Source organism: Ambystoma mexicanum, chromosome 1q (genome assembly GCF_040938575.1).
Source record: "Ambystoma mexicanum isolate Mex_15411 chromosome 1q, UKY_AmexF1_1, whole genome shotgun sequence".
Taxonomy (NCBI): Eukaryota; Metazoa; Chordata; class Amphibia; order Caudata; family Ambystomatidae; genus Ambystoma; species Ambystoma mexicanum.
The window spans coordinates 1,318,903,867-1,319,048,045 of NC_090922.1; positions in this window are offsets into that span (position 1 = coordinate 1,318,903,867).

Genomic DNA, 144,179 nt, shown 5'->3' on the forward strand with positions numbered 1-144,179 from the left:
CCCAAGATACCTTGGTCCCTATTCCATCACTACCATAGTAAACCCAGTAGCGGTCAAGTTGGACTTGCCCCCGCACATGAAGATACATCCGGTCTTCCACGTCTCTCTATTAAAACCCGTGCAACCTCAAACCCGACTAACTAAATCTCCAAAACCTATCCTAGTTGATGGAGAACTCGAGTTTGAAGTCAAAAGCATTCTGGACTCCAAGATCTCCAAATCTAAACTATTTTACCTAATTGACTGGAAAGGCTATGTCCCCCAAGGGAGATCCTGGGAACCTGCTGAATATGTCCACGCTCCTCGCCTAATCAAAAGATTTCACCGAACATTTCCTGACAAGCCAAAACCCCCGGAGAAGCCCGGTTTGGGAGAGGCCTTGAGGGGGGTTACTGTCATGATCTCTGCTTCCAAAAGGTCAGGGTTTTCCCAACTCCCTTGGAAGCAGATCCATAACCCAGGTTCCAAGTGCCAACCAGTCCCAATTGGGACCTTTTGGACCCAGTCCTGGCGCCAGTGGCACCAGGCTCATAAATATGCCCAGTCCCAGCGCTGGAAGCGCCGGGCTCATAATGCTGGGGTGGACTTACCTGCAGCAGACCATGCTGCTTACTTGCCTGCCAGTTGAGCCTCTGATCCTCTTCTGTTTGGAACTACTTTTCCTGTTGGGTGGGGCAGGAGCCACTGCCTAGATTCAGAACACTGGAACTCTTCTGGAAAGCAGGAACTCTTTTCTTACCTAGTAGTGGCTGTGGAAGGAGGGACCTAAGCACTACAGGAGGCTATTTAAACCACACCCGATGGATGAATCTTGCTTTGCGTTATTCTGCATCCTCTGCAGCAGAACGCTCATTGTGTCTTCTGCATCTGATCCTGGGCCTAAGGAAAAAGGCTTACCATCCTGAATCCAGTCTTCAGCAACACCTATAAAGACAAGAAAGAACAGGTTAGCATTACGGTCTTCAGTGACAGCTCTTCACTTACCTGGTCCATCGGCTGTCACCAACGCCTCGCGCTGCATTCCGGCATCTGAAAGACAAAGGCTTACCTACTCTTTGTGCGCTCCGGAGGTCTTCACACTGCATTCCGGCATCTGAAAGACAAAAGCTTACCAACTCTTCGCACGCTCCGGAGGCCTTCGGCGCTGCATCCCGCATCTGAAAGACAAAACAAGGTGCGTTTAAAGACATTGGGGAACTTTAATACTCACGTGCCATTACTCCTTTCCACATCTAACCCAGTGGGTATTCCGGCACCCTGCAGCCGCTCCGAACTTGTACCTGCAAAATAAAAAGACAGTTAGAGCGCATCGTGAAGCAGGCAACAAGCGCTTACTTACGTGCTTCCAGGCGCTTCTATTCATCACACGGGCTCCATCTTCAACTCACTTCAGCCCGTCATCCGCCATCGCCGGAACCCTCCAAAACAAGAAACATCATTACTAAAGACTTTAAAGATATTAGAATTAGAATTACTCGAAACTTACCGTTCGTGCAGTAAACGACGGACAGCAGTCCTCTGAAGTCAAGAGGCCTGCTCCCCTTATCCAGTGAAGAAACTGGTTACAGCACCCTGCCTCGAGGCAGATGGAGAGCACGGCGTTCACTTACCTAAGGTGAGAGCGTTAACCTTTGGGGTTCTACAGGAGAAGAGAAAGGGAAGAAGAGAGAGACATTCAATAACCCAGTTCCTTAATCCCATATTTTCTATCTGCAGACATCTTACCCTTCGAGTCAGACATACAGTGCACAGAGGTCCAGCCCAAAGAGCCAGCCGTGTGTTACACATCACCTTTGAAGATACGGTATACGCCCAGTCAAGACCGGCGCCTCTACGGGAATAAGGTGAGCGTTACACGCATTTTGCGAGAGGTAATTGCTCCTATGTCTGATGTGTCTGGGTTCTGTACCCTCAGTGCCTGCCATAGTGCATGTCTGCAGTTTGCGAATGGTGCCCCATCGTGCGATGTTTGTTATTGTTACCCCATGGAATCCCGCTCTCTTCCAAATGTCATCCGCTCAATCCCCTAATATTGATATTAACAGGCCCTTTACATCTCCTACTGCTAGTTTCTGTCCTGCGGTGTGCTTTTCCATTTCATATATCCACTTACCCGCACCTCCACTCAATGATGGGAGCCTGCATTTTATGTCTCGTTTCACCCATTGTATTCCATAATACCGAGTCCTCACACCCTTCCTCCTCTTCCCTTTCTTTTACATCTTCAATTTCGTCCGTATTTCCCCTGCTCGTAACTTTTTCTTCTACATCTTTTCCTGTGTTTAATGTGGGCATGTTTATTCGTCTTTCCTGCCTGCGACTAGGGAGGTTTCTAAGCCGATATGCATAGGGTGTCAATTCTTCTGTGAAGGGCGCGAGTTTTATTTTGCGTAACGAGCGTGAGGTGGTTGAGCATGTAGGGTGCAATGGGGGAGGGCGTGATGGGGATGGGGATGGTGCGGCTTCATGTGTTTGTCTTTCCACTATTCCTCGCTCTCCCTCCTCACTTCTCTCCAGTTCATCCATTCTCCTACTGATCCATGGTGAGTCTGTGTTGGTTCGGGTGATGTATAGTTTATCTAGACTTTCCCTTTCACTGTTACTTCCTTCTTTCTCCACTCCTTCTTCTTCCTCACTGCAAAAGTCACTCATAAACGGCAACCCCCACTCGGTCTTTTTCCCCTTTATCGTTACTGTTTGTAAATCTATTAGGTCCAGTTCTCTTGTTTCTCCTTTATCAACCACTCCCCTTTGTGCTGATGTTGTGGCTACTTCTGTGTTTCTATATACATTCCCCCATTCTCCACTCTGCCTACTCCTATCTTCTCTTTCTCCTTCATTTCTCTCCTTCATCTCCCTACTATTTTCCTCCCTTTTCCTTTTTAATTCCTCCATCACTTCACTTCTCATCTTTTCTAATATTCTTTCATCCTCCTTCTTCCTTTCCCATTTCATCCTTTCTCTTTCTACTATACTCTCTATCACCCTCCCTTCTTCGTATTTCTTAGTTGTTTCTGATAGTAATCTCCTCTTCGGCTTCTCTCCTTTGCTCCTCCGTTCGTTCCCGTATTTTTTCCAATTCGTTCTTACCTTCTTTCCTTTTCCTCGCTCTCTCTTTCTCCTCCCTTTCAAGCTGCTTGATCAATTCATTCTGCTCATCCCTTAATTTTGCTAGTCGTTCCTCCAAAATCTCTTCCTGTTGTCGTAACAGCTCTTCTCCCCTCATTTCACTATCCCTGGCATTATCCTCATCTGTTTTCTTTACTACCTCCTTCTCTTCTCCTGTTAATGAACCCCGTAATTTTAATAATATCTGTGCAGCTACCCACTCATCGTTTCCTATTTCCACAGTCTGGTTTTCTCCAGTCCTCCCCTCCCCTGCTGGCATCTTCCTATGAGCCACATATGGTGGAGGGCTGTATGCCGGGTTCGAGTATCCCTCAGCCGCCCTTAACTGTCCTCTTTCTATTTCTCCTAGTTCTCTTAAAGGGTACAACCCCCCTCCCTCTGTTTTCACCCCCCTTGCTATGGGTATCTCGTTGCTCTGTTCCTTTTTTATCTCATCTGTTTTATTATTCTTTTCTCCTCCCTCTCCTCGCTTCCCCGTGTTCTTTGGGTCCTCACTCCCCTTTTTCCCATCCTCTCCTCCCTCCTTAATCTCTTTTTCTTCCGGTATTCCCCCCATAGTGAACATTCCATTTGGTCCTGGTCGGGACCCCTGGAACATCCTCCATAAGTTAAACACCTCCACATGGTTTGCCAACTTCTTCCCTTTATATGTATTGTGCAGATGGTTTAATAATGAATGTTGGACATATGGATCGAAGCTACCATTAGGCGGCCACGGTGTTAGCATCTTGTTATCCGTCCCCTGGGTCCAGTCTATGCTATATTTAATCAGTTTCTCCCTATGGGGTGGCAGTGTTGAGCAGATGTGTTGTAGTGGGGTAGTGAGTGTGTTCCCCCACCCTCCCGATCCTGCCCCGTATGACATAGTAGCGCTCCACTTGTTACCCTTCCCCTATCTGGTAGCAGTTTATCTCACTAGCAGTTTACAATATACAGCCTTATATCGCTTACCTGGCCCCGTAAGTTTGGGGACTTACGATAGTCCGCTAAGAAAAATTATAGAAAATATGGTATGTTACATTTGTATATTTCCTTCTGTCTTTCCTTTTTTATACAACACCCTTACGGCCCCCTGCGGCCGAGGCGCACGTAGCCCCCTGCGGCTGCGTACCCCTTATGTCGTTCTTATACAGTCGTCCTATTTTCACGTGCTCCTCCCCCTTCTACACTGGCCGTGGCCGGCGTTCTCTGTGCGCAGCCACGTTCCCCGTTTTCGCCTTTCCCCGATCAACTCATTGCCGTTTATCTCCGTTTCCACTTCCTTACCACAGTTCTCTTCCCCACCAATCTCAGGATGGAAGATGCCTTGTGCTCGGGATATCCTATGAAAGCCCTACTGGTGACGTCACCGATCTCTTCGAGCTACTGATAAATTCTTCATATATTCTTTAAGTTCAAAATGTACTTTCAATCTACCCCCGTTAATCCTACAGCTGTCTTCCTGTCACTCCTGGAACAAGGTAATCAAATCAATAATATAATCGGACTGCGCACGCTGCGTCGCCTCGCATGTGATACGCCCCTCGACAGGAGGGCTTAACCAGCCAATTATCTTCCGTATTGGGCAACTACCTAGCTACCGCCTACAGGGAAACGTCATCTACCTATCGAGTTTCTTGCTCGAACAATAGGGATCCTCATCTACTCATTGATCAATAAATGCCAAATCGTAGGAAACCACGCACACCCACACACCCTTACACGTAGTCGCGACCTAGGCCAATCAGTGTCTACGAGGGGCCGCACGTGATGTTTTCGTGCTCCGCCTCCTCCCTTCGCGTAACATAGCCGACTGCCCTCGCACTTGTTCGGCTACCATTCATTCCATTTCCAACGCTAAATTCTCAAACCTTCGCCGCGCGCCTGTGTAACACCTCCCGCCTCCCTTATTTAACTCCCCCCCTCACAATTTCACATTGCTTGTTGTGCGTGGCATGCTCACCAAGTTCTTTTGATGCGGGGCCGCTCGACTGCGTGCACCCCTCCAAGCGGCTCGTCACCTCCCCTCGTCTGGACCACGTCTGGACACTCGCCAACCGCGGGCGGGATACTTCTCAACCGGCTCCCGAGGGCCAATATCCGGATTGCGCTCTCCGGTCTTCTCGCAGCTCTGCGATGGTCCTGTAGTCCTCAGAAGGGGGCGACGGCAGAGGGGGCCGCGCCGCCGGGCTTCCTCGCAACCGGAGTGCCTGGAAAAAGTAAAAAAAAATAAAAAAGGTGGATCTTAAACAGATCTCAGCAGTGCCTCCAACTTGTTGTGGGGAAATTCTGCCGGGGTCGGCCGGGCCGTCCGCAGACCTCCGGGCAGGGAGGCCCCAACTCCTCCTGTATATCCCAGATGAGATAGAGTATGAGACACACGCAAGAAGCAAGGTGACTCTGCTGTTTATTAAACAAAAGCGGCAGGGATGGGTCAAGAAGCGTACGCGTCCGTTCTGACACACACACAATCATGGGCTCGCAGGCCCTTTTCACCTTAGTATGACGCGCTACTTGCGTCACCGTAGAAAGTTTAACAAAAAACCTATTGCCACTCTTAATTGGTTGCTCGAGTGGTAGGGTTAGTATAGCATACGTATAGAGAACAATATTAGTGGACAAGGGTGAGTCAGGTGATATATCTGGGTTGTCCCTACAATTAGATACATGAGAATTGTTACATGAAGACTACTGATGATTGGTCAATATTAATGGCGTCAGTGATAAGAGCCCCATGTTCTGATTGGTGCGCCCGTGAGCTTCCCAGCTTGGGACCAGCGCTGTTCCCAGCTCTCGGTGTACCTGTCATTTGCAACAATGTTTCACTATGAGTACGTGCAGACAATGTGAGGACTTATTCATGAGCTGGAAGGCCGTCTACTCCCACTGTCGCAGATGTCCATTGAACCTTTTAAGTGTGTCTGCCTGTGTCTTGTACCGAGGGATCCAGACGCCTTCTTTCTCCTGGACTTGGCATCCTGTCAGGTTCGGCTTGGTCACGTGAGGTGGGACCGTGTTTGAGGCAGACTTTGCACCATTAATATTGTTTTTCTACTGTGCGCCTGGTTTAATTTTGCAGGTGTGACTTTAACGTTGGTGCGCGGCGTGCGAGGTTGCAACATCGTGCCCTTGATGGTCTGCTTTCGGAATGTGGGTTTGCAACATTACGACCTTGGCTGTCTGCTCTCGCCGGGCTCATTCTGCAGGATCAGCAACCTGACTCTTGTTCTTTTAACGTCCATGGGAGCTCTTGCTTGCGGCCTACTTAGGCATGGTGTATTGGTGGAACCGTTTGGTGCACAGGCGCTTTAGGTTATAGTAACATATTGTCTTATGACCAGTATCATGTCTTCGTTATATTTCTCATTATGGCACCTGGGTTTAGGAGAAGCGTAAGCAAGCTCTTTAGATGAGTTCATGATGCGTCTTGCGTTTCTGCATTTTGAGACCCTATGTGGAAAATAATAAAGATGCACGTCCGTGAGTATGTCTGTCGCCTACGTCATAGCACTGAGTATATTCTTCGTGTAGATTGGTGCGGGAGTGTCCAGTGTGTATATTTGCACAGGTGTGCTGACCGTTGACTAGGTCGTCATGGCATCTCTAACGACGTGTTGGTTTAAGTCTAGTCGATCCGTGCCACAGGTGTCAGCATGGGCAGGGCGTGCTGTTGGGCAGGCAGATGGACACATCCGTATGTTCCTGTACCAGGGTATTTGGTCGTCTGGTAGATGGGCAAACTCTTCTCGTGGCGGGTGCCTGGGCCGTGATCCTTTAGGCCAGGCGCGAGAGGGTAAGGACGGGAGCCTGTTTTTCCATTCTCCCACTTCAGTCCCCCCTCTGGTCGACTTGTCGACCACAAACATATCTTTTTCGTTATCACCTCTTACTCTCCATATTTTAGTTATTCCTCCTAGATGTCCATAGTGGTTAACATGATCTTCAAATGACCAATACATATATTCACAGGTTCCTCCAGGAGTACAGTATACCCATTTCCCTATGTAACTCCTGGGGTTTCTTGGGTTCTCGATCTTCACTGAGGGTGGGTCCAGATGGTTGGTGATGATCTGGTTTCGCAGCTTCTCCCTCTCTTGTATTATTATGCCTGCGTGTTGGCCGTCATCTGCTGGCATCAAGGGGTGCATACGGACCATTTCAAGCAACTCCTCAGTGGTGCGTGTCTTCCGGGCCTTCCAAAATCTTATTATGATCAGTGTAGCTCCAGCCAAAATAGTACAACCAACTATAATTTTTAGTCCATCTGACAGCCAAGATGGCATCCATGATCATAATAGTGAAAACCAGCTCTCATCCTTTTTGACACCTTTGCTTTCATCCATCATTTTGGAGTGCATCTGGGCCAATTGTGAAACTGCTTCTGTCAGTGTACCGTTGTCAGCATCGTTGGCAGGAATGAACGTGCAGCATGATTGTCCTATCTATGCGCATGCTCCTCCTTCCATGGCTGTGAGGAGGTCCAATACATATCTGTTCTGGAGTGCTACCATCCTTACAGCTCGCAATTCCTCTTTTATTGCGTTGAATCCATTTACTGTAGAATTGATGGTCATCATTAGTTCCCATCTAGTTATCTGGAGCCATTTTGCGTTTGCGTAAGCCGGCAGTCCTGGATGGATTATTGAAGAGAAGAACATTGCTGCTCTGCTGAATAGTCTGTGTTCTGGCGGAATTGAAGTGAGGGCCGTTTCCGACCTTCCCCATAGGTAATTTCCAGTCAGAGGTTCTCCTTGTCTTTTCCTTCTATTTAGGACGGTATTGTTACCGTTGGTCCTGTTCACTTGCTCCTCCTGAGGTGGTGCAGATCTCTTCTTTCTCTTGTCCCCTTCATCCATTTTGGGAAAGCTCGCCACACTCACATGCTTCTTGGGTACCACTAGTGACGGTACATTGACGTGCACCATCGTGCATACACCATTCCACAGAGGGGCAGTGTGTGGTATGCCTTTTCTCCACAGGCCCAGTAATGGTCCATTATTACTGCTGTTCCTGCTCTCCCCTCAGGTAACTCCATCACGCTGGCACAATTGGTGTTGTATCCTACGTTCACTTCTCCTTTATGTTGGTAGCATACCTTAGGCGCAGTCAGCGGCAGTATTGTTATTGGGTCTTCATCCGTCTCTATCAATGTGAGCATTGGTACGTACTTGATCCAAGTCGTCCAACATCTGTGGTTGTGTGCCTCGATAGTTATCGTCACCAGTGGCCTCTCCCAGCATCCTAGTTTACCAGGAACTTCAGTGGCATACCAATCACATGGCAAATACTGCAATGTTACTTTCTTTGTTTCCCCTTTTGCAGGACCACTTGTTATGTATCTGAATGCTTCAGCATGTAAACTGCTCTTGTGGTAACTCAAATAGGTCTTGAGGAAGTTGTTTCCGTATGGGTATGAATCTCGTGTTTTCCACACCATATGCACCACTGTCCCTTGAAACCTTCCTTTCGTTTGGAACAGTGCCAAGTATATTATGCATCGTGCTGTCTTTTCATCTATTTCTGTGGCAACAAATGTTCGGGAAGCGCTTATGGCGTATGGTATTAATGAGCAAACGTAGCAGCTGTCTTCTGTTGTCTGCTTACCAATGCGGGTCATGTGTTGGTACCATATGTTGTTTGAGACGTGTGCTGAATCTTGGATATAATTATCAATACCTTTATTATCTGAGTATGTGCTGCGTTGAACTCTATTTTGCTTGTGTATAATTTTACTAGTATCACCTGACGTAACACCTGTTGCAGCTGGGGATGGGGGTGTATTAGGTTTGGGTACAGCAGTAATATTGATAGCACAGCTGTACTGCCATACAGAGGCAGCCAAGAACCCGGTGATCATCAAAATCCCTATTATTTTTATTACATATGCTAATTTCACCGGCATTTTTGCTCTTACCTTGCTGCGGTCCGGCAGCGTATTCTTGCGACGTTAAAGTTGCCCGCCTGAAAATTCTCAATATGCTGGTTATTAAATGTTAGTTGTTGTTGTTTAAGCTCTCCCTATCAGGTAGTCATTCAGTGCCCAGGCGAAGAGCTGTTCCCACGCCAATCTAAGCGACCTATCTCTTAGGGCAGGCAGGTATGGGTGGAGGTGGGGCATTGAGTGTTCTATGGCCAAGAGGAATGCTGTGTAGTACACACGTACCCTTCTCTTTTTCGGGTATGTTGGCCTTTTTATTTCATATACAAATTGGTGCGACAATTCTTCTGGGTAGTAATCATCTGGGGGTACCATCTACTCCTGGGCAATGAATTTGTTAGTTATCTATTTTCTTAGCAGTACAATAATACGCAGTTCCTGCATGTGCGAGAGAAAAGAAAAGAAAGCATTCACGTGTTTACATGTGTACTTGTGCAATACAATGTCCTTTAGTACAGGTATTACTCGTAGTGGGGGTGGGGGTCAATGGGCAGGGGGTTTGGGCTCAATTGGCGGAAGTAGTTTTACTCTTTGAGCGTGTGACCATGGGGTGGGCAGTATGGGGATCACCCTTTTCTTCTTTAGTTATTGTCTCTGGGGAATCTGGGGAGTGACAGGGTATGGGAACACTTGGGTCGTTGGCTGTGATAGAACTCTCTTCCTCCGTCGGCGATGTTGTTGTTGTTCTTCCAACGGACCTGTCGGTGGCGCTGGGGCGGGTCTGGAGTTTGTAGATCTTTACAGCGTGTAGGTGATTCCAGGCGCGCTTATCCTGTAGCTTTACTGCTCTCGTTGATACCTCCTCTACTAGATGGGGGCCAGTAAATCGCGGACTGTTCCACTTCCTATTGAAATTGCGAAGTAGTACGTGGTCACCTTTAGCAACTTTACACAGTCTTTCTTTTTCCAATTCTTTATCCGCGTCTTCTTGTTGATTGCTGTTAGACCCGCCCCGTGTGCGCTCGAGCTGTTGAGACACAAACACTACACTAGTAATCAAAGAAGACACATATTGGTACATTTCATCACCAAAAACACTCGCTGTGCTTTCGTTGTCGGTAAATGCTCTTGATGTTGGCGTTAGGGGAAGGCGCATTTGACGTCCGGTAACCACCTCGTGTGGGGTGAGGTGGTGGTCGGACCCTGGTCTATTCCTTAGCTCGAATAGGGCTAATGGAAGGCAATATAACCAACTCTTCTTTGTTGCTTGCTGTATCTTTGCGATTGCCTCCTTTAATAGGCCATTCAGGCGTTCACATACACCGTTGGCCTGTGGGTGGTATGCACATGCAAATTTATGCTTTATGTTCAGCAAGGATGTAATGTGCTGGAACATTTCGTTTGCGAAATGTGGGCCATTGTCTGACCTTAACACCTCGCACACTCCCCATCTTGGGAAGACCTCCCTCACTAGGAATTTAGCTGCTCTAAATGCATCTGGGTGTGAACAGGGCCCTGCTTCAATCCACCTAGAGAATGGACATACTACTACGATCATATGCCTATTTCCTTGACATATATTGATCATATCAACATAATCAATATGGAGATGCCGGAGAGGTCCCTCTGGCCGGGGTATAGTACCTCTTACCACCTTTAGAGTATGGCCGGCCGTAAACTGTTGACATGTGAGACAATTACTGATAAAGTTTGACACATGAGAATTTAGCTCGGGGCAGAACCAGTCTTCCCTAATTCGTGCTGCAATAACTTCCTTGCCTGTGTGGGCTGGATGATGTAGTTGGCTCAGGGCAGTGTCCAAAAGTGCCAATGGTATTACAACTTTTCCAGTGCCACCCTGGCGCCATAGTGCGTCAGTTGGTGACATTGTGCATCCTCTTTTTACCCATATTTCTTTTTCGCCCATTGGTGCAGCCGCTTGTAGCTCCATAATCTGCGTGGCTGGGAGATGGGTGTACCCTTCTCTTATCAACATCTCCTTAGCTATTCCCCTCCCTCTCCCTCTCTGTGACTCTGGGGGGTTCCATATCTCACCAAAGTATGCAGCATACTTCGCATGTGCGTCTGCTGCTGCATTCCCCTTCGAGACGTGATCTTCACCATTGGTGTGTGCGGTGCATTTTACTAAAGCTAATTCTTGGGGGTCATTTATTACTTCAATTAGTTCAGCCAATAAGAGAGCATGTTGCACTGGAGTGCCCTCAGCTCTCCTAAACCCTCTTCTTCTCCATTTCGACAGCCCTGAGTGGACAGTGGATGTAACATATGCGCTGTCGGAGTATATGGTCACTCGTTTGTCAAAGCTTTCCTTCAATGCCAAGATCAGTGCAACTAGCTCCGCTGCTTGAGCGGAGAAATGCTGTGGTAATCGTACACATTTTATTGCCACACACACCGGTACCTCCATCATTTTTACCACTGCTGCCCCAGTTCTCCTTATACCATCCCCTTGATCGATAGTTGATGACCCATCAATAAATAAGAGCTCACCACCCTCCAGTGCGTTTTCTTCAACCTTTCTAGTACATGAGTACATTTCAGTTATTTCCGTACAGTCATGGGCATAATCTCCCTCCTCAATTACGTCTGCTATGAACCTTGCAGGGTTGACCGTGCTACATCTAACAATTGATAGTTCAGCTCTTGATAAAATGATCTCATAACCTGATGCTCTTTGCGTGGTTAGGGTGGACTTAGGTTTATTCAATATCGCAAATAGTGCATGTTCCACAAACAGGGTAGATGGGCACCCCATGGTGATTGCTGATGCCTTTTCCACTGCAAAAGCAGCTGCGGCGAGACCTTGTTCGCAAGGGAAGTGACCTAACATCACAGGATCTAAGTGGCCGCTGTAAAATGCTACTGGTTTGTAGCCCATGCTTGTTTTTTGAGCCAACACTGCTTTCATTACTGCTGAGTCGCAGTGTGAGAATATAAAAAATTGTCTCTCATAGTCTGGGGATGCCAGCACTGGAGCAGTTGATATCGCATCTTTCAATTCACCAAAAGCCTCTTTCATTTCCATTGTCCACCCCAGCTTTTTCTCCCCTTTATTAGCTTCCCTCAACGCCTCGAGCAGGGGTCCTATGCACGAGCTGTAATCAAACACCCATGCTCTACAGTAGTTGCACAGCCCCAGGAACTGCTGCAGTTCCCTCACAGTTTGTGGCATTGGAGTGTTTGAAATGGCCTGTGCTCTTTGTGGTGCAATCTTTCTTCCATGTTGGGATATAAGTTGACCAATGTAAAGTACCTGTTCTTGACAGTACTGTATCTTTTCCATGTCTACCTTGTAACCTTTTTCAGCTAATATTGTCAACATCTTTAAGGAGTCCTCTCTGCATGTTCTTTCGTTCGTGCTGCAAATTATTATGTCATCCACATACTGCAACACTGTGCTTTCCACTTCAATGTTACCCAAATCCATCTGTATCACTCTATTGAAAATTGAGGGTGATTCGCAATACCCTTGTGGCAATCTAGTGTGTTTCGACTTTGTGTTTCTGTAAGTGAAGCTCGTCAGATCTTGTGAGTCTGGATGTAATGGTATTGAGAAAAAAGCATTTTTAAGGTCGATCACTGTAAATCGTGATGCCTCTGCTGGAATGCCACACAATATCGTGGCCGGGTTTGCTGCTACGGGATATTCCGCTTCTACTATGTTGTTCAAGGGCCTGAGGTCCTGTATGAAGCGCCAAGACCCCCCTTTAGTCTTGCGCACTGGGTACACAGCCGTGTTGCAAGGTGATTCCGATGGGACCAATATGCCATTATTTATAAGGGCCGTTATGGTTTCATATATACCCTCATCTGCCTCTTTTGATAGTGGGTACTGTTTTACTCTGGGGAGTATTGCACCTTTTTTTCAATTTTATCCTTACTCCCCCTATACTTTTTATGCACCCTACGTCATAGGGGCCAGTAGTCCACAATGATTTGGGTACCTTTGACATATCCTCCTTAAAGAAGGGGACTGGGGTGCATGCGGGTGCCTCAAGTGCCATTGCAATTTTCTGTGCTACTTGTTTGTAAGTCACTCTTAGCCATATTTCCACACTCATCATAAACACCATTTCACCTTCTTCCTTTTCATCTGAGAACAGCTCCTCATCTTACACCTGGGTGAGCCTACATCCTTCTGCTAATGCTATCACGGCCCTCCATGCTCTTCCTTTTTTGTCTTGGGCATGTACAGCAATGTAGTCAGCTGTTGCAATAATGCTCTCAATGTCCATTAAGATCACCTTTCCTTCTAGTTCATTAACAGGTGTTTCTGGTCTGAACAGATAGGTTGCTGGCCTCCTCCATATTTTCCCTTCTATCCCTGGCATCCATGCAATTGCCATATCTGTTCCATACTGGAATAGTTCGCCATCTACTGGCTCCGCCCTAATCGCTGTCTGTCCGCAGTATGCTTGCATAATCTGTCATGCTGTGAGCATGCTAATCCCTGGAGTAGAGCAAATTATGCCGTCCTCAGTAAAGGAGATCGTCATATTCAACCTGTTCATTATGTCTCTCCCCAGTATATTTACTGGTGAGGCACTATAATATAAAAATGGAACTGACAGATCATAATCTCCAATAGATAAGGGAATGTTATCAGTAAAGGGAACCAACCCTCTAGCCCCAGAGAATCCTTGGGTGTTCATGGCTTCGCCTGACATCTTAAATTTACCTTCCCTTATGCAAGACCGGGTTGCCCCGGTATCAACAAGGAATGATAATTTTTTTTCACCTATCGTTACCTCTATGCGTGGCTCCTCCGCACTATTAGGTGTTACTGACAGGATGGGACACACCAAGGCCGTCTGTGGGCTGTCCTATTGAGGGTACAATGATTGGCAATTTCCTGTGTAAGGGTTGTGTCCCAAGACCGTCACCCTACCCAGTTGTGTTTGTTGTGCTTGGGGTTGCTGTGTCATCGCTACCTGTTGTTGTGGCAGCAAATACGTCTGTGGCTGTTGTTGTGTTAATTGTGGTTGTTGTTCATTTCCCTGTTGCAACGTCTGCTGTTGCTGTAGGCCCTGCTGTTCCTGTGAGGACCTTGGTTGTCCCTGTTCACTCCATGATGGTATACCTGGTCTAACTCTACACGTGCGTGACATGTGTCCTAATAGTCCACAACTCCAATAAACCGGCGGTTCCCTACTTTGCCATGGAAAGCTCCCTGTGTTGTCCTGGTATACTGGTTGCCATGTGGGGTAGGGGTTTCTAAATCCTCCCACCTGTTGTTGGGTGTTATATCCGTATCCTCTCCCTCTCATAAATCCTCCTCGCCCCCTTTTATAATTATAATACCCAGCTCCTGCCATCGTATGTCCACCTCCCATGTTGGTCATGTATGGTTGTATTGGCGGCGCCTGTTGTGTTACAGTCTGTGAAGGTGGTATTTGGGCGGAATCTTGTGCATCCACTACTTGTGTGGGGCTTTGGGTCATTGTTGTGGGCGTAGTTATTAGTGCCCCTTCCATTGTATATTTAGTAAGTTTTTTCTGTACTAGTTTAGCCTCTTCCGTTTTCCTGTCCTCTTCCTTTTGTTTCATTTTACCTTGCCATGTCCTGCAATGATGCACTATAGTAAGTTGTATTTCTGGCCATGGTTTTGCTTCCATTCCGACTACTTTCTTTAGTTGTTTCTGAACTCCTTCTGGGAGCCCTTGTACTAGTATATGATAGAATATTGCTGGTGTTTTATCCCATTGCTCTCTCGTTTCCATGCGCCACTTCTCTTGGATCTCCTGGATATAATCAACAGGATCTTCATTCTCACGCATTGTCATGATCTCTGCTTCCAAAAGGTCAGGGTTTTCCCAACTCCCTTGGAAGCAGATCCATAACCCAGGTTCCGAGTGCCAACCAGTCCCAATTGGGACCTTTTGGACCCAGTCCTGGCGCCAGTGGCACCAGGCTCATAAATATGCCCAGGCACCAGGCTCATAAATATGCCCAGTCCCAGCGCTGGAAGCGCCGGGCTCATAATGCTTGGGTGGACTTACCTGCAGCAGACCATGCTGCTTACTTGCCTGCCAGTTGAGCCTCTGATCCTCTTCTGTTTGGAACTACTTTTCCTGTTGGGTGGGGCAGGAGCCACTCCCTAGATTCAGAACACTGGAACTCTTCTGGAAAGCAGGAACTCTTTTCTTACCTAGGCGTGGCTGTGGAAGGAGACACCTAAGCACTACAGGAGGCTATTTAAACCACACCCGATGGATGAATCTTGCTTTGCGTTATTCTGCATCCTCTGCAGCAGAACGCTCATCGTGTCTTCTGCATCTGATCCTGGGCCTAAGGAAAAAGGCTTACCATCCTGAATCCAGTCTTCAGCAACACCTATAAAGACAAGAAAGAACAGGTTAGCATTACGGTCTTCAGTGACAGCTCTTCACTTACCTGGTCCATCGGCTGTCACCAACGCCTCGCGCTGCATTCCGGCATCTGAAAGACAAAGGCTTACCTACTCTTCGTGCGCTCCGGAGGTCTTCACACTGCATTCCGGCATCTGAAAGACAAAAGCTTACCAACTCTTCGCACGCTCCGGAGGCCTTTGGCGCTGCATCCCGCATCTGAAAGACAAAACAAGGTGCGTTTAAAGACATTGGGGAACTTTAATACTCACGTGCCATTACTACTTTCCACATCTAACCCAGTGGGTATTCCGGCACCCTGCAGCCGCTCCGAACTTGTACCTGCAAAATAAAAAGACAGTTAGAGCGCATCGTGAAGCAGGCAACAAGCGCTTACTTACGTGCTTCCAGGCGCTTCTATTCATCACACGGGCTCCATCTTCAACTCACTTCAGCCCGTCATCCGCCATCGCCGGAACCCTGCAAAACAAGAAACATCATTACTAAAGACTTTAAAGATATTAGAATTAGAATTACTCGAAACTTACCGTTCGTGCAGTAAACGACAGACAGCAGTCCTCTGAAGTCAAGAGGCCTGCTCCCCTTATCCAGTGAAGAAACTGGTTACAGCACCCTGCCCCGAGGCAGATGGAGAGCACGGCGTTCACTTACCTAAGGTGAGAGCGTTAACCTTTGGGGTTCTACAGGAGAAGAGAAAGGGAAGAAGAGAGAGACATTCAATAACCCAGTTCCTTAATCCCATATTTTCTATCTGCAGTCATCTTACCCTTCGAGTCAGACATACAGTGCACAGAGGTCCAGCCCAAAGAGCCAGCCGTGTGTTACACATCACCTTTGAAGATACGGTATACGCCCAGTCAAGACCGGCGCCTCTACGGGAATCAGGTGAGCGTTACAGAACGCAAAGCCTACCACAAAACTCCCGTCCAGGCGCTATGGAAAGCTTGGATACCGACCAGCTAGCCCAGTTACTTGGGGAACTAAGGGCAGAAGTGCATGCAGCCCGTCAGGAAACGAACGCTCTAAGAAGGGAACTGATTATTTCCAAGGCGCGAACAGATGATCTTGCTAGACAATTGCTACAGTCACAAGCCGGACAGACCCCGTTACCCGCATCTGGGGGAAATCTTCCTTCTACATCCTCTATGAATCCAGTGCAGATCAACCTACCTGGGAATGTACCTCTGGCTCCGCCCGAACGATTTTCTGGTGACCCAAAGAGGTTTGCAGTATTTATCAATCAGTGCCGGTTGCATTTCTTATGCCGGCCAGCAGCCTTTCCAACTGATCAAGCTAAAGTAGCTTTCGTGCTTTCGTACCTTAGTGGCAATGCGGCAGACTGGTCGATCCCTCTAGTAAATCAAGATGATCCGGTCCTCCATGATTTTCAAGCTTTTCAGCTCAGTATGGAAAAACTGTTCGCAAGACATTCACAGGGGCAGGCCTTGGACAATGAGCTTCTTTCGTTGCGACAAGGTAATCAAGACCTTTTGGCTTATATTGCGTCTTTCAACAGACTGATAGTGGAAACTCAATGGCCTGAGGACAAAAGGATTACGCTGTTTTATAGAGGTCTACGTGGAGAGCTCAAAGATGTCTTAGCCCAAGTAGTGAATCCCCCACAAGATTGTTCGGACTATATAGACTTAGTCGTTCAAATAGATCACAGACTGCAGAACAGGAAGGCCGATCGTTCCAAGTTTGATGCTCGAGTATTTTCCAAACCGCCAACTCCTTCCAAAGGAGTAGACTCCGGGGAACCCATGCAAATAGGGGGTCTGAAAGGTCCTCTAACACAAAAGGAGCGGGAAAGGAGAAAACAGTTGCAATTATGCCTCTATTGCGGAAACTCAGGGCACTTTCTTCGAGACTGTCCGGTGAAACCTGCCAAGAAGGCAGTAGGAGCTGCAGTTACCAAAGTTACAAACTCTGAGCAGGGAAACAACCTCGCCCGACAAGAATAAAGGTCCTCTTGCCGAGCGTGAAAACCAGTTCCGTGACCTCGCATTTCGTGATACCTATGGTCCTCATTAGCCCTGATAATCCGGATCGATTACATGCAATTGAAGCTTACGTCGACAGCGGTGCCATCGGCAATTATGTGGATCATGAAATGGTTTTGAGGATGAATCTAACTCTTTGTCCCAAGCCTGTAAAGGACGTCATTACTACGGTGGATGGTACGGAGATAGCCTCCGGGCCAGTAACGCATACCACTCAAGAGGTGACGCTAGTAAGTCAAGATGGACACCATGAGAAGATCGTGTTCGATGTGATCAAGGCCCCTCAGTTTCAGATTATTCTAGGAATACCTTGGTTAGAGAAACACAATCCTCTGATCGATTGGCGAGCAAGAACGGTCCAGTTTCCAGAATGTGTCTCTACTTGTCACCCTCCACCTGGTGTTGCACTGGCAGCAATTTCTTCAGAGACTCCCCAGTTACCTCCCGAATACCTAGAATACCAAGATGTTTTCCGGAAGGATCAGGCTAACTCTCTACCTCCTCATAGGTCTTATGACTGCCAGATAGACCTGATACCTGGATCTACTCCTCCTTGTAGTAGAATTTATGCCCTCACCGAGCCTGAGAACCTTCACCTTCGACAATACCTGGATCAATACCTGGCAAATGGGTTTATTCATCCTTCCAAGTCCCCTGCTTCTTCAGCTTTGTTCTTCGTTCCAAAAAAGGAAGGAGACCTTAGAACTTGTATAGATTATCGCTCCCTGAACCAGATCACCGTTAAGAATAGATATCCGTTACCTTTGATCCCTGAACTCCTGGACCAAGTCAGAAAAGCATGCATATATACAAAGCTGGTTCTTAGAGGAGCTTACCACTTGGTACGAGTAAAAGAGGGCGATGAATGGAAGACGGCCTTCCGCACCAAGTATGGGCTATTTGAATATCAGGTCATGCCCTTCGGACTTTGCAATGCCCCGGCCGCCTTTCAATATTTTATGAACGATGTCCTCAGAGAGCTCATAGATGTGTGTGTTGTTGTTTACATTGACGACATCCTCGTTTATTCTTCATCGGAATCTGAACATCGGAAACACGTGAAAATGGTCCTCGAAAGATTGCGTCAACACAAACTTTTCGCTAAGTTGGAAAAATGTGTTTTCAACGTGACTGAAGTTGAATTCTTGGGATTCATATTATCACCTGGCGGAGTGCGTATGGATTCAAAGAAGGTCGATGCAGTTCTCAAATGGCCATCACCATCCTCCGTAAAAGGTGTGCAAAGCATGTTAGGCTTCGCTAACTTTTACCGCAGGTTTATCCCCGAATTCTCTCGAATAGTCCAGCCCATCACTGCCTTGTTAAAGAAAAACAAACGTTTTGAATGGTCTACCGAGGCGGAACAAGCTTTCCAGGATTTGAAGACTAAATTTATCTCTGCACCAATCTTAAAACACCCTCGCCCCGAACTCCCCTACATCGTGGAAACTGATGCTTCAAGCCTTGCCATGGGGGCAGTTCTATCACAAAAGGACCCGGTAACCAATCAGTTGCATCCCGTGGCATTTTGGTCCCGCAAATTCTCGCCTCCTGAAATCAATTACACGATTACTGACAAGGAACTTCTGGCTATCAAGTCTGCCTTTAAGGCTTGGCGGCATTATCTGCTGGGGGCCCGACACACCGTTACTGTGATTACGGATCACCGAAACCTGCAATATTTGAAAACCGCAAAAGCCCAATCCTCTAGACAACTCCGTTGGGCATTATTCTTTGCCGAGTTTGACTTCATAATTACCTATCGACCTGGTACAAAGAACGGTAAAGCTGATGCCCTTTCTCGGATGGGAGTGGAAGAACACTTGATCAACCCTAAACCTGTACCAATCATTCCCGAACAAAGAATTCTGTGTGTAATCGCCACAGAATCCATAGAGGAAGTTAAGGATAAAGCCAGGCAACTTGTAACTCCAGCAGACATACAGAATTGGCATCTGCAGGGAAAGGACTTTGCAGTAAAGGACAACTTATTGTATTTCCAAGAACGATTATACCTACCCAGCACAGATTTACAGAAAAAAGTAATCTCTTGTTATCACGATTCTTTAATGGAAGGACATCCCGGTATGGCCAAGACATCAGAAAAGATCAAGCGCTACTTCTGGTGGCCGTCTTGGAAAAAAGATATCAGAGACTTTATAATGTCCTGTGGAGTATGCGCCCAAAACAAGAGTCAAAAGGAAAGACCAGCAGGCCTCTTACGCCCTATTGACATCCCACCTCGCCCTTGGCATACACTTTCTATGGACTTCATCACCGATCTACCTCCATGCTCCGGATACAATACGATTCTAGTAATCGTGGACTTATTCTCCAAGATGGCGCATTTCATTCCGCTCAAAGGCTTGCCAACAGCAGCAACTCTGGCCTGAGAATTTCTCGAAAACATCGTCCGACTGCACGGTTTTCCTTCGGTTCTAATTTCGGATCAAGGTAGTCAATTTATTTCTCATTTTTGGCGAAGTTGCTGTCGGTCGGCTCAAATTGATGTGAGACTATCGATCAGTCACCACCCTCAGACCGACGGACAAACCGAGAGGACCAATCAAACTCTGGAACAGTATTTACGCTGCATGCTGCAACAAACTGAAAAAACTTGGAAAGACATCCTTTGGATAGCCGAATATGCCTACAATAACTCTGTCCATTCGGGAACTGGGAAAACCCCGTTTTTTCTTTTGTACGGCAGTCACCCTCGAACCTCGGAGTTGGATCCCCTCCAAGATCTTGAAACACCAGCAGTAGACTACCTGCATTCTACAATCACCCAAGCCTTTAAGGAAGCTGTTTCTCACCTTCAAAGGGCTAAAGAACAATACAAGAAAGGAGCAGATCAACATCGGAAGGAAGCCCCTCACTATCAAGTAGGGGATCAAGTCTGGTTATCCACCAAATATCTACCTCTAAAAGGGCCACGCACATTCAACCCAAGATACCTTGGTCCCTATTCCATCACTACCATAGTAAACCCAGTAGCGGTCAAGTTGGACTTGCCCCCGCACATGAAGATACATCCGGTCTTCCACGTCTCTCTATTAAAACCCGTGCAACCTCAAACCCGACTAACTAAATCTCCAAAACCTATCCTAGTTGATGGAGAACTCGAGTTTGAAGTCAAAAGCATTCTGGACTCCAAGATCTCCAAATCTAAACTATTTTACCTAATTGACTGGAAAGGCTACGTCCCCCAAGGGAGATCCTGGGAACCTGCTGAATATGAGGCCTTGAGGGGGTTACTGTCATGATCTCTGCTTCCAAAAGGTCAGGGTTTTCCCAACTCCCTTGGAAGCAGATCCATAACCCAGGTTCCGAGTGCCAACCAGTCCCAATTGGGACCTTTTGGACCCAGTCCTGGCGCCAGTGGCACCAGGCTCATAAATATGCCCAGTCCCAGCGCTGGAAGCGCCGGGCTCATAATGCTGGGGTGGACTTACCTGCAGCAGACCATGCTGCTTACTTGCCTGCCAGTTGAGCCTCTGATCCTCTTCTGTTTGGAACTACTTTTCCTGTTGGGTGGGGCAGGAGCCACTGCCTAGATTCAGAACACTGGAACTCTTCTGGAAAGCAGGAACTCTTTTCTTACCTAGTAGTGGCTGTGGAAGGAGGGACCTAAGCACTACAGGAGGCTATTTAAACCACACCCGATGGATGAATCTTGCTTTGCGTTATTCTGCATCCTCTGCAGCAGAACGCTCATTGTGTCTTCTGCATCTGATCCTGGGCCTAAGGAAAAAGGCTTACCATCCTGAATCCAGTCTTCAGCAACACCTATAAAGACAAGAAAGAACAGGTTAGCATTACGGTCTTCAGTGACAGCTCTTCACTTACCTGGTCCATCGGCTGTCACCAACGCCTCGCGCTGCATTCCGGCATCTGAAAGACAAAGGCTTACCTACTCTTCGTGCGCTCCGGAGGTCTTCACACTGCATTCCGGCATCTGAAAGACAAAAGCTTACCAACTCTTCGCACGCTCCGGAGGCCTTCGGCGCTGCATCCCGCATCTGAAAGACAAAACAAGGTGCGTTTAAAGACATTGGGGAACTTTAATACTCACGTGCCATTACTCCTTTCCACATCTAACCCAGTGGGTATTCCGGCACCCTGCAGCCGCTCCGAACTTGTACCTGCAAAATAAAAAGACAGTTAGAGCGCATCGTGAAGCAGGCAACAAGCGCTTACTTACGTGCTTCCAGGCGCTTCTATTCATCACACGGGCTCCATCTTCAACTCACTTCAGCCCGTCATCCGCCATCGCCGGAACCCTGCAAAACAAGAAACATCATTACTAAAGACTTTAAAGATATTAGAATTAGAATTACTCGAAACTTACCGTTCGTGCAGTAAACGACGGACAGCAGTCCTCTGAAGTCAAGAGGCCTGCTCCCCTTATCCAGTGAAGAAACTGGTTACAGCACCCTGCCTCGAGGCAGATGGAGAGCACGGCGTTCACTTACCTAAGGTGAGAGCGTTAACCTTTGGGGTTCTACAGGAGAAGAGAAAGGGAAGAAGAGAGAGACATTCAATAACCCAGTTCCTTAATCCCATATTTTCTATCTGCAGACATCTTACCCTTCGAGTCAGACATACAGTGCACAGAGGTCCAGCCCAAAGAGCCAGCCGTGTGTTACACATCACCTTTGAAGATACGGTATACGCCCAGTCAAGACCGGCGCCTCTACGGGAATCAGGTGAGCGTTACACGCATCTTGCGAGAGGTAATTGCTCCTATGTCTGATGTGTCTGGGTTCTGTACCCTCAGTGCCTGCCATAGTGCATGTCTGCAGTTTGCGAATGGTGCCCCATCGTGCGATGTTTGTTATTGTTACCCCATGGAATCCCGCTCTCTTCCAAATGTCATCCGCTCAATCCCCTAATATTGATATTAACAGGCCCTTTACATCTCCTACTGCTAGTTTCTGTCCTGCGGTGTGCTTTTCCATTTCATATATCCACTTACCCGCACCTCCACTCAATGATGGGAGCCTGCATTTTATGTCTCGTTTCACCCATTGTGTTCCATAATACCGAGTCCTCACACCCTTCCTCCTCTTCCCTTTCTTTTACATCTTCAATTTCGTCCGTATTTCCCCTGCTCGTAACTTTTTCTTCTACATCTTTTCCTGTGTTTAATGTGGGCATGTTTATTCGTCTTTCCTGCCTGCGACTAGGGAGGTTTCTAAGCCGATATGCATTGGATGTCAATTCTTCTGTGAAGGGCGCGAGTTTTATTTTGCGTAACGAGCGTGAGGTGGTTGAGCATGTAGGGTGCAATGGGGGAGGGCGTGATGGGGATGGGGATGGTGCGGCTTCATGTGTTTGTCTTTCCACTATTCCTCGCTCTCCCTCCTCACTTCTCTCCAGTTCATCCATTCTCCTACTGATCCATGGTGAGTCTGTGTTGGTTCGGGTGATGTATAGTTTATCTAGACTTTCCCTTTCACTGTTACTTCCTTCTTTCTCCACTCCTTCTTCTTCCTCACTGCAAAAGTCACTCATAAACGGCAACCCCCACTCGGTCTTTTTCCCCTTTATCGTTACTGTTTGTAAATCTATTAGGTCCAGTTCTCTTGTTTCTCCTTTATCAACCACTCCCCTTTGTGCTGATGTTGTGGCTACTTCTGTGTTTCTATATACATTCCCCCATTCTCCACTCTCCCTACTCCTATCTTCTCTTTCTCCTTCATTTCTCTCCTCCATCTCCCTACTATTTTCCTCCCTTTTCCTTTTTAATTCCTCCATCACTTCACTTCTCATCTTTTCTAATATTCTTTCATCCTCCTTCTTCCTTTCCCATTTCATCCTTTCTCTTTCTACTATACTCTCTATCACCCTCCCTTCTTCGTATTTCTTAGTTGTTTCTGATAGTAATCTCCTCTTCGGCTTCTCTCCTTTGCTCCTCCGTTCGTTCCCGTATTTTTTCCAATTCGTTCTTACCTTCTTTCCTTTTCCTCGCTCTCTCTTTCTCCTCCCTTTCAAGCTGCTTGATCAATTCATTCTGCTCATCCCTTAATTTTGCTAGTCGTTCCTCCAAAATCTCTTCCTGTTGTCGTAACAGCTCTTCTCCCCTCATTTCACTATCCCTGGCATTATCCTCATCTGTTTTCTTTACTACCTCCTTCTCTTCTCCTGTTAATGAACCCCGTAATTTTAATAATATCTGTGCAGCTACCCACTCATCGTTTCCTATTTCCACAGTCTGGTTTTCTCCAGTCCTCCCCTCCCCTGCTGGCATCTTCCTATGAGCCACATATGGTGGAGGGCTGTATGCCGGGTTCGAGTATCCCTCAGCCGCCCTTAACTGTCCTCTTTCTATTTCTCCTAGTTCTCTTAAAGGGTAGAACCCCCCTCCCTCTGTTTTCACCCCCCTTGCTATGGGTATCTCGTTGCTCTGTTCCTTTTTTATCTCATCTGTTTTATTATTCTTTTCTCCTCCCTCTCCTCGCTTCCCCGTGTTCTTTGGGTCCTCACTCCCCTTTTTCCCATCCTCTCCTCCCTCCTTAATCTCTTTTTCTTCCGGTATTTCCCCCATAGTGAACATTCCATTTGGTCCTGGTCGGGACCCCTGGAACATCCTCCATAAGTTAAACACCTCCACATGGTTTGCCAACTTCTTCCCTTTATATGTATTGTGCAGATGGTTTAATAATGAATGTTGGACATATGGATCGAAGCTACCATTAGGCGGCCACGGTGTTAGCATCTTGTTATCCGTCCCCTGGGTCCAGTCTATGCTATATTTAATCAGTTTCTCCCTATGGGGTGGCAGTGTTGAGCAGATGTGTTGTAGTGGGGTAGTGAGTGTGTTCCCCCACCCTCCCGATCCTGCCCCGTATGACATAGTAGCGCTCCACTTGTTACCCTTCCCCTATCTGGTAGCAGTTTATCTCACTAGCAGTTTACAATATACAGCCTTATATCGCTTACCTGGCCCCGTAAGTTTGGGGACTTACGATAGTCTGCTAAGAAAAATTATAGAAAATATGGTATGTTACATTTGTATATTTCCTTCTGTCTTTCCTTTTTTATACAACACCCTTACGGCCCCCTGCGGCCGAGGCGCACGTAGCCCCCTGCGGCTGCGTACCCCTTATGTCGTTCTTATACAGTCGTCCTATTTTCACGTGCTCCTCCCCCTTCTACACTGGCCGTGGCCGGCGTTCTCTGTGCGCAGCCACGTTCCCCGTTTTCGCCTTTCCCCGATCAACTCATTGCCGTTTATCTCCGTTTCCACTTCCTTACCACAGTTCTCTTCCCCACCAATCTCAGGATGGAAGATGCCTTGTGCTCGGGATATCCTATGAAAGCCCTACTGGTGACGTCACCGATCTCTTCGAGCTACTGATAAATTCTTCATATATTCTTTAAGTTCAAAATGTACTTTCAATCTACCCCCGTTAATCCTACAGCTGTCTTCCTGTCACTCCTGGAACAAGGTAATCAAATCAATAATATAATCGGACTGCGCACGCTGCGTCGCCTCGCATGTGATACGCCCCTCGACAGGAGGGCTTAACCAGCCAATTATCTTCCGTATTGGGCAACTACCTAGCTACCGCCTACAGGGAAACGTCATCTACCTATCGAGTTTCTTGCTCGAACAATAGGGATCCTCATCTACTCATTGATCAATAAATGCCAAATCGTAGGAAACCACGCACACCCACACACCCTTACACGTAGTCGCGACCTAGGCCAATCAGTGTCTACGAGGGGCCGCACGTGATGTTTTCGTGCTCCGCCTCCTCCCTTCGCGTAACATAGCCGACTGCCCTCGCACTTGTTCGGCTACCATTCATTCCATTTCCAACGCTAAATTCTCAAACCTTCGCCGCGCGCCTGTGTAACACCTCCCGCCTCCCTTATTTAACTCCCCGCCCTCACAATTTCACATTGCTTGTTGTGCGTGGCATGCTCACCAAGTTCTTTTGATGCGGGGCCGCTCGACTGCGTGCACCCCTCCAAGCGGCTCGTCACCTCCCCTCGTCTGGACCACGTCTGGACACTCGCCAACCGCGGGCGGGATACTTCTCAACCGGCTCCCGAGGGCCAATATCCGGATTGCGCTCTCCGGTCTTCTCGCAGCTCTGCGATGGTCCTGTAGTCATCAGAAGGGGGCGACGGCAGAGGGGGCCGCGCCGCCGGGCTTCCTCGCAACCGGAGTGCCTGGAAAAAGTAAAAAAAAATAAAAAAGGCGGATCTTAAACAGATCTCAGCAGTGCCTCCAACTTGTTGGGGGGAAATTCTGCCGGGGTCGGCCGGGCCGTCCGCAGACCTCCGGGCAGGGAGGCCCCAACTCCTCCTGTATATCCCAGATGAGATAGAGTATGAGACACACGCAAGAAGCAAGGTGACTCTGCTGTTTATTAAACAAAAGCGGCAGGGATGGGTCAAGAAGCGTACGCGTCCGTTCTGACACACACACAATCATGGGCTCGCAGGCCCTTTTCACCTTAGTATGACGCGCTACTTGCGTCACCGTAGAAAGTTTAACAAAAAACCTATTGCCACTCTTAATTGGTTGCTCGAGTGGTAGGGTTAGTATAGCATACGTATAGAGAACAATATTAGTGGACAAGGGTGAGTCAGGTGATATATCTGGGTTGTCCCTACAATTAGATACATGAGAATTGTTACATGAAGACTACTGATGATTGGTCAATATTAATGGCGTCAGTGATAAGAGCCCCATGTTCTGATTGGTGCGCCCGTGAGCTTCCCAGCTTGGGACCAGCGCTGTTCCCAGCTCTCGGTGTACCTGTCATTTGCAACAATGTTTCACTATGAGTACGTGCAGACAATGTGAGGACTTATTCATGAGCTGGAAGGCCGTCTACTCCCACTGTCGCAGATGTCCATTGAACCTTTTAAGTGTGTCTGCCTGTGTCTTGTACCGAGGGATCCAGACGCCTTCTTTCTCCTGGACTTGGCATCCTGTCAGGTTCGGCTTGGTCACGTGAGGTGGGACCGTGTTTGAGGCAGACTTTGCACCATTAATATTGTTTTTCTACTGTGCGCCTGGTTTAATTTTGCAGGTGTGACTTTAACGTTGGTGCGCGGCGTGCGAGGTTGCAACATCGTGCCCTTGATGGTCTGCTTTCGGAATGTGGGTTTGCAACATTACGACCTTGGCTGTCTGCTCTCGCCGGGCTCATTCTGCAGGATCAGCAACCTGACTCTTGTTCTTTTAACGTCCATGGGAGCTCTTGCTTGCGGCCTACTTAGGCCTGGTGTATAGGTGGAACCGTTTGGTGCACAGGCGCTTTAGGTTATAGTAACATATTGTCTTATGACCAGTATCATGTCTTCGTTATATTTCTCATTATGGCACCTGGGTTTAGGAGAAGCGTAAGCAAGCTCTTTAGATGAGTTCATGATGCGTCTTGCGTTTCTGCATTTTGAGACCCTATGTGGAAAATAATAAAGATGCACGTCCGTGAGTATGTCTGTCGCCTACGTCATAGCACTGAGTATATTCTTCGTGTAGATTGGTGCGGGAGTGTCCAGTGTGTATATTTGCACAGGTGTGCTGACCGTTGACTAGGTCGTCATGGCATCTCTAACGACGTGTTGGTTTTAGTCTAGTTGATCCGTGCCGCAGGTGTCAGCATGGGCAGGGCGTGCTGTTGGGCAGGCAGATGGACACATCCGTATGTTCCTGTACCAGGGTATTTGGTCGTCTGGTAGATGGGCAAACTCTTCTCGTGGCGGGTGCCTGGGCCGTGATCCTCTAGGCCAGGTGCGAGAGGGTAAGGACGGGAGCCTGTTTTTCCATTCTCCCACTTCAGTCTCTTGTTAACTTTAACAGTGAGAGAAACTAAAAACCTGAACATTCAATACATTCTCGCATGTCCAGACTCTGGTCGCACCCTAGTTATGGTTAACTTTTACAATAGCGCACACACTGATAACCAAGGGTGCCCAGGGGCACTGAGGGACCTGATGGATACAAATGGAATTGCCAATAGGAGCCAGGACACATTGCTAATCCTGGGTGGTGATTTTAATGCAAAATTGGGGCTGAGGGTACCAATGGAAAGCTTAGATCATGGAGAAGAACTTGTTTTTGGGGTCGTCCTGTTCAAATGACAGATGAAAGAATGTGTGTGTACAAGGGGACTGCAGTTTTCTGAGCGGTTTTTGGAGTGGGGAATTCTCTCATTGAATGGTCGCGCAGGAGAGGACCGCCCGGGGAAGCCAACTTTTGTGGGTAAACAAGGGTCATTCAAGATTGATTACTTCTGTATCCATGTAAAGGATTGGCACTTAATAAAGGAGTTTGAGGTGGGTAATAATTATTTAGTCACCACCATGCGCTGCGGCTGGTTATAAGAACTGATCTGTCAGTAACTCCAATTGTTAATTTTTCTCAACTGTATCACTGTGTAATTACTCCTTTGTGTAAAAGCAGAGTAAAATGGGCCAAGCTGGACCCCACGGATACTCAATCTACTGTCTATAAATTGAATATAGAGGAAATCACCACCATCCTCTCAAATGGTTCCTCCCCTGGCACTATCATCTTAGCATCACAAAAAATGTGGAATACCTTGTCTGATATTTTTCAAAAGTATTTTAAAACAGGGAAAATGAATCGCCGGTCTTAGTTCGATGTAGCATGTCGGACATCACAGAAGAATCTTAAAGGCACCCTACATGCAAAAGATAGCACAAGGCGGGAAATAATGAGTGCGCGTGCACACTATAAAGGCGCCCTGGCTAAAAGGAAAAGCCATTTGGAAGAACAGGCATGGACGGCACTTATTGAGGCTGTAAAACTAAGAGAGTCCAAAAAATTATGGGACTTTGTGGCTAATGCAAAAAAGAGAAAGGTCTCAAAGAGAATAAGGTCAGCGTGAAGGCATGGTCCGACCATTTTAGCTCTTTATATAAAGCAGATTCCCCCATTGGTTACACTGGGTCCCCTGGTTCCTCTATGCGTTTAACTATAAAAGAGGTTGAGCTCCTGGTCCGGACACCGTTCCTGCCGATATTTGTGTAATGAGGTGGACGTGTGGGCCCCAATATTGAACAAGTGTTTCAATGCATTTTTGGAACTGGGCACTTACCCGGCAACTTGGAGATAGGCAATACTTTTCCCAATTTTTAAGAAGGGTGATCCTGGTAGTCCACTTTCTTATAGACCAATCTCCCTGCTGGACACCTCATTTAAAATTCTCGGCCGGTCAGTCTTAGCACGGCTTGAACAGTGGATTTCTGACTCAGCAGTACTTACTGAGACACAATGGGGTTTTCGCCCTGGTTTGAAGAACAGGGATCAGGCTTTGAACCTGTATTTGGTGAGTGCAACATCTATACATGTCCGGGGTGAACCACTGTATTTAGCATTCATGGACCTGAGCACTGCGTTTGATAAAGTGGACAGGGCTATGCTGTGGGCAGTGCTCAGGTCCATGGGCTGCCTGGAGGACCTGGTCAAGGTTCTACAAGTGATACATGAACACACATCAGCCTGTGTCAGGTTCGGAGACCAGGGAGAGTGCACAGTTTATTTTTTAGACCTTTTTGGGCGTTCGTGTTAGGGAGAATTCTCACTTATGGCTAATTTCCCTGACCTATAGAGTCCACCAGCAGCTTTGCTGGATTTGAAAGGTTTATTTATTTTTGCCTGCTAAGAGTGAGATTCTTTTTCCCACTCTTAGGCATCTTTGCTATGTGTGTTCTAGGCTATTTTTGTGTTTAATGCCTATGGGATCTTTTCTCTCACCCATAGGAACCATCTTTATGCACATGTGTTACACAGCACCCTCTGTGCAGTGACACAGGGGTGTCGTAGCGACCCCCAAATATAGACTCCATTCCCTGGGACTGACTACTGTCTCCCAGGGCATGTAAAGTCCCCATTGACTTTACTAGTCAATCTCTATGAACTAAACCAGTACACCCCATCTTAATATGGAAGTACTGCAAGGGGTTAATAATTTTCCCCCTAGGTTCATTTTCGAGAGGGTACCTTAAAGTCCCCCTCTACAAAGGTTCTGGCTGGTGGCAGCGGTTACTACCTTTTATATTCAACAGCAAACATTTTCCTATGGGATTTTCCCATTGTTTGAGGCTAATACTTTTACTGTCAGCCTCTAATTTACTGCCGGTTTATTTTATTATTAACTTTACTTTGGTAGGTTTTATTTGTCAGAACTTTGATATAACTTCTTTCTCGAGCCTTACTCTATATTCCTAACCCAGGTCGGGGATCCTTTGTTCGCTCTTTTGGCGGGCTTCTGCCAAGAAGCCCTCCTTTCGTCGCCTCTGAGTCTGGGGTGGGTCTGTTGTTTGGGAGGGGGAGTAGAACCCCTGGACAGAGTTGCCACAGCAACTCAGGTCGCACTCTAACCTGATAGGCTGGAGGGTCTCCCGCCAAGATGACCACTCCACTGTGTGAGTGACAGCTAAGCTGTATAATTGGGTCTCTTTCTGCATAAAAGCAGGGTCCTGAGGACTGGAAGAGCAAGACGTCGCCACTGGAACTACAGAACCGAAGGGGAGAGAAGCCAGAGACATCTTCAGCATCTACACCACCGGTGAAGCCCTGCCGGATCATCTCACCACTTTTCTTCCAGACGACGAGAGGACATCTTCAGCGAAAGAGCCTCCTTCCCTTGAGCTGGTGGGGTCAACCAGTTCACCTATCGCTTCCTCGGACCTGCCTTGGTTGAATCGACAGTGGCCAGCACTTGGAGACCGGATAGCCAGGCAGCTATCAACCCGGACCGCGATTAAAAGGAGCGTACCTTTTAAACTTTGTTTGGCAGCACTGCGGCTGGTTTCATCCCTGGGTAGTGCAGCGACTCGAACCTTCCTCCACAACAAGAGCCTCTCTTCCTCTGTTGGATCCCTCGACCTGCACGAACTACCAGGAACAACCGCCACCGCAGGAGCCACTTCTTCACGTTTAAGGTACATTGTTCCGCCAGGCCGCCCTTTTTCCGTGGTAGGCTTAAAGGTGTTTTAAATCCTTTAACTACTTGTGGGGTCGGCCGCCTTCTCTCTTAACATTGTCTTTCGCCTCGAATCTACCTCTTCAATATTTTTCTACTAAAGACTTGACTGCAGCTACAAGAACATTTCTGCTCCTAAGCCCTTGGTTCTGTACCACTGACTCTGGCTCAGACCTATTGACTCTGGCTGATTTGTTAGATCTGCTCTCACTAGATTGGTTTTCAATGAGAAATGTGTGGATGCACCTAAATCTTCTAAACCCCTCTTCCTTCCTACTGTTTTAACTTGTGGAGTGCCATTTTGCTCAGTTTTCATTCACTTATCTTTTGGCTAAAGTGTTACTGTGCATTACTTGTTCACAAAACTTGAGGGAAGTGTTGCTAGGGGGTGTCTGAAGATATTTCCGTTTAACTTGTGCTTTCCCTCCCTTTCGTTAAATTGTTAGAGTGCCATTTGTAGTTGGTTTTTACTGTACCATTTTGCTCAGTTTTCACTCTACCTCAAACTTGTCTACAATTGAATAGGGAGTTGTATATGCTTTTCTTTTGACTAAACTTAACTTACTTTATTAACTGTGATCTATGTGTTGATTTAGAAGTGTATAAAATAAATATATTTTCTCTTTTTAATATAATGCTTTGGTCAGTGTTTCCTTGTTCTATAGTACTGTACTACCTATTGTGTCAACCCTGAATATTGCTCATCTCCCTCTTGAGATAAGTCTGAATGCTCAGCCACAGCTACCAACTAAATCTTTGTGGTACAGACTGATACCAAAGGGGATTTATTGCTCTCACCTGTAGTCCTAATCTGGGGTAGTCCTCCCTAAGGGAACTGCCCTGGATTCTGCCTAACAGTCCGGCAGGGTTGTGTTGTGGCACCAGTATTATTTGCCCTGTAGTTAAATGGTGTTTATCAGGCTCTGGTTAGTTCCAATGCTGATTATATCAGGGTAGGAGGAGTCTCACTTCCAGTACTAGGCTATGCTGACGACATGGTAATTATCGCGTGCACTCCTATAGCATTACAACGTCTGGTGGAAGCCTACACCCAATTTATGGCCTCTCGCAAGTTGACAGTGAATTCTAAAAAAATCAGCTGTCATGGCGTACAGGAGTGTGGGTGGAAGACACATTAAATTCCGTACGATCTGGAGTGGGGAGATCCTATACCCAGGGTCACTAGATTCGAATATTTGGGAATCTCTTTTAGCGAGAACTGGCGGGGGTTTGGCCATATCGACAAACAATACTTCCGTGACCCACAGGCACCGGAAGGCGAGAGCCGGTCCTCGTGCTAAGGACCTCGATTAAGGACCGATCCTGTCTTTGCCAGTTCTACCAGCAGCTGCATCGTAGGGCAGGAGCCCCCTTCTGCACCAGCGTCCGATTTAGGAGGAGGAGCGGCATCGCCGCATTCATCCTCGCACTTTCTATCATCTTGTGGATAAGCTTTTTAAACACCACACAGGGCTTCTGAAGCTGCCTCCCATCTGCCCGTATGCCATACCCTTCTACTGTGCAGTGCCGTAGTTGAAATCAGGCCGACAACATGAGGAAGCCATCTAAAATGGTGGTGTTCAAGCATATTTACTGGTCGCCTAGCAACATTTGCAACAGCTGCATGGCATGACCTCCTCTGTATCATTACCACCTTCCCATCATGCGGTAAGCACCAGTATCACCTCGTTCATCACGGCCGCATCTTATTTACCTGACTCACTCTTGTAACCTACCACGCCTTTGCCGCTACAAACACAGAACCGTCTCCCCAATGCAATTGTGTGACCATTGCATTACTAGCCACTATGTTGCCCTTTGCTTTACTAGCCACTATGTTGCCCTTGCATTACTAGGCATTGTGTGCCTATTGCATTACTAGCCATACTAGCCTCTGTGCTGCCCATTGCATTACTAGCCATTGGGCCTCATTACACGTTGTGCGGTAATGGAATACCGGTACCGGTAAAGATTTACCGGTACCGTTAATTCCCTAAGCCAATCACGACCCGAACCCACCGCTATCTGCGCACCCGTTAATTACGGTGCCACTAATAGCGGCAAGACCGCGGGCGCGCGACCCCAGGCCGGAATTAGCGCCATGCCGCTAATACCACAAAGCCATGCGGACATGGTATTAGCGGCATGTAAAACACCCAAAAACCCCTTACCGGCATGGCGCTAATAACGGCATCGAAAAGCACCCGTTAAGAGACCTGAGCAGTGTACCCATCAACTACAGGTGGACACAATCAGCACAGGTGCATGCAATGGAGACAGGCAGCACAAAAGAGCACACCACACCCCTACCCACACCCCTTCCCACACCAAGATGGTGCCAATAGCAGCAGCATGACATGACAGCCTTGACTACATGATAGCAGTGCAGCACCAACAACAACAGCCCACACCAGAGGTGACCCGTAACAGGTACCCATTCCTCACACCATACAGGCAATGCCAGTGATCCACTGAGGAGGTGGCTCCCAACACCTGTACGGAACCCACAGAACCAGCAGGAAGAGGACAACAATATAGTACATCCCTCCAATGACAGTGCTCCGCTGCCTAAGCGGCCTGGGTGTGGCACTCCTGTACGGCCGTGTCAAAGTGGCAAAGACAACCATGGCATGTGTAGAGCATCACAAAATGTGCATATGATGGAACGTGCCTATGCCACCTGAAATTGACATGCAACCACCAGAAGAGTATGATGTGGCTGAGGATGAGTGCGGGTGGAATGCCCCGGCAGGACATGAAAGAGGCAGTGCCAAGGAGGCACACGATGAACATCAGCATCTGATTCTGTAATCTCATCATGCACCAAGGTGAAATAGCATGGACGTAGATGGGAATTGTTGCCCTGGTGCATGTTTCGAGGCCCACAAAGGACCCTGTCCACAATGAATGACACATACACAATAATGGAGACCACGCTTGGGTTTCAAACTCTGAACAGTGTATATTGAACATATTGTGGTACGAAAGTGCATTACCCAAACTCCCAAAATACACCCTTACCCCCCTCCCCCCTCAACACACCCAAACAGACCCTTACACCCCTCCCCCCTCAACACACCGAAACAGACCCTTACCCCCCTCCCCCTCAACACACCCAAACAGACCCGTACCCCCCTCCCCCCTCAACACACCCAAACAGACCCTTACCCCCCTCCCCCCTCAACACACCCAAACAGACCCTTACCCCCCTCCCCCCTCAACACACCCAAACAGACCCTTACCCCCCTCCCCCCTCAACACTCCCATGTGAGTCTCATGACGTGATTGTGTCCATCGCCACATGTGGCACACGAATCCTGGTGGCCCTATTTGCCAGTGCCTGCATCGTCATCTGGTGGTTGTGAAGCCGTGCGCCGCAGGTTCCGCATAGACCGGCGCAGGGGACTAGTCTGGCGTGAACTCCCAGACGAGGAGGGGCCTGGTTCTTCCTGGGCCGTGAGTGGGCACCGACGCTCAATAGCGTCTGCTATGCGGTTCATGGCCTGCCGCAGTTGGGCCATTTCACTGCAGATTCGGCTGGTGCATGCCTCCATGCCCTCCCTTGTCTGCTGTGCCAATGTAGCAATGTCCTCCCTCAGGCGGACTGTCTCTGCCACATGTTGACCTACTAGGCCACTCATCTCGTTCTGCCTCTGGTAGATGCTCGAGAGGTCATGTCGCATGGTGGGTGCTGGTGGGATGGCTGATGCACCTGGTCCCATTGCATTTGCATCAGGAGAGGATATCTGGGGGCTCCATATCCCTTCAGGGGTGGGTGAATCTCCATGACTACCCGGACCTGAGGAGTACCTCAGGCTTGCCAGTAAGGGGCTTGTTGGTCTGGGGCTCTGGCTATCGGCATCAATGGCAGGTGTGTCCTCCTCATCTGAAGGTGGGGCCGTGGCTGCTGCTTCACCCGTTGAGCTGGTGGCAGCAGAGTGCATTCCCTCGATGCTGCCCTCACCTGCTGGGAGACACACTTCCGTGGGTGCCACGACGGGAGCAGCCATGGCCTGTGGATGCGTGCAACTGGTGTTCCGGCTGCTTTTGTCCCTGTGGTCATGGACACTCGTCCTGGCTGCCCTTGTGGATGTGGCGGTGTCCCCTGTGGCATCCCTCCTTGCTTTTTTGCTGGATGTGGGAGCAGGTGTGGAAGTGCGTGCCTCCTCAGTGTCAGTGTGTGATCCTGCAAGGGTGAGAAATGTTGACAACCATCAGTAATGGGTCGACCTGCCTTGAGCAAAATGAATACGTCATGCCGTTCTATGCATTCCGGGCTCTTCAGTGTGGATGCAGGTAATGGGGATGTTGGGTGGGTCATGCATGAATGGGTCTGTGTTGTTTGGGCATGTGGTGATGCATGCATGTCTGTTTGTGGCTGGAGCCACGGCATTGATATGGACACATGATTAGGGGGAACATCACACTTCACTGTGCATTGTTTGATGCATACACTCACCTCCATCGGACGAAACTGCCACGCCATGCTCCATTTGTCGGTGAGCTTGATTGGCGATTCACTGCCTCCTCCTGTGCCCGTAACCAGGTTGCGGTTCACGGATAGAATGTTCCGCACACACAGCCGGAGGTCATCCCACCTCTTTCGGCAGTCTTTGACTGTGCGGGTTGTGGTGCCTACCGCGCTGACCTTGTGGGCTACCTCTTCCCAGATGGCCTTCTTCTTCACAATGGTCTCCCGACGCATGTCGTTGTTGAAGACGACATGAGCATTGTCTGCTAGTGTCTGCGTTAGCATCAGGAGCTCCTCCTTGCAAAACTTCTCCTTGCGTTGCCGCTCAGACGATTTTTTAATGGCCTTGGGCATCTTCACGGTGTCCTTGGTGTATTTCCCAACGTGGTTCCTGGTAAGGTGTCCAAGATAAGGGGGATGGCAATGGATTGTGTTTTTAAAGATGGCCGCCGTGCTCTTTCCCGTTCCGGTGCGATGACGCTATTTCCGTTTCCGCAATATAGCGGTGACCGCTATTATCGGTGACCGCTAATGGCGGTCACCGCTATTTGCGGAAACCGCTATTTGCATGTGGCGGCAGGGCGGAAGTGCTAACAGCACTTTCTCGGATGCCGTTAAGGGACTTTTTGGGGACTTTTGCGGCATGGCGGTAGGCTCATTACCGGCATGGCGGTAGGCTCGTGCCCGCGATCTCGTAATGGCATGCAATTTGCGGCCTCTTGCGAGGGCGGACACGCTATTTACGCCATGCCGGTAATTGCCGGTTTTTACCGCATACCGTGTAATGAGGCCCATTGTGTGCCCATTGCATTACAAGCCACTATGTTGCCCTTTGAATTACTAGCCATTGTGTTGTCCATTGAACTACTAGCCATTGTGAGCCCATTGCATTACTAGCCATTGTGTGCCCATTGAATTACTAGCCGCTATATTGCCCATGCATTACTAGCCACTATGTTGCACTTGCATTACTAGCCATTGGGTGCCTATTGCATTACTATCCATACTAGCCTCTGTGCTGCCCATTGCATTACTAGCCATCGTGTGCCCATTGCATTACTAGCCATTATGTTGCCCTTTGAATTACTAGCCACTGTGTTGCTCATTGCATTACTAGTCATTGTCTGCCCATTGCACTAGTAGCCATTGTGTGCCCATTGCATTACTAGCCATTTTGTGCCCATTGCATTACTATCCACTATGTTGCCCATTGCATTACTAGCCACGTTGCTGCCCATAGCATACTATCATTTACTTCCCGGCTGCCACCCAAGCCTCATGATGTAGCTACATTGCCTACCCTGATTTAATCAAATTTGCCTATTGCTTTTTTTAGGCCACCCTGCTTAAAATCGAATTTGCCTATTGTTTTTAGGCCACCCTGTTTTAGGCCACCCTGCTTAAAATCGAATTTGCCTCTTGTTTTTAGGCCACCCTGCTTAAAATCTAATTTGCCTATTGCTGTTTTTAGGCCACCCTTAATATCGTACTGCTGATATTTATCACCCTACACGGTCACCACCAACTGTCTCTGACTCACACACACAATGATGCCCATAGTCACCAGTAAGCTCTCCACCTCCAACTCTCCTACCACTACCACTCTGCTCACCTTCCTTATCACACTCTCTGCTCTCTCCCCTTACACCACACTCACCCTTTTGCAACGAACACCGCTAAGCCCTGCTACTGCTCCCACTCAACCCACTGCCATGGATACTTCACAACAAGCACACCAGTCATTAGCAGCCACATCCTCTGCACCACCATGCCTCACCACAATGTGTAGAATGAACAGATTCCGAACTCACACTCTGACTATAGAATACAGCTCTCAACCCACTCCCACAGCACTCAGAAATGATAGACTAGGCTCCCGCTCTATCCAAAAACACACCCCTCTCATCGAACACACTAGCACATGCAAACAGTCACCCACCAACCACATCAGACCCCACACTGCCATTACACATGACACACTAGACTCCATCACCACCTACACACCACAAAAAACTCACACACACCCCACATCAAATGTGCCCTCCTCAATGTATGCTCCCTCCCAGCTCATGCACCTGAAATTCACGACCTTATAACCGACAATAACATTGACCTACTTGCCATCACAGAAACTTGGCTACATGAAGTTTCTGGCCCCGCCGTTACACTTGCACTACCACCAGGCTTCACCATCCTCAGACAAGATAGACTAGCACGAGTAGGAGGCGGAGTAGCCCTCATCTACAAAGAGAGCCTCCCTCTTCGACTTGTCAGTCACCCCTTGACCAGAAACTCTGACTTTTTATCTGCTAAACTCACACTGTCCCCGAACAGCACCATCAACATTCATGTATTACACCGCCCCCCAGGCCTCCCCGTAGACTTTCAGGAACACCTCATCCACATACTCAGTAATAACATCAAAAGCTCCACCAAGACCCTCCTATTAGGAGACCTTAATTTAGGATTCAATGGGCCTCATTACACGGAAGGCGGTAATGGTTAACGGCCACTGTTAATGGTAACGGTGACCGTTAACCATTACCGCCTTACTACGAGGTCCCTTAGCGGGTTGGTGCTTTAACGCCTGCTTTTTGCAGGTGTTAAAAACCAACCCGCTAAGGGACCTCGGAGCTAATTACGGCACCGCAAAATTGCGGTGCCGTAATTAGCGCCTTCCCCAATCCCATGGGAATGGGGAAGGAATTTACCAACTAAATCTTTGTGGTACAGACTGATACCAAAGGGGATTTATTGCTCTCACCTGTAGTCCTAATCTGGGGTAGTCCTCCCTAAGGGAACTGCCCTGGATTCTGCCTAACAGTCCGGCAGGGTTGTGTTGTGGCACCAGTATTATTTGCCCTGTACATAAATGGTGTTTATCAGGCTCTGGTTAGTTCCAATGCTGATTATATCAGGGTAGGAGGAGTCTCACTTCCAGTACTAGGCTATGCTGACGACATGGTAATTATCGCGTGCACTCCTATAGCATTACAACGTCTGGTGGAAGCCTACACCCAATTTATGGCCTCTCGCAAGTTGACAGTGAATTCTAAAAAAATCAGCTGTCATGGCGTACAGGAGTGTGGGTGGAAGACACATTAAGTTCCGTACGATCTGGAGTGGGGAGATCCTATACCCAGGGTCACTAGATTCGAATATTTGGGAATCTGTTTTAGCGAGAACTGGCGGGGGTTTGGCCATATCGACAAACAATACTTCCGTGACCCACAGGCACCGGAAGGCGAGAGCCGGTCCTCGTGCTAAGGACCGATCCTGTCTTTGCCAGTTCTACCAGCAGCTGCATCGTAGGGCAGGAGCCCCCTTCTGCACCAGCGTCCGATTTAGGAGGAGGAGCGGCATCGCCGCATTCATCCTCGCACTTTCTATCATCTTGTGGATAAGCTTTTTAAACACCACACAGGGCTTCTGAAGCTGCCTCCCATCTGCCCGTATGCCATACCCTTCTACTGTGCAGTGCCGTAGTTGAAATCAGGCCGACAACATGAGGAAGCCATCTAAAATGGTGGTGTTCAAGCATATTTACTGGTCGCCTAGCAACATTTGCAACAGCTGCATGGCATGACCTCCTCTGTATCATTACCACCTTCCCATCATGCGGTAAGCACCAGTATCACCTCGTTCATCACGGCCGCATCTTATTTACCTGACTCACTCTTGTAACCTACCACGCCTTTGCCGCTACAAACACAGAACCGTCTCCCCAATGCAATTGTGTGACCATTGCATTACTAGCCACTATGTTGCCCTTTGCTTTACTAGCCACTATGTTGCCCTTGCATTACTAGGCATTGTGTGCCTATTGCATTACTAGCCATACTAGCCTCTGTGCTGCCCATTGCATTACTAGCCATTGGGCCTCATTACACGTTGTGCGGTAATGGAATACCGGTACCGGTAAAGATTTACCGGTACCGTTAATTCCCTAAGCCAATCACGACCCGAACCCACCGCTATCTGCGCACCCGTTAATTACGGTGCCACTAATAGCGGCAAGACCGCGGGCGCGCGACCCCAGGCCGGAATTACCGCCATGCCGCTAATACCAGGCCATCACAAGCCATGCGGACATGGTATTAGCGGCATGTAAAACACCCAAAAACCCCTTACCGGCATGGCGCTAATAACGGCATCGAAAAGCACCCGTTAAGAGACCTGAGCAGTGTACCCATCAACTACAGGTGGACACAATCAGCACAGGTGCATGCAATGGAGACAGGCAGCACAAAAGAGCACACCACACCCCTACCCACACCCCTTCCCACACCAAGATGGTGCCAATAGCAGCAGCATGACATGACAGCCTTGACTACATGATAGCAGTGCAGCACCAACAACAACAGCCCACACCAGAGGTGACCCGTAACAGGTACCCATTCCTCACACCATACAGGCAATGCCAGTGATCCACTGAGGAGGTGGCTCCCAACACCTGTACGGAACCCACAGAACCAGCAGGAAGAGGACAACAATATAGTACATCCCTCCAATGACAGTGCTCCGCTGCCTAAGCGGCCTGGGTGTGGCACTCCTGTACGGCCGTGTCAAAGTGGCAAAGACAACCATGGCATGTGTAGAGCATCACAAAATGTGCATATGATGGAACGTGCCTATGCCACCTGAAATTGACATGCAACCACCAGAAGAGTAAGATGTGGCTGAGGATGAGTGCGGGTGGAATGCCCCGGCAGGACATGAAAGAGGCAGTGCCAAGGAGGCACACGATGTACATCAGCATCTGATTCTGTAATCTCATCATGCACCAAGGTGAAATAGCATGGACGTAGATGGGAATTGTTGCCCTGGTGCATGTTTCGAGGCCCACAAAGGACCCTGTCCACAATGAATGACACATACACAATAATGGAGACCACGCTTGGGTTTCAAACTCTGAACAGTGTATATTGAACATATTGTGGTACGAAAGTGCATTACCCAAACTCCCAAAATACACCCTTACCCCCCTCCCCCCTCAACACACCCAAACAGACCCTTACCCCCCTCCCCCCTCAACACACCCAAACAGACCCTTACCCCCCTCCCCCCTCAACACACCCAAACAGACCCTTACCCCCCTCCCCCCTCAACACACCCAAACAGACCCTTACCCCCCTCCCCCCTCAACACACCCAAACAGACCCTTACCCCCCTCCCCCCTCAACACTCCCATGTGAGTCTCATGACGTGATTGTGTCCACATGTGGCACACGAATCCTGGTGGCCCTATTTGCCAGTGCCTGCATCGTCATCTGGTGGTTGTGAAGCCGTGCGCCGCAGGTTCCGCATAGACCGGCGCAGGGGACTAGTCTGGCGTGAACTCCCAGACGAGGAGGGGCCTGGTTCTTCCTGGGCCGTGAGTGGGCACCGACGCTCAATAGCGTCTGCTATGCGGTTCATGGCCTGCCGCAGTTGGGCCATTTCACTGCAGATTCGGCTGGTGCATGCCTCCATGCCCTCCCTTGTCTGCTGTGCCAATGTAGCAATGTCCTCCCTCAGGCGGACTGTCTCTGCCACATGTTGACCTACTAGGCCACTCATCTCGTTCTGCCTCTGGTAGATGCTTGAGAGGTCATGTCGCATGGTGGGTGCTGGTGGGATGGCTGATGCACCTGGTCCCATTGCATTTGCATCAGGAGAGGATATCTGGGGGCTCCATATCCCTTCAGGGGTGGGTGAATCTCCATGACTACCCGGACCTGAGGAGTACCTCGGGCTTGCCAGTAAGGGGCTTGTTGGTCTGGGGCTCTGGCTATCGGCATCAATGGCAGGTGTGTCCTCCTCATCTGAAGGTGGGGCCGTGGCTGCTGCTTCACCCGTTGAGCTGGTGGCAGCAGAGTGCATTCCCTCGATGCTGCCCTCACCTGCTGGGAGACACACTTCCGTGGGTGCCACGACGGGAGCAGCCATGGCCTGTGGATGCGTGCAACTGGTGTTCCGGCTGCTTTTGTCCCTGTGGTCATGGACACTCGTCCTGGCTGCCCTTGTGGATGTGGCGGTGTCCCCTGTGGCATCCCTCCTTGCTTTTTTGCTGGATGTGGGAGCAGGTGTGGAAATGCGTGCCTCCTCAGTGTCAGTGTGTGATCCTGCAAGGGTGAGAAATGTTGACAACCATCAGTAATGGCTCGACCTGCCTTGAGCAAAATGAATACGTCATGCCGTTCTATGCATTCCGGGCTCTTCAGTGTGGATGCAGGTAATGGGGATGTTGGGTGGGTCATGCATGAATGGGTCTGTGTTGTTTGGGCATGTGGTGATGCATGCATGTCTGTTTGTGGCTGGAGCCACAGCATTGATATGGACACATGATTAGGGGGAACATCACACTTCACTGTGCATTGTTTGATGCATACACTCACCTCCATCGGACGAAACGGCCACGCCATGCTCCATTTGTCCAACTCCCTCAATGCATTCCACCCCGATGGTTGATGCGCATGTCTCCTCCCACTCGGTGAGCTTGATTGGCGATTCACTGCCTCCTCCTGTGCCCGTAGCCAGGTTGCGGTTCACGGATAGAATGTTCCGCACACGGAGCCGGAGGTCATCCCACCTCTTTCGGCAGTCTTTGACTGTGCGGGTTGTGGTGCCTACCGCGCTGACCTTGTGGGCTACCTCTTCCCAGATGGCCTTCTTCTTCACAATGGTCTCCCGACGCATGTCGTTGTTGAAGACGACATGAGCATTGTCTGCTAGTGTCTGCGTTAGCATCAGGAGCTCCTCCTTGCAAAACTTCTCCTTGCGTTGCCGCTCAGACGATTTTTTAATGGCCTTGGGCATCTTCACGGTGTCCTTGGTGTATTTCCCAACGTGGTTCCTGGTAAGGTGTCCTGGATAAGGGGGATGGCAATGGATTGTGTTTTTAAAGATGGCCGCCGTGCTCTTTCCCGTTCCGGTGCGATGACGCTATTTCCGTTTCCGCAATATAGCGGTGACCGCTATTATCGGTGACCGCTAATGGCGGTCACCGCTATTTGCGGAAACCGCTATTTGCATGTGGCGGCAGGGCGGAAGTGCTAACAGTGCTTTCTCGGATGCCGTTAAGGGACTTTTTGGGGACTTTTGCGGCATGGCGGTAGGCTCATTACCGGCATGGCGGTAGGCTCGTGCCCGCGATCTTGTAATGGCATGCAATTTGCGGCCTCTTGCGAGGGCGGACACGCTATTTACGCCATGCCGGTAATTGCCGGTTTTTACCGCATACCGTGTAATGAGGCCCATTGTGTGCCCATTGCATTACAAGCCACTATGTTGCCCTTTGAATTACTAGCCATTGTGTTGTCCATTGAACTACTAGCCATTGTGAGCCCATTGCATTACTAGCCATTGTGTGCCCATTGAATTACTAGCCGCTATATTGCCCATGCATTACTAGCCACTATGTTGCCCTTGCATTACTAGCCATTGGGTGCCTATTGCATTACTAGCCATACTAGCCTCTGTGCTGCCCATTGCATTACTAGCCATCGTGTGCCCATTGCATTACTAGCCATTATGTTGCCCTTTGAATTACTAGCCACTGTGTTGCTCATTGCATTACTAGCCATTGTCTGCCCATTGCACTAGTAGCCATTGTGTGCCCATTGCATTACTAGCCATTTTGTGCCCATTGCATTACTAGCCACTATGTTGCCCATTGCATTACTAGCCACGTTGCTGCCCATAGCATACTATCATTTACTTCCCGGCTGCCACCCAAGCCTCATGATGTAGCTACATTGCCTACCCTGATTTAATCAAATTTGCCTATTGCTTTTTTTAGGCCACCCTGCTTAAAATCGAATTTGCCTATTGTTTTTAGGCCACCCTGTTTTAGGCCACCCTGCTTAAAATCGAATTTGCCTCTTGTTTTTAGGCCACCCTGCTTAAAATCTAATTTGCCTATTGCTGTTTTTAGGCCACCCTTAATATCGTACTGCTGATATTTATCACCCTACACGGTCACCACCAACTGTCTCTGACTCACACACACAATGATGCCCATAGTCACCAGTAAGCTCTCCACCTCCAACTCTCCTACCACTACCACTCTGCTCACCTTCCTTATCACACTCTCTGCTCTCTCCCCTTACACCACACTCACCCTTTTGCAACGAACACCGCTAAGCCCTGCTACTGCTCCCACTCAACCCACTGCCATGGATACTTCACAACAAGCACACCAGTCATTAGCAGCCACATCCTCTGCACCACCATGCCTCACCACAATGTGTAGAATGAACAGATTCCAAACTCACACTCTGACTATAGAATACAGCTCTCAACCCACTCCCACAGCACTCAGAAATGATAGACTAGGCTCCCGCTCTATCCAAAAACACACCCCTCTCATCGAACACACTAGCACATGCAAACAGTCACCCACCAACCACATCAGGCCCCACACTGCCATTACACATGACACACTAGACTCCATCACCACCTACACACCACAAAAAACTCACACACACCCCACATCAAATGTGCCCTCCTCAATGTATGCTCCCTCCCAGCTCATGCACCTGAAATTCACGACCTTATAACCGACAATAACATTGACCTACTTGCCATCACAGAAACTTGGCTACATGAAGTTTCTGGCCCCGCCGTTACACTTGCACTACCACCAGGCTTCACCATCCTCAGACAGTATAGACTAGCACGAGTAGGAGGCGGAGTAGCCCTCATCTACAAAGAGAGCCTCCCTCTTCGACTTGTCAGTCACCCCTTGACCAGAAACTCTGACTTTCTATCTGCTAAACTCACACTGTCCCCGAACAGCACCATCAACATTCATGTATTACACCGCCCCCCAGGCCTCCCCGTAGACTTTCAGGAACACCTCATCCACATACTCAGTAATAACATCAAAAGCTCCACCAAGACCCTCCTATTAGGAGACCTTAATTTAGGATTCAATGGGCCTCATTACACGGAAGGCGGTAATGGTTAACGGCCACTGTTAATGGTAACGGTGACCGTTAACCATTACCGCCTTACTACGAGGTCCCTTAGCGGGTTGGTGCTTTAACGCCTGCTTTTTGCAGGTGTTAAAAACCAACCCGCTAAGGGACCTCGGAGCTAATTACGGCACCGCAAAATTGCGGTGCCGTAATTAGCGCCTTCCCCATTCCCATAGAGCCCTATGGGGCAGAAATGGGAATGGGGAAGGGCAATGGCGGAAGGGGGATTTACCGCCCCACCAACCTTGGAATGGGGCGGTAAATCCCCTTTCCGCCAAGGCGGTGCCGGTAATTTACCGGCATGGTCCAGGGTGCTAATAGCACCCTGGATCACCGCCTTCCGTGTAATGAGGCCCAATGACTTTAAAGACAAACCTGCTGATACCCTCACTAAGGAACTTACTGACTTAGGATTCACCCAAAAAGTATTAAGTCCCACACATTACAAAGGCTGCATCCTAGATTGGATCGCTGACCATAACTGCCTCACCACTATCACCTCTAATACCACCATGCCATGGACCGATCACAACTGTAATGAATTCACTATACCCATCTCCAAAATCCACAAAACTCTCACCCCTGCTACCGCAGCTCAAGTGATAAGCTCCAAGAAGCTCAACAAGGTTAACTTACGCCCTTAGCTTAATATCCCTAAACTAGCGCCCCCTTTCTTCAACGACCCTAACACCTTAGAAGACATTTACAATGATATTCTCACTAAAGCCATTAACGAAATAGCACCACTTGAATGCAAAAAAGAAAAGAAATCACTACACAACATTTCTTGGTTCACTGAAGAACTTCATTCCTTGCGCTCTTGTAAATGAGTAGCATTAAAAAACTGGCAAACCAATCCAAGTGACAGTGCCAAAAACAATTTCAACTTAATCCCCCACCAATACAAAGCAGCCATCACCATAGCCAAAGCAAAAGCTTTTAACACATGCATCTCCAATGCTAAATCGCACTCAAAAGAAATGTTCTCCATTTTCAATGAGCTCATCTCCCCACCTAATACACCTGATGAAATAGTCAAAGATGAAGCATGGTGTGCTAGTATTCAATCTGCCATGTTACACAAAATTGACCTCCTCCAAAAGAAAATTCAGGACCACTGCAAAGCCCTACCACCGCATACGGGGACCAAGTCAACCAACTCAACTCCCGCCTCAACCAACTCCACCAAACCTGACTTTTCATTCAGGGGCATCACTGAATTAGAAGTTATGAACCTACTAAAAATCCTCAAACCCTCTCCATGTAAAGGGGACATATGGCCACCTAAGCTCATCAAGGACTGCGCAGACCGATTTGCACCGCTCCTCACGGCTTTCATTAATGCTTCCTTCAGGACAGGCATTATCCTGGCTAGCCTCAAAGAGGCTTGGGTCTGTCCCCTCCTAAGAAAAACGACTCTCGACCCTCTACAACCAAATAACTACCGAACTATAACCACTGTGCCTTTCCTCCTTAAGTTATTGGAGAAAGCCGGATATAGCCAAATCCAACCCTTCCTAGAAACCCACTCCATCTTAGGGACTAGGCAATCTGGTTTCCAGAAAGGACACGGCACTGAAAAAGCCCTGGTGGATCTAAAGAACCAGATCATCCAAATCATGGACAAAGGCAAGCCAGCCTTGCTGCTTCTCTTAGATCTCTCAGCCGCTTTCGATCTGGTTGACCACAAGACTCACATCACACCTTACACATTCAGCTAACTTTTCAAAAGAAGCAGTTCTCTGGGTCACCTCCTATGAGCTATGAAGGTTTTCTCGGATATAGCAAACGCTGCACCCCCCCACCACAATCCACTGCGGAGTCCCACAGGGATCTTGCACAGCACCCACGTTATACAACTCTTTCACAAAGCCTCTCTTCGCCAAGCTTGACTCACTTGGTATCGCGTATACGAATTACGATGACGATACACAGGTACTCCTACCTCTCTCCGGTTCATACCACGAAGACGCTGAGGCGCTTCATACGATTTATTCCACCATCCAGGCCTGGATGGCGGTCAATGGCCTGTGCCTCAATGGGGACAAGACAGAAATAATGATATTAGGCCAAAAGAACACCCTAGTCAAACTCGATAAACTGTACGCCAGCTTTACTATTGACAACTCCATTATTCCCGTGTCCGTAGCCGTCAAGACACTGGCTGGCTACTTAGACTCCACTCTATCCATGACTAGACAGGTTAGCGCTATCACTTCCTCTTCTGCGCATACCACCAAACTAATAAACGCCTTAAAACCATACCTATCCAACCCTAATTGTCTATCAATAGCTACAGCAACCATTGGAGCCAAACTAGACTATTGCAATGTCCTTCTGGCAGGCACATCCGCAAAAAACTTAAACAGGCTACAAGTCACGCAGAATAATGCTCTTTGTGCCGCCATAAGCATCTCTAAAAGGGTGCACATCTCCCAGGCCAGACAATCAGCTCAGTGGCTCCCAATTAAAGAGCGTATCACTTTCAAAATCCTCACCCTCACACATAAATGCCTCCCTCTCTCTGCGCCATCATACCTATCTGAGACTCTCACCAAATCCTCCTCCACACATCCCACCAGGACACAATACACCAACCGACAAATCAATAGAGCCAAAGCCGGTGGCCGAGGCTTCCTATATATTGCTGCCAAATCCTGGAACGCACTACCCACAGACATCAGAGCAGAAAACTCACTCCCTGCCTTTCGAAGAAAACTCAAAACCTCACTCTTTGCCCTGTAAAATGTAACTATCTTTTAACTGTCACTGTAAATTCTCTGTACAATATCACTTTCCTGAAATTTTATGTATGCTCATTTATATTTAACTAAGCTATGTCTGTAACCAGTGCCACAATGCCCTAGGGCTGTTGCGCACTTTACAAATCTGAAATAAATACATAAAAAATGCTTGAGGATGCGACAGGCTCTTGGGGGCCTCTATCGCTTTCAAAATAACTGTGTAGGGCACCCTATTAAACTAATACTTGAAGTGCATAGAGCTCACACCAAATCAGCTACTAACTATCGGGCTGCACTGTGGGGCACGGAAAAGATCACAAATATTGAAAATGTTGAGAATGCTTTCCTCAAAAAACTTCTTGGGTTATCGCAGTCCTCGCCTTACCATGGTACCCATGTGGAACTGGGGTGTCCACACATTGCTGATGAGTGGTTATTGGCCCCCATCTCGCATTGGCTAGCTTTATGGTCAAACCGGAGGGCTATCCTCTCAAACAAGATTATAAGAGCATTGGTGAGGAGCCCAGCTGTAATGAAAATTCTGTGGCTCTCCTATATCCTGAAATGTATTGGCCAGTTGAATTCTCCCAGCCCTGCACGCCCACCGACATTTCTGACTCCATGTGACGTAAGGAAGTATAAGCAATTGTTTAATGCTATTCTTGTATCGAATAGGGAATCTTTGGCTCTGGGTATATCTGCAAACAGAAGAAATATTGTCTTAACAACTGTAGATGCCATCCAGCTGTATTTGCTTCACAGCAACAACCCCTCTAACCGTTGGGCTTTGACAAGAGCCAGTTTTGATTCCCTCTGGCTTGGGGCACAGACCAAAAGCTGGTCCAACAATGTCCAGCCTATAGCTTGTCCATGCTGTCAGTGGCCCCTGGAGGACCTTCTACATTTTGTGCTGTTCTGCCCAATTTATATGGACATGACAAGGAAAACACTATTGCCACTACTTATGCCTACAGGCATAACCTAGGCAAGTCCCGCCTTATGTTATTTGCTTTCAGCTGCTACGTTGCCAGTGGCTTGGGGATCGGTGGACTACCTGAGAAAGGCCTGGTATCGGAGAACCAAAATTATCTTGCAAACCTTGAGTGAACACTGAAAACTGTGGCCCTCATTACGAGTCAGGCGGTGGACTATGGTGCTAATAGCACCATGGTCCATGCCGGACTCCGGCATGGTGGATGGCGGAATTACCGCCCCATTCCAAGGTGAGTGGGGCGGTAATTCCCCATTCACCATTTGCCCTTCCCCATTCCCATTTTTGCCCCATAGGGCATAATGGGAATGGGCAAAGGCGCTAAGTACGGTGCCGCAAATTGCGGCACCGTACTTAGAACCAAGGTCACTTTGCGGCATGGGTTTTAACGCCTGCAAAAAGCAGGCGTTAAAACCCGGGACCTCTTAATCAGGCGTTAATGGTTGGCGCCGTTAAACCCTTAACGCCTGACTTGTAATGAGGGCCTGTGTGTCCACTTTAGAACCTCATAGGTGGACAATATCTGTAATGTAATCACACTGCACCCATGCACTTTTTATTCACCCTATGTATGAAATGTTTTTTATCCTCGTGTCATTGTTATTTTATCTATCGCATTGAACTTTTCACTGTTTTACGCATTTTTATTCTGTAATTGTTGTTTATGGATAATTTTCTTCTGAATAAACTCTTTGAATTGAAAAAGTGGGGGGCATTTCGATAATTGTTGCAAGAATGATGCCATTGGTGAAGGGAAGGTGTTGAACATAGGTGAGGAATCCCAACAGTCCTCGGGTGAGGACGAGGATGAAAAAGTGGAGTTGGTAACAGTGAAAATGGTGAAATGTGATGAAGAGGATGAATGTGAAAATCCTTTTGCAGATATCGTGAATGGCAAGAAGATTTGCATGATGGCTGATTCAGGTGCTAAAAAAACTCTGATGTCGCGGGCGGTGTATGAAAATGTAGTAGGTGGGGAGGTTAATGAGCTGATGCCATCTGATAAGAAGCCTGGTGGGTCCAATTGTGGGAAAATCGATGGAATTGGATATTGTGTTGCAATCTTTGATTTCAAGGGCAGAGAAACGCATGGGAAAATATATGTGACTAAGAGCAGGGAGACCCTCCTTGGTTGCAGGGAACAAAAGGGACTGCGGATATGGCTAGACCCCAACACGGAGGAACAGGTCCTCAATGTGGGAGAGAAACGGGACATGATTGGACAATTTTCAGAAGTATTCTCCAAGAAAGTGGGGTGTGCTAAGGGAATTGTGCATAAAATTGTGTTGAAAGAAGGATGCATGCCTGTGAGTACGAAATTACGTCCCATTCCCCTTGCACTTCGGAAGGGTGTGCATGAGGAATTTGCGAGATTGAAGAGTGCAAGGATCATAGAACCGACAAAGGGCGTAGAGTGTATATCACCACTGGTGGTAGTTAAGAAAACCAGTGGTGAATTGAGAGTATGTGTGTATTTGAGAGAGGTAAACAAATGCATTATAGCAGAAAGGCATCCTTTGCCGAATATGTCAGAGATGCTGAGCATGATTGGAAGGGCTAAGTACTATACCAAACTCGATATGGCCAGTGCATATCAGCAGATCCAACTCGATTAGGATTCGAGAAAACTCATAGTGTTCATAACACATGATGGTGTGTATCAATTTCGTAGGATGCCATTTGGGTTAATTTCGGCATCACCTGTGTTCCGGAAGGTGATGGATAAACTATTGGGAGGAATGAATGACGTATGGTGTTTTCAGGATGACATACTAGTGTGTGGAGAAAGTGAGGACATTCTTGAGAGAAATGTAAGGAAGGTGGTGAATGTCTTAAGTAAGAATGGGATAACACTTAGGGAAGAGAAATGTACTTTTGGAAGTAATGCCGTGGAGTAGCTTGGACATGAAATTTCGGAAGGATGGTCTTAAGCCCAAGAAGGATTTGGTAGAAGGAATTAAGAAGATAAGATCGCCTAGAGATAAGGCAGAGTTGAGATTATTTTTGGGCATGTTTGAATTTTATCATAGGTTGATAATTTCAGGGTTGGGGTGTACAATATGAGACATTTATTGAAGAAAGGTGTGGAATTCAGGTAGGACAACGACTGTGAAAGAGAATTTCAAGAGATTAAAAAAATGGTAGGGCCAAGGCCTTGGAAAAGATGTACTATCTCGGTTGATGCGAGTGAGTCAGGAATTGGCCCTGTACTATCACAAGTTGGGGTGGATGGCAGTGAAAAGGTGGTGAGACATGCATCGAGGATGTTGAAATGTGCAGAGAAAAATTACTCAGTTTTGGAAAAGGTGGCTTTAGAGTGCCATTGGGGGATTGAAAAGTTTCTGAATTTTGTTTGGGGGTCAAAATTTACTTTGCGGACGGACCATAAACCTCTCAAAGCTATATTCGAGAAGAAAGGTTTAGATAAGGTGTCCAGGAGAGTTGCGCGCTTGGTAGCACAATTACAATGCCACGAATTTGAGATAGAGGTAATTTCAGGGAAGGAGAATGTACGAGCAGATCATTTATCCAGATTGTGAGATGAGGATTTTGGACGGTGTCAAGATGAAACTGAGGACATGGTTACGGATATGGTATATGTTACCTGTGATGGTGTGGTAGGCCGGGCAGAGTGGAAAGATGCATTGAATACTGATGAAATGTGGAGATGCATTTTAGAATATGTTCGACAAGGGTGGCCAGAAAAGAGGCTCTTCAGTGGGGAGGATAGAGCAATGTGGGAGGTGAGGTCAGAGTTAAGTGTGAGGAATGGTATATTAGATCGTTGGGATCATCTTGTATTTCCAGGAAGTTTGCGTAGAAGGTTGATGGAGATCAGTCACCAAGGACATATTGGCGCTTTCAAGACCAAATAGCTCCCAAAGGGGGACTATTGGTGGCCAGGTTTTAACCGTGATATAGAGAGGCAGGTGGAATCATGTGTTGAGTGTGAGGTGTCTGCAAAAGGTGTTGTGGCAAAACGCCAGCCAATGATTAAAGTAGATATACCAGTGGGTGTGTGGAGTGATTTAGCTATGGACATCATTGGTCCAATGGATTTAGGAAATGGATGTGGAAGGTTCATCGTGGTACTAATTGATTTGTTTTCCAGGTGGACGGAGTTCAAAATTGTGAGGGACGTGACATCCCAGTGTATTGTTGTATTTCTGCAAAGTATTTTTGAAAGGGAAGGATTACCTGGGCCCATCCTCACTGACAATGGCAGGCAATTTGTTGGTGGCTTGTTCCAGGATTATTTGAGGATGTGTGGAATCAAACTGCCCTATATCAATCCCAGCCGAATGGAATGGCAGAAAGGGTAAATCGGTGCATCATAGATGCTGTACGGATTAGTGGAGCAACGGGAAATGATAATAAAATTGCTGTCAGGGAACTGCTATATGCGTTGCGTTTAACGCCTCATGCAGAGACTGGAATGAGTGTGTTTGAGTTAATGAGTTGGTGTCTCCACTGTGGTTGGGGAGGGCTAGAGAATCTAATTGTGTGATGGAAGAGGTAAGAAAAAGGATGGATACGAGGAAGGATGGATGGATAAGAAAGTTAAATGAGAAAGTTGCCAGAAAGAAATGTGGTGTAGAAGTTGGAGACTGGGTATGAGTAAAGAAAGGAGTTTGGGCTGATATATTGGGATCCGGTAAGAGTTACGCAGATGTTGAAAGGTGCAGTGCGGCTACAAAGTGGGCAAATTTGGAATATGTCTAGGGTTGCCAAAGTGATTTTAAGGTCTAATGGGGGAAATTATGAAGGATGAATGATCACATGACACTTGTTGTGTTGGTTATAATGCCAATTACATTATATTTCTATTGCTGGTATGCGTCATATATGGATGTGGAATGAATGAGTATTGTTGAATTCGATAGAGCAAATAAGTTTAATGCAAACGAGTCAATGTGACAAGAATAGCACTGCATCCCATTAGGGTGTTTTTTTAAAAGTAATTATGTACATAGTTGGAGTTTTTCATTAATGTTTTCTAAACAGTTTTTGGGGTTGATAAAGGAGGGAGGTGTGTTGTGTATAGTACTACAGCAAGAAGGAGCGGAGGCTAATGGAATGTTAAGATGGAACTTGGTCTGAAGGTTCTGTAAGGAACGTGACAAGGCTGGGGAGGGACAGTCGGAAGGATAGCTACCAGAGGAAAGTTGAGGGTCTTTATACTTATATGTATCCTGGTAATAAAGCTTCATTATTACCTTACAATGTGTGGCAGCTCGTCATTACAAGAATATTTCCATTGCTATTAACATTGTTGGAAAGAGAGCCAGTGAAAAATAGGGCAATGCCAGGCAAAGGCAAAAAAGTTATATGATTTATGGTCTCATGTCATAGCCATACCCTGATATCAGCCAATAGGTATGGTACATAGATGACACTAAGATATGCCAAAAAGGGAGAAGGAAGGATATCATTATGCTAAGGTTTGGGTTTGAGGAGGCAGTACTGATGATAAAAACACTTATTTTTCAAGAAACTCATTCAGTTGTATATTACAGATGGACGAGATGTACCTGCACACCAGGTGATTGACGGCAACCGATCCTGCGAGCAGGGAGAAAAGCCCAGTGTGAAAAGGGTTTGAGGGACCCAGCCAGATGCCAGTTGCAACCACCATTGAAGCAGTTTTTCCCTATGAGACTCCCCAATCCTTCTGTTCGCCAGAAACAATCAAATGCCCCCTCTTGACTATTCTCTGTGAATAAAGAAGATTGAGAGTTCAAGTTCACTGTGATCATTAACACAGTGAATCCAAAAAGACTGGCCCATGAATTAAGGGGCCCTTGAACAGCCCAAATGACAAATAAAACAAATGGAGTAAAATTGAGAACATTCTTGGACGTGAAATAAGCCACAATAAGATGAATCGGATGGAAAATGTGTCGATGGAAGACAGACAAAACAAGGATGAAATTAAAAAAATGCATATGGGGAGGGGGCAGGAAACAAGGAAGTGTTGTGGGGTAGGAGGAAGGAAAAAGTGTATATGAACAATGAACTGTTGCACGTGGAAGGAACAGGAAAAAATGGGCTGGTGGGTTCCCTCAAGGAATGATCTCTCCCGATTCTCGTGGTGGCTGAAATCACTTGTTGTGCATGTTGTTTTTATATTTAATTGGGTAATGGGGTGGGATACAGACAGGAGCAAAACATAGGCACTCTTTGACGATACGTACATACAAAAATTAAAAGAGGGCAAAACATATGCAATGATCTTCTGACAGAAACGAGATACATGTATGTCTTAGATTATGAGAATACAATATGGTTGAATACACTGTAGATTCTTTAGAAATGTCTTTTATGATACATGTTGCGATAAAGCACCACACTGATGGGGGTGATTGAGTTAGGGATGTATAGGTACACTGCATATGGGGGAGGGTGGACACTGGGTGTAGTGGTCGTATATTAAAAAGTAGTCGAATACCGATCAGAGCGGGGTGTGTATAAGGGTGTTGATCCCCCTCAATTGAGTACAGATAACCTCATAAGCAGATCAATGGTTCCATTATTACAGAAAACAGGATTATAGTGTCTTTATTTTTGCGCAGCGTATACTTGGGCTAAATAACTCAGTAAGTTGAGGGTGATTTAAGTATCACATGTATATCATGAATATATAATATATATTCTGAAAAGGAGATACAAAGTAAGAAATGCTTGAATAATTAAATGATAGCACAGTGGCTGACTGGGATATATTTCAAAATGGACGCCCAAGGCACAAAATGGTGTCTAGCTTTAGGGCAGGTGTGATTGAACCCTGACATATGCTGATACAGCAGAAGGTCTTTGGCAGAATCTCGCTGTGAGATAATTACATCTGGGAGATTAAACTTGGGACTTAGCAGGAAAAGCAGACACATTTGATGATGAAGTCAGATAAAGGCATGGTAAATTACCAATTTGGATACACCAGCTGCATTACTTGGCATCATAACTGATATTATATGTACTTCTCCACAGTATGATACACTGACGAGACTTGGCAGAACCTCAAAGAGTAGATAAAAATTGACAAGTGATGTGATTATAATTGTTTTTTGGCAGAAGATGAAGAAATGTGTAATTATGTTCAACCGGGTTTAAAAAAGCCCATCAGTCTATGTGTCAGAGAGCAAGTGTTTGCCAACTATGAACTAATGTGGACTTGGTGAGCAACAGATAATCCATCGTATCAGGAGAAAGATAGGGTTTTTTTCTGGCTAAAAGGAACTTTTAGATACACGTTAAAACAAGGTATTAATTTGCATGAGGGTGTTGCATCACCTAAAAAGCCTATATAATCAGGTTGATGGCAGAAATGCAGTGTGCCTTTCCCAGAAGTATTGTGTGATCTCATCCAATAAAGACTGCTGTGGAAATCATCCAGGCGCCTGTTCCTTTTTGTCACTGCCTCAGATGAGTTCACAAATGTCAGAAAGCTTGAGGAGATGGAAAAGGACTCCCTGTTCACAAATGATGTGCTTATTTATATAAGGGACCCCAGACATACCGGACTTAGGGTAACTGAGATTTTTGGAGATTGTGGGGAGATTAGCAGGCTCAGAATTTATTGAAGAAACCGACCCTGTTGGCGGTTAAAGCGATCCCAGACAGATGCCCCCTGGTGATAGAACAGTCTTGCTTCAAGTACTTGTGCATTAAGGTGGGGCTAGGGTGCGTGCAGTACCTTAAAAATAATCTAGATCCCGTAGCAGACCGGTTAATGAATGAGGCGAAACACTGGCCGGCGCTCCCATTGTCCTGGTGGGAAGAGCAAACCTGTTTAAAATTATGGCTCTGCTGAAGTTTCTCTATGTTCTTCAGAACACCCAGGTGAACGTTCCAGCTAGGGTTTTCAAGATCACTGAAGGGCTCCATGGAGAGATCATATGGGAAGGCAAGGCCCAGAGAATAGCGATGTCAACACTGTGTAGGTCAGTGTGGGATGGGGGATTGGACGTCTCTAACATGCAACTTTACTACTGGTCATCTCAACTGCTAGTAATCAATGAGTGGGTGTTTGGAAGAGGGAGTAAACCGCAAATAGCACGGGAATGGGACAGGATGGTCACAACCCCACCCTTTGCAGGTGACATACAGAGGCAAGGCGGGGCATAGACTTCCTAGGGCAGGAGGGCATGCTGAAGACTTTCAAATGTGCAAGGCTTTTACTATAGACCTCCGCAGGACCACTTCCACTTTAGCTTCAGCTTGCACTCTTGTGTTATTTGCCCCAGTGTTTCTTGGTCTGTGTAGTTCAGTATCATAAGCACAAGAGTCAAAGTTCACTTTCCACTTCCCCTTTTGTCAGGGACAATCTTGATCATCACGCTTTTTAAAGTTCATTCACTTTGTTGCTTTATAATTAAACATTTCACCTTTTGCAGAGACTTTCGAGTGCGCTACTTCCTTTTGTCCGACCACTTCGCTACTCTGTATCACTGGCTTCACAGTTATCGGTTATTTAAAGTTCACCACAGGTCTGCCTTTCTTCGCGTATCATCCACATGCCTGCAGCCTTCAATTATAAGATATATTGTTGCACCTTCAATCTTTCTTTAACACACACAGGTCTTTCATCTTGCTCGCCTACTCACTGGCTGTGTGCATGCCTTTCTTCTCTTTCCCGTTTTACGTCACAAGTCAAGGTTAATACCACAGGCTTGACCTCACCTCCCCTACTCTGTCGTTCACCCGGGAGGGTCGTGGGAGCCTTTGAAACACAATGCGGTCTTCTTGTCTGGGATTTAGCCTTCTCCGCGTATCTCCCACGCTTCCCTGGAGGCATCGACCCTCAGCAGGGAACTCCTGGGTTCCTTTACCCTTCGTTCTCGTCCCTCTATCCATCGCTCTGCTCCAGTACGTTCGCCTTCGCCCAAGAAGTTCTGCTGCTTCTCGTGTTCCTCCTTAATCAGAGTGAGTCTCTATGTTCCGCCTTTTATCCGTGTGGGGAGAGCTAATGGGTATCAGATGTATGTGATTAAAGTCAAGTGCCTGAATTTGCCTGACCCGATTAGTGGGACATGTCCAATGTGATATGTAAGGGTTAGCCTTGTTAATCTCAGTCACCTTCTTCCTCAGCCCAATGGTTTTGTAGAAAAGAGGGGTTTGGGACATCAGAGAATCCTATGGATAGGAGGGGTCATGGGTGTGGGAAAGGAGGAAATACGACGTCTCACTATCGTTCTCCTCACCCCCACTCCCCAAAGACCCCATCACCCAGGTGATCCTCCGCCAGAAATTGGATCCAAAAGCGATGGCCATGTCCTGGCCACCTGGATGACTATTCCCTGAGGACTAGCGGTGAGACACCCTTTAGTTTTTCACACAACCCCCTGAATCAAATGCTTTTTCTGCATCTATTGCCATGAGCGCATGTGGACCCTTCCGGGAGGGGACTACATCCAGCGTGTTGTGCAACCTGCGAATATTCATTCTGGTCACCCTTCCTGGAACAAATATGCGGTGATCTGGATGTATCAGTTCTCATATCAGTGTTAACAATGTGTCGGCTAAAGCTTTAGCCAACATTTTTGCCTCCCCATTTATCAGCGAGATTGGGCGATATGACCATTTTGATCCGCTGGTCTCCCTTTTTTATGTATTACCACTACCGTGATTTAGCATAGGTCTGCCGCCAACCTTCCCCCCTCCACACTCTCCAGGAACATTTTCTGCATAGCCTCTGCAGGTCCCTGTCCCATTAGCCTCCAGAATTCAGCCTGGAATCCCCAGCAATTTGCCCGCCTGCAGCTGCATTATAGCCACTTGCATCTCCGCCAGGGTAGGATCGAGCTCCAACCTTTCTCTCTGCACCTGACTCAGTCTGGGCAGGGGTGTATCTTGTACGTTCTGCCAGTTCCTCGCCCCGTCGCCTTAGGTTGTCTCCCCATAGAGCCCCGATAATAGCTTGCAAATACCTCTGCTATTTCTTCTCCTCTCGCTATGCCCCCTCCCAGCTCTCTGATTTCCCTCACGCATCTTGCCTCCACGTTGCGCCTATCTAGCGATGCCAGTAAGCAACCACATTTGTCTCCTGTGTCAAATATTGTTGCCGACGTGTCCCAGTATGCTGCCCGATCCTCCTCATGCACCACCGTTCCATATTTCTTGATTGCCTTGGACAACTCCCTCCCACTTTCAGCTGTGCTAGGCCTGCCATGCTCCTCCTCCGGCCGTTCTATTTCTCTCAAGCAGGCTCAATTTGTCACTTCTCCCCCAGAGATGATCCTGGACCAGTTGCATCGCCTTCCCTCTAACCACCGCCTTATAAGCCTCCCAAGGAGTGGAGCTTGGTTAATTGTAATCTCCGATTCTTCCCGAAGAGCATCTGCAATCTTTGCCTCCTTCAGGTAAAACATGTCAAGACGCCACATTCCCCTCTGCTCCCTCCCCTTCACCCTTATCTGGACCATCAGTGGGGTATCCCTGATGGGAGGTATTGTCCATCAGTCGGATATCCCTCTTCGGAGGTATTGTGCCGAGATCGCCCTACCAGCCAGTTCGCAGGGGAGAAACATGTAGTCTATCCACCATAGGGTAGGGCTGCATGCTTGTTCAAGTAGAAGTAGAAACCCTGATCGACCGGTAGTAAGTCCTGCCATATGTCCCTCAGACCCGTGGGCTCCATTAATGTACTAAGTGTGGTACGGTAATGTCCTTGCTCCCCCACCCTCCAGATACAGTGCTTTATATACTTTGAGCCTTACTGTGTCATTGAAGACCCCCCCCACCAGTGTGATGTCCCCCTGTATTCTGCCAGCCAGGTTTGAACTAAATGCAGTGTATCCCCTTGCAACGTTGGGACACGTATGCGCAGATGAGACATACCGTTTCCCCCTGCAGCTCCCCACTCAACAAGAACCCCTGCCCCCTTGATCTCTTTCCACATACTTCACTTTCAGTGGTAGTTTGTTTGCTTGCTTATTATTTCTAGCGTGCGCCACACCCTGAGGTATCTGGGCGCCATACAAGACTGCTTGAAGTACATAGGCGAAGCAGGTCAAAGCAGTACATGAACATATAACAATGATTAACAAAAGATCAAAGTGGTACATGAAAATATAACAATGATTTACCAAGGATATGGCCTCCAGGTGAGAAGCTGGGTAAGGTTTGCAGGGAATACCTTAGTCAGCAAACGAAGATAGGGAGAAGCCGGGTACGCAAGTGGAGGTCGAGAATGGCTGATTACCGTGTGCCGGCTGGGGCGGTGGATGAGTCATTTGAGAGGAGACACTTTTTGGTGTTGGATCTCAAACTGTGGAAGGTTTGGTCAGTTCTTAGGTTGAGAGGGAGGGTGTTTGTGGCTGTGGCAGCTTGTACTGAGAAACTGGTGCCACCAGCTCTCTTAAGGTTAAAGCGAGGAATGGTGATGCAGTGAGAGTTGGCTGATCTAGTCGGTCTGCTGGAAGTTTTAGGTATAATTTTGTCTTTCAGATATTGGGGGTGGCATTGTTGAGACATTTATGAGAGATAGCGACAAGTTTGAAGTAAATTCTGTCCTGGATTGATAGCCATTTGTGGCTCCATCTTATTTCGGAAATGTGATCTTTCCTGGGAATGCTCAGGGCTGTTCTCAGGGCATTGTTCTGTAGGATTTGAAGTTTGTTTATTACTTGCTTGCTTGCTCCTGCATATAATGCATTGCAGTAATCTAGTTTGGACAGGATTAATGCTCAAGCTAGCGTGATGTGGCTGTTAGTAGACAGGTAGGCTTTGCAGTCATGGATAGGCTTGTTTCCTCAGATTTAAGGTGGAATCAAAGTAGATGCATAGCGTTTCAGTTTCTTTGGAAGTTTTGATTGTGTTGCCATCTATGTCAAAGGTTGAGTATTTGGGATTTAGTTTGTTGAGATATGTTGAGGCACTAAGGATGAGAATTTCAGTCTTCTCGTCATTCAGGCAAAGGCTGTGGGTGGCCATCCAGCCCTGAATGACGAGGTCAATTTTGTTTACTAGGGCGCTGCCCATGTTATAGTTACCTGATAGAGGTATTAATATTTGGGTGTCATCTGCGTAGTTGGTGTATATGAAACCCAGGTGGTCCAAAATGTAAAAAAGGGGCTTGGTAAAGACATTGTGGAGAGTGGGGGAGATGCAAGAGCATTGCGGCACTCCACAGGTGATGAGTATTGGGTCAGCAGAGTCAGTCGGGGAGAACACTCTCATTGTTCTGTTATTCAGTAAAAACTTGAACCAGTTTGCAGCTTTTTGGGAGAAGTTGGCTGAGGATGTAAGGTGCTCGCAGAGTATATTATGGTCCAGCAGATCGAATGAGGCAGAGAGGTCGAGCAAGAGGAGTAATGAGCATTGTCTGTTGTCTTTCATAAGCTCCATTTGCGTTTTCAAATCAATTAAGGCTGTTTCAGTTCCGTGGAGAGGTCTGAAGCTGGATTGCCTAAGCCCTAGAAGGTTATTGATCCTGAGGTTAGTCTGGATTTGAATGTAGGCTCCCTTGTCGATTTTCAGTAGAAATGGGACTGTGGTTATGGGTATGTAGTTAGTAGGGATTGTGGGGCAGAGGGAAGTTTTTTTTTAGTAGCGGGAGTACTCAGGCGTCTTTGAGATTTGTGGGGACCTGGCACAATTTGAAGGATGAGTTTATTATCCTCGTGATAAAAGAGGCAAGATCTCTGGCCGCATCTTTTATAATTTGTGCCGGACAGATGTCACCTAGGCAGCGAGAAGGCTTCAGAGAGGTGATCATTTTTTCGACCTCAGGTGGGGTAAATAGTGCAAATTTAAATTCTTGAGCCGAATTGGAGGACAGTGTTTTATCTGGTATCAGGGGAGGATCAGTGGTTTTAATGTTGAGAAGTTTAGTTGCAATTTTGTTTTGAAGAGTGACGATTTTATTGGCTAGGGCATTTTGGATGTCTGTACACCAGTCTTTATTTTTCAAGTGAGAGCCGTCAGGGACTATAGCTGCTTCTAGATCTCTTACAATGCCAAATAGTTCCTTGATACTGGAGCTAGCGTTCTGGATTCTATCGTTGTAGGTTTCCTGTTTAGTTTTGATAATCTCAGCTTTGTAGGAGGAGGATATTTCGGTTACTTTATCTTTGTTTTCTTTGGTACGTAGGTTTTTCCAAATGGTTTCGCATTTCCTCTTTTCAGTTCTGAGGGTTAGATGTGGGATAAACCAGGTGTTGAGGTGGGCTTTTGGTTTACTTTCACAGAGTTTCAGGGGTGTCAAGGTGTCTAGGGCATTGGTCATGGTATTATTGAACAGGTTAATTAATTCTTACGGGTCTTCCGAAGAGGAGGAGTTCAGGGTTGGGATCAGGACGGGAATGAGTTTCTAGGCTGTGATGTTGCGCTTGTTTCTGGTTGGTAGGGGTGGCGCTATAATCCTGGTTTCGGTGTTTGGTTGGGTGGCATTGATGATGAATGTAATCAGGGAGTGGTTGGTCCAGGACTGGGGTTCGATACCCATTATAGAGGTGGCGCAGTTGTGGTCAGCCAGCCAGTCTAGGGTTTGTCCTTTCACATGTGTGGGTTTCTTGATTCTTTGCGTAAAGTTAAGTTCATTCAAGGATTCTTCCAATGATTTTGCAGCGTGGTCGTTAAGGTCAGAAAGGCCTAGGTTAAAGTCGTCTAAGACTAAGATTTGGGTGGAGGGTTTGGTGTTGTCTGAGAGCAGTGAGATGATATCCTCCTCAAATTCTCCGGAAGGTACAGGGGGCCTGTATATAAGATGGAGAGTAATGGTACTGTTATGGGAGGTTGTGAGTTTGAAAGTAAGGAGTTCGCAGGACATGAGTGTGGGGGAGGTCGAGAGTCTAAGAGCCAATTTGGTCCGAGCCATGAAGACAACCCCTCTGCCTTTTGACGTTTCCCTATCTGCTCGGATAATAGTATACGAGTCCGGAATGGCTAGCATTAGGGATGGACCTGCAGCGGCATGCAGCCAGGTTTCAGAAATTGCTAGGAAGTCAAGTTCATTGTCTGTGATTAGATCTGCTATGTCGCTTCCATGGGCAACGACCGATCTTGTGTTTATTAAGGCTCCTTTAATGAGGGGGGGGGCTTGGTTTGTGAGGGCATAATTTGATGGGGTGAAGCAAGGCTTCTGATTCGCTTAGGCTTGTGGTTTTTTGGTAGAGAACTTGTGTTAGCGGAGTGCAATAGGTTCGGTATAGGAATTTGGGGGTGTGGGCTGTACGGTTGTCTCAAGGTAGATGTTGACTGGGTGTGTATCAATGATGAGCCTAGAACCAAGTCTATTGTTTCTATGGACACCACAGCTGGTTGGTTGGGGGTAGGTTTGGTGGTGAATCGCTCAATCCATTGCTGTGGAGTAAGGGTGGACGTACCTAGTAGGTTGGTCTGGTTGGTCTGACGCTTTCTGGGGTAGTAAGTCAGGTTAGGTAGGAATATTGTAGGCTTGATAGGGGGCAAGTGGCAGATTTCCTGTAGTGGTGGTAGGAAGGGCGTGGGTCTTATCACGTAAGGTAAGGGCATTTTCTTAGCAGGCTGACGGTTAGTCAGAGTGCCTGGGTGGTATAGGTAGTGTTGCAAGGGCCAGGACAATTTCTTCACCAGAATTGCCACCCCCAATAGACCCTCTTGTGAACCCTTCATGCTCCACTGTCATTTATCGGCCCCAATCATGTGTGTTTCTTGCAGCATAAAATATCTGCTTGCTGATGTGCAATGTATTTTGTTACTAGGCCCCTTTTTATCTTATCCAGCAACCCATTTACATTCCACGCTATGCAACTTAATGATGTTAATCTGGACCTTACCCCATCTGCCTTTCGAAACTGTTGGATTCTGAAGCATTTGCAAGTATGGGTTGGCCTCTCCCTTCCTGGGTTCTCAAAAACTGAACAAAAAGGTGTACAGCTAACCTGTATAGAACTATAAAGCCCCTCCACGCCCCCACCCCCTACCCTACGCTTCATCCCAACTTGAAGCATCTGTCGCCCCATAATTAACTATGATTGCTCAACCCTCTGGCCGACGATCCAGTGGGTCTCTTCCCATGGCGCTTCTCCAGCTCCACTCTGTCCACATGTCTCATATTGTGCTTGCTCCTGATCGTCCCAGCTTGGGTTACGTGTCAGAGCCCAGGAAACTCTTGCCCATGTGCCACTTGTCTGCTGTTCTGGGCCATCAGTGGGGCCTACTTCCCTATGCTGTCTTTGTAATGGATCGTTTGATGAGGCCTTTCCTGTCTGCACAGTCCCATGCCTCCATTAGACTCTGGAAGAAACAAACCCCTCCCGGTCCCACCACCCGAAGGCTGGCTGGGAAGAGCATAGCGTACTTGATGTTGGCTGCTCGCCGTCTCCTTTTGACTTTCTCAAATGAATTTCTTGCCCTCTGGACTGCTCTTGTAAAATCCAGGTAAATTGTCACTTTGGCCCCTTCAACTATCATAGGGCCCTGCCCCCTACCTCACCTCTAGATCGGGAGCCCGCTCTGGCGCTGTAGGCGTTCTTTTTCAGCTGGCTCACCAGTAGGGGGCACCACTTACCTTCTCCTGCAGTCCAGGCCATGGACCCAAAGGCCTCTGACTTCTGCGCAATGCTGATGGCAGGAAACCGCTCTGGGCGAGGCCCTGAGCCCACACGTTCTACCGCAGGCCGGCCGCACCAGGCTCTCGTCTCCAGTCTGGCCTCCCTCAAGCTTCCATTTCTGTCTGCATTGGGGCGGGCTCACGCCTCCCAGCCTGCAGTTTACTGGGAGTCGAGGTACCGTTTCTTGTGTTCCAGTGGTGTCCCGAGTCACAGGGCTCTCCGTAGCAGCATTTGTTAATGTTTGGGGAGGTCGTATAGCCTCCCCACCAACTGCTCCGGAGCGGGGCTAGATCCAAGCACATCTAGCACACCATCTTGTGCAACAGCAGTCCACAGGGTATTTTTATGCCTTGGTTTTTTCTCACACTGTTCTGTTTTTTAACAATCCTTTCTCGTGGTTCACAACCTTTGTAGCTACTTTGTTTCAAAGTAAACTTTGTTTCATAGCTTTGACTGTGACAAGTAAACTGCGTGATATAATGATTCCCTTGAATCCTCCCGGGCATATCGTTCTCCCAGTTACCTTTGTTCTTGAAGGGGAACGTATTTGGAAGCCTTCTTCCTTGGGAGCCCCCTCTCTGCTCTTGAGCCGCCAATGCCTTCTCTTCTCCGGCGTCCGTCTCCTCTTTTTCTTCCATTTCATTTCAGTGTTGCAGTTTTCGGCTGCTCGTCTGCCCCCTACCTTGACCTTCGACCTTCTCCTGCTGGTGGTATCAGCAACGTTATGCAGACTAGCTGTCCACCAAGTACTTCCCTCTATGGTCCCGCCACCACCTCTTCATGGACTTCTGCTTTGTCAGGTTCTCGTGCTGTGGGTCCCCCGCAAGTCTGAGACCACCTCTATGTGATGCAAATACAAAGTTACCGGTTAGTGTGAGGTGATTCGCCACTGTAGCATAGTGTAAACTGACTAGGTATTGGACAAAAAGGGTTTTCTCAGTCTTTCAGTCGTTCTTCGTGTCTACCAGCAATAAAGCTAAATGTCTGCGTAACTTTGTGCAGGGATTCCTATGTGCTTCATGTCTAACGTATCTATATCATGATGTCAGTTGTGATGTCATCGGTGTTCTCCAAAGGTGCAGTCAGTCAACTTATTCGATTGATGGCAACAGTATTCTGTCAACACTGTTATCTGGATAGCGTCTGAACGGTTGTCTGAATGAGTAGTGCTACTCGCACCTGTGATACATCGATGATGGTGAAGGAGGGCCCATGAGCGATGTACATCTCTTGTTCCTCTGTCGCTGGGCTGAGAGTGGGATGGATGTAATGAGGGCCCCAATTAGGTCTCCGTCTTCAATCCCCGACAGGTCGACCACATTTCCTTGACAACCTTCTCTATTCATGCATGATATTGGGATCCATACTTTGGCCACTGTAAGGAATTTATGGTGGCAACAGTAAAGACAGACACAAGTAATCACATTTCCAGGGTGTTTATTAAACTTTAAATGCAGGGTGAAAAAACGCCTAATCTAAACCTAAATCTAAGTGGGAGCAAGCTTCTACCATCAAATGAAAAATAAAGCAGTCCTTGTGGCGTTGTGTCAAAATAAAAAGGGCCTATACTAAAAACAACTATTGCCAATTCCTTACAACTAATTACAGAAAGAGTGTGGCATATGGTTTCAATAAAGAAAGAAGTGTACCAAATAATAAGTTAGTATATGATTGCCAGGGGTCTCCCGTGCCCAAGTTTTCAGCACGGGACAAGGTGGGACCTTGGAGCACAGCACATGCTCAGGGTTTCCCTGCACGAGCTGACCATTCCGTTCCAGCTATCAGGTTCTTTGATGTTTAAGTCTCTTTTAAAAAAAATAGTCTCTTGCCTTTGAGGGCCTGATGTATTCAACAACAAACAAAAACGTCCTTTCCAAATGGATTTTGTGTGAGGACTTTTTACCCCTGGATCTCCTTCGACCGGGCTCACTTCACAAGTGGGACAATTCACTTACCCTAGTCTTCCAATACTTCTTTTACGAGTCTTAATGTCTATTTTAAACAGTTCTTCAGGCTTTGCCCCGGATTGTCGGCTTCCCTCTGCCGGGTTCACTCTCGCCAACTTCTACAGACAGTTCTCTGTGGACACCCCTTGGTCGGATTCACTTCGATTAACACACTATTCTCGTTGTTGGCGTCCCTCTGCCGTGTTCACTCTCGCCAACTTCTACCGACATTTCACTGTACTTCGGGACTTTTGACTTCGCCCCTTTTTGTTAGCATCCCTCCGCCGGATTCACTCTTGGCAACCTTTACGAAACAGTTCACTATGGGACTTTAGACTTCGCTTCTTCTCATAAGCATCCCTCCGCCGGGTTCACTCTTGCCAACTTGTGTAATTAATGGTTCAAGCGCCCGATTCACCGAACAGGATTCGTTTCCCTTTCTTTCACAATCTGGTGTCGGTCAAAGACTTGTGACGGTACAAAGGATTTTACAAGACCCCTGTATGACCACTTTGACCTCTTCTCGCCTTTTCCCAAGGCCTTCTGGTTATGGTAGTCTCTACCATCGGGTAATCGCCCAGAATTTCCTGTGTGAGCACCATGTGGTGTCGGACTCCTCTGTTGCCGGTTTTCCCCCTCTTTTCTCAATAATTCCTTTTAAACCTTTCAAAGTTAAAATTAGCTACTGGCTACTTCTCCTTCAACCCAGTTCGGTTTCTTATTGAATCTCATCTCGCCTCACCGGCTGTGATGGACTGCTTGGCTTTCTTTTCCTTTGAGTCAAGGTTGGTACCACAGAGACCAGCGTCTCTCTCCAGCTTGGTTATCAGCAGAGGAAGGTCTTGTGTACCGTAGACATATACTGCAACACACGCTGGCTATTCTTAGCGGTCTTATGATTCCTTCTGTGGAGGATTCACAGGCCTTGGTTGGAGAGGGCAAGGTCGCTTCTCTCCTTGTCATCCCCTCTGTATGCGCCGTCTTTCTCCTCCTCTTTAACTGCTGTATTGAGTTAACTCTCACGTTGTGTGGGCTGATTTGCTTGTTCTGTGTTCTTGTGCTCCACCTTTTATCCCTGTGGGGGAAAGGAAAGGTCAGTCAGGTGTGTGTGGTTCTGGTCAATTGCCTGACTTTGCCTAACCCTTGCTTTGGGACATGTCAGGTGAACGGCTCGGGTGTTAGTCCGTTGTCTGTGGTCTGCAAAGGTGTTCGTTTCAGAAAAGGGGGGTTGTTTGTTTTATTTGCTTATATAGTGCACTGAACCCTGAGGTAGCTAGGCGCTTTAGGCGCTTGTGGAGAAGTTACATACATACAGATACAGAAATAAACTCAGTTATTCACAACGGCAAACAATAGATGGGGTGAGAGGAATAGGAAATAAAATAAAATGTACATACATTTACAAAAATTGTACAGGTATTTACACATTAGGTCTGGGATAAGCAGTTGCGGACCTTTCTGGCTCATGCGTGTTAGTATAGTTGAGTTAGGTTGTGGTGGAGAGCCATGCTTTAATTTTGAAACGGAAGGCAAGGAAGGAGTGTGCATCTCTTAGTGCCGGGGGCAGGGAGTACCATGTTTTAGCCGCTAGGACTGGGAAGCTGGTACCGCCTGATTTCTGGAGACTGTATTTGGGGATGTTAAGGCAGTGAGCGTAGATGGTTCTAGTGGGTCTAGAGGATGTCCTAGAGCAGAATTTATCAACCAGGTATTTAGGGGCTGTGTTGTTGAGGCACTTTGGGTGATCATGAGGGTTCTGAAGGTAATTCTGTCTTTTATTGGGAGCCAATTAGCCGTCTGTCATGCCTGGGATATTTGGTCAGTGCCTGGGATGGTGAGAGCTGCTCTAAGAGTGTTATTTTGTACAGTTTGGAGTTTGTGGATGTTTTGCTTACTGGTACCAAAGTATAGTGAGTTGCAGTAGTCCAGTTTAGAAAGTATCAAAGCTCTCGCTAAGATGATACAGCTTTGTGAACATAGGAAGGGTCTGAAGGCTGTGATTAGTTTAGTGGTGTAGGCCGAAGCGGAGGCCGTGGCATTAACTTGTCTTGAGAGTGTCAGGGTGGAGTCAAGGTAGACACCTAGTGATTTGGTGTTATTGGAGACCTTGATAAGGTTTCGGTCGATATTGAATTAATTGTATTGGGGGCTGAATTTATTCAGGCGTTGTTTGGTTCCAATGAGTAGAAGCTCTGTTTTTTCGTCATTTAGACAAAGCCCATGTTTTGCCATTCAGTCTTAAATCTTACTATAGATTTCGTTCAGCTATGAAGCATCCTTTTCATAAGAACCAGTGAGTGTGATGAGGATCTGCGTATTGTCAGCGTAGTTGGTGTATAGGACATTCATGTCATCCAGGAGGTCGAATAACATCTTCGTGAAGATGTTATAACGGGTGGGGAAGACACAGGAGCCTTGGGGGACTCTGCATGTGATAGGGGATGGGTCAGCTGAGGCAGTATCTGAGAAAACCCTCATCGATCTTTCAGAGAGGAAGGATTGGATCCATTTGGCTGCATTGGGTGAGAAGGAGGCTGAGGTGGTTAGGTGTGATGTTAAGATGTTGTGGTCGACTAGGTCGAACGCTGCAGAGAGATCGAGGAGTAAGAGGAGGGATGGTTGGCCTCGTCCATTTGGATTTTCAGGTCTAGAAGGGCTGTCTCAGTGCTGTGTCTACGTCTGAAACCAGATTGGCAGAGGCCCAGAAGGTTGTGGGTTTGAAGGTGGTTCTGAATTTGGATGTAAACTGCTTTATCAAGAAATTTTAGCAGGAAATGGACAGTGGTGATGTGGCGGTAGTGTATATGGATGCTTGGGTCTAGAGTAGGTTTCTTGATAAGCGGTTTGACCCAGGTGTCTTTGAAATTCTTGGGTACTGAACAGGAGGCAAATGATGTGTTAATAAGAGAGGTGATGAAGAGGGCAAAGTATTTCGCTCCTTCTTTGATGATGGACGCTGGACAGATGTCACCTTGGCATTTAGACGGTTTGAGGCTGGCAATAATTGCTTTAACCTGTGTGGTATTAACCGGGGCAAGTTCAAAGAGATCAAGGTTGTTGGAGTGGGGTTGGTGGGTTTGGTTCGAGTTATTAGTACCTTTGGTGGCTAAGAGGAGTCTTTTGCTTTCTATTTTAGTTTGGAGTAGGGCTATTTTATCTAGAAGTACCTTATGTATCTTGGCACACCATGTGGCGTCTTTGACACAGGAAGATTGGGGAGGGATGGGTGTTTCCAGTTCCCTGAGAATGGTGAAGAGTTCTTTCACATTGGACTTTGCATTTTGTATTCTGCTGTTGAAAGTGTTACTTTTGGTTTTGATAATGGCTTTTTTGTAAGTGGCGGCAGCTGTCTTGAAGATGTCTATTTTGGAGTGATGTTTTTTTTTGCCAGATGGTTTCAGCTGATCTTTTAGATTTCCTCAATGCTTTTAGTTCTGGGGTGAACCATTTGTTGAGGTGCTTAGGTTGTTTGGCTTTTCTATCTTTGATAAGGGCGATTTGGTCTAGTGCTAGCAGTAGGTTTTTGTTGAACATGTGAACTAGCGCTTCAGGATCTAGTTCCATGTTGTGAGAGGGGTTGATGATCGGTTGAATGAGGGGGCAAATGCTCTCCAGGGTGATGGCCTTATTATTCCTAGTCGCTGCTGGGATGGCTTGGGCAGATACCGGAGGAGTGTGCGTGGAGGCATCTAATTGGAAATGGATGATGTGGTGGTTGGACCAGGCACAAGGGTTATTAGAGAGTATGTTCAAGTTGCAGTTAAGGTTGGCGATCCAGTCAAGGGTTCTGCCTTTGCAGTGGATGGGTCCTGACGTATGTTGTTTTAATCCTAGTTCCACAAGGGTTTGTTCCACACTTAGAGCGTGAGAATCCAGGGGGTCGTTGTATCCTAGGTTTAGGTCCCCTAATAGTAGGATTTTAGAGGTTGGTTTAGTGTGGTGGGAGAGTACGTTAGAGATGTCTTCTTCAAATGTTGAGTTAGGGCCTGGAGGTTTATAGATCAAGTGAATTAGAAGAGTGCTTTGGGTGGATAGAAGCAATTTTGCAGATATAAGTTCTCCGGATGTACTCCAAGTATGCAAGAGGGGTATATACTTGGATTCACCCACAACTCCCTTTCCGGATAACTAAGACCGAGTCCGACCCAGAGGGAAGATTTGTAATAATCTGGGGCAGGCTAGAAAAATCGGATATTTGCATAGTGAACTCTTATCTCCCCAATACTAACATCCCATCACACTTAAACTCCATGTACACTAAGATTGCACTAAACAGGCATGAAATCCTGTTTTGGGGGGGAGATTTTAACTGTGTCCATGATCCGATACTAGATAGGTCCCTCCCACACCCGAAAGGGCCCTCAGCAGCTACCACAGCCCTCTCCCTACTAGTCAATAGGCTACACTTGGCAGATACCTGGAGGGAGTGCCATCCCGACGCTCGGGAGTATTCATATTTCTCCACTCCACATGGCCTCCACACCAGACTGGACTATGTTTTTATAAGCGATGAGCACCTTCCACAGATAGAAGAAGCCCAATATCTGGGCAGAACCATTTCGGACCACTCACCCCTCCTGGTGGGCTGGAATCACACTGGCCCCAGACCTCCTATCCCAATGTGGAGAATGCCGATAGATGCCCTGGGAGACCCGGCATTTAGGGAGGACCTACACGAATTCATAGAAAACTTCATAGAAAGAAACACTGGGAGCGTAGACCGCCTAAGCACAATGTGGGACGCCCTGAAAGTAGTGACGAGAGGAGAAATAATAGCAAAAGCAGGGGGCATCAGGAGACAACTTAGGGGTGAACTGGCCCACTGGGAGCGGGAAATAGAACAACTGGAAGCAGCCCCGGTCGACACGGAACACAGGGAAGACAACCTCAGAGCACTTAGAACTAATTCCACCTCGGCATGGAATAGGCTCGCCAAATTTGATTATGCCACCAAAACCAATCGTATACACACGGAGGCTGACAAACCAGGCAGAATGCTTGCCTGGCTCTGCAAAAAAGAACACCCCAGGCACACTATTACAGGATTACACACCGAAGAGGGGGAGGTGGTACAAACACAACAAGCTATTAACGAAACGTTTAAGGGCTTCTATGAACACCTTTACTCACATGATGACCAGGTCCCCCTAGAAAAAATCACGGACACCCTTGAAGAGATAGGACTCCCCAGGATGCCCCCAGAGCAGTCAGAGGCCCTAGACACAGAAATCACAACTGAGGAAATCACGGACGCTATTAGATCACTAGCCACTTGCAAGACCCCTGGGAGCGATGGCCTACCCACAGAGTTTTACAAGACGTATGAGCCCACACTAACGCCCCTGCTACATGAGGTCTTTCTCGAAGCATATGAGACAGGGATACTACCCGATAGCATGAGAGAGACCCTCCTGATCCCGATTATCAAGCCTAATAAACCCCCCGATAGATGCGACTCTTATCGCCCGATAGCAATGCTTAATTACGACGCGAAAATTCTGACAACAGTATTAGCAAATAGACTGGCCAGAATTATAGGGGAATTAGTACATGAGGACCAATGCGGATTCATACCTGCCCGAAACACAACCATGAATTTGCGCCGAGTGCAACATGTCATCGCCCAAACTGGGGATGGCACAGAAGCGTTCGCATTGTTATCCCTAGACGCCATCAAGGCGTTCGATTCGATCTTTTGGGAATGGCTATTGGCGGTTCTGGAGGGGTTTGGTTTTGGCCCTAGGTTCATAAGGTGGATCAAGATACTCTACACGAAGCCTAGAGCCAGAGTAAAAACTGGGAAGCATGTATCGGAGGTCTGGAACATATGCAGAGGGACCAGACAGGGCTGCCCCCTTTCCCCCATGCTCTACGTACTGGGCCTGGAACCCATTGCAATCTATTTTCGAAAGCAATTTTTTGATGCTGGGATCCGACTGGGAGACACTGACCACATCATTTCTCTCTATGCGGATGATGTCCTATTATTTGTCAAGGACCCATATTATAATGTGCCCACGATGCTGGAGGTCCTAGATAATTTTGCGAAGGTCTCTGGAATAAAATTCAGCAGAGCCAAATCCTGCCTCTTCCCCCTGGCAAGTCTTAAGGGAAAAGAACCATCGGAGCTTCCTTTGGTGGGAATAAGGTGGGAACACACCTCGTTCAAATACTTGGGCATACACATAATGCATTCCCCGGAACAAATGCATGAGCGCAACACTAAAGCTGCTCTCCCGGCCCTGAGGAAATCCATGGCCTTCTGGGCGAAACTCCCCCTATCCATGATGGGCAGGGCCTCCATAACTAAAATGATTGTCCTTCCCAGATTCCTGTACGGATTTCAAAACGTACACTTCTACATCAAAGCGCCCTTCTTTCGCCTATTGGAAACTATCCTGAGAGACTTCCTGTGGGGGAAGGGAAGACGAAAGATAGCGCTTGCCACGTTGTCACTACCGTACACTCAAGGGGGAATCCAACTTCCAAACTTCGAAAAGTACTTCCTAGCAGCGCAGCTTGGCTTTGTCACCAAGTGGCTAGCAGACGATGCCACATCGGAGACGCCACTCCTGCAGCCGCTGGTCTCCCCGTTATACTTGAAAGAACTTCCCTGGGCCCCCACCCATTTGATAAGAAATTCCCCCCTATTGGTCTCGCTTGGACGCAAAATCTGGCATAGGGCAGAATCCCTCGCACACGTCAGACACCAGTACTCCCCAAACATACCGCTTATCTCAGACCTATGCAATTCTCCTGCAGATCTGCAACACCTCAGGCACTGGGAACAGAAGGGGATTTACTCATGGGGGGACTTGTACATGGAGGGGGAATTCATGGAATTCGAAACACTTCAAGAACAAAATGATGTCCACACTGGCCAGTTTCTATGGTACCAGAAACTTAGATCCACGGCACGCGCCAGATGGTCGACATGGCCGGAGGAACCGGACACGAACCCCCTGATCACATTGCTATACGAACTAGGAGAGGGAGGGAGACCAGTGTCACAGATCTACAGCCACTTAAACGACACCCCCAATCCACGCAGTGCTGGGCTAAAATCCAAATGGGAAGCAGACATAGGTCGAGAGTTAACAGACTGTGAATGGGAAAGGGCCCTCATATTTCCTAAAACAGTATCCAGAAACCATAGATTTAGGCAAATACAATTGAACCTTCTACATCGTACATACCTAACCCCATTCAGGCTTGCCAAGCTCCATAATACTCAGAGCTCCAGATGCCCCTGGTGCGAAATGGACAATGCGGACCTGTTCCACATGTTCTGGCGGTGTGCCAAGACACACTCACTGTGGTCCTTCATACAGCAGACAAGCGAAACTCTGGGGCTGACCAGATATGAATGGACTCCTAAGGAGTGCCTACTCGGCACATACCCCAGACCAGCAAAACTAAAACACCTCATTAGATTAATGGACATTATGAGCATTCTGGCTAAGAGGACAATTGCAATGTCCTGGAAGAAACCATCGGGACCACAACCAAAAATCTGGCACAGAGAACTGAAACGATGGGTGCGAGCTGAAACGAAAGCTTGGGAAGAAAGTGTAGCCAGATCCACGGATGCATCGAGTATGACCCTAGATGCCTGGAGAGGGCTTACAGACCCCCTGTTTTACCCCTCTGATGATAAGCCCCCATGAATCACCACAAGCATGCAGTAGAAGGCCCCGAGGACAGGAGCAGAGTCCTCGAGAAAGTCCAGCCATACCTTCATGTGAACCCTCCTAAAGGAAGTCCCCTCACCTCCTGTAAATCCTGACCCTCCCTGAGCCCCACTTGGTACCGACCCCTCAAGAAGCAGACACCTGGAGATAGTTAAAGTTTCTATGTTAAGTTGTTAAGTTATAAATGTTAATAACCTGAGCCGCAATCTGATTTACTGCTTGATAACAGATTTGACAATTTTTCTGTGCTTGTAACAAATAACAAATGCCAATAAACAGATTTAAAAATAAAATAAGTTCTCCGGATGGGAACGGTAGTGTGGTGAATTCTCTTAGGCATAGATGGGTTTTGGAAATGAAAGCAATTCCTCCCCCTTTACTGGATGTTCTGTCAACTTTGGTGATGGTGTAGTTGTCAGGAACTGCGAGCATGAGGGCGGGACCAGCTGCTGGATGTAGCCACGTTTCAGTTACTGCTAGGAGGTTGAGGTTGTTGGCTAGTATGAGGTCTGCTATCTCAAGTGCGTGTGCTACGAGGGATCAGGCATTTATGAGCATGCAATTGAGTTTGACCATGGCGGGTAGAGGAGTGTATTGTTGAAGGTTAGGCTTGTCATGAATGGTCTTGTGTGTGTGATTTTTGGTGTTTCTTACACGGTGTTGGGGGGTACGGTATCCTAGGAAGGAGTTTCTGCGAGTGGTTTTGAATATCCTATATGGTAGGATGGGGAAGATGTGTTATATGGAATTATAGCTTTCATCCTAGGGGATAGCTGATTTCGGAAGGGTACGTTTTGTGAAGCAATGGGAAATGACCAGAATTATTATCATGAGATAAACAGGGGGGGGGATTGTGGGAACGGTAGTATTTTGTTTGAGCAGATTGGGAGTGTGGGAAATAATCAGTGGGTCGAGAAGGAGAATGGCTGGGAGTATTAAGGTGGTTTCTGAATGTACAGGGGTTCGGGATCCTAGGAGGAGGTGATCTATATATGGAGGGTTTGTTGGATGTGGGCAGGAGAGATGCGGTGAGAGGAAAGGAGGCAGACATGGTACAACCTACAAAGGCCTTATGGACTCCGTCCTTTTCATCTTCCTCTTCGGTATAATATAGTGTCTCACCTGGGTTATTTCCCCGAGCACAACCCCGGGCTCCCCCATCCAGGTGATGCTCTCTCGCACGTCCACCCCAAGAGTTGGGGTCTGAGAGCATCGGCCCTTTCCTGGCCCCTTGAATAAGGGATTTATGAGGCATGCTCAGAAGAATACCCTCAGGTTTCTCACACCACTCCTCCCAGATGTCCATGACATCTGGAAGGAGTGGAATGGAACTCTCCCCACCTGCACTGAGAGCAGAAGACTCCTACTAGGCCTTTCGCAGAACCCTCAAAACCTGGCTGTTTGCATAAACCCTACCATGCTGGAAGAACCCCCCCTAACCCATGCACCTTCTCTGTAACTCTAGGCCGCTGAATTGCTGTCGCTCAAATGTAACATTATCTCTGATTTATGCAACTTTTATGTGCTGATTATGATTCAAAGACTTGTATTCGTTATGCTTTTGAACTTGTACTCTTCTTGCCCACAGCCCACAAGTAACTGGTTTCCACAAATGCCCTGATGCCTGATGGTTTGTGTGCGCTATATAAATGCAAAAATAAATTAATAAATACATATTTTACTGTGTTCGTCTAAGCTCCAGGTCATATAGCAACAATCTCCGTCTGGTTTGCACCAAACCCATCTTCTCCAGTAGTTGCGTGGATCTAGGGGAAAGGAGAACCTCGTACCTGCCGGAAACAGAGGCACTGCTTCAGGTGTGATTGCAGCACTCCAGAGTCTTTGTTTCTCCATCTGCTTTCGTCTGCACGTCGAACAGTATTTTCATCCCTATTGTCTTCTCAGTCGTCTTCTTGCACTGTGTTATGGCTACTCTGATAATGCATAAGGCAAATAATACTAGCACTAAGACTGCTATCAGTACTTTAAGTCCACTAGCCATCCATGATGGTATCCAGCAGAAGATGCATGTCAGCCAATCTCTATCTTCTTCTATTGGGTTTGTCTCTGCCTCCATTTTAGCGTGCATGTCTGATAATTGTATGATCGCCTCTGTTAGTGTCCCATTCTCTCCATCGTGGGTAGGCACATACGTACAGCAGGAAGGCCAGATCTTGGTGCAAACGCCTCCCTCAATGGCTGTGAGGAGATCTAGAACGTATCTGTTCTGTATGGTCATTAGTCTGACAGCTCTCAACTCCTATTTGATGGCATTGAACCCCTTAACAGTTAAGTTTATTGTCTGCAACAATTCCCATCTTGTTATCTGGAGCCATTTGGCGTTCATGTTGTCTTGAACTACTGGAATAACTGATGCAAAGAGCATCTATGTTCTACTGACCAATCTGTGTTCCGGTAGAATTGCATCTAATGCGTCTTCCATCTTGGTAGACACATTGGGCCTCATTACGAGAATCCCGCTAAAAACGGGCCCATTACTGGCACGGAGGAAGTAGCGGGTCTGTGCGCATTTGATGCTGCTAATAGCGGCTGATTACGAGTGCGCGAGCACGGGCGAACCCCATGCCACTAATGGCCATACCGCCATGCCGCTAAAAGGCCCTCCAACCCCCGATAGCAGCATCATGGGACCTGCCGATACCACCTCTGCCCAGGAGGCACCCCTCAATACCGACCCGGTAATAACACCATGTAAATACTGTGCTCGTAAAACCGGACCCGGAAGTAACGTCATCGCATCAGAAAAGGATATGCACCGGCGGCCATCTTTAAAAACACAATCCATTGCAATCCTCCCAAACCACCAGTGTTGCATAGGAGAGACCAGGGCCATTGAAAAGAACATGTCTAAGGCAACCCGAAAAACCAACCCCCGCCTGCGCAAGAAGCGTTTTCAGATGAGGAATTGAACATATTTGCTGACAGCCTTGCTGCCCATGCTGATGAGATCAACACCCATAACCTCAAAAGGGAGGCGCAGCAGAGGAAGAAGGAGATATGGGAGGAGGTAGCCCGCAGGGTGTCTGCATTCGGCACCACCCCACGCACAGTGAAAGACTGCAAGAAAAGGTGGGATGACCTCCGCCTCAGGGTCCGCAACATCCTGGCCAGCAATCATCGGGAGGCCATGGCCACAGGCGGGGGTGCCCGCTGCCCGGTCAAACTCATGCGCTGGGAGGAGACATGCAGCGCTACCATCCAGATAGTGTCAATCAAGGGCTTCGGGGAGATGGAGATGGGTGCCACAACATCTGGAGATGGAGGTGAGTTACCCTGCAAACCCCAGTAGGGCAAACCATGACGTAGCACAAGTGATGTGGAATAGAGCCTAGGCAAGGCAATGCATGTCCCATCACACACATTAACATATCCATGTCCAGATGGAGGCCCAAACCCTGTCACACTAAAATGCATGCTGAGCGCCTATCCCATTACCAACATACAGCCAACACACAGGGACCATTCCCATGTCATCCATCACACAAACCCCAATACAATGGCATGCCACCTGTCATGCAGCATTGCCGAATTGAGACGTCACGGCTAATGCCAAAATGCCCCCCTTCAAACTACCCTGTGTGACACACCTGTAAGATAGAAATGCATGAGAAATGAAAAACTCCACAGCACCATCTCATGCATCTTGCATGTAACACCATCAATGATGCCCTTCATCTCTTCTCCCCCCCCCCAGGCCCCGTTGGAGAAGATGCCAGTCAAGACCCAGCCACAAGGCCATCCACGTCCCGGGCCAAACCACCTGGCACTGGCAAAACCACCTCTGGGGCAGCATTGTGGCCCACAGTACAAGTCAGGGCAAGTGCACAGGCCATGCCGGCACATGAGGGCCCCGGGAGGCCAGTGGCACCCATTCTGCTGCAACAGGTTCAGTGGGTGAGGCAGCAGCCACAGCCCCACTGATTAACATTGACATCGGAGCGGAGGAGTACGTGGACAAAGACGGCGCAATCCATGTGGCATGTCCACACACCCCAGGTCCTCCGTCCACCCCCCAACACGCCACTCAGGCCTCACTATCCAGCCCCATGCTGGAATCTGCAGTTCTGCTGCACAGCCCCAAACTCAGTACCACCCCAGAGGCCAGCCCTGCAATGCCACACCCTGCCGCAGCAACATCAACCTCTGCTGCTCCCACTGACTTGGAGGCACGGTTGTCCAGGGGGAAGGCAAGGAAGGAGAGCACGATTGACATAGTGCACCAATATGTGGCTGATGGGGAGGAGCCAAGGCGGGAGATCCCAGGCCATTGCAGGGAACACTGCCGCAATCAATGCCTGTGCTGCAATGATCCGTGACAGTTTGGGGGCAGTCCCGCAGGTCCTGACCGGCATACTGCAACACATGCACCAACAACAACCCGCGCCAGCCGAGCCAATCCCTACGGCATCCACCCCATCCTCCAAACCTGCATCCTCTGCACCCTCCAGCCTGTGCGACTTACAAGGCGGAGTGCGAGGCAGTCCAAAATGCTGCTCCCGGACACAAAGAAGTCACGCAAATATTGTGCGACAACAATGGGAGTGGGGGAGGTGGTGTCGGTGGTGTATAGGGGAATAAGGGGGTGTTCATTGGGGGGAATGGGGAGTTTTGGTGTGTTGGGGAGGGGGAAGGAGGGAGGGCATGTGAGTGGTGGAGGGGTGAGGCACTTTTCTGTAGTTTTCATTAATATACCCGTTGTGTAAAAAATCATTTAATGCCTGGACATTGTTCATTTCGTGTGTATTCATTTTATTCATGACAGTGCACAGTGCCTAACTCCCCACATCCCCTGTGTGCATGTCCACATGGACCCAGTGCTCAGTGTAGCTCTGACACATATCCAACAACGTCCCTGTGGTTCAGAAGCATTCGTTAATCAGTGATCGGCGTACAGCATGGCCATCTTGTGCATCACGTACTGGCAGGGGTGCTGCTTCTCCTCCATCTTCATCCTCATCATCCTTACCCGGTGCATGCATGTCAATGTCAGGTGGCAGTGGTACATTTCTCCGGATGCACATGTTGTGCAGCATGACACAGGCCATGGTGATCTTTGCCACCTTCTCAGGCCTATAAAGGATGCTCCACCAGACCTGCTTAGGCAGCGGAACCGCACCTTCAACAGGCCAAAGGTCTGCTCAATCACAACACTGGTACAGGTATGAACCCGATTGTACTCCTCTTCATGGCTGTTCTGCGGGTTCCGCACAGGGGTAAGTAGCCACGGCTGCAGGGGATATCCTCCATCACCTACATGGGAGTACAAAGAGGTCTGTGTGAGTCATTCTGAGCTGTCACCTTCAGGATTCACAGCCATGGCTGCCGCTATTTGCTGTTGACATGCACATGTCCCTGTATGTCTGCACAAAGATTATTTGGATGCATTGTGTACTGCACTATGGTCTGCTAGTCTGGATGGCGTTGTACAGATGATGCAGGTTCTTGACTTGCATGCTGATGCGTATGTACTGTGGATGCGGAACGATGTCTTGCCTCCCATAATTGCAGTGTATGCTACTCTGTGCATCACTCTAGCGTCGTTGGCACAGTTGTAATCATGTTTAGTCATACATCGCTCGACATACCCATGGTGGCCTGGTCGTGCGTCTTACATGTTGTCATTGATGTACGCCATTGGTCCAATGTGTGGCAGTGATGTGTCATGTTTGGGTTGGGAGGTTCAGATCAGAAGTGTTCAGCTTTGTGTACATTGTCCACTCACCGCCCAATCCCACCCAGATGGAGTATGCACCCCCCACCTCACAACCCTGATGCACTGCCATGGGCCAGTCAGGCAACTCACCAAGCAGCCAGGCACGTCGTCCAGCATGTCGCTCCATATGACGGGGTAGCGTGGAGTTACGAAGCACCATGGCATCATGTGTCGATCCGGGATATTTGGCACATCAACTTGTGATGATCTTGCTGGAGTCACATACCATCTGCACATTGATGGAGTGGTATTGCTTGCGATTGCAGTACACCACCTCTATGGCATGAGGGACTACCAATTCGACATGGGTGCAGTCGAGGGCACCGACGCAATTGGACATGCCTGCCAGTGCATGGAAGCCTACTTTGGTGTCAGAAATCTCCTGGGCAGTCCGTGGTAGGGATATATGGGTGCTAGCGTGCTTCAGGAGGGCATCCAGCACTTGGATCAGCATGCGTGAAAAGAGTGGTTGTTATATACCATGCAGCTAGCCCACTGTGTGGTGGTAGGTGCCTGTGGCCAGGAAGTGGAGCACAGACACCATCTTTAGTAGCGGGGTTATGGCAGTGCGTATTTCAATGAGGCTGACGATATTGTCATGTATCATGTCCACAATGTTGGTGATGGTGTCCCGGTCCAACCGGTACAGGGTGTGGATCTGCCCAGGGGTTAGATTGAATGGACTGGGTCTGATGCGAGGGATTGGTGGCTGCCTAAGAGGTACTACTGGCTGCACTGGTGGTAATTGGTGGGCCTGTCTCACCCTCCTTGTCCTCCTGTGTCTCCTCTGTACTGCCTGTTGTTGTGCCTGTAGTAGTTGTTGTAGTTGCTGTTGTTGCTGTAGTTGTAGCAGTACAAGCATGTCCTCCAGCCCCATGATTGCAACAGCTAGTGGTGTCATTTTGGTGTGGGAAGGGGTGTGGTGTGTGGGTGTACTCCTTTTATACTGCGACAGGCTCCATTGACTCCACCTGTAGTGATTGTGTGCACCTGTGGCAGTTGCCTTCACTGCAATTTGCTATTTATGGGTGGTCCGATGCCTGCATGGCCACTGTCGTGCAGGCCCTATTGACCGCCTTCGGGATGCCGGTAAGTGCATGCCCGCGTAACTTGTGATGTCCTCCTATTACCGGCCTCCCGTTATTTCCTCCAAGAAGGGGCGCGTGTATGCGCGCAAGCTAGTATGAAGGGGCACGGTACGGGCAGTGGTGGTATTGGTGGGTTGTCGGGTCGTAATAGCTCGGACCTGTTAATGATGCCGGTAATACCATTCCGCCTTCCTATTTTCATTATCTCCATTCTCGTAATGAGGCCCATAGTTTCCTCTTTTTACTCTTGTCAGCCCCACAGAGCTTTTCTTCCTTTGGTGTGTGTTCATTTTGGGTAATCCATCCACGTGTATGTCTTTTCGTGGAACTACTGGGCTGCTGTTTTCAGTTGCACCAGACAGCATATCCCTCCTCAGTTTGACAGTAGTTGCATGTAAGCCTTGGACCTGCAGGCCCATTAGTGATCCATCATCTGCATCCTCATTTTTTTTTCCAACCTTTCCAACCATTGCTGGACACGCAAGGAAGCATTCTCGAGTGGTATGATTGGCATAGGACCTGCTTCATTTTCCACCCAGGTGAGCAGGTTCGCACTGGCTGCCATTCCTTGAGGCAATCGTCATTTTTTTTCCATACCACTTCAACTGCAACTGTCAGGAGTGTGCCTGCTTTGCATTCTACCATACCTTCCTTACATCCTTCTCCTGTAAATATTTGTCTGTATATCAACAGTTGAGGTATTTCCGAGCATCCTGGCATTCCTCCCATCTCCCTTTGTTCTGTCCTTGGGCATTGTAGCTCCTTCTGTGTCATTATTCTGGCTTCTCCTTTGTTTGGGCCATCAGGAAGGTACTCTATTGTCTTGTCAGTGCTCCAATAGTCATCTATCATTTTTTGGGTTTTGATGCAGCTTTCTTCATATGGAAGCGTCTTTTGTGACATCCATCTTAGTGTAGCCATCTTCCTTGGAATCAACCTCTTGTGCATAACAATAGGTGCATGAGGCATTGGGCTGTGGCTGTTGGGATTTCTGTTGCTTTGAATGTTCTGGAAGTACTCATGGCATAGGAGATGAGAGAGCACACATTCGTTGTCTCGCTCCCCACCTTGGTCATGTGCTGATACCACATGTTGTAGACATGTGGGCTGAATCAGCTAGTTACACGTTTACATGTTCAAAGTCAATATCTGCGCTTCGCCTGAGTCTGTTTACTTCCCAGGCAGCGCTGGTCATCTGCCCAGATATGGCTTCAGTGAGATCCGGTATAGGGGTTGTGCATGAGACATTTCAATCTTTTGTAATGCAGTCAGGGTAAAGAGGGACAGACAGCAGAAGGCAAACATTATCAACACAATGAATTTAGCAGCAACTTCTTTAACGCTGGATGTCTTTTATATCCTCCATAGAGTCCATGAGACCATTTGGAAAAGTCTTCGAAATGCATTAATATAACTTTTTTATGTTACTAAAGTTCTCCTGCGGTGGTGCTGAGGAAATGCAGCAAGAAACTGTCGCTCCCAAACAAGTCACACCTTGGCACTTCTGACCAATGCAATAACAGGTAAATCGCCTTGTGTTATGTAGGGAAGGCATGGGATCAGTGATCACAGTTCAAGGGTGTTTATTGAACTTCAATTCAGTTTGAAAAACGGCTATCTAATCCTAAATCTAAAGATGGGAGCAAGCTACAAATCAAATAATAATAATGCAGCGCTAGTTGAGTCTGTCAAAATAAAAGGGCCTATACTAATAAACATATTGCCAATCCTTACTTCTAAATACAAATAGTGTGGGAAACAATCTTATGCAAAAGAAAAGTGTTCAAGAAATGATTTGTTAGGATATTCAAGCTGTTGGTTTTCCTTCCCCACGTTTTCAGTCAGGCACAAGGGGGCACCCTCGAGCTTAGCACACTCTCTGGCTACTCTAGCACAAGTATGCAGTTCCAAACTTCCACATTAGGGCTTTCTGTGTAAAAGTCTCTTTGCCATGCAAAGTCGCTTATTTCAGAGGGCCTGATGCAACATGAGAAAACATTAAAGTACCTTTCTTCTCAGGGTTTTCACTTATACAACTTCTCAGGTGATTTAATGTTCACCCAGGGTCCCCCTCTGCCGGGCTAAGACCCACTTTAACACAAAACCTTCAGTTGGTCTCCCTCTGTCAGGCTCAGACCAAATTCATGTACTTTCGACTGTGCGCCGGATTTAGCTTGACTCGTCGCAGGACCACTTCGATTCATATTTATTAGTTCTCTTTCAATTGATCTCCCTCCGACGGGCTCGGACCAAATCTACTTTTGTCACTTCTCAGCTGGGTATCTTACAGAGACCTTCGATTGAGCACCTACGCAGTGCCGTACCACTCTGTCAAAGGTATTGTAGCTTGCTTTAAAGTTCAATCACTCATCAGTAGTTCAACTTCACTTGTGCCTCTCATCACACGCGTTTTACCAATGTCTATAGGGATACGTGCTGCACGGTGTGCCGTCAGCATGTCGGTAGCCCCTCCTTTTCCAACATTACAGTCCTGATTGTACTGTTGGCATCACGTAGGTGGAGTCGGAGCACACAGTGACCTCCTCGTCCTTATACGCTTCTAGTGCCATTATAAGAGCTATTCTAAAAAATGTGAAAGAAATCTCGCACTCACCACTAATTCAACTGTCCTGATTGTGTTTATTTTTACTACTGCCGTTGCAGTATGTCTTTCCCCTGTGGTCTGGTTTATGGTCAAAGACCCATCAATGAAGAGTACTCCCCCCTCCTTCAAAGGCATTCTCTCTTGCGCCAAGGATGTTGTTATAGTGTTTTGTGTATGTGGTACAGTCGTGTACATAATCTCCCTCCTTCACAAGTTCTGCTATGAATGTTGCTGGGTTTACAACTCTGCATCTCACTATTTGTATAGCCGGGTTTGAGATAATCACTGTGTATCCAGACGCTCTCGGCGTGGTCAATGTTCCCAAGGATAGCAAAAAGGGCTTGCTCACAGCCCATCATGACATTTGCCGATTTCTCTACTGTAAATGCAGCAGCAGCCAATGCTTTTTTGCAAGGGTAGTGTCCTCTCATTAATGGGTCTAAATGCCCACTGTAGTGGGCTATTGGTTTGTGCCCTAAGGTTGTTTTCTGGGTGAGTACTGCCATCATCACTACTACGTTGGAGTGAGAACACAAATAGAATTCTGCACTGTAATCGGGATTCCCTAACACAGGGGCCATGCATATTGCCCATTTTAGTTCCTCAAATACTTCAGTCATCTCCTGCGTGAGGTGTGCCTCCTGTAGTCATGTTAAAAGGGGTCTTGTGAATGTGCAGTAATCGAACACACAGGCCCTGCAATAGTTACAGAGACCTAAGAATTGCCGCATTTCCCCTTCAGCCTGTGGTTGCAGCGTCATAAAGATTGCCTCGGCTCTTTCTGGGGTTACCTTCCTATCTTCCTGTGATATTTACTGTCCGATATACAAAACCTCGCCTTGGCACTATTGTAGATTTGCCTTGTCCACCTATAACCCTTTTCTGCCAATTCTGCCGGCACTGTTCTCCCGACCTGCTAGAAACCAAGATGCCGTCTCCGTACTGAATGACGGTGCTGTCTACATGTATATTCCCTAGGTCCATCTGAAGGACCCTGTTAAATATGGATGGTGATTTGCAGTACCCTTGCAGCAGCCTTGCGTGTTTCCACTTTTTATTTCTATATAGAAATGACAACAAATCATGTGACTCCTCATGAAGTGGTATAGAGAAGAAAGTGTTCTTCAAATCTATTACTGTGAAATAGGTAGCCTCAGGTGGAATGCTACATAGTTTTGTCGCTGGATTGGGAACTAACAGAAATTCTGCCTCGACAATATTGTTCAAAGGGCGCAGATCCTGAATGAAACATTATGATCCTCCTCTCGCCTTCTTCACTGGGTACACAGCTGTGTTACACTGTGATTCTGATAGCACCAAAATCCCTTGCTGTACTAAAGTGGAAATGGACTAAAAAAATCCTTTTTCTGCTTCCCTAGACAAAGGAGATTGCTTTGCCCTTGGTAAGATCGCCCCTTGCTTGAGCTTGATTTTGACAGCTCCCACTACCTTCAACCGGCCAACGTCATATGGGCTGTTGGTCCATAAGATACTCAGCACCTGTGTTAGGTCTTCTGCAAGATATGGTGCTGACACGTTTTTCAGTAGGGCTATCCCCTGTGGTACTTCCCTATAATGAATGCTCACCCAGTAAGTAATGCTCATAAAATCCGAATAGTCATCCCTGAACAGCTCTTCGTCCATCACATCAGTCAGTCAGTGTCCTCCTCCTACCGCAATTACTGTTCTCCATGCCCCTGTATCATCAATCCTATACAATAATAATAATTTTTCATTTATATAGCACTGCAAACCCTCAGGCATCTGATCGCTGCTTATTATTAACCACGGTGTGTGGTGCTCATTCATCGACCTCCGAAGGATGAAAGGCTGAGTTTGGCCCTGTCGGGATTCAAACCTGCATCTGCACGGATATCAAAGCGAGCACTCTACTCGCTGTGCTATCTGACCATACTATCCTGTCGTCCCTCACTATAACTGTTTCTAGTTCTAGAGGACACACTTGTCCCTCCTTTCCATCTAAGGGGATCTCTGGTCTGAATAGGATCTTGTTGGGTAAACCAAGTAATTTGCCCTGTATCCCTAGAAGCCATGCAAGCAGTACTTCTACTCCATATTGGAATAAACCAAGGTTCATCGGCACACCCCCTGTACAGTCTGACCGCAAAATGCCTGAACAAATTCTTGTGTGTTCATGTAGAGAATTCCAAGGGTTGAGCATACTATTCCCTGCTCAGTGAACAAAATGGTCATGTTCAGTCACCTCTCATGTTCCTACCCATTATGTTAACCGGTGTCTGTCGGGTATATAATAGTGGCATGGTAAGGTCATGTTCCCCTATTACCCAATCTGTAGCTCCAGAGAATCCCTGCACATTCATGGCAATGCCTGACATTGGGTATCTCCCCTCCCTAATACATGATCTGGTTGTGCACGGATCTATGAGAAAGGGGAACATCTTGTCACCTATGGTCACATACACCGGTGGTTCCTCGTTCGGGTCGTGGTGTAACGGATAGGATTGAACACATCAGGTCTTCCCCCTGCCATCTGTTGTCGGTTTTGTGTGTTTTGAGTAACTACACCCTCTCCGCTCATCAACATCGCCCCTTCCATTCTCTCTCTCCTGAATGTATTGAAGTGGGACTTCATCCTGCGCATTTTGCGTGCAATAATCACGCTTATGTCAGATGTATCTGGGTACTGTACTGTCAGAGCCTGCTATACAGCTGCTCTACAGTTATTTAATTGTGTGCCATTGTGCGCAGTGTTCTGGGCTGTCACTACGAGGTACTCTGTCCATTTCCAAACGTTGTCCGCTACTTCCCCAAGCATGGCTGAGAGTAAGCTCTTCATGTCGCCAACTGCTAGTGTCATCCCTGCCGTCAGTCTTTCTTTTTTTTATACTTTATTTTCAACTCAGTGAAAGACATACATCCATTAATACAGTGTGCAATCTGTTTACAATCGTACAGCATTGTGCGCCAAGGGTATCTGCAATTGTCTACAACAAGGAGCTACTACAGTCTATACAATTTTGTTCAATGGGAACCATCTACACAAGTCTTCTGCCTGTACAAGAATTCACAAACGGCTCCAAATGTGTTTCTGTCAGATACCAGTGACTTATATGCTTCTTCATAGTCATTTGCATACGTCATTTCGCGTATCCACGTAGTAATGTCCGGAGCGGTTTTTGACTTCCATTTGAGTAATGTACACTTTTTAGCTAGCAAACAACCGATGTTGAATAGATGTCTCTTTTTGTTCAAGACCTTGCCAATGTCCTCAAACAAGTATTTGGGGAACGTTAAGGCTGGGGGGACACCAGTGCGTTCATACAGTGTGTCAGCAACTTCAGACCAGAACTGGATGATCTGGAGCAGGCCCAATACATGTGTTGTGCATCGGCAACATTAGCAATACACTTGATACAGCCTGCATTCGCAGACGGAGCAAATCTGGAGATCTTTGCTGGGGTGTAGTGCAGTCTGTTAAGAACTTTAAATTGGATGAGCCTATGTCTAGCATTCTGAGAAACCTCCTTGGTGAGACGACACCACCGTGTCCACTGTGTATCATCAATAGGAGTACCCAAGTTCACCTCCCAGCTCGTCCTAGCTTTACTGGGTGGTGAGTGTGTGTCCTGACATTTCTTATATAAAGTCGAAAGCAGTCCTCTGATGTAACCTCCTGCCGAAACAAGTTCAAGACGTTCACACACTTCAGGTTCCTTAGGGAACAACGACCACTTTGCTCTGACAGCAGTTCTAATTCTATAGTACTGTAGTGCCCTGATCGGGCTGGAACCTAGTTTTTCTGAAAAGAGAGCCAGGGTCACGAAGGAGCCGTCCAGGAAAAGATTGCGTAGCTTCATTTCGTCATTCAGATCCCTCCCTTCACGTATGGTTTCATCGTATGTCGGAGAGAGCCCCGGGCAGCACCATAGAGGGATAGAGCTTGCATACGGCTCGGGGACCTGCAGCCACTTAAAAATGCTTGACCAAGCGTTGACGGTCGTATGGACTGGGTCAAACGAACAGGTGTCAGGGTGGCAGTTGGCAGGAATTATTGAGTGCAAGTCTGATGGAGAAGCACTGTATCTCTCAAGGCTTGTGTGTAGTGCTTGTGCGTGTGGGGAGTACCAGTGGCTAGCAAAATGCGCCTGAGCAACCTATATAATATAGCTCAAAGTCAGGAGCCTGGAGTCCCCCCTGGTCATATGGTTTGGTCATGGCCTCCCACTTAAGCGCGGAGTGTCAGCACCCCATACAAAACCAATTATCAAAGATTTGAGCTTGTAGAAGAAAGTCAATATCCCGGTCTGGCCAGGACGTGCAAAGTAATATAATAATTTTGGGACTATAATCATTTTAAGGAGAGATAGTCTGCCAAACAGGGAGGCTGGGAGACTGGCCCATATTTTCAATGTATCTGAGAGTGTGTGCATATATTTCCTGTGGTTTACGAGGAGTAAGTTGTGATGTAGTTACGTGAACACAATGCCCAGGTATTTCAGCTTATCCTGGACCCATCTGAAGCCCTGGAGATCAGTTGGGGGGGATTGGGTGGTAGTGTTGTTTAAGGGGAACAGCTCAGATTTGGTCTCATTGATGCAGTACCCAGAAAATACAGCGAATCAGCAGACCTCTTCTAGTATTGGGACGAGGTTCTCAGCCGGATTCTTAATGTAAAGTAGGAAGTCGTCTGCGTATAGTGAAATTATGTGTGTGGGGCCCGTCACTCTTAGGCCGCAGTGTACATGTCTGAGGCGCATAATACATGCAAGGGGCTCTACGGTGAGGGCAAAGAGTAATGGGGACAATGGGCATCCCTGATGAGTGCCACGCTCGAGAAGAACATAGGGGACGCTGTGGATCCAGTTCTGACCTATGCCTTTGGGGAAGAATACAGTAGACAAACGCACTGAATAAAAAATTTGCAGAGACCCATGAGACACAGAACCGAGAAAAGGAATTGCCAGGAGACCGAGTTGAAGGCTTTCTCGGCGTCCAGAGAGGCCGCCACGGCCTGCGCCTCTGGATTAAGCTGTGAAACAATGTCAAAGAGCCTATGCAAGTTAAATTCAGTCGTCCGGCCAGGGATAAACCCTGACTGATCTGGATGGATCAGATCCGACATATGCAGGAGGAGTCTAGCAGCCAACAATTTATCAAGGATTTTAGTGTCAGAGTTGATTAAAGACAGGGGCCTGTAGAACCCCATGTCCGAAGGGGGTCTATTAGGCTTCAACAATACAGTAATCAACGCCTCCGACATAGAAGGGGGGGGGGTTCTGGTTTGCAGAGATTCTTCCCATGTTTCAAAGTAGATTAGGGGTAAGGATGGAGCTCAGTTCTTTATATAATTCGGTCCCAAGCCCGTCAGGGCAAGGTGTCTTACCCGAGGGGAGGGATTGGATAGATTCAGCGATTTCTTCTGTGGTGAGAGGTAGGTTGATGCAGCCAAACGAGCTTTGTCAGGGATCTTTGCTAACGTTATTGCATCAAGATAGGATTCCAGCTCTGAAGCGGAGCAGTAGTCAGCGTTGGAGTATAAGGATTTATAGACCCTACAAGATTCTGAGTTAACCTCCGCGGGGGTATTTAGTGTATGGCCCGATGCATCGAGAATCCCAGTGATGTATTGTAAGCCTGATTCCCTTCGTACTGCGTGCGCCAATTGGCGACCTGGTCTATCTGCCTCGCCATATCTCCTCGCCTCCACCGGATGGTATAGTAGTTGGACCTCTCGGTCAGCAAGTTGCCTGAACCTGAAGAGTTTACCTTTTATGGAGTCCAAGAGGGCGTGATCGTGAGTGTTGCCATAATCATCTTCTAACTCCTTAAGCTCAGCCTCCACTGTATCAAGGTTACGTCTAGTTTTGCGTAACGCCCGGAGGCCGTGGAAATAATCTCACCCCTGACCCACACTTTGTAGGCCTCCCAGACTGTGCTATAGTGTTGCACCGACGTGTCGTTTCTTTGAATAAATTCTGTGGACGCGTTGTGTAGTCGCTCGAGAAGTATTGGATCAGACAGACAGGAGGGGGGCATGTGCCATAATGATAGCGCATTAGCCGAGGAGCTCCATTCAAGGGTTAACGTGATGGGGGAATGGTCGGAGAGCGTACGTGGGAGTATCATGGAGTCAACCACCCGCGACATGAGTGAAGAGGGGATCAGCCATATGTCGATCCTGGAGAGAGCGCCATGTGCTGTGGAGTAGTATGTGTACTCACGTTTAGTTGGGTTATGGTCGTGCCATGGGTCTAAGTGACTCATCACACTCCGTACCATCCGACCCGTTGCGAAAAGGTCTCTTTGCGTGTTCATGGATCTGTCCCTAACACAGTCTAGTATTAAATTAAAATCGCCCCCCTAAATGATGTGAGAGAGGGAGTCTCTGAGTGTGATGTCCAATATCTGCCCATAGAATTGGGGGTCGTCGACGTTTGGCCCATATGTGTTTATCAACGTCACCCAACAGGGAGCCCCATAGGATAGCATACCTACCCAGTGGGTCTACATTACGTTTGGATTCTAGAAACGGTATGGAGCTGTGTATCATTATGAGGACCCCGTGTCACGAGCCCCATCCAGAAGACCCCCTGGCAAGCCCATGGGCCAGGAAGGGTCTTAACTAAAACCAGGCATCCTTGGCCTAGGCCTTCTTGGGGCCAGTCCTGGCTCCTTTGGCGCCAGGCTCATACTTGATAAAGGACTGGTATTGGGAACTACTTTATTTCAGTGTCAATCAACATGGAGGCATCCACATAGCATGGCTCCTTGGAACCAAGCTATGCGGTATAGTATTTTTGGGTGTGTTACCATAGGAACTATTTTACCTGGACTACTTTCTTGAAGCTATTTAAACCACGCCCGACTGGGATAAAATGCTTTGCGTTACTTTGCAATTCTGCAACGTGACACTCACCGTGTTCAGATGCACCCGCGAACCTCGGAAGAACAGCATCTGTAAAGGAGAAAAAGGACATCTTTAGCAGCAGCAGCTTACCTGTAATTTCATCGTTAGCTGTCCACGGCTCTTGAGATCAGCATCCTGGAACCAGTGCTCCCCCCGAACCGACGGATCTGCAAAAAAGGAAGAAACAAGGCATTAAACATTTTTACAATTTAATGAACGGTGCCGAAAGCCCGCCTCGCAAGCCGCTCCTCAACCAGCATCGCCTCAGGAATTCCATGCACCGGGTGATCACCGCGACCTGTGGGAAGACAAGACAACAGGATAGCAAGAGGCAAGGCACCATAGCGCTGCGCTTAGTGCCTACTCACCGCATCAAGGCGCTCTAAAAAAGCCATTACTTACCGGCGAGAACCAATTCAGTCTATGCCACATATTGGACTTCCGCGCACCTAAGGAAGAGAAAAGACATTAGTTAAACCGAAAAGGCATGCAAGGACTATAATATAGCACAGCAATAAGACCTACCTGAAAGACTCAAAGCGGGCCGGCATCAGTGAAGTAACTGATCGCAAATGCCCACCAAGCACAATGCGCCCCTGCCAAGAAGGCAGGAAGGAGAACACACCTGCATTAAAAACAAGGTGAGGAGAGGTCCAGTGGGGCCGCGGGTATAAGGGGTGGTGAGGACTGTTTACCCCAGTTGCCCAGTCTTGAACATTGCCCACCTGTATTCCAGGCAGAACCCTCCCGCTGGTCACACCTGGGAACCGCATAGAAGGATACCTGAGTCCCAACTGCTGGGTGGCGTCCCAGTGGAACCAGGTGAGCATAACACCCCGCAAGACTGGGACGAGTAGGTAGTATAACCACGCTTGGGGCCCCAATTTATTGCAAATGTGTCATTGGTGGGCCCCAAAGCATGGGTCTATTGCAGCATTATCACCTTAGGGGTCTGTCTATTAATGTAGGCTGCAACCTAGGAGGCCTTGATGGGGTGGTTGAGGCCATGAACATTCTATGACAAGAACGTGATATTAGTACTTAGCATACCTCGAGTAAGTATATTCCAATCCCGATCGTAGTCGACCATGTAGTGGAGGGGAACCACAAGCAGCACTAGTGGAGTAGTCTTCACTGGTTTTTAATGAGCAAACAAACATTCCAAACAGGATGGGAATCAGGCCCGGATGTATACCAAACAGGGGACCAACATGGTCAAAACAGTTGCATCTACTAAAAACCCCATTCCGCACTCCCACCCACATCATCACTCCCAACTTGATGATGAAAACCCCATCGTGGAACAACATTTTGAACTCTCTTAGGGTACACTGTGTGCACGCCTTGGGCTCATTGAGAAGGCCGCTGAGCAGCAAGCAGCTCCACCATATAAGGAATCTGTGCCCTTAGTGCGAACCAACAGTAAGAAAAGCAGGGTGCTAGGGTCAATTGATGTTCAAGGAGTTCGGGTCGCCCTTGTGCGCAGGGGAGCCACCACCACCCCAGCGGTCTCGCCTAGGCAACGGTATAGAGATGTTGGATTCAATGTAGGCTGTTGCTTCGTCGGGATCTTCGAAAAAAATCGGCTGTACCACAGTGCTGTACGCGCAGTTTGGCTGTGTATAACAAGGCATACTGCACTTGGCGCATCCGTAGAAGTTTCTTAACAGGGTCGTATGATTTGCGTTTGGTCAGAACGTTCGCGGCGAAATCAGGATAGATGGGACTATCTGAAGATTCGTAGCGCAGAGCGCCTTTCTCCCTAGCCATGCGCAGGATCAAGTCCCTGTCACAGTAATTAAGTAGCTTGCTCACTGTTCTTAGAGAGACACAGCTTCACCTCACTGATGATGCCCAACAAGGCTGAAACACGTGTATGGGGTTGCTGTTCTGTTGGTACTCTTGTTCAGAGGAGAATTGCCTAGCATTTCGGTGCTGGACTGCCCCTGGGCAGGACAAAGACTGATATGCAGGGAAATTTCTTCTCTGTGAAAGGGACAGTGAGCTAAAGACTTGGTAGAGTCTCTCCCAGGCGATATTCACCCAAGAACAGGTCATTGAGCTGTGTTTGTGCTGGTAGAGAGATTCCCAGACCCCCCCTTTGTTTTGCAATTAAGTAGATTGGCCAATGTAGTGCAGGGAGGGGCACCCGTCTTGGGAACCGGGGCCAAAACACAGTGCGTTCTTTCAAACAGAAAGTGTTGCGAAAACTTGGAAGGGTCAAACAATGACTTGAGCAGAGTTTCCACAAATTGTTCCATCGGGCCTCTGCAGGCCACCTCAGGAATTCCGACTATTCAAATGTTATAACGGCGTGAACGTGACGCGAGGTTGTCGCATTTGTTGCAGATTCTGCTGAATCCCTGCTGCAGATGTGCAATGTCACAGCCATGTTTCACGACCTGGTCCTCAGTTTCACTCATTCTCGTCTCCACCTCGGTAATGCGAGCCCCTTCCTTTTCCAATGTGGACTTCAGCGAACCAATGCTGGAGACTATGTCATCCAGCTTCACATTCACCGCCAAGAATCCGTTGTGCATAGTTGCAAGGAGATGATCGTCCCTGGCTGTTGAGGGTGACAGGACCTGTCCCTCCACCGGAGGTTCACTAGCAGAGGAAGGAGACTTGGACGGGGTATGATATATGATATGATATTTTATTTGTATTGCGCTCATACACAAGTGTTTCATAGCGCGACTAGGCAAGGGAGGGGAACAAGGGAGAACACAGCACAACATAAAAACAATGTTACTAGGCCCAGTGACATTGAGAATGCGCAGGTGCATGGGAAAGGGAAAAGGGAAAAAGTGCATGGAAGGGGGAAGAGTGGAAATTGCAGAGCAGAGGAGCGCAGATAAATAAAATAAATAAAAATAAATAGAAAATGAAGGCAATAAGCAGTGGTAGTGCAGCCAGCAAGTGACAAGTGCTGTGTTTAAGGCAGCAGACTGGTTAAGTCTGATAAGTGCAGAAGAAGAAGAAGACAGGGGACAGAGGATGGCCAGGTGCACAGTGCCAAGAGAGAGCAGATCAGCAGGGGAGAAGGGGAGCGAAGGCAGAAGCAAAGAGGAAGGTTTTGAGGTGCTTCCAGAACCGGAGATGGTTCTCCTCAAGTTTTAGAGTGGCAGGGAGGCTGTTCCAGGGGGAGGCCCCAGCCAAAGATAGAGATTCTACCCCCAGCTTGTTTCTTTGAAAAACGATTGACCCGGAGGGAGTTAGAGGTAGAGGCCGAAGAGCTCGAGAGGGGAGGTATTTGCGGAGGGATAGCTGAAGGTATTTTGGAACCAGGCCCCAGAAAGCTTTGTGGACAATGCAGAGGGTTTTGAATTTAATCCTTGCATCCATTGGGAGCCAATGGAGAGATTTCAGAGCTGGAGAGATACGATCCCAGGGTTTGAGGCCAAGGACAAGTCTCGCAGTCCTGTTCTGGATAAGTTGTAGAGGGCAGAGAGTACAGACAGGTAGATTTAGAAAGAGGCTGTTACAATAGTCCAACCTAGAGAGAACCAGAGCTTGGAAGACAGGGAGCTTCTGACGGAAGAAGAGGAAAGGCAGAGTACCTCTGAGGAGGTGCAGTAGGAAGTTTGACTTTTTAGAGACCTCCGAGATATGAGGCGAGAAGGAAAGTGCGGAGTCAAAGATGACCACAAGGTTCTTAGCCTCGCAGCTAGGGGTAGGAGGAGGGCCAAGGGAGGCCGGCCAGAGAGTGAGAGAAAAGGATGGTGTGCCGATGAGGAGGATCTCCGTCTTACTGGCATTCAGACAAAGTTCTTTGGCAGCACACCAATATTGAATGGCAGTTAGGCAGTCAGAGATGAGAGAGGGAGAGGAGGTAGCCGAGGGCAGTCAGAAAATGAGTTGTGTGTCATCAGCATAGCACTGGAAATTTTGGTTTATGTATCCATAGGGCCTTTCTTCTTTGATGCAGCGCCCTTCGTCATGCTGCCCCCGGTCGGATGGCCGGACCGAGGCGCGTGGGATGGTGGTTGAGAGCTATTGACTAGGTGATATGGTGCCACAGGGTAACACACTGTATCCTCGCCAAATTGTTAGCAGGTGCCATGGAATATAGACGGTGGGGGAAGAACAGCGATGTAGGTACGTAAGTGATTAGAGCAGGTACGGTAGGCTGCTGAACTGGAAATGGAACACCCCCCCCGAGCGGATATGGATACTTATCAGGCTAATAGGCAGTGTTCTGCTGCCGGTAGAAATTGAGTGGTGTTAGCACGCCTGTGGCTAGTTCGTGGTGGCACACACACGTAAAGCAGAGGGCAGCCAGTACGATGCATGCGGTTGTGGTGAGGCACCAGCTAGAATCATCGGGAGCAGCTGGTGCAAGCCAAGTAAGATGGTGGAGCAACAAGAGCTGCGGGTGGAGACAAGCAGTGAAGCAACAATGCAGGGAGAGAGCCAGCTGTGTGAGTAGGGAGGCAGGCAGCAGGAAAAGCACCGAAACGACCAGAGGACCTCCGGGCCTGAAGTCTCTGATAAGTTGGTGAGGTGGACAGTGCCGGGGAGTCAACTGGTGGCAGCCGGCAAGTTAGTAAAAAGAGGGCCGGTAGTGCGGCCAGACAGACCATGCCAAGGATTCAGTGGCAGCTGGAATCAGGAGGCACTGCAGACCCTACAATGGCGGCCCCCCCACTCCACCCAGGTAAGGGCTCCGTATATACATGTGGTTCATAATTAAGTGTGGACCGGCAGCACAAAGGAGTCAGGGTGGAAGCAGACCCGGGCCTCCCGCCCAGGGTCGACGGAGCAGGAAGACTGAGAGAGCCCAGAAGGCATGAGGAGTGATGTGGGGGGGCACTTACTTGGAGATGGAGGTGACTGGAAGCGCAGCAAGACCGGGACCTTGCAGTCCCAAACAGGCAGCTCACTGTCACTGCAGATGCCCCAAGGAGAGGGGGTAGGCATTAGAATCTGCTGCGCCGCAACAGGGTCCCAATGGCGGTCGCCTCAGGCACAGAGCCCCACCGAAGAGACAGGCCCAGATCTTAGCAGGGTGTCAGGTAGCAGCGGAACAGCGGAGGGCACCAGCCGAGGGCAACAAGTATGTGCAGGAGGCACTAGGGAGTCGGCGTGCACCGCACCCGGGCAAGGACAGTGGGGCAAAGCAGGGTACCTGCACGTGACCCGGTCAGGCACAATCCGAACATACCCCGGGGGGGGCACTGGTTCCTCACAGTTTCAGGCAATGTGATTGACAAACTCTAAACCAGTCTGCAGAGGATCGCGCCACGGGCCCGCCAGCCAGGGCCCCGAACCCAGATAGGCACCCCAGTGAGTAGTCCACAGCAGCGGGGCACAGATGAGTCCCAGACACCCTTTCCAACTGAGCGGGTAGTGAAGGGCCCGATGTCAGGACTACCACAGGGCCAGGGGCAGGGCGTTCAGAAACAACTCGCAGGAAACCATTATGTCTCAGGGAAGCTAGACGGATCAACAGTGGTGGGGGGTCAGGCGGCCCTTCCGCAGCCAGGCCTGCGGACATAACAACGTCCCCCTTGGCGTAGCTCGGACCCGCAGCAGGTATCGGTAGGCCATGAGCCCAGGCAGGGCCCGGGGGCCCGAGGAGGATGCTGCGCGAGCACCGCGCCAACAGGACCCGGAGGGCGTTGCTCACCGCTCCGTCGACATCACCAGCAGCAGGAGAGCAGTCTGCAGCACCCTGAGAGTTGTGCCACGTGGGCAGGAGGCCCCGAGACACGGGCCAGAACTCTGCACAGGCAATCCGGTTTCAAGTAGGATTATGCCAACTTATGCTCTGGCAGTCCCTCAGCATTTTGTTGTCGTTGATATCAGTAATCACAGGGCTTGGACTGATTTATTCGAATTCCAGATAACGTGAGGCTGGAGCTCCTCACTCAGGTGGCCATCTTGTTTGGCGGCTCGACAGCGCCCCTGCCATCAATCTTTCTAACTCGTATATCCATTTCCCCGCTCCTGCGGTCAACAAGGGCAACTTGCACCTCAAATTATCTTTGTCCATCTGTTGCCACAGTATATATTGTGGTCGTCCGCCACCCTTTTCTAACAACAGAAACTGTGTGAATTCTACCCCTCGGTTGTGCTTCCCTACGTCTTTGGTGATAGTGAATGCTCTAGTCATACTCTCTCTTTTCCATCCCAGTAAGGCTCTCAGCCTCTTTGCATATGGAGTAAATTCATCTGCGCTATGCGATCTACCTTTGGAACAATCAAGGCACCCTTTGGGTCCTAGCCTGCCTTTCTCAACATCTTCCTCTCCACCCTGCATGGTCTCCTGCTCGGGGCTTACTTCCCTGGAGAGGCGACATGGCCTCCTCCCTTCATCATCATCACTTTCTCCTCGGTCTTCATCTGACCCTATGGTTCCCATGCTGTCATCGCTGGCCTCTTCTTCTTCGTAATTAAGTCTTCTTAACATGCTTCTCCCCTGTTGTTTCCCTGTTACGCTGTCCAGTGAATTACCCCCCCCTTGATGGAGACCACACTATACTTCTACTTACCTTAAGGCCAGAGACGCTATCCTTCCTGCTCCTATACTCTAGCCCTATTCTCATCCATATCTCCGCTCATCGTCCTTCAAATGTGTTTGTCCCATCATAATGTCTTCTACCGCCTTGAGGCGTCTCACTGTACTCCTCACTCATTCCCGCTCTTGTCTCCGGTCCCTCTCTTCTTCCTCTCTACATCAACGCTCTTTAATAAGCCTTTTGATTTCCAATTTCCTCTTCTCTCTCTTCACCTGCAACTGCTTCTCATTCCCTTCCTCTGCTTTTCTCATCAATTTTTCCTCTATCTCCTTCTGTCTGTTCCCTTCTCTTTCCTCCCTTTCCATTTCTTCTGCTTCCACTTTTTCCCTTTTCAGCCTCTCTTGTTCCTCCCTCTATTCCCGCTCTCTTCTCTCCACTTCTTCCAATATCTCTGCCCATTATCTGTCCTCATCTTCTATCCCTCGCATTCCTGAGCTTCCTCTTCTGTGGTTTTATGCCCGACTGCACTTCTCCTGTCTAATTAGAGCAGTATCTGTCCTCCTACCGACTCGTTTGGTGGGACTGTCACTTTGTTATATCCACTACGTCCCAATATCCCTTTGTCATACCCCATAAGTTTTGCTCACAGACTGCTGTGCTCCTCGCGTGCATTGCCTACAGTCTCGGTCCTCGTGTTTGCCTGCTTTGTGCTACTAAGCGTGTCCTCGCTGCTATCCGCGGGTGGTGCATAAATGGGACTAGTATATCCTGCCGCTGCTTTTAGCTCCTGCTAGGGGTAAAATCCCTGGCTTTCCGTTGTGGGGTCTGTGGTTATAGGCGGGGAGGAGCGTGCTCCACGCCTCATGCACACTATAATTTCCTCCCTTAAAGGGTGATGCGCAGGGTGAGATTATGTGCTATGTTAGGCTATGCTATGCTATGGTATCCTACATTGGGTTCTCTCTGATACATGAAGGCCTCTCTCTGCACCCTGCTGTTCTGACATGCCACCACCCTACCTGGAACAGATTAGACCCCGTAACAAGGCAACAGGACACGTCAGACCTTCTCTTCCATTTGCTCTCTACAAATGTAGCATCAGCACCATATATGGTAGATAACAGTAGGATTTCTGTGAATACCGAGTATGCATATTACAAACAACGTACCCGCACTGCTTTGTCACAAGGTTTCTCTTTTTTTTCTTTTTTTTTCTCTTTTTCCATATGGAAATTGTGTATTGTGATATGCGGGCATTTTTTGTAGACTTGTTCTCCCTATCCCCCCGGAACGGGGATCTGGGTTCCCACTGTCCAGCTCCCATAATTACAACATTGAATCCAAGGTTTAGCTAGATGAATATTCGTGGTTATTACACTTTGTCTACCCCTTTTGGCGAGTGGACACACATTAATCCTTTTCATCTGTTGTCCAATCTTTATTTGTCTACAACATTTGTTGTTTATTTTCTTTTAGAGAGAACTCTCGTGGTTATCCTTATGACTATTTGGACTAAGTTTCCCATGAGATATTCGTGCATATACTTTTCATGTGATCGTGACATGGTCACAGGCCATCTGATTGCCTGCTTGTTTTATGGATGCCACTTTTGTGTAGGAGGTTAGTATGGAGTTTACGGACCCTGCTCTTGTGCGCCCTTTGTCAATTTACTCAGTACATTTAGGTGGGAATTAAGGGGACTATGTTTTCAAGTCCTTTTTTCCTGTTTTTGTCACCATAGATAAATCATAACTGGTCATTACCAGTATGATTGTGGGCTACGTGAATGAAGCAACCTCTTTCTGCGCCCCCCTGGGACTCTGCAAGGTGAATTTGTTTTACCTGCATTTGCTAGTCCTTATCAATTGAACTCTAATGGGTGATGGATATATGTTGAGCCATGGGCAGGCTCAGTCAAGTTTTAATTCCTGTTTTTAACATCAAGCTTTGTTTATGTTTTCTTTGTTTGTTTGAATCAACGCTCCACCAGAGGCACAGACCTTCAAGCAAGATTGAAGCATGATGTACCATCTAGTATATGACCGTCTGGTGTATTGCTGTATATAGTTCTTTTTGATATTGTTACGGGCCTTTTGAAGATTTAATAACATGCAATTATTGTACCCTGATGAAGACGACTATCAGCTCTTTTGTTCTTTTTTGTCCTAGATAAGATTGATTGTTTGACTGTCGAAACTACTGTTAGGAGAATGTCACATGAATGTGACACCCGTAGTAGGCACTTAGCACTTTTTCTGATAACCTTGTTGCACTGACATCTGTGGCCTAACTGCTGTAGGTACACAGTGGCTATATACACTATAGTTATCAGTGCCTGATTAGATAGTCTTTTAGATAGATACATTATCTTTTCTAGTGTGTTTTTGATATATATTATATTATGTATTTGTATGCATTTTAGAAAATGTTATAGTGTGGATGATATAAAATGATTTTTACTGTGTTATTTGTATTAATTGAATAAAATATATAAACTTGACTTCTGACCTGTCCATGTCCCTCATTGCCCATTCACCCTACTGAGTCTTTGAATGTTTTGAATTGTTGTATTTATCCGTGTGACCCCATTTCTCTTATTCACAAATAAGATGCTGACAGTTATTGCCAAATGTTTTGCAAATGTCATGCTAAGTAACACCCCTATTGTGCAAATACCATAATATATTAGTGATTGCATAGGATATGCTATATAACCTGTGCTCTAAGGGCTGTCCCTGGAGAGCTCTGTGTGCCGATTGCCTGGACACTAGTCCTGCTGGATTTTCCTGCTTATCAGCTGATAACTCTGTATGTTGTGTATTTTCTAACTAGTACAAGAAGCTTGATTTACCCATCAGTCAGTGTCTGTGTCCCATCTCCTTATTTACCGCAAGCCGCTGGAAGGCTTACGTGGCCCTTGGGAAGGGGCCTGATCTTGGATACTACAAGGCCAAGTCACAATTCCTGGCAAGACGCTGTAAGTAGTTAGTTCGTAAGAGTTCAAATGCCTGACTTTCACTCTTGTCTGATTCCTTACAGGTTGCAGCTTGACCCTACTGAAGAGTTCCTCGTGGCAACCGGTAATGTTCTGGTAAGGATTTGTATTATCCAACACAGTTCAATAAAATAATGTCCATATGTAACCTGTTGCTTTCTCCCTTATTCAGGCGCTGAGAGAAAGTATGAAGTCTCGGGGAATAATGCCTCCGGCGGTAAAATCAGGTAAGTCTTTTGTGGTTAGGAGGGTTCCCCTTGTTAGTCCCTTGTTTCACCTTGCTGTCCTTTTGTTTCCCCTTAGGGGCCGGGGTTCGGCTAGGATGCAGTGGAAGCTGTGCCGACCCGTGAAGAAGAATAGTACCCCCGGTGGTAAAATCAGGTAAGTCTATGGGGGGTATTCCTCTGTGTATTCCCTTGGCTCACCTTGCTGTTCTTGTCTTCTCCTTAGGTGCCGGAGTACGGCGGTAACATGCAGGAGGATGCAGTGAAATGTGAAGATGCTGCGAAGGCCAGTGAGGTCAGCGATGCGCTGCAGCAGGCGAGGCAACGCGCATAAAATAACTTCTTTCTTCCAGCTCGAAGGCGCGATGGATCGGGAATTCAGGTAAGGATCAAAGGTATTGCTCTTGTTCTAACCTTTTCTCCTTCCTTCTCCCTTTTTCTAGGAGCTCCAAACTCGAGGCGGGCGTGGCAGAAGACTGGATGCAGACTTGCAGGCACGGTGAGCGTTACGCTGCTGGATGCAGAATAACGCGAAGCGTGTGCTGCTCTTCGGGCGTGGTTTAAATAGCCACCAAAGTAGTCCCAGGTAAGTATTCCTCCCCAGAGCCACCCGAGTAAAAAAAATAGTCCCTAGGTAAAATAGTCCCTTCCAAGCCTCGTTTGGCTTGGAGCTCTTGCAGCATGGTCTGCATCAGGTAGGTTTACAGCATGGTCTGCATCAGGTAAGTTTTAATCTATGAGCCTGGTGCTCCATATGAGCCTGGCGCCATAGGTGCCAGGACTGCACCCAAATAGCCCCTAGCGGGGGTTGTTGGGCTTGCTCTGGGTAACTTGATGCCTGCTTCTGAGGTTGCAGGACTTTGTCTGTGTCCCCAGGGGTAGGCATCATGACAGAAACCTTATCTGGGATAAATTATGTTTTTTGTGATCCCAGTGTCGTGCCACCGCTGACGTTTTATTGTGTGTAGGGATACATGAGCGATGTTCGTTCCATCTTGTCTTGGCTGCTCTTGTTGACTGCCCTACATAGTATAACCCACACGGGCATTTAATTGAGTACATTGTATTGACAGAATTGCATGTTCCAAAATGTTTCAATTTGATCTTTTCTCCATTGTGTGGATGTTTTACTGTATTGCCTTTCAATATATATCCACAATTAGAACAACTCAGGAATGGATAAGTTCCGGTTTTGGTTGTTCCCTCTTTTTTCTTCTTCAAACTTCTTGTTCTCACCAGCTTGTCTTCAAATTCTGGCTCCTTTTGTATGCAAATGTTGGCAATGCTTTGAATAAAGGCTCCAATCTTTCATCTAGAGTTAGTATGTTCCAGTTCTTTTTGATTATATTCCTGATCTGTTTGCTCTGTTTAGAGTACTTGGATACAAATACTATTGAGGGTGCTTCGTCATGTTTCAATTTGGGTTTTAGTAATTCTTATCTGCTTTTGTCTTTAAGTCTTTCTTCTGCTTCCTCAATTTCTGATCTATCGTATCCTCGTGTCAAAAATGTATTTCCCATCATGTTGATTGCTTCTTCATAGTCCTCTGGATCACTTACTATCCTTTTAACTCTCAACATCTGACTGTAGGGTAAATTCTTAATCAAACTTGGCTGGTGGAAACTCAATTTGTGTAGAATGTTATTCCTACCTGTCGGTTTCTGATATATGTTAGTTCTGTAACCCGTCTGTTCCTTGGTCACCTTGATATCCAGGACAATCTCCTTGCTGGTATGTACATTTAACATTTATGATCCATAATTTATACACATGTGTTACATGATGAAATTTATGTTGCAATTTAGCCCTGAAGATGGTGCCAGTCACCGAAATGCATTGGCAAGAGCTGTGATTTCTTGTAGAGGAATTGGGAAAACGCCTAATGTATTGTGTGATTTGAACACAAGTACCTGAGTAAAAACTTTGATAAATGAAGTGGCTGAAATCACTTTTTCTGAAAGAATCAAGTTTAATGATTATGCTGAAGTTCAAGAATTATCTAACTCAACTAACAATTGAATACAGCTTCAAGTACAGAATTTAGCCTCCAGGCAGGAGGCAAGCAGTGAGCACTGGGTGTTATGGGGTGCTCTCCACTCCGTTTTTCATACCACTATGGGTGTAACGAGAGCCACATTTAACTCTCCCCCTTCACTCTGGACTTACACACTTTATCGTCCTCATCTCAGTGAATGAGGCATTAGGAATTAAAGGGACATGATCCTTTTGCTAAGATAATGATATCCATTAGTAGTTTCTTTGTCCCAGTACTGATACTTTATGGTTTCTGGAATTTTGAAATATCCCATATGGGCCACAGTATGTATAGCTTGAGGGAGTTCCTTACGAGGACGGGAGCCCTTGTCCCCAGAGGTGCTGTCTCTCCTGGTGAGGTCCCACTTGCCTCTACCCCTGAGGGTATTGCGGAGGGGGCTCACCTCCCTAGCCTCGAGGGGGGCTCCCTCTTGGGGAAAAGGCACACATTCCCTCGATTCATCACATATCCTAATGTTTCATTCATTGTTTATGGAACATCATTTAAGAGATTCTTATGACAAAAAACATTGAGTCTCAAAATCTTATTCTAACAATTTGTCTTTATAGTCATGATTACCCCCAAAATATATCATAGATCAGTGTTGTAAATAGATTATTCGGATATTTTCAATAATCTATAGTCCCCAATGTTGTATATGCAAGAACAAATGAAATATCTCAGATTGTCAGTCAATATCAATTGTTCGGAAGGGTACATCCCCGCCACCCATCCAGGCGCTTTAAAGTGAGGCGAGATGCATTCAAGGCACTGTGATGGACCAGCGGAAGGGGGAACAGGGAGTGTGACGCCTTCCCGTTTAACAGGACCCAATTTTAATATAACCAAATAAAGTCCAACTACATGGTGTGGCCCAGGGCACGAGCGGCATCACTATTTTGCGTAGATATTAGTAATCATAGGTAGAAGGGAAGGCCTGCGTGGTAAATGCGGCATGGCATGCACTAGACCCAAATTTAAGAGACTGCAGAAATCCCCAGCCATGCCCCATAAGGACAGCTCACACCCCCAACCGCCACAAGGTCTATTCATTGTTCGAGAAGTGTTGCAACGATGTGTTTTTCACGCAAGAGGAATGTGCCCTACAAGGCCGCGATTAGAGACCGGTGACTGGTGTGCATGCTATGTCACTCTGGCCAAAGCATGACCGAGCCCATTCCCAGGTGACCACAAGTTATAGCCCATATAACTGTCTAAACCCTAAGATCCCCCAATTGTATAGCACCAGGTGCCCTTTGACTACCAACCCCTAAGTAACAAGTCATGAAATGTTCAAAGAGGAGGGACCGGGCATATCATTGAAGCGACAATCGTGTGATTTGTATTGCGAGGTTCTGGGAGGCATACATTATAGTTCAAAACAAGGGTGGAGACCTTGGAGCAGGATGGCACAGGGGGAGTGAGTGAAATTAATATGTGAAGGTTAGAGTGCCCCAGAACCTGCTTTATATCCATCTTAAGGCCTGCCAACTGCACAGTTTGAGTGATAAAAAAAGCTGTATAGTAGGAGCATAATTAATTTGTTTTCTGACTTTCGACGTGAGAAGAAGATGAGCATCGCAGCACCCACGTGATGGAAGAGGGACAGACAGGGCTGGGACCAATAGAATGGCATCGCTTATGGATAAAGGTGGTACATGTATAGGGTCCATTCAATCAGTAGGCACTATGAACATCCGTGATGATCTTCATAGTGGTGGCAAGTAAAGTTGGTACATGTATAGGGTCCATTCAATCAGTATGCTCTACTGAACATCCGTGAAGATCTGCTCTCCAATCTTGAGTAAACTGCTCTCCTGAACATCTGTGAAGATCTGCTCTCCAATCTTGACTCTAACACCCCTTGTGTCCTCATTCTGCTTGATCTCTCATCTGCCTTTGACACTGTCAACCATACCATCCTGCTCAACCGTCTCCGTGATAACCTGGGTTCACTGGTCAGGCTCTGGAGTGGCTGACTTGTTTCCTCCCTGACAAACCCTCCCAGGTCCAACTTGGGTCCTTCCTCTCCGCTACCTTTTTTTCTACCTGTGGTGTCCCCCAGGGGTCTAACCTCTCTCCATGGCTGTTCAACCAATACCTGGCACTCCTTGCCCACTGCATCGCCGCTCTCTGCCGCAACTTCCAGTACTATTCGGATGACACCCAGCTCATTTTCAGGCTACCCTCTACCTCCTCCACTCCTTCCCTCATCTCTGACTGTCTGTCTGCTATCCAGGAGTGGTGTGCCGCCAATGACCTCTGCCTTAATGCCAATAAGACTGAGATTCTCCTCATCGGCACAGGCGCTCCCTCCTTTCCTGTTGCTCTCTGGCCGGCCTCTCTTGGTCCTCTTCCCGCTCCCACCTGCAAAGCCAAAAACCTTGGGGTCATCTTCGACTCCCCACTCTCCTTCTCTCCTCATATCTCTGAGGTCTCCAAGAAGTCACGCAACCAGCTGCACCTCCTCAGAGGTATTCTGCCTTTCCTCTCTTTCCCCCATAAACTCACTGTCTCCAGAGCCCTGGTTCTCTCTAGGCTGGACTATTGCAACAGGCTCTTTCTAAATCTGCCTGCTTCTACTCTCCGTCCTCTGCAACTCATCCAGAACAGGACTGTGAGACTTGTCCTTGGCCTCAAGCCCAGGGAACGCATCTCTCCAGGACTGAAATCTCTGCATTGGCTCCCAGTGGCTGTGAGAATTAAGTTCAAAACCCTCTGCATTGTCCACAAGGCCTTCTGGGGTCTTGGACCTCATTACCTTCAACTCGCTCTTCCTGAATATCTTCCCTCTCGAGCTCTTTGTTCATCCACCTCCAGCTCCCTCAGGGTCAGTCGCTTCTCCAAGCTGCAAGCTGGTGGTAGATCTCTTTCTTCGGCTGGGGCCTCCCTCTGGAACAGCCTCCCGACCCCTCTGAAACTTGAGGAGAACCATCTCTAGTTCTGGAAGCACCTCAAGACCTTCCTCTTTGCTTCTGCTTTCTCTCCTCCTCTCCCCTGCTGATCTCCTGACTGAATCCGAAACTGCACTGGTTACCTGGCTACCCTCTCATTTCTGGCCCAGGTCCCCTCCCCGCCAATTGCACACCTGCACTGCCCCTATGGCAACCCTTGCACTCGGGGACTGTTCTGTATCGCTATAGCCCCGACTAGCACTTGACACCTGATGGCTGCACTTACCCTTGCAGTTGCCCCCTGCTGGCCGCACTTTTATTTATTTGTCTATTTATTTATTGCCTTTATTTAGCTTACTGTTGTCCTATGTACTGCACTATCCCCTCCCCTTTCCCGCTGTACTTTTCCCCAACCCCTCGCCTGCACTTGCGCAAGCTCAATGTCACCTAGCCTAGTAGGATCGTTGTCTTTGTCTTCCTTCTGTATCCTCTCCCAGGCCTCATCGCGCCATGAAACACTTGTGTATAGGCGCGATATACATGCCATATCATATCATATCATATATCATTACAAACACACCAATTTCAAGCTTAAAACAAGTGATTAGCATTCATATTATCTTAACACACAAAACATAAAAAGAAGTGCATACTCTTGACCCATTTATCAACATACACACATAACTAAAACAACATCACAATTTAATTTTGTCGTCCTACAAAACCTGCAGGGAGAGCTTCCCGCTTAACCTCGCAGGGCAGTTGTTCATATACTTAAGGCCAGTGGGCACTCAAAGGCTCATTTAAATGTCCTTACTTTTACTTAAAAACTCTCCTTGCATGAATTCATCACAAGGAAGGTAGTCCTCCTCAGATAACTTGTCCACCACTATACGCTCATAAGTTCAGATAGCTTGTCATTAATTTCTATCAGAAGACTTGTCAAAGCTAAAACCACTCCAGAGTTATTCCCCCTCATGCACCTTATCCAACGATTTTATGGAAACCCGGGATTTAGCTACCATACATTTTACAAATGACTTCATTGATATATTCTCAAAATATGGACAGAACATTGTCAAGTGTTTTAGGTTTTCTTGTTCTTTAAATCCCTTACAAAAACGACACCAGCCCGTATTATTCACTTGTCCCACACTCCTCCAAGATTGTATTCATTTCAGTGTTGCGAACTGATTTAGTTAAAACCGCATATACAAGGATCTTCTCTTCTCACAAGGACATTTTATGAGATCTATCTCCTCTTTTCCTCATACACTTTTCTTATTCTTTATATAGTTTATAACCATTTTATGTTCCTCCCGTTGTTTCTCCTCCTCCAGTTGTTGTTCCTCTTCCTGTTGTTGTTCCCCCTTCTGCATCTCCACCCTTACAGGCAGTTGCTGTTCCCGTGATTCCGCCTTTGCTGCTAGCTGTAGTGTCTCCACTACCTGTTGTACAAGACTTGTCTGAACTCTATTTTCCAAGTGGTTCTGCTCCACTTGTAGCAATTGAAGGGGTGAGTGCCGATTCAAAAGTAGTGACTCGTAGTACAGTTTCTAAAGCTAGAAAAAGAGAATTGTATGCATGGACTAAGAAATGTATGGAAGAGGGTGATAAATCAGCTGTCTTGACCACAAATTTTGACCAAGAGAGTATTCCAGAACAGAATATTTTGATTGATGGGATGGGAATGCATTTGGCCGAAATGTGGAGTGATTTGACAGACATGGATGTCCCACAAGGGTTGAGGGATTTGAATGTTTTAGCTTACTCAAGGGACACTGCAGAGAAGGTACATGAGCATGTTGAGAGGGTTTTTGATTTTAAGAGGGAGTTAGATCGGTTACAGAATGATGAAATAGATGGTAATAGATTGGAAGCTTGGTATGTGCAGAAACTATTTCTTCCTTCTTGTAAATCAATGAGTGAAGAGACGCGTATTTGCACAAGAGACGCGCTTAGAAGGATTTCGGATGTTTCGATTTCTCCCATTGAAGTATATGACACGTTTAGCCAGTATACTCCAGAAATGCAAAGGAAAGTGTTACACGTAATGGTAGAATACCTGCAGGATGAATATATGAAGAAAAAGGTTTGTTGTCCCGCAGACTTGATGGTCATTTATAAGAGAGCATTTTCACCTGATACTGCTTTGACTGCTTTATCAATCGATTTAGCCCTATTGCTTAACAAACCTTTGGAAATTGCCTACTTCTCAATTACCAATGAGGGAGGTTCCTCTGACATTTGTTCCTTAAGTAGAGATTCCAGCTGATGCTGCAGCCGGCACAGTAGCTGCCACTATTGGACGCTCATTATGTTTCGCAATTTGTTCATGTTCCATTTTCTAAACAGGAAGTGAATACCATTAGACAGTCAATTCCAGATGTTAGGAAAAATCCAACAGGATTTTTATAAAGAAATAGAATCTGTCTTGCATTCGTCAGTTTTCACTCTGGGTGATATAGACTTGTTATTCCCTGTGATCCTACCTGCTGATTTATGAAAACAGATTAGAACTATAGATGATCAGGCAGGGCTGGGCGACACATGGGTTAACTTGGTATGGATAGATGGAGAAAGGAACGCTGGTGAGAAACCGCCACAGGTGATACTGACACTGCCAGACAGAATAGTAACTAAATTGAAGACTCTAGTTCCAGAGAGAATAGTTTTGGACAAGTTTACAGGGGAAATCTAAGGGCGCTACCGAATTCTTTAATCGGTTCGACTAAGTGTTTTCAGATTTTAGCAGTCAGGATTTAAGTTTAGTCAGGAAAAAGGCTGTGTGTGGACAAATTTGTGCGTGGATGGTTGCACAATATCCAATCACAAATTATGACTTCTGAAAGCACCTGGCAAGCTAAATCATAGTCTGACGTATTGCACATGGCTCAGTATTATGAAAATAGAGTCAATAGTGAAAAAGAGGATAGAAAAGAAGAAGCGAGTATTGAAGACAAAGGTATTGTTGCAACAGATAGTGAGAGGTACCAGAGGTGGGAGTATGTAGTTTAGAGGTCAGTTTGCTCCACAGAGTAATGCGCAGATGGGTCCTGTACACATGAACCAATGTGCTTATTGCAGACAAGAAGGTCATTGGCGAGCACAATGCCCGATCCCTCAGCAGCGATCGAATAACACATTTGGTAACATGGGTAGATGATCCAGAGGCCGCCCTGGGATGGGGGGTCCTGGTAGAAGTCAGTTCGCTCAGAAACCACAGTCATTCTCACAGGATAGTCAGCAACATAGTGTTGATAAGAGGAATATTTTTGATAATCCTTTGACTGCCTACCTTTCTGAGGATCTTGCATTTAATGATATACTGTTCTGTTAGGACAGCCCGAAGCAGAATCTGGAACCAGTGCCTATTCCCGTCGATCAGAAAGGGCTCTATGTAGAAATGAAGGTGGGGAATAGGAAGCATCTATTTGTGATAGCACAGAAGTGTTCCATAGATCATTTGCGGGTTCCAGATATTCCACTGTCAGGGCAGAATAACATTTCTGTAGGGTTTTCTGGCACACCAGTGGTTAGTCCGGTCCCTCAACCGGGACCGATTTCACTGGGGCCATTCACTGATCAATGTCAATTTCTTATGACGACGAATTGTGGCGAAAATTTGTTGGGGTTGAATCTGTTAAAAGAATTAAATGCAGTAATTCACTGTTTTCCGGATGGAGTACATTTGACGAGTTCACCGCAGCGAACCTCTGCTTCACAATTCATGACTAGGCCTTTACCGACTGAATTGGATAAAGTTCTGGCATGTGTATGGGCAGTTGATGATAATGATGTTGGCATTTTGCAAATTGAACTTGTTAAAATTGTCTTGAAACCAGGTGTTAAATTGCCACATATTCCACAATATAAGATTTCAGTTGACGGTGAGCAAGCTTTAAAGACTATAGTTTCTGATTTTGTACATTGTGGAGTGATTGAAGAAATTGCAGGAAGTTTGTGCAATAGCTCGATTCTACCGGTGTACAAGAAAGGGGGTAATGCGATTCCTTTCTGTTTTATTATTGATTTACGTGCTATCAATAAGATTGTTGCTACGCAATTTCCAATTGTGCCTGATGTGACCACAATATTAATGATGATTCCAGATTCAGCTACTCATTTCAGTGTTGTGGATTTGAAGAATGCTTTCTTTAGCATCCCTGTACATGTTGACAGTAGATATTTGTTTGCGTTCAATCTAGGGGGACGCTCGTTTACATTCACTCGTGTGCCACAAGGGTACACTGAGAGTCCAAGCATTTATAGTAGAGCTTTGAAGGAGCAGCTCGATACACTTGAATTGCCTTCCACTTGTACGTAGTTATAGTATGTTGATGATCTTCTTTTAGCTGCAGACTCAGAAGTTGCTTGCAAGGAGGGCACCATGTTGCTGCTTATCCACCTTGCAGAGCATGGGCATAAGGCTTCATTGAAAAAGTTTCAATATTGTCGACAGGAGGTTGCCTACCTAGGCTATCTCCTGTCAAAGGAGGGAAGAAGACTGACACCTGAACGGATAAAAAGCATCTCTAGCATGTCTGTCCCAAATACACAGAAAGAGGTCAGAGCCTTGATACGCATGGCTTCATACTGTAGACAGTGGATCCCTAATTTCTCATTAATGATAAAACCAATGTTGGCATTGACAAAGAAGGGCATTTCGCAAGAAAGCTTTTGATCTGCTCAAGACTGCGTTGTGTTCAGCACCAGTTTTGGGCACACCAAATTATGACGAGGACTGCGTGTTGTATCTGCATGAATGTGATGGATGTGCTTTGGCTGTGTTAGCGCAGTAACATGGAGGGAAGAATAGACAGTGCGGTTATTTTTCCTCCACACTTGACCCGGGGGCATGCGCTTTGCCGAGTTGTTTGGGAGCAGTCGCTGCTGCCGTTGCATTGGTAAAACAAGGTGAGGGTATGGTTTTAGGTCACTCTTTAACCGTTATGGTACCCCACTCTGTAGACGTTCCACTAAACAGAACGCAAACGCAACATCTCAGATCAGCACGATTAACAAGAAACAAGCCACTTGATCGGGCGGCAGGAGGGGGCGTATCTCGCGGGTATACAAGGGTCTTGGAGAGAGGACGGCAGAGAGGGAGTTGAAAGTCAAGGAGAAATGGGAAGTGGATATGAGGCGCACGATATCGAGTGAGGAATGGGAGCGGGTCTGGGACTTGGTCCGGAAGTCCTCGATGAATGCCCGCTTCCAGTTGGTTCAATTTAACATCCTGCATAGGGTATATGTTACCCCATTGGCGCTCGAGGCGATGAGCGGGGAACACCCGGGTGATTGCCCCAGATGTGGGTCAGAGGAGGACGGGGTTCTGGCATTTGGTGTGGGAGTGCAGGGCAATAATAGAGTACTGGGACGAGGTGCTTAAGGGAGTGAATGAGCTATTGGGAATCAGCCTGGAGCGGCGTCCGGAGATTTGTTTGTGGGGGAACCTACCGGGGGGAAGCGTAACAAGTTGCGGAACAGAATGGGTCAGTTTCTACTCATATTGGCAAAACGCCGACTGGCGATAGCGTGGAAGTCGCCCCTGGGTCCGACAATCTAGTTATGGAGGAAGGATGTATGAAGATGGGGTTTAGCGGAGTTGATGGTGTTGCAGAATATGGAGGTGCGGGAAGATACGGGGGAGGTAATGGTCCATTGGTCCCAATTGCTGAATGACCTTGCAAAGGATAATGACCTGCGTCCACCGTGAAGTAACATATGCGGGAGAGAAGCCATGACGGGGAAAGGGGGAGCTCGGAGATAGGGGAAGCAGATGGATTGGCCCTAATCTCACCGAACTGAACACTTAAACTGGACTGCTGTGACCAATGATGAAGGAGGACTTAGACAGGACTTGAAAAGGGGGAAAATGGGGAGAGGGTAGGGAGGGGGAAGTGGTTGTATTGTTGGTTAAGTTTTGTTAATATGTGGGAGGGACTGATTTTTGGGGTTGGGGAGGGTGAAGGGACAGTTGTGGAATTGTTATAATAACATGCCAATAAAGAGTGTTAAAAAAAAAACAAGATACAAGCTGATTCTATTTGCACCGCATATCCAAATTAAGAGATGTTGCGCATTAAATCCGGCCAAACTATTGCCTCTTCCGCAAGAAATTGCTTGCAGTGACAAGATGTCACATGACTGCCTCTATACCACAGAGCAAGAAACCAAAGGCAGAATTGATTTAAATGATACACCATTAAAAGATCCACAAGGGGAGCTGTTTTGCGATAGGCCGCAGATATTATTGCATTGGCTCGAGTTTGCAAACTTTCCGAAGGGCTTAGTGTAAATATATGCACAGTCAGTATGCCTTTGGGGTGGTTCACAACTTCGGTAGATTATGGGCAGAGAGAGGTTTCTTGACCTCACATGGAACTAAAATTCAACATGGCACTTTAATAGTTCGGCTACTCTCAGCACTTGCGCATCCTACTCAACTAGCAATAATGAAGTGCGCAGCACACCAGAAAGTAGCAGATGATGTGGGGAGAGGAAATGCTTTTGCTGACAGGATAGCCAAACAGACTGCCACTGATTTGTATTCCGAAATGTATGTAACAAAAGAAGCTACTAACACTTGTATAATAGATGAAGGAATTGATTGTATAAAAAACATTCAGGCTGATGCCACTTCAGAAGAGCTTAAACAATGGGCTGAGGGGTTAGCAAGTTTAGACGATGAAGGTTGTTGGATAGGTAATATCAAGAAAAGATGGATGCTACCTGATGCTTATGTCACCGCTATGGTTACAATGGCTCATGGTCCATCTCATATATGTGCTAGAAAAATGTGTAAACTGTTAGAACGTGTCTGGGTAAATGTAAATATCTTAAGAACTGCTGAGCGTTTGGTCCAAAATTGCATGGTATGCTTACAGCATAATGTGGGAAAGGGTACATTGACACCGAGGGGTAGTTTTGGTCACCCCTCTGTGCCTTTTGAAGTTATAAATTTCGACTACATTGAAATGGAGCGTTGCCAGAATTACAAGTATGTTCTGGTAGTCATTTGTGCCTTTAGCAAATGGGTCGAAGCCTTTCCTGTAAATGATGCCACAGCAATAACTACGGCGAAAACCACGCTTAAAGAATATTTTCCTAGGTTTTGGCAATCCAGAAAAAAGATACCCCTCCATAACAGAGGCAATGTATTTTGTTGGCCGAAGACCAAGCGCCTCATGTTTGGTATTAGTAATACAGACTCATAAGCTTGACTAAAATGCGTCCATTTTGATGGATAGAAATCGCCATTTTGTTTATAACTTTCGCTTCTTGCCTTCTGTTTAAACTGCTTTGCTGTAAGCTTATTCTCTTCCACTATTACATTGTTGTTCATGCATAGAGCAAGGCTGTGAGATACTTGTTGAAACATAACGCAGGTGACCCAGAAAGTAATGCCCGGTCTCCTCCCTCACAAATCCTTGGAAGTAAGCAACAAGGCATTTAATCATTACACAGGAGCCAGCTAGTCTCGCTCATGCGGTAGAAATGGTAGAACCGAACAGTTAATGGCTTGAATTATGCTCTCCTTTGCAGCCCCCCTTCCCTGAGCCCTGTAGAGCCCTGGAGAGCGAGTTGACCCCTAGCACACGAATATAAACTAGAAGATAGCGAGGCCTGGAATGTGTCTCTCCCCTGCACACAGCTTGCTTACAAGAACAGGAGCAATGTGTTCTCTAAAACAAAGAATTGTGTCTGCAGGCTCGCGAAATTGCAAACTGTTGCTAAATGAATGTCTGAAGGTGTCATACTTGTCACAATTGTCAATCGTCAAACCCAATTCAAAGGAAATACATTATGGGCGGTATTGAATATGTCACCGCAGATTGTAAGATGCTCACTTTGTATATATGTAACTGTTGTAAAATTTGCACTCTCTTGCATCCCTCATGGTCTAGAAACACACGTCGCGGGCCTGAGACCCTGTTGGCCAACTGAGACTATTTGCTTTGCAATAAACTCTAGCTTTTGGCAATAAAACCTTGTGTCTGGCGTATCAGTTTGTGTGTGGTGATTGTGCCTTGTTTCCATACGCGAGGGTCCCCTAGGGGTCCCATCAAATTGGCGCCCGAATAGGGACCCTCCCCCCTTGTTCCATCGTGTACGTTGTAATATAAGGAAGGTGAGGAAAACGGCGAGGACGAGACGGTCGAGCCGGGATTAAGAGGTGTTTGGGGCACCCCGGTGAAAGTGATGAGAGACTCCTTTGCAGATCTGTACACAGCTGATCCCTGATCGACGTGTCCGGCCAGAGAACAAGGAGGCGAGGGTCCCGTAACGAGACAGAGTAAGCCAAGATACGCAGACACGTCGATTATTGGTTGAGTCAGTATACAGACGAATTGCATCTTGAAAGATTAATTGATTGATCAGGTGAGTCGTGCCCCGATTCGAAGTAACCCTGATATTGGTTGAGAGTTGATTTTGCAAAATCAAACGCCCAGCGTAAGGTTAATTAACTGAGGGTAAGGTTAAAACATGCCTTGGGTATTGTCCACCTGCTTAGTGGGATTTTTCCACTGCGCTAGACAATCTTTGAAAACTGGCCAGGTCGCCCCACCCGTGGGGTCGCTGGCGTATGAGATGTATGTCAAGTATGGTGTAGGGGCGGTAATGTTTTGTGAAATTTGGCATAGGCAAACCAGACATGAAGAGGATTTACAATGGCCGAACCACGGGAGTTTGGAGATTTCGAGGATAGATTATTTAGAGACGGTGTTGTTGAAAAAGAAAACACGTCCTGCGGTATTTGGTGTCCTTAGAGGCTGGAGGAAGGAAGCTATGCTTCGTTGGAAAAGCAGAGAGAAGAATGCGTGCAGGGATAAGTCAAAAACAGAAAGAGTGAAAGAAAGTGAGGAGAAGGAGTGGGATGAAAATTTGAGAAAATCAGACAGATGTGGTCAGTTGAGTATAGAAAAGATATATCCACAACAAGAGTTGCATTCATCAGATGAGTTAATAAACAAAATATTAACTGAAACAAGGCAAGAGCGCGCAAAAAGAGAGACTAAAAGGACTGTACCAGTGTCTATTGCTCAGCCCCCTTCAGTTGCTCAGCCCCTTCTTATTGTTCAGATTCCAGCACAGCCACAGATCATACAATCAGCGCCTCCTATTAGACAGCCAACAGCGCTGCGACCCGCACCTCCAGCGCCACAGCAGTCACTTCACGTTCCCGTTGTTCCATCCGCACCTCCCTCCCAAGACATTTGGCCTCATTCTGAGTATGGCGGTAAGGGATAGCGGCCACCGGTAACGAGACCGGTGGCGGTGATCCCTTACCGCCATACTCCGAGTTCCCTTTGCGCCCTCGCCCTTAACGCCTGCTTTGAGCAGGTGTTAAAGTCGAGGGCGCAAAGGGGCCTCCAAGCCAATAACGGTGACCGTAATGAACGGTCAACGTTATTTGCATCTTCCCCATTCCCATTGAGCCCTATGGGGGCTCATTTGGGAATGGGGAAGAGCCTTGGTGAATGGGGAATTACCGCCCCGCCAACCTTGGAATGGGGCGGTAATTCCGCCATCCACCAAGGCGCTGCCGGTCCGGGTACGGCGTCAACCAAGGCGTTAATAGCGCCATTGGTTAGCGTCGTACTCGGAATGAGGCCCATTGCCTCTGTCCCATCCACACCTCCGCCCATTGAACTTGAACTCACTGTAAGAAGAGAAGATGATGCGAGAAGAGAGGGGACGGGACAAAGTGAGTACACTAGAGTGACCCGTAGTGCGATTAGCAAGGAGAGAAAACGGGAGTTGCAAGAACAGGCAGCAATGTATATAGACGGGAATGATGAAACGTCGACGCTGAATTCGATGTATGATTTCAGGAGGAACAATGAAAGACAGGTATTGTTGGAATGCATGGGGGAATATTTAATGGAGAGATGGAAGCAGTTCATTGGAATGGTACAGCCGCAGAAGTTGCGGGATTTGAATGCTTTGGCACATTGTAGAGAGAGATATGAAGAAATAAAGGAACATGTGGACAGGCTTTTTGAATTCAAGAATGAACTTGATGATGCATATGCTGAAATGTTTTCCATGCCAGGGTATAGGAATGAAGATATAAGAAGGGATAGGAAGGAGGCGGTTCCATTTGTACAGCTGCGATTTCTTCTGCCGTCAAGACAGGCGAGTGAAAAACTAAAAATATGTATACGAGAGGCGTTAAAATGGATTACAGATCCTAGTATTCCCACGATGGAAGTACATCAAATATTTGATCAATACCGCTTGCCAATGAAGAGAAAAGCATTGCAGACAATGGTTGGGTATTTACAGGACAGAGATATAGAAAATAAGAAAGCTAGTCCACCAGAATTGATGACGATATACAAGAGAGCATTAGAACGTGAAACAGGAGAAACAGCCTTATCACTTGATTTGGGAATAGTACTGCATATGAGAGAGGGGGGAGGTAAAGTGAGTGCAGCATTTCCTATGAGAGAAGTTCCACCTACTTTTGTGCCAAAAGTAGAGATTCCTGCAGTAGGCAATCAACCAGCGCAGGTAAAAGAAGCACATTATACAGCACAATATGTGCATGTCCCCTTCTCCAGACAGGAGGTGACTAATATAAAACAGACGGTTCCTGATTTAAGGAAGAATCCGGCGGGATTCTATAAGGAAATATAGTCCTATTTGAGATCGTCCATGTTCACTATGAATGATATAGACTTAATATTTCCAGTAGTTGTGCCAGCAGATATATGGAAGCAAATACGGAAAGTAAATGATGAGGTGGCCTATGATGCCACTTGGGAAGATTTAGTAGCAGAGGATAAGAGTAGAAAAGCGGGCGAAAAACCATCGCCAAATATGGTAGCCCTACCGGCACGGATAATACAAAAATTGAAGGAAATAGTTCCAGAAAAAAGAATTGTATGGGACAAATTAACTGCATGTGTTCAGGGCAAGAATGAGTTATCCACAGATTATGTTAATAGATTTGAGGAAGTATTTACGTGGACAGGATGTAGGCACAGAGGCAGGCAAAAAACTATTTGTTGATAAGTATGTGAGAGGGTTAATACCTCCAATTCAAAACTTAATAATGACATCAGAAAGTGCATGGCAAGCAAAAACATTGATCAAAGTATTGCATATGGCCCAATATTATGAGAACAGAGTGAATACAGAGAAAGAGAAAGAAGTAAAGGACAGGGTGAATTTGAAAACGAGGGTGTTACTTCAGCAAGTGGCAGGACACAATAGAGGGAGGGGAAACGCGCAAGGGAGAAGTAATTCGAACATGCATGGAGGGCCTCTGGGACTAAATCAGTGTGCATATTGTAGAGAAGAGGGTCACTGGCGGGCGCAATGTCCAAATTTACAAAATAGGAATGGGTATGGTCAGAGAAGACAGCATAGGGGACATCCAGGAACAAATGAACAGAATAGAAACAATATGCAGCAGCACCAGAATAATCAAGGAAATGGTACTCAGAATCAAAACCAAGCTCAAATTCAGACTGCTTTTTGCCAAAATCGGAGTGAGAGAAATAAAGGAAAGGGCGGAAACATTTTTGATACACAACCCAATACATATTATAGTAGTGACTACACATCGGATGATGTGTTGTTTTCTCAATAGGACAGCCCAAGACAGGGGTCGGAACCAGTGTCTATTCCCCTGAATCAAAAAGGACCCTATGTAGAAATGAAAGTCGGGAATAGAGAGCACAGCTTTCTCGTAGACACGGGGGCGCAAAAGTGCTCGATAGACCATCACTTGGTTCCGGAAATACCATTGTCAGGGCAAAGAAATATTTCAGTAGGGTTCGCAGGTACCCCAGTAATCAAACCAGTGTCCCAATCAGTACCAGTAACATTAGGCCCATTCACTGAATATTGTCCATTTCTCTCAACAGAAAATTGTGGGGAAAATCTTTTGGGATTAAATTTATTGAAACAACTGAGTGCAGTTATCCATTGAACTCCTGATGGAGTGTTCTTGACAATTTCGCCACAGAATGTACCAGCCTCAAAATTTTTGTCCAAACCTTTGCTGGGACAGTTGAGTGAAGTACCAACTTGCATATGGGCGATGAATGACAATGATGTGGGATGCTTGAAAATAGAGCCAGTAAAAATTGTTCTAAAAGAGGGAGTAACGTTGCAACATATTCCACAGTATACAATTTCAGTAGAGGGTGAAAAAGGATTGAAAAGTATTGTTTCAGATTTGGTAAAACTGGAGGTGATTGAAGAGATTACAGGCAGCACATGTAACAGCGCTATTCTGCCAGTGTATAAGAAAGGAGGTAATGAGATACTGTATCGTTTCATAATTGATCTACATGCATTAAACAAAGTGGTTGTCCCTCAATTCCCATTGGTCCCCGACGCAACCACAATTTTGACAATGATACCCATCTCGGCAGAATATTTTAGTGTTATAAAAATGAAGAATGCATTCTTCAGCATTCCAGTACACAAGGATAGTAGATACTTGTTTGCCTTTACATTAGAAGGACGATCATTTACATTCATGCGCATTCCACAGGTCTATACAGAGAGCCCGAGTATTTACAGCAGGGCATTGAAAGAACAGCTAGATATGCTAGAACTACCGTCAGCTTGTGTATTTTTACAGTATATAGATGATCTATTGATTGCTGCTGATACAGAGGAGATTTGTAAAAGAAGTACTGTTTTGTTATTGTCACACTTAGCAGCGCATGGCCATAAAGCGAGCTTAAAGAAATTCCAATATTGTCGAAAGGAGGTGGCTTATTTGGGCTACCTACTTTTGAGAGAGGGGAGAAGACTGATACCAGAAAGGATAGAGAGTATCTCTGGTATGCCTATTCCAAAAACGCAGAAAGGAGTCAGAGCTATAATAGGCATGGCTTCCTATTGCCGGCAGTGGATTGTGAATTTTGCGTTGATTGTGAAACCAATGGTGGCATTGACAAAAAAGGATGCTGTGATGCCTTTGCAATGGAATGAAGAATGCCAGAGAGCATTTGATCTGCTCAAAACCTCATTGTGTTCCGCCCCAGTTTTGGGCACACCAAACTATGAAAAAATGTTCAGATTGTTTGTGCATGAGAATGAAGGCTGCACATTGGCTGTTTTGACACAGGAACAAGGTGGAAGAAATAGACCATGCGGCTATTTTTCTTCCGCGCTGGACCCTGTAGTGTGCGCATTACCACGTTGTTTGCAAGCTGTTGCAGCGGCTGCTGCGTCAGTGAAACAAACTGAGGGAATGGTGTTGGGGCACATCTTAATTTTGACGGTGCCACATGCCATAGACGTTCTATTAAATAGAAAACAGACGCAACACCTCACTGTTGCTAGATTGACGAGATATGAAATTGTCCTATTCGCACCACACATCCAAATTATGAGGTGTAGCGCTGAATCCTGCAGAATGAATGCCACTGCCCACAGAAGAATTAGGTGAGAATGAACCACCTCCCCATGATTGTTTAATGGTCACTGAGGAAGAAACGAAAGGAAGAATTGATTTAATAGATACCCCACAGAAAGAGCCAGATGGAGAACTGTTTTGTGATGGCTCCTGTTTTAAATTACCTGATGGCACATCAACTGCTGCCTATGCTATTACGACACAAAAAAGTATTGTAGAAAGTAAAAGAATCATTCCCTACAACTCCGCACAAGCTGCAGAGATAATAGCACTAACCAGAGCTTGTGAAATATCTGGAAATCTGAGTGTAAACATTTATACTGACAGCCATTACTCCTTTGGCGTGGTACATAACTTTGGCCGACTCTGGGCTGAGAGGGGTTTCTTGACATCACATGGAGCCAGAATTCAACATGGCCCTTTGATTGTACGATTGCTGTCTGCACTTACGTATCCAGAGCGCCTAGCAATAGTGAAATGCGAGGCGCATAAAAAAGTAACATGTAAAGCGGGAGAGGGAAACGCATTTGCAGACAGGATTGCAAAGCAAACTGCCACTGATTTGAATACCAAAATGTTAACGGTACAGTCAGAGGAAGTGCCCTGCATGATAGAAAATGGAATTGCTACTGTTAAAGAGATGCAGGCAGAAGCCACTGCTGATGAAATACAAGAATGGGCTGAGGGCTCTTCAGAATTAGATGTAGAAGGTTGCTGGGTGGACAAAAAAAGTAGAAATTGTATGCTGCCCAACTCCTATGTAACCGCAATGGTCACAATGGCCCACAGTCCTAGACACGTTTGTGCGAAGAAGATAGTCAAGCATTTAGCCACAGTATGGCAGAACACACACAAAGAAAAATGCAGAGAGACTGGTAGAACATTGCATTACATGCCTGCAACACAATGTGGGGAAGGGGACAGTGACACCAACAGGTAGTTTTGGCCCTTCCTCTATGCCATTTAAGGTAATCCATTTTGATTTCATAGAGATGCAAAGGTGTCAAAACTTGAAATATGTTTTGGTGGTTGTGTGTGCATTCAGTAAATGGGTGGAAGCATATCCATTAAAGGATTGTACGGCCATGAGCACTGCCGAAGTGATGTTGAAGGAATACTTCTCACAGTTTGCCCCGGGTCATGTGGTCAGACAACGGCCCGCATTTTGTGGGCGCAGTGGTACTACAGATATGCGCAGGTCTCCAGATTGACAAACGATTCCATTGCGCCAGACATCCCATGAGTGCCGGTCTTGTTAAGCGTCAGAACGGCATATTAAAGGCCAAAATTAGCAAAATCTGTGCAGGAAACAAGTTGCGTTGGGTAGACGCATTGCCGCCAGCGTTACTGTGCATGCGCACATCTGTGCAGGCAAGAACTGGGCTCTCCCCGTAGGAGATCATAATGGGGAGGCCGGCAAATGTTTGGTGTGCACCACAGCCGAGGCGATTGAGAGAGGTAGAATATCCTGTGCTCAGTAATTATTGTAACCTGTTAGTACAGAAATTGTGTTTGATTCATCAGAAGGTGCAGGAGGCTCTCCCAATCAGATACACTGGTCCGGGGCCTTCACTGGAACCCGGAGAGTGGGTTCTAGTGAAGAATTTTGAAAGAAAGTCATCGCTTGCACCCAGGTGGCGTGGACCCTACCAGATCCTTTTGGCAACACAGATTGCAATTCGTGTGGACTGGAGAAAGGCGTGGATCCATGCAACACATGCTAAAAAGGTCCCATCGCCATTGAAAAAACTGCCTAATCAAGATGACCGAAGAGAGACAGCGGCCCAGGAAACGAAAGAAATTGTTGCCAGCTCTTTGCCACAAAATCTGTCTGATCTTGAAATGAAGCCTGGAAAGATTGCTATAAAGGAGAAAGGGCAAAGAGTGCCCCAACGTTGCCCAGCAGAACCTACATCACTGTTGGTTGACACGAAGCCTGTACCAACACTTTGGCGCCAATCATCTGTCATTACGCCGCAGGCTGACTCTGAGCTTGAGTCTGTAATTGCACACGCACTATTCACTGATCACATGACACCAGGAGCAAGGCGGTATAATTTATGGCCTTGGAAGAAGGAGTGATCAAATCTTCATTTTGTTTGACCTTTGTTGCCTCTGTTTCCCAAAAAAACAGATGAAGTGGGAACTGGAGGCCTAGGGGAGAGCGGTGTGAGGGTTGTGCAAATCGGACAGCTCAAGAACGCGGCTCCCCGGTGTAAGAAAAAAATCCATGTGTAGAGCACCCCTCACAGACAAGAGGAGCTCATATGGTACAAAGGCAATTGATAACTGCTCTGGATTGCTTTGAGCAATGAGCAGATGCACAGAAATCTTGCCCAACGTATAGCAATCCAGACTGCTGAGAACTGGCAGAACAAACTGTTGACATCGCCAAACTTTTTGACATTCGCACAATTGCAACTATAAGAGATATTCATGACAAACATTGTTGGAGAAGAAGGACCGTGAGAGAAAAATGCCGGCACCAGCTTTTGCCCCCTTCTGCACCACTGCTGATAATGAATTAAATATAGAGACTGGAAGGTTACAAAAAAAAAGATTGCCGAAAGAATTGTATGCTGATCTTAACAATAGTCATGTGTGTGATGAGTATATTAGCCCCAATAATGACAGTACTGGTATTATGGTAATTAGAGGAAATACACCCATTAGAAGTGCACTTGCCTGTTAGAAACATCTCCACTACTGAATGCCCGGTCCATGTGATTACTTACACTTTGCCCCAATGGAAGAGAGACACAGGGAAGGATATGGAAATAACACATTACTGCTAATAATGAATATGACTCACTCAATTTTGAGAAAAAATAATTGTTGGGTGTGTGCCCAATTGCCACAGCATGGTGGTAAGGGAATAGGTTGGTATGTGCAGCCACTGCCATTGAGTTCTGCATGCTACGCGTCCTTGAGTGCATTATATTATGGGAAATGGAACAAAAGTGAAACGGGTCAATTAGACAGAACAAACATGAATGAATTTGAGGAGATAATTATGAAACCTGTAGGCTGTTCTATATTTCATAAAACATGACTGATCACACCAGTAGTCATGCCACAAGATTATTTGTGCCATATAAATCATCTGTAATCACGTTTCATATGAACCTAGAAGGAAATAAAGATACAGTGCCCCCCTCCTATACCGTAAACTACAGCCCACGCTCTGTTCCCTTTTGCTGGAAGAAGAAGGGATCCTATTCAGTGGGGACATTTACTAGATGTATGAATATAGTGTTCCTTGATAGAGAGGAAGAACCCGTGTATATAGGTGACCCCGTTTATTTTATATGTGGAGGAAAAGCGCATCCCTGGTTACCTAGAAACTGGGAGGTACTTGTTACTTGGGACTTCTGTTCCTGGGAGTATTTCTTTCAAAAACAGCAGATATAGCCAAATTGTCCAGGTCAAGACCACGGCGATATGAGATCATTTTGGGGCCAAGCAATAAACTCTTATAATATAAGAGAACTGCCAAAAATATTAGAGAAAACAATAAATGGGACAACGGATATACTATACAATATGACATTAGAGAAAAAAGGAATGACACTCCAAAATAGGATGGCTCTTGATGTGATTTTGGTTGATCGTGGGGGAGTTTGTAAAATCGTGGGATCAGCATGTTGCGTGTTTATAAGTGACTCCTCCCCTACGATTTTCAAAGCAATATGAAAATTGCACGTTTTGAGCTCTAACCTCCACCCCCCAGAAGGAAGTTGGGAATTAAACATAAGCTCCTGGTTCTGTGAAGTATTACGCTCATGGGGATGGAAATGAGTTGCAATCCTAGTAGCAGTGCTAGGAATATTTATGATATGTTGTTGTATACACTGCTTACCTATAATTTGCACTGAAATAAGTGAGGAGTGTGTACAGATAGTAACAAAAAAGAACACTACTAAATCGGACACTCAAATGAATCATAAAATGAAGACAGTAAAAGAATTCATGTCAATCAATATTGAGGATAACGAGGAGGAAACTAGTAGTATGCAAAATTCTGAATCAGATACTTAGTCGGAAGAGGATGCAATGTATGGATGAGGCGTTGGCATACGGCCAAAAGGAGGGTTTGTCAGTCCAGAAAAAAGAGATACCCCTCCATCACAGAGGCAATGTATTTTGTTGGCCGAAGACCAACCGCCTCATATGTTCGGTATTAGTAATACAGACTCATAAACTTGACTAAAGTGTGTCCATTTTGATGGATAGAAATCGCCATTTTGTTTTTAACTTTCGCTTCTTGCCTTCTGTTTAAACTGTTTTGCTGTAAGATTATTCTCTTCCACTATTACATTGTTGTTCATGCATAGAGCCAGGCCGTGAGATACTTGTTGAAACATAACGCAGGCGACCCAGACAGTAATGCCTGGTCTCCTCCCTCACATATCCATGGAAGTAAGCAACAAGGCATTTAATCATTACGCAGGTGCCAGCTAGTCTCGCTCATGCGGTAGATATGGTAGAAACAAACAATTGATGGCTTGAATTATGCTCTCCTTTGTGGCCCCCCTTCCCTGAGCCCTGTAGAGCCCTGGAGAGCGAGTTGACCCCTAGCACACGAATAGAAACTAGAAGATAGCGAGACCTGGAATGTGTCGCTCCCCTGCACGCAGCTTGCTTGCAAGAACAGGAGCAAGTGGTCTGTAAAACAAAGAATTGTGTCTGCAGGCTCGCGAAATTGCAAACTCTTGCTAAATGAATGTCTGAAGGTGAAACACTTGTGTACGAGCGCGATAGAAATAAAATATCAATCAATCAATCAAAAAGGTGTCATACTCGTCACAATTGTCAATCGTCGAACCCAATTCAAAGGAAATACATTATGGGCGGTATTGAATATGTCACCGCTGATTGTAAAATGCTCACTTTGTATATGAAACTGTTGTAACTGTTGTAAAATTTGCGCTCTCTTGCGTCCCTTGGGGTCTGGAAACACACGTCGTGGGGCCAACTGAGACTATTTGCTTTGCAATAAACCCTAGCTTTTGGGAATACAACCTTGTGTCTGGCGTATCAGTTTGTGTGTGGTGATTGTGCCTTGTTTCCATACGCGAGGGTCCCCTAGGGGCCCCATCAGTTCGGTTTGCCGAGGGTCATTTGGTCAGACAATGGTCCACATTTTATCACTGCTGTTATCCTGCAAGTATGCACAGGCTTACAGATTGATAAACGGTTCCATTCGGCCAGACACGCTCAGAGTGCCTGGCCGAACGCCATAATGGTATATTAAAGAACAAAGTGGCGAAGATTTGCGCCAGTAGCAATTTGAAATGGCCAGATGCCTTACCCGTAGCTTTATTGTCCATGCAAAAAACTGGGCTCTCCCCCTATTAGATAGTTATGGGGAGGCCAGCCAATATTTGGAATATACCTTAGCCGAAGCGGTTGAAAGACGTGGAGCATTTTCTCCTTTCTCAGTACTGTGACCAGGTAACTCAAAACTCGTATTTGATTTATTTGATTTACCAACAGGTGCGAGAAGCCCTTCCAGTAAAATACGAGGGGCCAGGTCATCGACTTCAACCTGGCGACTGGGTGCTCACTAAGGTCTTTGAAAGAGCATCCTGTCTCGCACAGCGCTAGAGAGGACCATTTCAAGTCCTTTTGGCCACACAGACCGCTGTACCAGAAGACGGAAAGAGACACTGGATTCACGCGACGCACGTCAAGAAGATACCTTTCCCTCTGCCTCACGACAAAGGAGGATAGAAGAAAAGTGTTCACTTTGTTCCTCATCGCAAGCCTGTTCTGACATCAAGGGTGTCTCGGAAATCCTTCCGGAGCTCGTGCAGCCTGGGGAGACTGCTGCTTTGCCTTTGAATTCTTATTCGGATCTTTCTGCCCCATTGAGCAATCTTGCTCCTGTTTCACCACTACCATCAGGAAGCAACTGCTCGCAGACCACACCGTACCTGGAGTCTTGAGGTACGATCTGCGTCTGCGGCACTAGACTTACAGCATAGCATCGGCTGTGCCCACAAGGAACCATCGTAGAGCTAGTCCCCTGTCAATTTCTCGCCGTGACATGAAAAGAGACAGGGACCGGCTAAGTTACCTTCAAGAAAGATAGGCCACGTGGTCAGGGGCCACCGACGGATGAACTAAAAGAGCCCGACGGAGAGGCTTCTAAACGGACTCTGAGAAACAATGTCCCTTCCTAAATCTACTCGTACGGAACAAGCTATTGGTCTTGTGGCTGATAAAGAATCTGATCAAAGATCATGGTCCTTGAGGACTCATTGTTTTCTTATTACAGTACTAATTGGTCTGACAATTGAATTTTTGCTTGGGTTTTGGTATTTGGAAGGGGTGCGTCCACTTGAGACTTTGTTACCTACGGAAATTGTTACCACTGTGTCTCCACCATTTGTGCATCTGCAGACTCTTCCTCCTAGGAACTGCCAACACAGACAGGATTATCACAATAATACTCTCCTACTAGTCATGAATGCGACCCATCCGATTCTAAACAGAACAAATTGCTTGGGGTGTTCACATTTGCCACAGCATGGGGAAAAAGGGTTGGGCTGGTATATTCATCCTCTTCCTTTGACTACTGCTTGCTACGCCTCACTAAGGGCACTATTCTTTGGTTGTTGGAATGACAGTATTTCTGGGAACTTCCATGGGACAAATCTGAATGAATTCAAGAAACAAGTCTTGACACCTTTGGGATGTTCCCTCTTTGCAAATAGGAGCAAACTTAATGTTGCTTCTATTAGGCCTTCTGATAGACTTTCTAGACCTTTTCAATCACTGATTTCTTTCAAGATGGCTCACGTAGGCAACCGGGAGGCCATGCCTCCTTCCTATACTATCAATCATAGCCACAACTCTGTTTCCTTCTGCATACAAAGGGATAGTTCTCAGCCAATGGGTACATTCGAGAGTTGTACCAACATTGCAAATCTAACTACTGAGGACAGACCTTTGTATGTAGTGATCCCGTTTACTTTGTCTGTGGCGATGAAGTCTATCCTTGGTTACCTAGAGATTGGCAGGGTACTTGTTACTTGGGTATGTTGTTACTAGGGTTATTTGTATTTATTTGTATTTATTTTATTTATATAGCGCAGCCAGGCCCAAGGGCAACCGGGCGCATATCTTGACAGGGTAAGTACAATACAGTAAGGTTACAATATATGCAATATATACAAAGAATAACATTTTGCATAGTATACAAGATGATGTGCAACAATATCTCCTGTTACAGTGTAGTTAAACAAAGTGAGCAGTGTACAATATCTACAGTATCTACAGTTTAGCAAAAAGTAAGTACAGCTAACGGCAATATAAGAGCCCAGAACCGTCCTAGATGAATTAAGTCGTTTAGACATGGGTGGTTGCTAGCCACAATTTGGTTCTTTGTTTAAAAAGGGTTGGAGAATGTTCAGATCTGATATGTGATGGAATCAAATTCCAAAGTTTGGAAGCAAGGACAGGGAAGCTAGGACCCCCAGCTTTCTGCAGTTTGTATCCAGGGATGGTCAAGCATTGTGTTTGAGCCGATCTAAGAAATCGGCATTAGGGGTGTCACAGTATTAGTTTTATGACGGTATTATAACCTTCTTGCCAAATGACGGTATATCATGGTTATCACGGTATAGCAGGTGGAGTTAACCAATTTTAAATATTTTCTAAAAGGTTATAAATTGTCAGATTTATCATCACAAACAAAACCAGGCACCCAGGGCCAGAATTGGGCTTTTCAACATACATTCCACTGAAATGCCACCCCTTGCTTCCACCAAACACAAACACACGTGTGGCGAGGAGGAAGGGTCGGGGGGGGCCTGCTGCGACTGGCAAAGCAAACTGAATAGCTTTTCTTAAGTGGTCATTTTGGCTTTTAGCTCCCCCACTGGCTACTGGTGAAGATGAACATGTTGCCATCTTTATAACCTGCATGCCACAGATCAACAGAGGCTGATGGTAGTATAAGCTTGTGCGCATATGCACACACACACGCACACTCTTTTTATGTTACAGCCATTAGTTTCCTTGCGGGCCAAAAGGTGTTCATGTAATCACGGACATGTTACCCTTTGGTATGGCAGCAGGGAATACCCACAGAGATGAGTGAATTTTGCAGCGTGACTTATTATATGTAAATTCAATGATAGAACCAGGGAAATCCCCCATTGTCATATTTTTAGCAAACATCCATTATAAATATATAAACCCCAAAGCCGCCAACCCAAAGTAAACCGTTTCCCTTTCTTGGCACTGTATTTATTATTCCTTTTGCTAACATATTGATTTTGTGTCAGGCACGTGTGGTTTATGTAATGGCATTAAAAACTGCTCCAACTGAAACTACTTGGCAGATGGCACATCCAACAGTGCAAGACCAAGACTGTGCAGCACTTGCTTACTGCAGCCTTTCCAAATCAGATTGAAAAGCACACTTCACGGTATGAACGGTATACCGGTATAAACAATGTGACGGTTATTATTGTTCAATTGAGTGGTTCACGGTATCTTTAACGGTATACCGTTATACCGTTACATCCCTAGTAGGCATGTAATGAGAGAAGCGAGAGGAGAGGTAGGAAGGGGCCTGATTGTTCAGATATTTATGTGTGAGGGTAAGTGATTTCAGTTATATTCTTTGTGTTACTGAGAGCCAGTGTAGGCTTTTCCTAATTTCAGAGATGTGTGAAGATCTGATGATGTTAAGGGCAGCTGTTATGGTGTTGTTTTGGGTAACCTGTAGTTTGTTCAGATTACGTTGGCTGGTCCCTAGGTATAAGGCATTGCAGTAGTCCAGTTTGGACATAACCAATGTCCTGGCCAAGATAGTGCAGTTCTGTGTGGTAAGGAAAGGGCGGCAGGCTGTTATAAGCTTCCATGTGTAGGCAGAGGCCAAGTCAACTGTGTTAGTTTGTCTAATCAATGATACAGTGAAATCGAGGTATATTCGTAAAGTTTTGGTGTTGGATGAAACTTTAATAAGGTTACCATCGATGTTGAAAGTTTTGACGGCGGGGTCAAATTTATTCAGTCGTTGTTGGGAACCCAGGATGAGGAGCTCTGTCTTGTCATCATTAAGACATAGCTTGGATAACTTGATAAATATCATTCAAGGCTTTTGCGTCCGCCGACTGGCATGAGTATCTGGGTGTCATCAGCATAGTTAGTATATGTGACACCCAGATAGTCAAGTACATCAAACAACGGTTTAGTGAAGATGTTATAGAGCGTTGGTGAGGTGCACAATTATGTAGGTTATATGTAGCTAGCACCTCTGAGGTCTCTAGAGTTCGTCCAAGGCGGGACGAGAATGGTGATACTCCTTTGCAGGTTATGGGTGATGTAGCAAAACACTTTGTGCCATTTTGGGGACAGATAATGAACTCTGAGGATATCAGGCGACTAGCAAGAGTATTGGAGAAAACCATCAACAGAACCATCGATATACTATACAACATGACGTTGGAACAGAAAGCAATTGGATTAGTGGCCCTACAAAATTGGATGGTGTTAGACGTCATCCTAGCCGAGCGTGGTGGGGTATGGAAATTGGTGGGATCTGCTTGCTGTATTTTTGTCCCCGACTCCTCCCCTCACATATTCAAGTCGATACAAAATCTGCATACCTTGTGTACGGAAGTACATGTCCCTGAGGGAAACTGGTATCTTAGTGCTTGGTTCTGGGACTTTTTACGTTCATGGGGTTTGAAGCTCTTTGCAGTCCTAGTGGTAGTTGTTGGTGTTTTATTGTTCTGTGGTTGTTGTATACAATGTCTTCCTGCGATATGTTCGATGTAAGGAGGATGTTGTGCGCAAACTATGGGTACATTAGGACAAAAAATACATGCAAACAAGAAAACAACCAATGTTTTTGTAATAGAAGATATCACTATCAGAGAACTTATGACAATTGATATTTCTGAAGACTGTGATTCAGGATGTACGGACATTGAGGCGTGGGGTTTTGAGTAAAGCGAATGTTTAAGTAATGCTCTTGGCTTAGGCCAAAAGGAGGATTAGTTAAACTTTAATCATATAATAGCGCCTTGTTATGAATATTAAGCTAAGCCCATTCACGTTGCACAGAAAACCGCATTCATAATGTTCTGATTTTTGATCAACTTCACCACCATTTTAAGAATCATCCGCCATGTTGATTTCAAACCTTGTTTCATGTTCTAAAATGGTGGACTGTGTTTTCGACTTGCAGTCGAGCCGAACGACCTTTGAGTTTCGTTAATGTTTAGGCTGACCGAGAGCAGACTGCCATCCAAGTGTTGTCTGTGCTCACAAGCCTCATCCTCACATAAACACTGAGACAATGAAGAACAAACTCAGATCGTGTGTTCTTGCTGAACTGTATTGTAGCGATTCTTGGAATAAGGCTTACCGTGGATCAGAGAGCCTACAGCCCCATTGTAACTTCATGGACATGCAAACTTGTTTAATCCGTTGTACAATATTGTAATATTTTACATGTGAACTGGGCACGAAACCTATCAACTAACTTATTAATTTGGAGAAGGGCTGGACAATGTTTCGAAAATTGTATAAATGTGTCTGTTTAGATGTCCAGCACTCTCACCCCTCACTGTGTCTGCTGGTACACACTGCGAGGTGTTGGGAGCGAGATAGCCATCTGTTTTGCTTTGAAACTGTACAGTAATAAAAGATACTTGTATCTTTTCAACCCGTATTTGCCGTATTTAATTTGTGGTACTAAGCCTCGATATTTCTTTGGTCATTCAATTGAGGGGGCGCTAGTGTCCATTAACATTTGACCGAGATCCTCGTACAATGAGTTCCTTTGGCGGGTTTAACATTTTAGCATAATTATTCATCAATCTCCAATTTCATTTCGATGAAAGAGTCGACACCCCTAATTCGTGACATATTATGGAATTTGGAATCAATGTCGTAAGAGCCAAAGCATATTTCCACATCTTTCCCTGTGCTTTGTCCAGTATTGTATCCATTTCTAATAAACAAATATCCAGACCATATAATATCACTGCCTCCACCTTTAAGGTATACAATTCAATTAAGGGTAAAAGTGAACATTTGCAGTACTTTAAGTAAATTAACCTAATTTGATTCATGAGAGGTTTAATCTTCAACTCCAATGCCTTTTTCCACATTGCTGCTGGGCACTGTCAGCAAGATTGTATCCCAAGTATATTTTATTATTTTATATCGCGCTGGTCACCCTCAGGCATCAGGGCGCAACAAAGAGACTCCACAAACAAAAAGATTAACATGGGGACAAGACAGTATAGAAGAGACAGGATGACTAAGAAATATGTATGAAGTAATTGCTGAAGAGTTATTTAAAGAGGTAGGTTTTCAGCTTTTACCTGAAGCTCAGGAGGTTGGTTTCTAGTCTTAGATCTACAGGCAGACTATTCCATTTGGCAGCTGCGGATATGGGGAAAGCCCCATTCCGTTGGATCTCTTGTGAGTGGCTACAGTGATCTGGCCCCTCCTTTGTTCGGATCTTAATGAGCAGTCCGGAACATACCTGGACATTTTTAATTTAAGATATGCCGGTTGTTGGGGAGAATTCTCCAGAATGGCTCATTTCCCTTACCTAGCGAGTCCCTCAGCAGCTTTGCTGGATTTCTAGGATTTTTTTTTTCACCTGGTAAGCGTGTGAGGCCTTTTTCCCACTCTTACATGTGTTTTGCTGTATGTGTTTTACATTTTTGCGTGTTCTTGTACTGTGGAGCCTCACCTACTCCACAGGCATCATCTTTTTACTTCAGTGCAGTGATAAAGGGCTGTCTTTTAGACTTCCCAACTCAGTCTCCATGTTCTGGGACTGACTACTGTCTCCCAGAACAGGTAAAGTTGCCAGTAACTTTATTTAGTCTCTTTAATCAACAGAACCAGTACACCCCATCTTACATGGAGTATTGGACTTGGCTGGTGGCAGTGGTAACTACCCTATTTCATCTACCACAGTTATCTTAAATAACCACAGAAGTGTTTAGACTATCTTGGTAGTCTCAAACTTAAACCCGCTAGTCCAAATATGTTTTTATACAGTTCCGGCTGGGTTTAGTCACCATTTCTTTACTTTACTTTACTTTACTTTACAGATTCATGGGGTTGTCTTATAGTCGCCAGTTTCAGGATTATGAGTGACCACCCAGTCTAGCTGGTTACCATTAGTCATGGTGGGGGCTGCGTTCATGACCTGGTAATTGATACTGTTAAATAGCGTAGAAAAATCGCACAATCAACTTTTACACCCTCGATTTGCCTCATAATCTCATAATTAAATCATATCTCATATGATATAACTATCTCATAGTTAAATCTCATAATTTTCTTTTTCCTGTTTGCAAAAATCATAATGTGTGACTTCGAAGGATTGGCTTGTAAATTAATATCTTGAGCACATTTCGTAAAAAGATGGAGTTTAGTTTGAACGCCAAAGGGCATCCTATCAAAGAAAACTAAATCGTATGCAAATGCCATCCAATTAACCTTAAGCTTACCGAGTTCTACCGTGAAGACATTTGCATTTTCACACAGGTCATTTATATAAAACCTATACAAGTTAAACAAAACTGCTGCAATGTTACACCCTTGTTTGAGACCAATTTACGTAGGTATTGGATCGGATAAAACTCCCTCCTGGTTAAGTCTCACTATGTAATTTGTCCTTGTATGCAACATAGCTATTATAGTAACTAATTGCAAGGGGATACCCAACCTCAGCATTTTTTTCCATAACAATTTGAAAATTACCCTATCAAACGCTGCTGTCAAGTCCAATGCTGCCATAAACACTGGCCCACAATTCGAACATTTTGTCTTCTTGAGTAAGTGCGCTAAAATGGTAACACACCCCATGTGTTTGCGAAACCCTACCTGCTACCGGGAAAGGGTAGCATGGTGTGAAATAAACTGTTGAAAATCTTCCAGGATCAATTTGGCGAAAACTTTAGATGAGGCATCCACCAGAGCTATTGGCCTGAAATTACTTGGATCCATCGGGTTGCTTTTTTTATGAATTGGGATGATGTTAGCGGAACACTACGAGGCCGGAATTACTTTTGATTTAAAAATATAATTAAATTTAAGTTTAAGAATGGCACCACCAAAGATTCGGGTCAGATCTTAGAACACAGGGAGAAATTTCATCCAGGCCAGCTGCTTTCGAGTTTCTAAGCTTAGAGATAGCCTGTATAATTTTGCCCTGTGACCATGGGCAAGTACCCAAGTTAGCAGAAGACAAGTTCTCACATTCCACGTTGGAATAGAGGGTCGGGAGTTGACATTTCCATGTTAAATATTCAGGCCAGACATGAGCAGAGATGGAAGATTGAAATTGATCATGAGTATTAGCCGTAATACTCCTTAAGTTGGTCCATGAATTCCTAGTATTGTGTTTAGTCAAGTTATACAAAATCTGTTGGTTGTCTGCGATAATTAACTCATACTTTATGATTTTTACCTTGTTTTTATGAGCTTGCAATATTTGTTTTTTAGGATATTTAAATTCCTCTATCCCCAACATTTGTTTTTTTTTTTGCCATTGTTCTGTTTTTTTAATTCTGCGACTTCCACATTGTATATGTGTATGTGGTTAGCTTCTTGCCTTTTTATGTTTTTCTCATTGGCAAGTCTATGTAGATGATATTTTAAAATTTCCACATTCACTTCTTACACCCGATATGTAGTTTGACTATTCCATCTGTAATACGTTTTGAGCCTCTTATCCAAACTAATGCGATGGTTAAGCTCAAGACGTAGCTTTACATTCCATCAGATAGATATTCCTTGGCGATCAGGCTCTATCAATCCTAACAGCAATTCTTTATCATACGACCCATGTGCTATATCAATAACTCGTTTTATCACCATATGATGGCCCGCCAAAGGATTGATAATTTTTGACAGGTGCACAGTCACTTAAAAGATTAGAAGAGACAAAAAATAAGTCAATATGAGATTTCGCTTGCCCTCTTGCCAGGGTCTATATACAATTATTTGGAATCAAATTTACTAGCTGTAGATCCCATTCTAAAAAGTGGTTGACCCAAGCTTCCCCTCTTTTATACCCTAGTGATTCACTATTTTTGGTTACAGTGAAAGCCCCGGTATTAGCATGTTGTTTTAATCTATAGTGTTTGTGTTTTTTGGGTGAAGAGCAGGCCCTAGAAGGGGCAGTAATTGTGTGCATCGCGGTGGGGTGTTGGACGATTTTGTGGCATGGTGTGTGCACATAAGGAAGGGTGAGAGAAGTGTGGGGGTTGATTTTCATTGGTTTTTGTTGTCACAAGCAAGCGGCAGCGTGGCCGGTGCATTAGCAAGGCCTTTGTGGGGTCAGTAAGACAGGCACCACTAGCATGGGGGACGGACACCAATAGAATATATGTATACGGCCCTGCCACTGTTTCGTAACAGGGTGGAAAAATATCATAAGCAGTGGATCGCGGAGACAGGAGCGGGGAGGATGCTGAGAAAGTAAGAAGCCCTGGTGGGTGGATCATCCTAGGAGAGGAGAATACAGTGTTGGGAGCGAATGTGGAGCAAGAGGATGCTGACATGTTTATTGAGGATCAGAGTGAAGGAGAAGGAGAAGAGAGGAGTAAATAGGCAGGTGAGAATACCCGCCAAGTAGAAGTTCTATGGGCAGGGGGCAAGTTGAGGAACAGGGCTGTCCGGCTGGCATTGGTAAAGAGAACAGGAGTTAGGAAGACAGGTGTGGGAAGTCCCGGGAGGATAGCTCAGCGGCAGCGTGTGCGTCTAAGACAACACAAAACAACACAGGTTCGATCCCCGGGTCCGCACTTAGAAACCTCTGGGTGTTTAAGCAGTGTTATAAATACGTAACTAAGACAAAAAAAAAAACAATTACGCAACTAAGAAGAAAAAAACAAACAATTCCTGTAACAGCGCCTCGATGCCCACGGGCTGTGTGAGCGCTTTATAAATGTAAAAATAAATAAATAAATAAAAAGTAGGGCAAAGATGCAGATGCCCCTCATACAAAAGGGGGCTGGGAGGGCACAATATGTGCCCTTGCCCCAAATGGATAAGAATAATTTAATTAAGGCACTCCTGCAGCTCACAGCAGGGGCGAGCAAGTGGATATATGAATTTAAAAAGCAAACAGCAGGGGTTCCCCTGGCGATATGGGATGTTCGGAGCCTGCAGGTTGCCGTAATTGGGGAACAGGCTGGGGATGTGTGGGTTAAGACCAGGTACCCGAGAGTAACCCTGGGGGATGCCGCACATGATGGAGCACCATTTAATGGAGTCGGGCAATGGTATGTGACACACTACGAAGGGCCTTCCCAGATACCCCTGATTTACAGTCATTGATGCAGTATACTATGGGGGATGATGAGGACCCAGCTAGATTTATTATTCAAATGCAAGAGAAGTGGAGAACTGAGACGGGAGGGCCGTGGGATCATTCAATACCATTCTTCTATTTTACTGCTTGCCAAAGGAAGTTCTGAAAGCGTTGGATAAGATTGTGGGTATTGAGGGGTGGCCGGAAAAACAGAGTATAATAGTGCATCATTGTAAAAGGATTAAGGAGCAGGAGAGAGAAACAGTCCAAAGGCATCAGGGGGATGAAGCGAAATTGGTGGAGAAAAAAATAGCAAAGGTAGCAGTTCAGGTGCCTGTATGGCCGCCAGTACAGGTGGAAGGAACAGAGAGTACTCAGCAAGTTGTGAATGCCACTAGTGCGGTGCTCTAGGCTGAAGGAGGACAAGGACAGTGGGGAAGGGGCAACAGTACCCCAGAGCACAGTGGCAGCGAGGAGGGCAGCAGCGAGGAAGAGGGGCAGGGTTGGACCGAGGGGAGGTGGGTTCCGACAGTCTCAATGTTGGAATTGTTTAAGGTGGGGGCATTTCTCAAAAGGAATGAAGGAGCAGGTCTGCAATGGGGTATAATTATGGGCCGCAGCAACAGGGCAAAGGGCCCCAAGGGCTAGGGTACCTGCAACAGGGTCAAGGGTATCGGAATCAAGAGTATCCATGGGGGCAATACCAAATCTATAATCAGCAGCCCGAAGCGCTGGACACACAAGTGCGGCACCTGTCCCAACAACAGCAGGGCGGTGCTGCCCAGGTGCACAGGGAACCAGGTGGGGCTGCCACCCCCTTTGGGGGCGCAGCAGTGGTAGGAGGTAGCCCCTTCTGATTCCCTGGAACCAACACATACCCTGACTAGGACAGCCCACAGAGAGCACTCGCGTGTCCGGTCTTGTCGACGACCCTCCACCCTGAAGAGGAACCTTTGGTGCGGGCGGAGATGGGAAACAAGCAGTTCATATTCATGGTGGACTCCGGTGCAACTAAATCATGTATCATGGAAGAAAACTTTCAACTATTAGGAAAATATCTTGATGCGCAGGAATTCTCTGGGGATATTTCCAAGGTTCCACAAACTGAGGGGTTAGACCTAAAGGGGGGAGGGAAGGTAGTACGGGCGCCCTTACTATATTCCGAGAGTTCCTCAGTCAATTTACTAGGTAGGGACCAGCTCATCAAGTTAAACATGACTATATCCTTTACAGATCATGAGGTAGTCTGCTCTACTCCTGGGATGTGCGCTGTGCGCTGTAAGGGTAATGCTGATAATACATACAATGACAAGGGAGGTGGTAGTCCGAGGGATTCCCGTAGACCCGGACATGTTCATTTTTGGTATTACAGTGCTTGTGCAGCCAGTGCCCCAGATTGCCAATCAGTGTAGGCGAGTGCCCACTGATTTCATCTTTCGTCCAGCAGTATCACCTGAAGTGGTGACAGGAACAATATTATCGCTGGATTTATAGGGGTTGTTGGTGTCAGACAAGAGGGTTGTCCGATTGGGAATGTGCAGGGACGGGTGTGAGTGGCGCACAGTACTCTGTGTAGATCCAATAGTGCAACTAAAGGAGATGACAGATGATGAATTGTTTGAAAATAACGACAAAGAGGGGAAATAATCCTAGAGATCTGCATCCCATGTGACATAATGATACAGTACCGAAGAGTGCAGTGTCCCTTAATGGCAGCATTAACTCCATCTCCATTTTTTGATGAAGATTTATAATATATGCCTTCACAGTTGTGGACTACAAATCCACATGATGTAGGATTATTGAAAGATGTAACACCTGTGCGATAACACTGAAGCCAGGTACGTTTCCGCCCAGGATAAGACAATATCCACTATATAAAGAGGCAGAGGAGGGTATTAGAAAAACAATACAGGTGTAAGAGACTCGCTGGATTCCCGGGATGAGGTTCTGAGGTCTCGCTTTGATATTACAGACACTACAGTGGGCCCTGATCCGATTGGGGTGCTGTTTGGGGTATGGAGTAGCGACAATGCCAAGAAAATGTAAAAGTTTCTGAACGTAAGTTGTATGGTGGCCAAGAAATGTATTTTACAATGCTGGAAGGGCACCTCTCCTCCTACCTTTAAAATGTGGCTACAGGCACTTGCATGGACTCGGATCTGTGAGGAGGAAAACATCAATTCCCTCCCGACGCACTCTCGCCCTAAAAAAGTCTGGACTGCATTCTGTAGTTACCTTATCAGGCAAACTGAAAGAGAGCCTGTGCCTGGTGCTTCCACAGAGGTTACTTAGACCACGAGGGAATCGTGCAACACTGTAACATGTAAAGCACATGTTATTGCTCCATCTAACACTGTGTAATGTGTATTGTGGTTATGTAAATTTCATGGTAATGTATAACATATTGTGTATGCTGTAAACTTCCGCCAATAAATAAAAGTAAACAAAAAAAAAGAAAAACAATACAGGCCCTACTGGACCAGGGGATTATAGTGCCATCTATGACCCGATGTAACACAGCAATATACCCTTTAAATAAATCAACAGGGGGCAATTGGAGAACGATTCAGGACTTGCGCCCCCTAAATGATGTGGTGCAGAAAGAATTTCCAGCCATTCCGAATCCTGTGACAATTTTATGCAGCATCCCCAAAGAAGCCACATATTTTACTGTAGTGGATTTGAAAAATGCATTCTTCTCGATTTCACTCCATCCGGAGTCGAGGTACCTCACAGCATTTACACAGGGCCAGATGGGGATCGAACACACTAAATTACCTCAGGGGTACTGCGAGAGCCTGAGCATATTTAACAGAATACTGCATGCCGATCTTGGGAATATTCAGGTGCCTTCAGCGAACCTTCAGGGTCTTTGCCGGCTCAGATGCTGCCGACACCATCCCTGTTCCCTACGGTGTTCCTCAAGGGTCATGCATCTCACCCACTCTGTACAATATGTCCACAAAGCCTCTGTTTGACAATCTTGACCATCTTGGGATCGCTTACACTAACTTTGCAGACAACACCCAAATCCTGCCTAAACTCACAGGGAACCACCTCACGGACTCCACTAACATCAATTACATCTACAGCATCATTCAGGCTTGGATGGCTGATCACCATTTGTGCTTGAACGACGACACAAATAAGCTCCTAATCGTAGGATCTCCACACCACCTTAAACATCTGGACCCAGTAGACTCCTCTTTCTGACAATCCCACTCTGGTTTCGAGCCATGTAAAAACCATAGGACTCTACTTAGATGCAGAACTCTCCATGCACAAACATGTAAAGGCCCTCATCTGCTCAGCTGCCTATACCACTAAGCTCATCAACCTCAGTAGGACATTTCTGTCCACCAACAACTATCTTAACCTTGCCCGAGCTATCATCGGCAGCAAACTGGACTGTTGTAATGCCATTCTCTCTTGCACCTCATCAAAAAATCTTAGTAAACTCCACCTGATTCTAAACAATGACCTCTGGGCTGTCAGGGGCTTGAAATGCTCAGACCACATCTCCCATTCCAGGCAAGAGGCCCACTGGCTGCCAATTAAAGCCTGCATTGAATTCAAGATCCTCTCCATCTCACAAAGATGCATCAATAACACCGCACCATCCTTCCTCAACAAACGGATTTCTAAAAAACCACAGCCTCGATGCCTACAATCATCCACCACACGAACCCTAGCCATTCCCAGATTCACCAGAAAAAGGGGGAACTAGCTTCACTGTCACTGCCCCCACCCTCTGGAATGCCCTCCCTCTACACATCCAAGAACTCTCCTAATTCATCTTTAAAAAAAAAGTAAGACTCTGCTTTTTGACAAATAAGACTAGCTGCTCCTGATTCGCTGATTGCTGATGTACCTCCTTTGACTGTTTTTGCACCTATTAATGTATTTGCCTACTGTTCCAAGATCACCGCTGCTGCCTGATAAATGCAATAAATAAATACATAAATATAAATATAGCTTATACGAGAAGTTGAAATAATACTCTACATACATATTAAATTAAATTGGGTTACGCAAAACATTGTAACATGATTATGTGACATAGGTAACATGATGTTATCAACATTTAGCTGTAATGAAAATGATATCATCCTAACAGATAAAGGCAAATATAACTCATGAGGAAGGGAATATATTCTCAAAATATGTTCCTTAGCATGTATTAAAACAGGATGGAATACATACACTGAATTGTGTAGAGTGATTATTGTACAGAATTGGATACTACATCATTCTATAAAGAAGATTTGGTTATGTCTATTGACTTTTTTCTTCTAATTGTATGATATTGAATCTACAATTTAGGAACTCAATGTACCAAAGCTTCAATTGTTTTTGTGTTTAAAGGTTTTTATTTTAATCTAATCATACAAGGTGTAAAAGCATCATGTTATATCTTGTATCAATCTTAAAAATAAAGCAGTAACAATATAAACGTAGCTATTAAGTTATACGATAGCCTTGCATGAATACATATTCATTAATTATTAAAATTATTAAAATTTCAATTTTGGAGGGGTGCATTTTAGTTCATGTTTTCGCAGTAGGGACACAGTAGAGGCATTTCACCTTTCTGGTATATTAATGTTGCATATTGAATTCCACCACATTCTGTCTGTAATGATGTTTATCTAAATGTTTCCAGTTGGATGAAATAGTTCTGATCGCCAGCATAATACACAAATCAAACAAAAAATGTTCATATCTGCTTGTAACATCTTCAACAATAGAAAGAACTTGAGAACATATGTCAATTGAAATATTGAAAATACTTTTGAGAGTTTTCCAAATGTCGAGCCAAAAGGATGTGACAAATATACAATCAAGAACCATATGCTTAAACTCAACACGGCTTCCCTACTCTCTAGAATAAAGCTTCAATTTCTAAGTATTTGATTAGCAAATTGAGTAAATTTAATCATAACTTTAAATTGTTGATGGATATCAGTATTATAGGTGTGCAGTGGACTGAAGCATTCTAGTTTCTAAAGGAAACTATCTTCGCCTTTGGAACAGCCTCCCTGCCACCCTGAAACTTGATGAGAACCATCTGTGGTTCCGGAAGAACCTCAAGACCTTTCTCTTCACTTCTACCTTTGACCCTCTTCTCCCCTGATGATCTGTTTTCTCTCTCGGCACCGTGCACCTTGTCACCCTCTTTCCTTCGGGCCAGGTACCTGCTCACCTTGCCACCCTCCTGCACTGCCTCCGGGCCACCCCTTTCACTGGGGTCTGTATCTCTGCCCATACAGTCCCTCACTCACTTTTTTATATACCCTACCTGCTTAACCTAACACTTGCTGGCTGCACTACCACTGTTTATTTATTATTCTGTTCTCTCCTCATTTCCGCACTTTCCACCTCACCCTCTTCCATGCACTTTCCCCCTTTTCCCTTTCCCATACACTTGCACGTTCTCAATGTCACTGGGCCTAGTAAGATCGTTGTTTTTGTTCTCCCCTATTCCCCTCCCTTTGCCTGGTCGCACTTTGAAATACTTGTGTACGAGCGTGATATAAATGAAATATCATTTAATAAAATTTCATATATTTTGTTTCATTTTTCATCCCATGTGTCAGCAATGTGTCTACCTCCCCATGCACCCATAACTATTGTAAAACAAACTATGAATAATCATGAAAATATTATTTATAATCACAAGTATTATGTGTGCTTTCTTAAACATTTTTGGTATTTGAGTGCAGCAAAGTGGCCACCAAAAAACCTCACAGGGTTACCGTATAAACTGGCTCAAAGCACAGAAAATTATGAAATGTATTAGCATAATGGATTAGAATGGTGCATTATACAGCCCACCTTTTGTGAAAAAATAAGTAAAAAGCCATACAATTTAAAAATATTAATTTGAGCCAGCTGACCAACAGTGCACAGGAGCATTTTCTGGAGCATTTTCATGGTTTCCTTTTCCCACAACATATGCCAGCTTTCTGCCTGGCTGTGCCCAATAAAGCAAGTAACAGCACTGTAAGAAAACCGGTCACTGCTAGTTGTGCCAACATATGGAAAGCATTGTAACATAATAATACTTGCTTCTCTAAGCAAACATGTCCATGTCATATGCACTAGTATTGGCCATGTAAGAATACACTCATTTTGGCTTTGCCAATAATGCACCAATGCCATTGTAGGAAGACTAAGAAGATCGCTCCACGTCCATGCTGGTGCCAACGTCTCCCTTCATCCCCTGGCACCTCATTCTTCTCCAAGCCCCTTCTCCTGGGTAACACACATATTCACACTGCACTCTCACATGCACATACACAAACACACACAAACCCTCACTTGCATACATAGATGGGTGGATGCACATATACACAAACAAAAAGAAAATACTACACTTGCTGTGACGAATCACCTTCCGGAGTACCAGTGGTACAGGGATGAATATTGGTTTCTAAACCATCAATCAGCCCCACACCTCTAGTACACCAGAAGGGATCCGAACAGATTGGAACACAAGTCAACTATAAATCTCCTTGTCTAATTTTGGTAACGTGGACGGAACTGTAGGCTTATCTCTGCAAGGTTGTGGATCGTTGGTTAGTTGTAACACAGCAAAAATACAATTACCCAATAATACAAGGGACTGTCCAGTCAAGATTGTATAAACATATCTGCTTTATTATTACTACAACAGACAGTTCTAGCACACTACAAAACACAACCCACCCTGTAAAGGAACACAGAGAGCACACAGTTTCATGAAGGAAAGGGCTGCACTCTGGATATTGACAGGAGCGTAGTCAGTAGAGCAATCAGTCGTAACTGTTCAAGGCTATTTGGTTTCAGCACCAAGATTTAAAAGATGGAAGCTGGTTAATGCTTGTGTAGCACTCCTCCTAGGTTCTTCGCAGGGCTTGTGGCCTCCTTTCAAGTTAGATGGCCCAAAGCTGAGGAGAGTGTTTCCAGGCAACGGCCTTGTCCTTTGTGCAGAGACTCTCTGGCACTTCCCACCTAGGAAGCTTGCTGGAAGAACCTAGCTGGAAGAACCTAGCATGGCATGCTGTGTACCGGTTCAGCTGCGGCTGGATAAGTCCTCCAAGTCTGGTATTTCTGGGGATCTTGCTTCCCCACTGGGAAATCCTGGTCTTCCGTCACTGGCAGACTGTACCTTCAGCCAGGGTCCAAATGACTCCTTTTTCTTACTCCTTTTGAAGTCGTCAGATGATCTGATAAGTGAGGTGCTCAGCCCTCTTTTAAAGCCAAATGGGTCCCAGTGATTGGTCCAGGCTAAACCTACCTTAAGGAACCAATCCGGGGTCCCCACCAACAATCTGCTGTTATGTGTGAAGTCAGGACCAGAGTGCTTTGCAACAGGGAAGGTAAGATGTGACAACAGATCCTGATTCGTCTAGATCTTCATCAAGCTGAGATGTCATTGTGCCTGCATCGGTGCCTGTCCGCCGTGGGATGAACCACAATTGGCTCAAATAAAATGGAGATAAAACGAGGTGCTGGTGGTGGGTTCTCCCACTGGTCCGTCACTTTGGGTGTCCACTTTTTGGCCTTCCTCTCTGGGTCCACCTTCTGCCCTGGTTGTATCTAGGAGTGGTCATCTCTGCTACTCTTTCTATGGACGCATAAGTATCGGTGGTATGCCAGGCCGGTCACTTTCATCTCATGATATTGAGAAAGGTGCTCCCTTTTCGACCTTTGAATCTCAGGCCGCCGGTGGTTGCTGCCATAGTTCTGAGCTGCTTGGACTATTGCAATGCCTTATACTTGCCCAAGCCTAAGGGCATCGTCCAGCGGCTGCAGCGTCTGCAAACTTTGGCCGCGCGTGCAGAGACGGAATCCTCTTATGGGGCTCATATTTCTTTGCATTGGTTGCCCATGGCTTAGCGTATTGAGTTTAAGGTGCTCTGCCTGGTCCGTCCCACCTTGCATGATCTTGGCGTGGAATATTTACGGGCTAAATTTTACCGTTATCTTCCCAATCGCACACTATGATCAGCTTCGGCAGGCCTGGTGTGCGTTCCGCCTTTCCGCTGCTCTGGCATTGGAGGTCGGGCATTCTCGGTTGCTGTGGCCCAATTATGGAATGACCATTAAAAAATCTGTCAAATCATCTGGTGTTCAGAAAGGCTTTGAAGGCTCACTAGTTTTAGAATAAGTATTGGTGTTAGATGGGCACGCTGCTTGCCTGTCTCGCTCTCCAGCGCCATGATACATTCAGGTGACCGTGCGCTTTATACGTTTTCGTAACATAACATAACATAACATAACATGGGGGGTCATTCCGAGGTTGGAGGTAAGTATTAGTTCTTACCGGCATGGCGGAAAGAACGAGTCCGATCTGGTACCATGCCGCTATTTACAGGCTATTCCGACCTCGCGGGCACGAGCTTTCCGCCATGCCGGTAAATCCCCTAGCGGCATACCGCTAAAGGGCCCGTTAAACCCCTTACCGGCATGAAGCGAGACGTACTTAACAACACCGCCGTCAAAGCTTTGCCGACAGGAACGGGAAGCAGTGACCGTAATTTACGGTATCCGTAAATTACGGTCACCGCTAAATAACGGATACGGAAATTACGTCATCGCACAGGAACGGGAAGGAGCGCGGCGGCCATCTTTAAAAACACAATCCATTGACATCCTCTCCAGGTAGCACCCTTGGGACGAACCTGAACCTTGGAAAAGGCCTACACTACCGCCAGCTATGCCCAAAGCACCCAAGAAGTCGGTGGACCGCCTCCGCAAGCAGCACTTCAGCCCCGAGGAGCTGCAGGCCCTGGTGGGCCACCTGGAGGAGCACACAGATGTCGTGTTCAGCAGCGACATGCGCAGAGAGGCAATGGCCCGCAAAAAAAACATATGGGCAGAACTTGCCCAAAGGGTGAGCGCGGTAGGCACCACCCTTCGCACCCCCAGGGACTGCCGCAAGAGGTGGGGCGACTTGCGGTTGAGGGTGCGGAGCATCCTCTCAGCCAATCGCAGCCAGGCACTGCAAACTGGAGGTGGACCAAGTTCACCAGCGAAACTAGAGCCATGGGAGGAAACATGCGCTGCATTGATTGGCACAGAAGCAATCGAGGGCGTCGGCGAAATGGAGTGTGGGGTTCCGTCGTCTGCTGATGGAGGCGAGTGTCCAAAGTCAACGCCGCCAATGGCAAATACATGCAGAATACACCTCCATGCCACGTCCAATGCACCTTGTCATACTGCCCTCCGCCCATCCTGATAATGGCAAGAAAACTGCCACCAAGGGACAAGTGCCACCACAGAATGGCCACCAACCAATCGCAGCCAGGCACTGCAAACTGGAGATGGACCAAGTTCACCAGCGAAACTAGAGCCATGGGAGGAAACATGCGCTGCATTGATTGGCACAGAAGCAATCGAGGGCGTCGGCGAAATGGAGTGTGGGGTTCCGTCGTCTGCTGATGGAGGCGAGTGTCCAAAGTCAACACCGCCAATGGCAAATACATGCAGAATACACCTCCATGCCACGTCCAATGCACCTTGTCACACTGCCCTCCACCCATCCTGATAATGGCAAGAAAACTGCCACCAAGGGACAAGTGCCACCACAGAATGGCCACCAACCACAGTGCAGTAAGTAGCACATCCCAATAAGCACACTGTGCAGCAGGCTTGGCAGTGTGCGAGTCAGACTGCACATGACCTGGCCAGGATTAGTGACTCCAACACCTGCGTACATATCCAACACATGCGTAGAATCCAGTGATGTAGTAACGGCCAAAATGCCACCAACTCAAAATGACTGAAATGTAAATGCTGCCATTAATTACATTAGCGTCTCACACAACCACTCATGTTGTACCTTTGTTCTACACCCACAGGCAGTGAGCATGAGGGCGATGAGCCTGAGAAAAGCCGTCCCACCACATCGAGTGCCAACGGCAGGGACCACCGCGTACCGGCCAGGAAGGACCGAACCACCACAGCTCTTCCAAGGCCCATTGAGGTTGCACAACCCCCATCCCTCACTGCATCTGCGCCTGCTAACATCGCCACACCAAGGTCAGAGGATTCCAGCATCTCTGGGGAGGTGGCAGCCACGGCCCCTCTGCAAATTGTGGACAGCCCCTTGTCAATTTGTGGTGCGTCTGAGGAGGAGTAGTACCCCACTGTACACACGCCCGAGCCCTACAATGTCCCCCAGGTGTCAGGGGAGGGTGACACACCAGTCCGAAGTGCACGTGGCGATGCACCGGGAGACGCAGATCCCGTGCCCAGTACCCCATTTGAGGCCCTGTCAGGGCATGTTGCCCCAATCCCCTGCAGGGATGATACGCCATCCCAGGATGCACTACGTGCAGGACAGCTCACTGCCCTCATTACTGACTTCAATGAGGAGAACCTCCAGGGCAGGTTGGAGTTACTGGAGGAGCTCAGGCAAATGCATCAGGTGTTCACGGAAGGCACCAACCGTGTGTGTGAGGCACTTGCACGCATTGCAGAAGCCCTTGTGGCAGCACATCCCACCCATGTGACTCAGCAGGAGGACACCCCCTCTACCAGTCGCCCCACCCCGGCAAGCCCGGTGCGTCGCTCGCTGCGTTCTCAGCAGCGCAGGAACATGCCCCCCCCCGGGCCCTGGGAGCATGGATGAATAGGCAATGCTGGCACATGTGGACTCAATGTGCTACACGGGACTAGTGTTGCAGAGTTGGGGGCGGGGGTTGTGGGTGTGTATGGGAGTTGGGGGGAGGGGTGTGAGGGTGTGTATGGGAGTTGGGGGGAGCGGGATGAGGGTGTGTATGGGAGTTAGGGGGAGGGGGGGAGGGTGTGTATTGGAGTTGGGGGGAGGGGGGTGAGGGTGTGTATGGGAGTTGGCAGGGAGGGGGTGAGGGTGGAGGTTTTGTTGTTCATGTTGGAACCTACAACTACAATACACCGGTTGTGCATAAAAATATCAGAGTGGACAATGTTCAATGTGCATGTGTCTTCTAATGACTCACAGTGCTTGGTATACATGTATCCCCATAACCAGTGCCCGATGCCCTGTCATCCTGACACCCTCAGCTGACTTGAGTGTCAGAAATATTGTCCAATCAATGATTGCCACACGGCACATCCCTCCTGTGCACCTGCACCATGATGCTGTCATGCCATTTCTTCCTCCACCCCCTCATCATCATCTGGTGGTAGCAGTTCCAGGTCAGGGTGCAGTGGCACGTTCCGACGGATGCACGCATTGTGCAGCTTTACACATGCCATGGTGATCCTGGCCACCTTCTCGTGGCTGTTGATGAGTGCTCCACCCGAACGGCTGTGGCAACAAAATAGTGCCTTCAACAGGCCAAATGTCTGCTCTATGGCCACCCATGTACGGATATGGGCTCGATTGTAGTCCTCATGCCTGTTCTGTGGGTTGCGGATAGGGGTCATGAGCCACGGCTTCCAAGGGTAGCCACCATCACCTGCATGGAAGGGGAATGAAGGTAAGTGTTTGTACATTGATGGTGGGGAACTGTAGCAGTCTTGCATTGCAGCTGGTGATTCCTGGCCATACACACATGTCCCTGGTTGCATCAACCCCATTACTGGCCTGGCTATGTGTCCTGTGCCATGGAATGATGGAGGGGGTAGCTTCTTCAAGGTGGCTTATGGTGTGCACTCACATCTTGTTGCACGTGCACCGTATATGCGTGCAGCAGTGTTGGCCTGAATTCATTGATGTGTTGGGTTCTGTGTGATTTGGTGGCAGGGGGTGTTGACTGTAGTCAGTAGCATACTCGTCTTGCTGCACTGATCAGTACCATGGTGACTTGCACCACTACTATGGGTGTGCGGAACCAGGGACACGCTGCGGTATAGAAGTGTTGTGCTCACTTCTATGCACTCCCAGGGACGTCTGTCTTGTGTGGTGGGATGCAGGAGGCTGCGAGATAGTGCATATGCAGTGCATGGTGCAGGATGCCCTTACGGTGTGTGTGGTCCGCCGATGAGTGGTGCTTGTGTTGTGTTATTGGGCCAGGTTACCTGTTAGACGAGTAGTGTTGTGTTTTGTACAATCTGGCATCGCTGTGAGGTTAGGCAGTCATGTGCCATGTCGATTGCCTTGGGGCACTGTGTTCTGTGGGGTGCACATCGTGCACTGGCGTCAACATTCCCACACAGGTGTGGTATGTACCCCCACCCTTTCCCACCAAGTTGGGGTATTCATCCACCCCAATCATGGCATCAATGTGCTGCCATGGCCCAATCAGGTGACTCACCAAGCAGTCAGGCACGTTGTCCAGCATGTAGCTCCATCTAGCGTGGTAGCGTGGGGTTTCGCAGGACCAGGGGGTCATGTCTTGTTCGGGGGTATTGGGCACCGCAATATGTGATCTCTTTACTGGCATTTCATACCATCTGGGCGTCAATGGAGCGGTATTGCTTGCAGTTCCGATACACCACCTCCATTGCATGTGGACAGTTCAATTACACGTGGGTGCAGTCGAGGGCACCCATGCAATTTGGCATGCCTGCCAGTGCATGGTAGGCAACTCATGTATCCAATATCTCCTGGGGTGTCCGGGGTAGGGATATGTAGTCCCTTGTGTGTTTCAGGAGGGCATCCAGCACTTGTTTGAGTATCTGTGAAGATATGGCCTGTGATATGCCATGCATGTGCCCCACTGTATGCTGCTACGTGCCTGTGGCAAGGAAGTTGACTACAGACACTACCTTGAGTCGAGGGGGGATTGCGGGGTGGATTTCTATGTGGCTCACTATGTCGTCATGTGTCAGGTCCACTATGGTGGTGATGGTGTCCTGGTCAAGCCGGTACAGGGTGTGGATCTGCTCTGGTGTGAGGTTGAAGGGGTAGGCTCTGATGCGAGTGATTGGGGGCTGCGGGCGTGGTAAT